Source organism: Dendrobates tinctorius, unplaced genomic scaffold (assembly GCF_039654945.1).
Source record: "Dendrobates tinctorius isolate UK_male_01 unplaced genomic scaffold, ASM3965494v1 ptg000513l, whole genome shotgun sequence".
Classification (NCBI taxonomy): Eukaryota; Metazoa; Chordata; class Amphibia; order Anura; family Dendrobatidae; genus Dendrobates; species Dendrobates tinctorius.
In genome coordinates this window covers 107784-217439 of record NW_027362172.1, presented here as the reverse complement: position 1 = coordinate 217439, position 109656 = coordinate 107784, and the positions used below count along the sequence as shown (strand labels likewise).

General features: G+C 44.7%; 1 protein-coding gene across 2 annotated transcripts; it reads right to left on the bottom strand.

The window, feature by feature from the left end:
• Nucleotides 1–23650: 23650 nt before the first annotated feature.
• CCNT1 (cyclin T1) lies at nucleotides 23651–109089 on the bottom strand. 2 transcript variants are annotated; one of them, XM_073564979.1, is made up of 10 exons: nucleotides 108845–109089; nucleotides 106328–106409; nucleotides 104784–104912; nucleotides 64877–65011; nucleotides 58301–58361; nucleotides 57427–57489; nucleotides 55103–55148; nucleotides 48789–48952; nucleotides 34438–34508; nucleotides 23651–25334 (listed from the first exon to the last, which is right to left on the bottom strand). In XM_073564979.1, the coding sequence occupies exons 1-10, from the start codon at nucleotides 108988–108990 to the stop codon at nucleotides 24174–24176; spliced, it is 2058 nt and encodes a 685-aa protein (XP_073421080.1). In that variant the 5' UTR covers nucleotides 108991–109089; the 3' UTR covers nucleotides 23651–24173. The 2 variants fall into 2 exon arrangements, with proteins under 2 accessions (XP_073421080.1, XP_073421081.1); XM_073564980.1 differs by lacking the exon at nucleotides 64877–65011 and having other exon boundaries at nucleotides 108845–109086.
• Between the last annotated feature and the right edge of the window lie 567 nt (nucleotides 109090–109656).

Here is a 109656-nt window from a genome sequence, read left to right as displayed (position 1 = left end):
TTTATTTACTATTTCACCTATTTTCTGGGATTGACGGACTGATCCCAAAACCACAGCAACTCTGCGGAAGTCTGTCAGGAGTGATGCAACAGCACAAATTCCTGGTTTCCACAAATTTTTGGCTGTTTTGAGTCACGCAGCATTATTTTTTTCATAAAGCTCACCCCAAATCCATTTGTGCAACATGCGGTTTCTGCTATGGACTTTACCGTTAATATATTGAAAGTGGTGAAATCAATAGTGAAAATCAAAACTCACTTGTATGCTGCAGTGCTCCCGTCCTGCATCGGCTCCAGACTGCAGGGGGCAATCTCCCCTCCTCTGTCCTGTCTTCTGCCGTCTTCACCAGAGAGAGGAGCCTGCCCTGCACAGGATCCGATTCCTGGGCCCCGAGCTGGAGAAAGTGAGAAAGTGAAAGTACTACTGCTCATCTCTGTCATAGGAAGGTAACTAATGCTAATATTGTAGTTGATTATTATGTGCTCTCTGTAAAAGGAAGATCTTAAAAAGACTCAAAAGACGCTTCATGTTTCTTAAAATGGATGCCTGCACACGTCACAGAGTGAACTATTTTGCCATCAATGTTTGATATGTTTATGGCAACAAAGAAATTGTTACCAAGACACTGGCAGTAAAAGATACTAAAGCTCATCACAGCAGCCAGTTTCTCCAGGCCTTAGTGGAAAACGTTCTGCGAGATTACGAACTCAAAAAAGAACAGGTTCTTGCTATTGTAACGGACAATGCTTCAAACATAAGTAGAATTAAACTGATGAGAGTAATGAACAACAGCTAGCAGAAAATTTAGGATTCAGTATGTTTGAGATGGAAGGCCACAGTGCTGTTCATGTAACTGAGCAACAAACAGATATTACAACAGAAGAACAGCAAAATTATACTGTAGAAATAGATGATCTTTTTGAAGCTGCTTCAAAACACTTTAATATTCATCACATGCGCTGTGCTGTGCACACGCTGCAGCTGGCAATAAGAGATAGTCTGCAAGAGGGACATGCTGGAAATCTGATTGGAAAAGTGTGGAAATTGGTTATTGCCGCCAGAACCCCTAAAATTGATTCCATCTTGGAGACGTGCTGGGAAAGGGGCAATTGTCGATCAAGCCACTCGGTGGGGCAGCACTTATTTAATGATTGAGCGATTGCTTGAACTAAAACCGTTTCTAATAGATATGGCGAACCCTCTGGTAACCCTAAATGAAGGTCAATGGACACAGGTGGCTAAATTGAAGGAATTGCTTAATCGCCCATTTACTGTGACTAAAAAATTACAAGCTGAGGATTTAACTCCTGGCATTTTCGTAAGGGAGTGGAAGAACTTGCCATTTTGCCTGTCCTAAAGAGGAGGTTTAATCGCAGAAGGCATTTCTGCTTCAATGAAACAGAGAGACAGCTATTGGAAAATAAAATTTTTCTGACAGCTGTTTATGTGGACCCAAGTCATCGTATACTGCTTGATGATCAACAGCTTACTAAAGGAAAAGAAGCTCTGAATGAGGTAGCAGTTAGGATGAGTGGCCTACAGGAGAACTGCCAGGCGCAAGAGGACTTGGGTCCTGACAGTGCTACTGTTGCCGTGTCTTCATCCTCATCAGATGAGGAGTTTGACTTTGACAAGTATTTGGATGACATGGAGCAGGCAAAGCATTGCTGCAAGGAAAAAGATTTCACTCTGTCTCCTATAGCAAGCCGATTGACCATATTTCAGCAAAATGTTTCACTTGCTCTCAAAGAAACAGAAAAATTCAACCGTTCATCAAAACTGACTGTGCATGAGGCAATTCCTTTATATCCGGAAATTGTTAGAGATGTTGCCCATGTGGTTACGGCTTTGCCTCCAACCCAAGTTAGTGTAGAGAGGTTGTTCTCTGGCCTTAAATTTATTAGGTCAGATTTGAGGTCATCTATGAAGGAGGATCTGATGGAGGCAATTCTATTTCTTAGGACAAATTCATAGACTGCACAAATGTTATTTAGTATGTTTTTGTGTGAAAACTTTTTTTGTCTGATGTTCACACTGTACTACAATAAATTTTTCACTTAAATATAAGCAATATATGTTTGAGTCATAGTTGTGGAGTCGGTGTAAGGGAAATTGAGCCGTCGGAGACGCAGGTTTGGCTTACCGACTCCACAGCCTTGCTTTTATGGATGAAATGCTGACCGATTTTTTTTATACCCTTGCGTGAACCTACCCTAAATGCAATTCACAGTATATAAAGGAAGGCTCACTAGGAAACCAATAACTGGATTCTATTTTCTCATGTTAAAGAAAAAAAAGATGAATAACTACATAAATAACAGACTTACAAAAGTTTTAATATACTTTGCACTGTAAAGATTCCTGGCCAAGTGTTGCTTACACAACTGATGTGCAGCTTCTTGCTCAGCTTGAACCCTGGAAAGTACATCAATCCGTGCATTCAAAATACTGCTATTTTAAGGAACTGCCTCCGACAGTGCAAACTTCAATCATTGTCATAAATATGGATCAAAGATCTAGGGATTCTTGTACAAGCATTGTTTTTGTCCGGTCATTATGTTATACAGCATAAAACTAAAACAGTGATATTAATAAAAAACAATAATCAGACAACAAACAAAAAAAACAATAATCAAAACCATTGATAGCATCAATATACATCAAGAATCCATAAGCATGGGATTGTTTCTATAAGCAGAACACACTTTCTACGCAATCTTTAGCGAGTCTAAGTCTGCTGAATATCATGAAAAATACACAATATTACAGAATCAAGCAGTTCAGAAGAGACATTTCTGGCAGACTGTATTCAGAGAATGCGTTCCTCCATGGCCAGTGAAAATTAACGCTATTGCAACAGCCCTTGAAATTAGTCTGATCACAGGATACAAATGTAGCACTTCACTTTCAGCAAACTCATACGTGACTTAGCACATAAATATTCCATGAAGACTTCAGGACATCATTGCATTTCTTTTCAAAATGAAATATGTTACATTTGTGCCATTTTTTAGCATTTTATTGGTTATCAAAATCAGGGCAAAGAAATCGGTTAACCATGATGATTTTCAAGTTGGGTACATATATATATATATATATATATATATATATATATGAGAACATCATTTGGAAAAATGGCAGAATTCGTTGCTATACATTACTGGATATAATGCATGAACTGTGAATGGGATAGGACGATAAGATCATTAACTACAACATATTAGAGACATGCAAGGACGGGCCTTTGATGTCAGTGTCTGTTGTTGTGTATCTAACTTAGGCCTCATTCAGACTTGCGTTTTTCATGTACAGTGGGGCAAAAAAGTATTTAGTCAGTCAGCAATAGTGCAAGTTCCACCACTTTAAAAGATGAGAGGCGTCTGTAATTTACATCATAGGTAGATCTCAACTATGGGAGACAAACTGAGAAAAAAAAATCCAGAAAATCACATTGTCTGTTTTTTTTTTCATTTTATTTGCATATTATGGTGGAAAATAAGTATTTGGTCAGAAACAAAATTTCATCTCAATACTTTGTGATATATCCTTTGTTGGCAATGACAGAGGTCAAACGTTTTCTGTAAGTCTTCACAAGGTTGCCACACACTGTTGTTGGTATGTTGGCCCATTCCTCCATGCAGATCTCCTCTAGAGCAGTGATGTTTTTGGCTTTTCGCTTGGCAACACGGACTTTCAACTCCCTCCAAAGGTTTTCTATAGGGTTGAGATCTGGAGACTGGCTAGGCCACTCCAGGACCTTGAAATGCTTCTTACGAAGCCACTCCTTCGTTGCCCTGGCGGTGTGCTTTGGATCATTGTCATGTTGAAAGACCCAGCCACGTTTCATCATCAATGCCCTTGCTGATGGAAGGAGGTTTGCACTCAAAATCTCACGATACATGGCCCCATTCATTCTTTCATGTACCCGGATCAGTCGTCCTGGCCCCTTTGCAGAGAAACAGCCCCAAAGCATGATGTTTCCACCACCATGCTTTACAGTAGGTATGGTGTTTGATGGATGCAACTCAGTATTCTTTTTCCTCCAAACACGACAAGTTGTGTTTCTACCAAACAGTTCCAGTTTGGTTTGATCAGACCATAGGACATTCTCCCAAAACTCCTCTGGATCATCCAAATGCTCTCTAGCAAACTTCAGACGGGCCCGGACATGTACAGGCTTAAGCAGTGGGACACGTCTGGCACTGCAGGATCTGAGTCCTTGGTGGCGTAGTGTGTTACTTATGGTAGGCCTTGTTACATTGGTCCCAGCTCTCTGCAGTTCATTCACTAGGTCCCCCCGCGTGGTTCTGGGATTTTTGCTCACCGTTCTTGTGATCATTCTGACCCCACGGGGTGGGATTTTGCGTGGAGCACCAGATCGAGGGAGATTATCAGTGGTCTAGTATGTCTTCCATTTTCTAATTATTGCTCCCACAGTTGATTTCTTCACTCCAAGCTGGTTGGCTATTGCAGATTCAGTCTTCCCAGCCTGGTGCAGGGCTACAATTTTGTTTCTGGTGTCCTTTGACAGCTCTTTGGTCTTCACCATAGTGGAGTTTGGAGTCAGACTGTTTGAGGGTGTGCACATGTGTCTTTTTATACTGATAACAAGTTTAAACAGGTGCCATTACTACAGGTAATGAGTGGAGGTAAGAGGAGACTCTTAAAGAAGAAGTTACAGGTCTGTGAGAGCCAGAAATCTTGATTGCTTGTTTCTGACCAAATACTTATTTTCCACCATAATATGCAAATAAAATGAAAAAAAAAACAATGTGATTTTCTGGATTTTTTTTTCTCAGTTTGTCTCCCATAGTTGAGGTCTACCTATGATGTAAATTACAGACGCCTCTCATCTTTTTAAGTGGTGGAACTTGCACTATTGCTGACTGACTAAATACTTTTTTGCCCCACTGTATATGTATAGTCTATGGGGCTGTTCACAAGTCCGTGTAAAATCTCGAAGCATGTGTTCTTTGTACCAAAATCATATTTACAAATCTATGGGTCCATGGAGATGACAGGCAGCACACAGTTGTGCTTTCTGTTTTTAACATTGTAATGGATAGGAGGTTTGCAGACCAGAACATCTCTGATGGTAAAACATGAAACACCGACCAAACACTCATAAAAATCTCATACAAAACACTGATTAAAATCTGTGAAAAAAAACATCAGCAAATGTATGGACTGAGCTTTTCAGAACCCACCTTTAAATAAAGACACAAAACAGTGACTTGTTACAGATCTCATTTTCACATTGCATAGGCATGTTGTACAGATTTAGAAAGTAAATCTGCTCCTTAGAAAGTAAAAAACAACAAAAAAGTTAAAAGGGACTTGACATGTAATAAAAAGAGATAAAATATCATGACACCTGATCTGATGTAGGGCGTGGAGAGACGCTGCTCCAACTGTAGGGCGTGGAGAGACGCTGCTCCGTGTTGGGTGGGAGTTGCTGATGCAGATGCGGGCACATGTCCTGTACGAATAGGACATAAGCACTGTATCTCTCGGCACTCAGAACGGATGGAAAAGAACTGTACAACTATTTTAATGTTTTCCAATTTGAATCATAGACATTATTTCTCAGCTACCTAACTGAGGTGAAGCAGAACATAGTTTTTATCTGAACATAAATCTGCAGGGAATTCAACATCCATAAGCCTCCTGCACACACTGTGAACCAATCTGCTTAAAGTAGTCTCTGAATGAAATCGGAGGCATAGAGAGTTACACTAAGTTCTTGTGTGCACCTACCCTGGTATCTTACAGGCACAATTTATAGCAAACAGTTCCGTCACTGCACAGCTACCCACCATGGCACCTGTAACTGCTTCAATATAGGTTACATGACATCAAGCCTCAGACACATCGACTATCGTTAATCATGATTAAGGGAGCTTAGTCTCCAGAAACGTGTTGATATCATCACTTGTACTGAAGAATTTTATCCTCTATGTATGAAGTCTTGGTGATTAACCCCTTAATGACAGCCAATACGTCTTTTTACTGACCTGAGTTATAAGAGAATAGCATCCTCATACAGGTGACAATCCAGCAGCTGTCAACTGTACACTATAGCTGACCACTTGCTGTATCACAAACGACCAGTGTTGGCACCGTCCATATCTGTTTAAACCCTTAGTTGCTGCTGACAAAAGTGACTACATCTAATAAATGGTTAATAGATTGTGGGGGCTTCCGCTTTAATCTAATAGACACACCAAGATCATGATTGTGTGGTCCTGATGTTTGCTATAACAGTTCATTGCCAAATAGCGGCCTTAAGCCCCCGTTACACACTGCGATATCGCTAGCAATATCGCTGTAAAGTCACCGATTTTGTGATGTTGCAGCGATATTGCTAGCGATATCGCTACATGTGATACACCCGACCGGCTCCCCCGCTGGTTATCGCTGATCGCGCGAGAAGCTCCTGGACCATTCCTCGTCGTCCACTTCCTGCGGCGCTTCCTGCTGTGGAGACGAGCGACGCGTGGAGCCGGGCGGGAGGACGCAGGATCGCCGCGTCTGACAGGTAAGTAGCGATCCCTGTCCCCAGCGATGTCGCTGGTGAGATCTGCCTGAGTGGCAGCTCACTAGCGACCACCTAGCGATTCACCAGCGATCCTGACCGCGTCTCCCGGATATAGTGGTCAGTTCAGAAGTTAGTGACATTTAGGTGGTAAACAAACACTTTTTGATTCCGGCTATACCACTTTGCATTAATTCCTGAAAATCACCTGAAGGGTTAATCAACTATCTGACAGAAGTTTTCAATATGTCAGGGGGTGCTGTTTTTAAAATGGTATCACGTTTGGGGTTTTCCAATACATAGGACCCCCAAAGTCACTCCAAACCTGGATAGGTCCCTCAAAAAATAAATTTTGTAAATTTCCTTGTAAAAATGAAAAATTACTGCTACATTTTTAAAACTCCTAAAAGGCTAACAAAATAAAATAGCATTTTAAAAATGGTGCTGATGTAAAGCAGGCATGATGGAAATGTTATTTATTAAAGTTTTTTGTGTGGTATGACTATCTGGATTAAAGGGATCATCATTCAAAGTTTGAAAATTGCAATTTTTTTACATTTTTGTCAAGTTTCTGATATTTTTTATAAACACAAAACATATCAGCCTAAATTTACCATTGTCATAAATTATAATGTGCCACGAAAAAACAATCTCAAAATCAATGGGATTTGATGAAGCGTTCCAGAGTTATCACCACATAAAGTGATATTGGTCAGAATTTAAAAAATTGGCTCCGTCACTAAGGGGTTAAAACTCGTTTTTCACTAAGTTGGTCGAGCTGGACACCTTTCCTTGGACATTTTTTTCTTTTTTTTAACTAGAAAGATTTATGGGCAACTTGGCATGGTATCTTTTAATCCAGATATATTTCAAGAGGAAAAACCTCTATGAAATCAGAGGTACAGAGTTATAAAAAGGCCCTACTAAAAACTATGGATCCTCATTATGGGTTACTAATATCTTCCCTCACGTAATCTTCGATCCTCTCAAGACCTCCTACTCTCCTCCACACTTATTCGTTCCTCACTCAACCGCCTCCAAGACTTCTCCCGAATATCCCCTATCCTCTGGAATGCCACGCCTCAACACATCCGATTATCCACCACCCTCGGATCCTTCAAACGGAACCTGAAAACCCATCTTTTCAGGAATCTAAAACTTTGTATGTAACCCTCCCCCTTCCCATGTACAGCACCATGGAATTAATGGCGCTATATAAATCAATTTGCAGCACCCGGTCTATTGGCCATTTTGGTGATCTGTGGCCGCTGGATGGGAAGCCCTGAGACTATCTCTTACCAGCTGGTATCTGCGGCTCTTCTTTTGTGCCGGACCCACCACAATGCTATCCTTGCAGTGTAAAGTCAAGCCAGGTTGTCAAATCAAAAGAACTGCAGATGCCATCAGGTAGGAGGCAAACTCAGGGATTTCGTCAAGCGGCCACAGGTCACTGACAAAGCTGATGGATGTACACCAGCTCTTGAGACTACATCTTTTAATTATTAGTGAGTGAGTGGTAGGAAGGTAGTGTGTGAGACATTGGTAAGAGGTAAATCATGTAGTATTTCCAAGTAAGCTAAAAAGGAGCCTAACAGATCTATAGATGATGGCAATGAACATCCACGCATATAGACTTTAATAAAGAAAAATGATCACCTGATATAGAATCAACATTAGTTATTTTAACACTTTGAATATGTAGATCCAATAAAATATAGACCGGGTGTCAGGCATATTTCGCTATATTACATTTGTCTTTGAGCTAAAACATATTTTTAGATTCTTTATATATTTTTAAATAAATCTTAAAATGTATTGTTTAAAAAATAATCTAAGATGCAAAAAATGAAACAATGTAGCTGTTGATGTGCTCAAGGTCTTTCTAAAATTTTCATATAAAAGTAGATATTTTAAGATGAAAATTTTCTTTTTCACAGAAAAAATACATGAACTCTATTCGGGTCATTTGGTCAAATTACTCCAATGTTACATATGGGTATACAATAATGTAAGCCTGTTCCACTGTAAACATATATTTCAAGTAATAATGCAGCAAAAAAAAATTAAACCTATGTTTTTCTAGGGCTGGACTGAAAAATATCTCAGGAGCTATCAACGTACTTAAAGAGTGTTTTAAGATGTTCCCTATTTTCAAGAAAAGTTTCTTTTGGTTCATTTATTGAACTAAGTTATATAACAGTGGCACTGAACAACGGCATCTTCCCCGGTATTCAGTAATACCGCACATAATCTACACAGCCATCTTATTCAGCTAGATGGTATAATATACAGGAACGGTCGAATATACTTTGAGAGGTCTGATTGTTTTAGGTTATCTGCACACGCTGCGGTTTTGGCCCTGCGGAACTGCAGCAGTTCCGCAGACATGGTACAGTACCATGTAACCCTATGGGTTTTCAAAACCGCAGTGCTCACGCTGCGTTTTTTCCACTCGGTTTTGCTGCGGTTTATAAACCGCAGCATGTCAATTGTTTCTGCGGATTCCGCTGCGGTTTCACACCTTTAACTTAGTAGAGGTGTGAAACCGCAGGGCCAAACCGCAGCAAAACTGCAGGTCACTTTACCTGCGGTTTTACCTGCGGTTCCGCGGGGAAAAACCCGCAGGTGATTCCACAGTGTGTGCACATGGCCTTACACTGGCTGAGGTCTGATTTTCACATGAGTATTTAGGTATTTTGTATCAGTATTTCTAAGCCAAAACAGAAAGGAAGCATACCGAGAATAAGCATAATGAAGATTTTACAGCTTTCATGTTTTGGGACCAATTCTGTTTTCCGCTTATATATACACTCACTGGCCACTTTATTAGGTACACCATGCTAGTAACGGGTTGGACCCCCTTTTGCCTTCAGAACTGCCTCAATTCTTCGTGGCAGAGATTCAACAAGGTGCTGGAAGCATTCCTCAGAGATGTTGGACCATATTGACATGATGGCATCACACAGTTGGCGCAGATTTGTCGGCTGCACATCCCTGATGCGAATCTCCCGTTCCACCACATCCCAAAGATGCTCTATTGGATTGAGATCTGGTGACTGAGGAGGCCATTTGAGTACAGTGAACTCATTGTCATGTTCAAGAAACCAATCTGAGATGATTCGAGCTTTATGACATGGCGCATTATCCTGCTGAAAGTAGCCATCAGATGTTGGGTACATTGTGGTCATAAAGGGATGGACATGGTCAGCAACAATACTCAGGTAGGCTGTGGCGTTGCAACGATGCTCAATTGGTACCAAGGGGCCCAAAGAGTGCCAAGAAAAAATTCCCCACACCATGACACCACCACCACCAGCCTGAACCGTTGATACAAGGCAGGATGGATCCATGCTTTCATGTTGTTTACGCCAAATTCTGACCCTACCATCCGAATGTCGCAGCAGAAATCGAGACTCATCAGACCAGGCAACGTTTTTCCAATCTTCTACTGTCCAATTTCGATGAGCTTGTGCAAATTGTAGCCTCAGTTTCCTGTTCTTAGCTGAGAGGAGTGGTACCCGGTGTGGTCTTCTGCTGCTGTAGCCCATCTGCCTCAAAGTTCGACGCACTGTGCGTTCAGAGATGCTCTTCTGCCTACCTTGGTTGTAACGGGTGGCAATTTGAGTCACTGTTGCCTTTCTATCAGCTCGAACCAGTCTGCCCATTCTCCTCTGACCTCTGGCATCAACAAGGCATTTCCGGCCACAGAACTGCCGCTCACTGGATTTTTTTTCTTTTTCGGACCATTCTCTGTAAACCCTAGAGATGGTTGTGCGTGAAAATCCCAGTAGATCAGCAGTTTCTGAAATACTCAGACCAGCCCTTCTGGCACCAACAATCATGCCACGTTCAAAGGCACTCAAATCACCTTTCTTCCCCATACTGATGCTCGGTTTGAACTGCAGGAGATTGTCTTGACCATGTCTACATGTCTAAATGCACTGAGTTGCCGCCATGTGATTGGCAGATTAGAAATTAAGTCTTAACACACAGTTGGACAGGTGTACCTAATAAAGTGGCCAGTGAGTGTATATATGTGTATATATATATATATATACAGTATTTTTATATATAGACAAAATACTGGAAAAAATTTGAATGTGAAGTCTGTAAAATTATCAATAGCTTTTATTGGTGGAGTCTGTGAACCCCATCATTCAGCCAAGAGTTATCTTCCCTGAGACTCTCCATGTACAAAGCCCATAGACAGTGAGGTGCTTAGTTGCTGACTCCAGCAGTGTAAAGGTCCCGTTACATTTAGCGATGCACCAGTGATCCCGACCACGATATGACCCGGTCAGGTTCGCTGGTGGATCGCTAAATGATCGCTAGTGAACTGCCACACAGGCAGATCTCACCAGCGACGCAGCGATGCTCGGCGGTCGTTACCTGTCAGACACAGCGAGGGTGACGTCTTCCGCCAGCGTCCATGGCTTGCTCGTCGGCGCCAGCAGGAAGCCGACGATGAGAAATGGACCAGGACGGTCTCGCACGATCAATAGCCAGCGGGGGGGGCCGGTCGGAAGTGTCACATTTAGCGAGATCGCTACCGATATCGCTGCTGCATCACAAAATCGTTGACGCTTTAGCGATATCATTAGCGATATCGCTGTGTAAAAGGCCCTTTAACCTCTTAGTGATAAATCCTTTAGTTAGTAAACAGCACACACTGACAAGTGACACATCCCTCAATTCTGTCTCTCAGCTTCTATCTCCTGCTGTCTTCAGATTACATAGCAAAAACCTGCTGACATATTCCCTTTAAATAAGAAAAGTCTTATTGTATTTATCTTGATCATGCCGACATAAAAATAATGCTATCTAAATGTAGAAACAATTGCCAAACTCGTAGTGGTTTACTCTCCCAAAAATAGTCACCTGGCAACAATGACACTCTCTTAAAAGGGACCTGTCTCCAGGTTTTTCCCACCTAAAGTAGGGCCAGCACCTGTAAGCCTCTGTTATAGCATACTGGAATGCTGTCTACAGTATATGTCCCCAAAGCTCTATCCATAAAACAAATAAGACCTTTTATTATACTTATCTATGGCCCGGTCCAGTCCAAGGGGAGTCACTTGTCTTAGTCCGATGCCTCTTCTTTTCTTGCTTCACGTGCTAAGGGCAAAGCAAAGTATTGTAATGCGCATGCACACATTTACCTTTCCGTGCATGCGCACTAAAGTTCTTTGCTCTGTCTTCGGCAGTGCAGAGAAGTGCGCCTACACAGGAGCATGATGCCGAGGACATTGTGTGGCGATGTAGGATGCGTCATCAATATGAGGATGATGATAGCAAGAAAAGAGGAGGCACCGGACCAAGACCAGTGACTCCCACTGGACAGGAATGTGCCCATAGAGGGGTATAATAAACGTTATTTTTCGTTTTATGCAGAGCGCATTGCAGACATAGAATGCTGTATATGAGGGCAGGCAGGTTGTGGCTACACTTTATAGGAGAAAAACCTCCAATCATCTACATTGGTTGCAAAGTCTTCCATGTAAGAAAGCCGTTAAGGAATACTGAAGATCTTGGAGCAGCTCTAGGGTCCGTTTATACTATTAATAATGGGAAATCAATTACTGCTGAACAAATCCTGAAATGTTCTTGTAACGTGTCAGTTTGTCCTTACAGAGGAAAACGTTTGTTACAAATTTATGACCCCACATAAGAAGATTTATTAAGATTTTTGCTAGGTTTCCTGCATTAACTGCACATATGAAGCGTAAACATGAAAAGACCAATAAACAATCAATTATTTACAACTGTGCTGTGATCCATCTATACAATAATAATAATATAATAATAATATATGTTTGGCATGAAACATTCAGGTAAAGACAGCAGTGTGCAAAACGATTGATCAAAATATTACACAAAATTATATACTTGAAATAAACCTATACACAAATCTATCATCAAATACTAATTCCTGAGAATATTTCCTTTTAGCTCTAATAAACATGTGCTATCCTGGTGCACAGTGCTTTCCATAAACTGTAATAACAGCGCCCAGTAATTAGAAATCTGGTCATGTTGGTTCTTCAATGACATGATGTTCTATGAAGATCAAATGTGATGTGACCAATAGCTAAATGCATGAAGCTGCAAGAAAACCGGACAAATCTCCATTCCCAGACTTGTCACAATTTACTATCAATGGTGTACTGAAGTACATAGAAAGTATGCAGCCAAATATGGACCCATTATTTTGTCGCTGTTTGTGCATCAATTTTGTATTATGTCAGTGTCCTCTGTAGTGTCTCCATATTTAGTTTTATCATCAGCACTTTCTTCCATATATCATATACAGTCATGGCCAAAAGTTCAGACTGGCCTATCGCCTCAACACATTAACCTAACCTATCCCTGTGTGGCAGAGCCAAAAGTTTTACCATAACCAGGTTCCCAGCATCATGTTCCCACATGCTTTATGCATCCATTAGCCCTCTGTGTCTGTACTGTTACACACTTAACATTATGGCTGGTCCATACAATCAGGGCAACTGTTACCACCCACCTTTCGTGTCTACCTCTTTCCTCATAGACTGTAAGCTTGCGAGCAGGGCCCTCACTCCTCTTGGTATTTGTTATAATCTACTGTATGTGATTATTGTTATGCTGTAATGTCTATTGTCTGTACAAATCCCCTCTGAAATGTAAAGTGCTGCGGAATATGTCGGCGCTATAAAAATAAAATTTATTATTATTATTATTATTCTAAAAGTTTAGAGAATGACACAAATATTAATTTTTACAAAGTCTACTGCTTCATTTTTTCTAATGGCAATTTGCATATACTCCAGAATGTTATAAAGAGTGATCAGCTTAACAGCAATTACTTGCAAAGTCAATATTTGCCTAGAGAATTAACTTTATCCCCCAAAACACATTTCAACATCATTGCAGCCCTGCCTTAAAAGGACCAGCTAACATCGTTTCAGTGATTGCTCCATTAACACAGGTGTGGGTGTTGATGAGTACAGGGCTGGAGATCAATCTGTCATGATTAAGTAAGAATGACACCACTGGACACTTTAAAAGGAGGCTGGTGCTTGGCAGAATTGTTTCTCTTCTGTTAACCATGGTTATCTCTAAAGAAACACGTGCAGTCATCATTGCACTGCACAAAAATGGCCTAACAGGGAAGAGTATCGCAGCTAGAAAGATTGCACCTCAGTCAACAATCTATCGCATCATCAAGAACTTCAAGGAGAGGTTCCCTTGTTGCCAAAAAGGCTCCAGGGCGCCCAAGAAAGACCAGCAAGCGCCAGGACCATCTCTTAAAAGTGTTTCAGCTGTGGGATCGGGCTACCAGCAGTGCAGAGCTTGCTCAGGAATGGCAGCAGGCAGGTGTGAATGCATCTGCACGCACTGTGAGGCGGAGACTCTTGGAGCAAGGCCTGGTCTCAAGGAGGGCAGCAAAGAAGCCACTTCTCTCCAGAAAAAACATCATGGACTGATATTCTGCAAGAGGTACAGGGAGTGGACTGCTGAGGACTGGGGTAAAGTCATTTTCTCTGATGAATCCCCTTTTCGATTGTTTGGGACATCTGGAAAACGGCTTATTCGGAGACCAGGTGAGCGCTAACACCAGTCTTGTCTCATGCCAACTGTCAAGCATCCTGAATCCATTCATGTGTGGGGTTGCTTCTCAGCCAAGGGAATGGGCTCTCTCTCAGTCTTGCCTAAAAACACAGCCATGAATAAAGAATGGTACCAGAATGTCCTCCAAGAGCAACTTCTCCCAACCGTCCAAGAGCAGTTTGGCGATCAACAATGCCTTTTTCAACATGATGGAGCACCTTGCCATAAAGCAAAGGTGATAACTAAATGGCTCAGGGAACAAAACATAGAGATTTTGGGACCATGGCCTGGAAACTCCCCAGATCTTAATCCCATTGAGAACTTGTGGTCAATCATCAAGAGATGGGTGGACAAACAAAAACCTTCAAATTCAGACAAAATAAAAGCATTGATTTTGCAAGAATGGACTGCTATCAGTCAGGATCTGATCCAGAAGTTGATTGAGAGCATGCCAGGGAGAATTGCTGAGGTCCTGAAGAAGAAGGGTCAACACTGCAAATATTGACTTGCTGCATTAACTCATTCTGTCAATATAACCTTTTGTTACTCATAATATGATTGCAATTATATTTCTGTATGTGATAAAAAAAATCTGACAAACACATAAAAACCAGAGGGCAGCAGATCATGTGAAAATATAATATTTGTGTCATTCTCTAAACTTTTGGCCATGACTGTACAGATATAAAATTGGGTGACGTATATAAACTATGTGCAAGTGCACACTGGTGGTCTGTGTTAAAAAAAAATATTGCAGCATGTACTAGTCTGGTCCGTTTCTTGGACCATACTCATGCATGTGAATGCACACGTGGATGAGCACACAGAGATTCACAAAAAAGCCAATCCATTCCAAAATTTGTGGATGTGACCGACAGTGTGAACCCATCCTAAAGGCCACCAGCAGAGCAGGCTGCACATTTAGAAGTCAGATGTTCAAAACTAACCTCACGGAAATAGCTCTATTGGCTAATAATAGCTACATTTTCAAGACTTAAGGCTGGTTTCACATTTGCGTTTTTTTTCGAGGTAATTTAGCGCTAAATAGCGCATGCGTTTTTTTTCCCTATACTTTGCATGGGATGCGCTTATGTGCGCATACACATGCGTTTGTACGCGTTTTACCGCGCATGCGTTTTTTTGCGGTATGCGCTCGGGCGCACAAAATGCAACTTGTTGCATTTTTTGTGCGTCCGATTTGCCTCAAAAAAACGCATGCGCGCGCAATGCGTTTTTTTACAGCAAGACACCCAATATAAGTCTATGGGTGCGCATATGTGCGCATTGGCATGCTTATGTATGCGTTTTTTTGCACATGTGTTTTTTTTTGTTAACCATGGAATTTAGGGGTTTGGGTTAGAGTTAGGGTTAGTTAAGGGGGTTTAGGGTTATTGTTAGGGTCAGGGTTAGGGTTAAGTATGGTTTGGTTAAGGGTTAGGGTCAGGGTCAGGGTTAAGTATGGTTTGGTTAAGGGTTAGGGTCAGGGTTAGGGTCAGGGTTAAGTATGGTTTGGTTAAGGGTTAGGGTCAGGGTTAAGGTTAGTTAGGGTTTGGGTTAAGTATGGTTTGGTTAAGGGTTAGGGTCAGGGTTAAGTATGGTTTGGTTAAGGGTTAGGGTCAGGGTTAGGGTTAAGGTTAGTTAGGGTTTGGGTTAGGGTTAAGTATGGTTTGGTTAAGGGTTAGGGTCAGGGTTAAGTATGGTTTGGTTAAGGGTTAGGGTCAGGGTTAAGTATGGTTTGGTTAAGGGTTAGGGTCAGGGTTAGGGTTAAGGTTAGTTAGGGTTTGGGTTAGGGTTAAGTATGGTTTGGTTAAGGGTTAGGGTCAGGGTTAAGTATGGTTTGGTTAAGGGTTAGGGTCAGGATTAGGGTCAGGGTTAAGGTTAGTTAGGGTTTGGGTTAGGGTTAAGTATGGTTTGGTTAAGGGTTAGGGTCAGGGTTAAGTATGGTTTGGTTAAGGGTTAGGGTTAGGGTTAGTAAACTCATGGTTTGGGTTAGTGTGAGGGGCCACCTAATGTTGGAAAAAACCGCAAACGCGGTAAAAACGCACTAAAAACGCATACAAACGCATAAAAACGCTGCGTTTTTTTCATGCATGCTCATAAAAATGCTTGAAAAAAACGCAGCAGTTGTATGCTTTTGTATGCGTTTTTCAATGCGTTTTTTTGCGGGAAAAACGCGCTGCAAAAAAAAGCAAGTGTGAAACAGGCCTAAGAACTAAGGAGTTGATACAGAGGAAAATGGCCTTTAAGGGGGGTGTCTGGTCATAGCATATTGATGAACTACGGTATCACTACGATGGGTCATCAATGGAGATCAGTGTTGGGGGGGTGACAACATGAACCCCCAGTTATCTGCTGTCAGCAATGCTCTGTTCAGTGTTTACCAGCACCCATAATATACTGACAAGGTATACTATCAATATGTTATGACCAGACAACCCTGTAAAGGAATTCCTGGGCTGTGAGCTGCATATGGCTATAAATAAAGTATAGCCATACACCTTTCTAATCCTATAGCATCTCTAAATGATTATGTAGTGCCCTGTGGTTCTTAGCTTAATTAGCTGCAATGCCAACATGTCACATAACCTCGGTAGTCAATCATTGACCACAGCAGGGTTTTGCTGAAGTCAAATATGCAAAGAAGCGTTGCGATACAGGGCAGGGCACTGACATGCATGTGCTTGCTTTCAGCCATTTGTAGCTTATACTTCTGTTGTAGCTGTGTACCACAGTGCCGTTTTAGTGTGCTAATAGGTACTTTATTTTTACCACAAAAAAACAGCACCAGAGAGTAACAAGCTTATATTTCCATGTTTTTTTACTCCAGTGCTTTTTTTTTTTTGATGATCTATCAAAAAGCCAATAACAAACAAGAAAGTATTCAGCTGGATATTGTTCAGTCTATTTTATATTGCTACAATTTTGGATGTAATCTGCTTGACAGAATAAAAGGTAATCCAATAAGGCATGGCCACTATCTATATAAAGCTGAGTGTATGTATGTTTGTATCAATCCACGCCCACTCCACATAGCCCCGCCCACTGGCAGCTGCAGATCAGGGTTGCAGAGGGAAAGTGCGGGACGGCGGGTGGAGCGCGAGGCTATGGAGGGAGAGTGCGGGGCTATGGAGGGAGAGCGCAGGGCTGCGGAGGGAGAGCGCATGGCTGCGGAGGGAGAATGCAGGACAGCGATTGAAGAGTGGGGCTGCGGAAGGACAGAGGGTGATGGTGGATGGAGAGCTGGGCTGCAGAGGGAGACAGCGGGGCTGCAGAACGAAAGCAGGGTTGCTGAGAGAGCGGGACGGCCAGTGCAGACAGGGGTTGCAAAGGAAGAGAGCGTGACAGTGGATGGAGAGTGGAGCTGCTGAGGGAGAATGCAGGACGGCGGGTGGAGAGCTGGGTTTCGGAGGGAGAGAACGGGATGTCAAATGGAGAGCGGGATGTCAGTTAGCTTCTATGCCCAGGCAACTCCAGGCTCTTCAGCTAGTACAGTCATAATGATGTTTTGTTAAAGGGAATGTCTACATTTATAGGTTTTCTCCCAGCCCTGTGCAACACCTCCACATCATGATTACTTGCCCCTTGAGCGCTTCATCTCTGCTACCTCAGGTCTTTTTTGGCATGGCTGCAGCGGCGACGTCATGCCTAGAATATATGACCGATGCAGGCATGCTGTGGTGGACAGCAGAAGACAGTTAAGAACAGTGAGTAGTTGCAGCATTCCATGATGTAGTCGTGATGTTACCATTGGAGCCATGTCACCAAAAACTAGGGACAGCAATGCAGAAGTCGTACTGGAGAAGCGGTGGTATGTGAGGCTAATTTGTTAATTTTACACAAGCCCTTGGGAGAAAAAAATGAAACATAGACAACCACTTTAAATTACGGTAGCTAAGCCCTTATGTATTGCTAGTTCATGAAACACAGTACTGCAAAGCAGATCGTAGAATAAATGCACGGTGTAACAACAGAAATTCCCTAAAAATGTACACGTGAAAGAGTACATGTGAATGTAGGAAACACTACAACACTATCCTGCAGTCTGAATTCTCATTATGCCAGAATAAACATTTGTGCGCGAGATTTGTGAGTAACAACTTTGGTGGCCTTTTTCTCTTCTTTTTTTTTTTTAGTTTTTGTGCTGCCACAGTGAGAGCCATAATTTCTTTTATTTTACTGTCAATGCAGTCATAGGAGGGATTAGTTTTTGAATAATGGGTTGTGTTCTTCAATGGCACAATTTTCGGATACAACTAACTTATTAAATCACATTTGAAAACTAGAGCTTGCCATTGTAAAAAATAAATCCATAAGGACTTATCCCACCTGTTAGGCAATTGGCCAACTAAGTTTAGTAAAGCAAACAGTATGTGTGACACATCAGTATCTAAGCATGCTTTTGGAGATGTCGATGTGTAACCCATAAAAAGTGACAGTGCTATCAACACATAACGGTATATGCTACTAACAAGTCCTCCACAGCAACAGGTATGGAGCAAAATAATCAGTGCTGCCGTGTGCTAACCAGGGCTGTGGAGTCTGAGGCGGTGTTCATTCTGTTGGAGCCGTTTTAAAATGGACCGTCTCTGACTCCTAAAATATATAATACATTGGGTACAGAAGCTCAGTGCAGGATGTGCTGTAATTTTTTTCATAAGAACTTGGGAAAGTTATCAAATGTCCTATGTCTGTTCTGTTCCTGATCTAAGGATCTGAGCTTTTAGTTGAGATGAATCTGTGCTGCACTTTATGAACATGCTCTGTGGTGAGGCCGTGCTTTGGAGTCGGGAAAATTGAGGAGTCAGAGTTTTGGCTTACCGACTCCACAGCCCAGGTGCTAACAAGACATTTTCTCAATAAATATGAGTGCATCCATTCTTATTATGTAAGGCCTGTTTCACACTTCAGTTGTTTGATGTCAGCTGAAATCCGCCAAAGATTTAAAAAAAACCTGGATCCGCTAGATCCGTTTTCGCTTGTGAACAAACGGATGCACCGAATCCGTTTTTTTGACGCATCCGTTTCAGCCACCAATGTCTGAAATTTAAAGCAATAGGACTCTGGAAAGAAAGAAAGAAAGGAGAGAGAGATTTTTTTTGCAGCCAGAACGGGTTTTGGTGTTAAATATCATGAAAGTATAATCTTCCAGGCATGCTCAGCATAAAAAGGCAGATCCGTTGGCGGATTCCGTCAATTAACGGTTGGCAACAGATCCGTTACCCATAGGCGTACATTATAACAGGGAATTTATTTCTATAAAAAATCGTTTAAATAAACGTGGCTATCCAAACTGGACAATAAATAGAGCAGCCAATATTGTGAATAATGAAACAAGGGAAACATTACTCAAACCGAAATGTCATAATAAAAACAGAACTCAACAAAATGATAGTCCCACACTGGTTCTTACCTATAGTCCATACTTTAAAGAAATTAGTAAAATAATTAATAATAATTTACATTTACTTCGTAATGATGATGTTATGGACAAGTTATTAAAAAATGGGATCAGGATTGTCTCTAGGAGAAAGAAACAAGAGAATGCTGGAGTCCAGATCTATCTAAAGCAGTGCAAAATTTTATTGACAAAAAACAGCCACATATAGGTCAACAGAACAATCATGATAGTATAATTAAAAGGCAATAAATGAATGCCCGGAGCCCACTGAAACCGACAAATCAGCAACAAATAAATTTGTTATCATGTGAAAAGCACTCAGGCCCTTTGTAAGGGAAATGAATTAGTGCAGGTAAAAAGTGCAGGGGCGTCTGCACTGAAAAGAGTTAATCCACAGAAGTATATTGCACTAAACCCTGGCAGTATGAATCTATAATGCTGTGGCAATGAGTATGACCCCCGTGATATCTAGTTCGCTGTGGACAATATAATCTGAAAATGCAGCATATCATAAGGGGGGCAATAAGACATCACCAATGGACCAGCGTCCCCGCAGTAGCGAGTGCAGTACAATCCAGGCTGAAAAACGATCAGCACAATATATCTATTGCACAGATGCCCAAACGAAGGGGAAGAAAAATATCATTATATGTACATACCCATCATGTCATGGTGCAAAGAGAGAGCTGCGCTGATTTGTGCACCCCAACACGTGTTTCGCGGTGAAAATACCGCTTCCTTGGGGGGCGATGGGTATGTACATACAATATTTTTCTTCCCCTTCGTTTGGGCATCTGTGCAATAGATATAATATATAGTGCTGATCGTTTTTCTGTGCAGACGCCCCTGCACTTTTTACCTGCACTAATTCATTTCCCTTACAAAGGGCCTGAGTGCTTTTCACATGATAACAAATTTATTTGTTGCTGATTTGTCTGTTTCAGTGGGCTCCGGGCATTCATTTATTGCCTTTTTATTATACTATCATGATTGCTCTGTTACTCTATATGTGCCTGTTTTTTGTCAATAAAATTTTGCACTGCTTTAGATAGATCTGGACTCCAGCATTCTCTTGTTTCTTTCCAATTTAGTGGGAGTCGTCTCTGTTGATTGAGACTACATGAGGCATAATTCTTGTATTTACAGTAATGGACTAAAAATGCTTCTTTGGAGAATTTTCTTTATATTTGTCTCTAGGAGAGCCTCAACTCAGGGGAATTTCTTGTCTCCCAGCTTATATAGTACAAATAAAGTAAAAATAAAAATTGGTTATCGGTGATGGGCTATCACAGATGTGGTCAGTCTCCCTGTAAAACGTGCACCTTTTCATTCAAAACCCTATCCTTTTTTGATTCCTCAAATATCAAAGAATATAACATAAAAAATGCTTTGAACTGTAATTCAAACTTTGTTGTTTATAGTGTGGAATGCACACAGTGTAATTTAAAATATGTGGGTTCGACCGTTCGCAGATGAAAGGCTAGGATTCGGGAGCACCTGCATGATATTGTCCAGCCCACAACCCGCAATATATCCAATGTGTCAAAGCATTTTGTGACTATTCATAATAGGGATCTTTCATTCATTAAAATCTATGCTATAGAACAGATTAAAAGAAGAACTAGATGTGGAAATAGAGAAAAATTATTAAGGGATAGAGGTATTTTGGATTTACCTTCTTGATACACGAACACCTATGGGTATGAATTTGAGGAAAGAGTTCATGCTTTATTATTAATCACATTCACATAAAGATTTTTTTTTTTTAGTTGTTTTATTGTTGATGTGATATATTAATTCAATGTTATGTACATTCCGTTCATATTTGTGTTTTTACTTTCTTTTCTGATTGTTTTCGCTGTGTCTATTTTAAATAATTAATTATGTGCACCTGTATATTTTCTTGATATCCTGCTGCATTAGCTTTCTGGGGTTATTCTGCGTCTAAGAGCGCATAGCGATCGAAACGCGTACAGAACCTCTTGGGCACTCTCTGTGCGGCTATCCCATGTCAGGGTAAAAACTGCAATGATGACTATAGCAGCCATACTTGTATTTTAATGAGACAAATAAAGAAAATATTGGATTTTACTCCTTGAGCTGGACTTCCCTTTTTCTATGAAGTAGTCCATTATAACGCATGGCGAACAGCGACGGATCCGTTGATATCCACTGTTTTAACCCAGACAAAAAACGTTTCATTGTCCTTCCAATCCAGACAGCGGTCGCCAAAATTATAACGGATCCGTAAAAAAACGGATGCAATGGATGACCATCCGTCAAAATCCGCCGCTAATGCAAGTCTATGGGAAAAAAGGCGGATCCACCCAAAAAAAATGGCGGATCCTTTTTTTCGAAAAATGGCGGATTTTGACTAACGTCAAAACAACTGAAGTGTGAAACAGGCCTAAGGGACATGGTGTTTCCCTACAAATGTTGCTTTTTAACGGAAATTTATCAACAGAAGAAGAAGACTAGTGATGAGTGAACACGATTGATTAAGGCATTGCCTGTTTGGTAGACAATGCTTGCATGTGTTGCAGCTGTTGAACAGTCGCGAGACATGCAGCCGCGGAGTCACGAAGATATTTTTCGAGCACGCCGAAGTCACTCGGCTAACACACAAGCATGCTCACTCATCACTAAAAAACACCTATTTTTATAACAGGTTTTTGTGTTAATTTTTTTTCTCAATACATACTTTTTATATCATATGCTCTACTAAAACATTAATTTTGACACTTGGTACCAGGATTACTTTAGGCCTCTTTCACACTTCCGTTTTTTACAATCAGTCACAATCCGCCAGGTTTTGAAAAAAAACGGATCCTCAATTTTTTTTTGAGGATCCGTTTTTTTCCCATTGACTTGCATTAATGGCGGATTGTGACGGATTGCTGTCCGTTGCATCCGTTTTTTGTGAGGATCCGCCAAAAGTTGCTGTCCGTCACCATCCTCAAAGATTTCAGAACGGAGCTTGCAACGTTTTTTTCTCTGGCGGATCCTCCAGACACTCATTTAACCCGAAATTCTTTCTGGGTACCGGACAAAAATAAAAAAATTCTCTCTCTCTCTCTCTCCCCCCCTTCCTTCCTTCCTTCCTTCCTTCCTTCCCGGCCAGCGATTCCTTTAAATTTCTTCATTTTCAGGATCCGTCTGAAAACGGATCCTGTGCCATCCGTTCACATCAGTTTAGAACGGATCCGCTTGTCCGCCTTTTTGGCGGATTATAACTGATGCAAAAAACTGAAGTGTGAAAGAGGCCTTAGACTCATACTAACGGCTCCTGCAAACGTCCGTAAATCTCGGACCATAATACATGGATTGGCCATGGGTATCCCAACCCGAGAGTGACAGCTTCATATATTTCTATGAGCCTGTTAAACTCTAGTCAGGAGAGCCGGCGGCCAGTTTACATGACTGATTTGCGAGGACGTTTGCATGAGCCCTGTTATTTAGAGAATATTTTTTGGGAAGTCTCATGATAATCCCAAGCAGGCTTACAATGATAGGCAACACCTCTATACACAGCTGATAACACAGGATCCAGCAATCACAACAGGCGATGTCATAGCCGACCCTGCTCCCCCCCATACACAATTACCTTTTTATTTTAATACAGATTGCGTTATGTAAAAAAAATGCCATTTTTTAATACATTTAACACAAAAACCTGATTTAAACATGGGGAAATTTTCACATGGCACATTCCCTTCAAGAGTTATGTTATCTACCACAACTTTCACAGCAACGCCGAACTTTAAAATATTTATAATTTATCCATGATAAATGGATATACAGATAATCCAGAATACCAACAAGTTAAAAGTATTGAATATGAATTGCACGTGGGTGGGTGGCTGTGGTTGTTTTGTAATTATTATTGAAGTCTATTTTTTTTCTGAATAAATATTTATATATATTTTTTAGCACTCTAATGAAGACCATTAGGTCAGACTGGCACTAAATGACACATACACCTGTCAAATACCATCAGTGACAGATGAAATAGTAAAAAGCTGAAGTTTTTTTTAAAGTAGCAGACAAAAAAAAATAATTTTCCGATACCTAACACAGCACAGAAAAGTGACTGAATACTCAACCATCAAAAACTCACTTCTTTGATCTGTTAATCCTTTTATAACTTTGCACTTGTAACCATTTATTCCATTTGCACACACAATTGGCATGCACAATAACTATTAGTGTGAATCCTGAAAGCACAAAATGATGCTCAGATGAAGTACCTGGACATGCTTGTAAAAAAAACCCTGCAAACTGCACCTAAAATCTGTTGCCTAAAAAATCTTGACAAAAAAAAGCTTGATTTCAATTATAACATAAATATCAAGGTACATTTCAAAACATACATCCCACTTAAAAGGAGACAGAGAAGACAAGACAATGTGAAAGAGTGTAAAAGGAGAAGCCATTGCCATTTTGACAGACAAGCGGTTGACACAAACATCAACCGTATGAAACTCTAGACAAAAAACAGAAAGACAAGGAAATAAGTATTTAAAATGTAACTTAAGACTTGATATACATGACAAAGTATATGGAAGAGCACAGAGAAAATATGCTGGTAAAATAGTGCTAAGAAAGTGGTTCTTTAACCCTTTCATGCAAGTCTGCAGATGTGGACGTTACTAGCAGTTATTTGGGGAGCGGTGGCAGAGGTGGAGGCGGCTCAGCAGGCAGAGGAGGTGCCCTGGGTTTGTCCGTGTTGCCCGGCCTGGACCTACGATAATCCCCATACTGGTGCAAATACTGAGGTGGCTGCATGGGCTGCACTCCCTGTGCACTGAGCAGTGAATGCAGCATGTTTACAGTGTCTTGGTAGTCAATAACCTTAGAAGCACTGTGTCCATTGGCACCAGAGGAGGCCTCCCTCTCTGTTTTGCCATGGCTACTGCGTGGTCTGTGAGATGCTTGTGCCACAGGAGCCTCAGTTGTGGGGGTTTTGGAAGTCCTCCTTAGTTTATGAAAAGAGGGATCATGGCCACTCATATCATCAGAAGGAGGCCTCTTTCGAGAAGGTACTGATGTTTTGTGAGAAGAGCTACCTAGTGAAGAGCGCTTGCCACTAGAGCTACTGGACGAGTCCTGATGGTGTTGACGGTTGGTCTGGCTGTTGTGGTGGTGGTGGTGATGGTGATGAGAAGATGAAGAACTGCTCCTGTGTTTGTCTCTACTCTTGCTGCTGTTACCGCCACTCTCTTCAATTGGCACTTTAATGCAAATCTTTGTCTCCTCGTTTTTTTCCCGGTTGGCTACTGGAAGATGCATTTTTAGGCTGGTAGATTTATCTGTCCGCTCATGGCTTACATCATGCAAAGGTATCTTTAAAATGATGGGAGATGTGTGACTTTCCTTCTCCCGCTCTCTCTGCTGCTGAATGAGTAGGTTTTGAGCAGCGCTTGCGTACTGCTCCTTTAAATTGGCTCCCATATGTTCTAGCTGTCGTTTCTGAGCAGCTAATTCTTCAGCATGCTTCGCACGGTATTCCTTTAGTGATACTTTTGCAGTGGTTGGTGCTTTGTTCACTGGTAGCTGGGCTTGATCTGTGCATGGATTGTGCTCGCTAGTCCTTTGTGGCTGCCTTTGGTTCGGTATCAAAGTACCCCATGAGCTTCCAGACATGCCAGAATCCACTTTTGATCCAGAGAATGAATGAGAAGAAGCATCAGACAAGGGGGAACAGTTTGTAAATCCACTGCGGGAAAACATTCGAAGTATAGTCTGGTCAGAAAGATTGTCGTTGCTATCCTCTTCGTCACAACCGTCCTCTTTAGGTTTGCTGTTGGCTTCAGTGGTCTGAACAACAAAAAACGTACAAGAATATTTAGAATAAGCCTAAAATAATTTTATCTAGGATTAATGACAAACAAATTAGGTATTAGTCATGTCACTGCCAACTATGTATGTAATTCAAGATTATTTTAACCCCTTAATGACAGGAGCTTTTTTCAATTTTCTGGTCCCCTTCTTTCCAGAGCCATAACTTTTTTACTTTTCCGTCAATATGGTCATGTGAGGGCTTATTTTTTGTGGAACGAGTTGTACTTTTGAATGACACCATTGGTTTTATCATGTCATGTACTCAACATGGTAAAAAAATTCCAAGTGTGGTGAAATTGGAAAAAAAAGTGCAATCCCACACTTGTTTTTTGTTTGGCTTTTTTGCTAGGTTCACTAAATGCTAAAACTGACCTGCCATAATGATTTCCCAGGTCATTTCGAGTTCATAGACATCAATGATGTCTAGGTTCTTTTATATCTAAGTGGTGAAAAAAAAGAAGAAGCATGCCATACTTGATCGGCTCTGCTACATATAGGCGATGCTCAGATTGCCTATACGTAGCAGAAATACAGCATTGCTATGAGCGCTGACCACAGGGTGGCGCTCATACCAATCTGCCGGCAACAACCATAGACCTCTGGTTGTCATGGCAATGCGTCGCTGACCCCCGATCACGTGACGAGGGTCGGTGATGCACTCATTCCCGGTCGGGCGCCGGAAATACTAGTTAAATGCCAGCTGTCAGCGTTTGACAGCAGGAATTAACCCACGATTGCGGGTAACCAATAGGTTACCATGACAGCTAGGAGCCTACTGAAAGCCCCGTGGAACCTCCTTTTTGGTCCACTTGTTCAGCTATCCCACGTGCTGAGCTTCTTTGGAGAACCGCAATTCCTCAATATACAGCAGAAAATAGTGTAAGCAATTAAAAGATCACAGGTTCAAGTACCCTAAGGGGACATAAAAAAAATGTTTTAAAAAGTAAATAAAAATGTGACAAATGTAATAATTTGCTGATGTGGTACCGATATTTAAGAAAAGTAAGAAGGTAGATCCAGGTAACTACCGTCCGGTAAGCCTGACATCAGTAGTGTGCAAAATTTTTGAGGACATTATAAAAGATGACCTGCAGAAATATATTGCAGAGAATAATATAATAAATAACAACCAACATGGATTCATGAAAGATAGGTTGTGTCTAACCAACATGTTGGGTTTCTATGAGGAAGTACCGTAATTTCAAATCTAGATGTTAGTAATGTGACTGATGTGTCAGTCTTTGCTGACGACACCAAACTGTGTAGGATATTAAAATCTGACCTTCACACACAACGATCTGGATAAGATGACTGAATGGGCAGGCACTTGGAAAATGAGGTTTAATGTAGATAAACGTAGAGTAATGCAACTAGGATGGAGTAATCCTATTACTGCATATACATTAAACAGGAGTACACTCTGGACTACAGAACAGGAGAAGGACTTGGGTATTGTGGTTACAAGTAAGCTGAGCAGCAGTACTCAATGTCAAGCAGCAGCTATAAAAGCAAACAAGATTTTTGGATGTATAAAAAGAGAATTAAAATCCCGGGAAACCAACATATTATTACCTCTTAAAAACCATCAATTTTAAAAAAAGATATTGAGAAGTTAGAGTCAGTTCAAAGGCGGGCAACTATATTATTACAAGGAATGGAGGCCTCTCATATGATGAAAGGTTGGAAAAACAGGATTTTTAAGTTGCTTACCGTAAAATCTGTTTCTCGGAGCCTTCATTGTGGGACACAGAGACCATGGGTGTATGCTGCTGCCACTAGGAAGCTGACACTATGCACAAAAAAGGTTAGCTCCTCCTCCGCAGTGTACACCCCACCGACCAGCAGGGAATTCCTCAGTTAGTGAGAAAGCAGTAGGAGAAGCAACAGAATAGATTGAAAAACAGAACAGACAACTCAACTGTAAATAACCAACAAACATAAGGACAGGAGTTGTAGAACATGGGAGGGTGCTGTGTCCCCCAATGAAGGCTCCGAGAAACAGATTTTACGGTAAGCAACTTAAAAATCCTGTTTCCTCGTTCGCCTTATTGGGGGACACAGAGACCATGGGACGTCCCAAAGCAGTCCCTGGGGTGGGAAACAAACTTCCATCAGGCCAGCGGACTCACCACCGCCACCTGCAGAATCCTTCTACCTAGGCTGGCGTCCGCCGAAGCGTAGGTGTGGACTCTGCAGAATTTCACAAACGTGTGAACCGATGACCAGGATGCAGCTTTGCAAAGCTGCAGCACGGAAGCTCTGTGGCGTACCGCCCAGGAGGCACCCACTGCCCGAGTAGAGTGGGCCCTGATCCCGGAGGGGCTCCGCGACGCTTAACTCAGTAGGCCTCCAAAATTGCCGATTTGATCCAGCGAGCAACAGTGGCCTTTGACGCCAGGAGACCTTTCCGCGCCCCGTCTGGAATAATGAAAAGCGACTGTCTTTCAGAAGGGAGTCGTCCTAGACAGATAGGCCCTTATCGCCCTAACCAGATCCAGCTTGTTGAAGGACCGCTCTCGGGAATGAGCGGGACTCGGACAGGAGGACGGCAGAACGATCTCCTCCTTGAGGTGAAACGAAGACACCACCTTCGGATGGAAAGAGGGCGGAGGCTGTAGAACCACCTTATCATGGTGAGGTACCAGGAAGGGAGATTGGCAAGAAAGAGCTGCCAATTCCGACATGCGCCGGACGGAAGTGATGGCCACCAGAAAGGTTACCTTCCAAGAAAGGAGAGAAAGGGAAATATCTCTGATAGGTTCAAAGGGAGGACCTTGCAGAACTCCTAGAACCAGATTAAGGTCCCATGGATCCACGGGCGCCCGGTACGGCGGAACCGTGTGAGCCACGCCCTGAAGAAAGGTCTTGACCTGAGGACGGGAAGCCAACGTCTTTTGAAACAAAATGGACAGTGCCGAAACCTGACCTTTCAAGGAACTGAGGGCAAGCCACGCATCCAGTCCTGCCTGAAGAAACGCTAGGATTGAAGGGAGCGAAAAAGACATGGGCGCGAAGCCATAGGACTCACACCAAGTGAAATAGGCCTTCCAAGTACGGTAGTAGATCTTGGAAGAAGATGGCTTTCTGGCTCGGATCATGGTCTGAATTACTTGGTTGGAAAATCCTGCTTGTTTCAAAACCTCGGTCTCAACAGCCACGCCGTTAAATTGAGCGGCCGAGAATTGGGGTGGCAAATCGGACCTTGAGACAGCAGATCTGTTCTGTCTGGAAGCTTCCAGGGGGCGTCAGCGAGAAGGTTGACAATGTCCGCGAACCAAGACCTTCTGGGCCAATTCGGGGCAATGAGAATGACTGGAATTCCTTCTGCCTTGATCTTCTTCAACAGCTTGGGCAGAAGAGGCAGGGGAGGGAACAGGTAGGGGAGTTCGAACTGCGACCAAGGAACGGCCAGAGTGTCGGCGCCCACTGCCAGAGTGTCTCGAGACCTGGAAACAAACTGTGGGACTTTCCTGTTGAGGCGAGACGCCAGGAGGTCTACGTCCGGGGTGCCCCACCGACGGAAGAGCAGAAGAAACACCTCCGGATGTAGGGACCACTCCCCCGCCGCGAGGCCCTCCCGGCTGAGAAAATCGGCAGCCCAGTTGTCTACGCCGGGAATGTGTACCGCGGAGATTGTCGGAACGGAGATCTCCGCCCAAAGAAGAATCTTGGACACCTCCGCCAGAGCTGAGACACTCTGTGTCCCCCCTTGGCGGTTGACATACGCCACCGCTGTGGCATTGTCTGTCTGAATCCGGACAGGCAGTCCCTTGAGGAGTTTCTCCCAGTGAACGAGAGCCAGATGGATCGCTCGAATCTCTAGGGACGTTGATCGGCAGAGCTGAATCCCGATCCGACCATCGGCCCTGAACCGTGTGGTTGCGGAACACTGCCCCCCAGCCGAGGAGACTGGCATCTGTTGTTACTATCTGCCAGTGAATGGGAAGAAAGGAACGACCCGATAGAATGAGAGGCGACGTCAACCACCAGTTGAGGGACCGCTTGATCCGGTATGAAAGATGAACAGGGCGATCCAGGGACAGAGGCGATCTGTTCCACCTCGACAGAATGGCCTGCTGGAGAGGTCTGGCGTGAAATTGGACAAAGGGAACTGCCTCTATCGCCGCCACCATCTTTCCCAGGACCCTCATGGCTTTACGGAGGGACGGGAGTCGTGTGATCTGCAGCGATCGTACTTCCTGCTGCAGGGAGAGAATCTTCTCTTGTGGGAGAAAGACCCTTGACCGACGAGTGTCGAACCGTAGGCCGCCTAGAAAGACCAGAGGTTGGGTAGGAATCAGAGAGGACTTTTTCCTGTTGATGATCCACCCGAAATTGGAAAGAGTGTCCAGGACGATTGACAAACTTTGGTGAGCCTGTTGAAATGAGGGAGTTTTGATCAGAATATCGTCGAGGTACGGGAAAAGAACGAGACCTCTGACCTTCAACGAAGCCAACAACGCAGCCATGATCTTCGTGAAGACTCTGGGAGCGGTGGCAAGACCGAAGGGCAGTGCGACGAACTGGTAGCGGTGCTGCCGAATCGCGAGACGCAGGAACTTCTGATTTCCGGAGAAAATCGGAACATGTAAATAGGCATCTTGGATGTCTATTGAGCACATGAATTCCTGCTCCTCCATGGAAGTGATGACCGAGCGAAGCGACTCCATGCGGAAGTGGCGAAGGCGGACCCTCTTGTTGAGCGGCTTGAGAACCAAGATGGGTCGGAGCTGTGCCTTTTTTTTTTTTTTTTCCTTCGGCACTACAAACAGGTTCGAATAGAACCTTGTGAAGCGTTCCGATTCGGGAACGGGCACAATCACCCCGGAACTGAGGAGAGAGGCGATAGCCGTAGAGAACCCCGAGATCAAGGCTGGATCTTTTGGAGGCTGGGATTCGAAGAAACGATCCCGTGGAAGAGAGACGAACTCTATCTTGTATCCTGAGGATACGACCTCCCTGACCCAAGCTTCCTCTACGGAGGCCAGCCAAACGTCCCTGAAGGAAGCCGATCTCCCAATTGGAAGGACCCCTCGAGTGCCCGACGATAGTCATGCTGAAGTAGACCGTCCAGATCTAGATCTGGACGGTCTGCCCTGGGAAGAGTGGAATCACCAGGAAGGAGTGGGTCTGAAGGAAACTTTCTATCCTGGCGAGCCTGCGGTCTCTGTTGGCTGGAGTTGTCTGCCGTATTGAAACGGCGGAAAGTCCGAAAGGGTTGAAACTGACGCCTTAGTGGAGGTCTGCGAGGCTTGGACTGAGGGAGGAGTGAACTCGTGCCTCCGGTGGCATCCTTAATAATCTGGTCCGATTGGGACCCAAAGAGGCGCACCCCCTGAAAAGGCAGGTTAGTGAGGGACTTTTTAGAAGACAAGTCCGCTTGCCAGGCCTTTAGCCAAATTGTACGTCGAATTGCAACTACGTTGCTTGACGCCTGAACTGCGCAGGATGCGGCATCCAAGGAAGCGGAAAGAAGATAGTCCCCCGCATGGGAGATCTGATTGGCGAGATCGGCCAAACGCTCCGGTTGCGCTTTATCCAAGATGCCCTGACGAAGGTAGTCTGCCCACGTGGCTATGGCCTTTGCTGCCCAGGAAGAAGCCAAGCTTGGACATACCGCCGCTGAAGCCGCTTCGAAGGCAGACTTCGCCAGGGATTCTATAATCCTGTCATTAGAATCCTTTAGGGACGCCACGCCTGAAAGCGGGAGAACCGTATTATTGGAAAGCCTGGACACGGGCGGATCCACCGAGGGAGAAGCAGACCAGTTGTCCGTGAGCTCCTTAGCGAATGGGTAGAGTACGCCGAGACGCTTTCCTCTTTGAAAGCGTCTGGTCGGATCCTCTCTTTCCCTGGTAAAAATCTTTCCAAACTCGGAATGGAAAGGAAATACCCTGGAGGGAGTTTCTGCCCGTCTGAACGAAACCTCCTGATCTGAGGATTTCGCAGGGGAGTCAGCAATATCGAAGGTATGATGGATCGCTGCAATGAGGTTCTGCACTGTGAACTTCATGTTTGCATCCTGGTCTGAATCCAGCTCTAAAATCCCCTCAGGTGACCTGTCCGAAAGCGCTTCACCTGACTCGGGAGAGGAGGCCCGAGTGGGAGGCTGCTGAGAAGGGCTATGCGGTGAGATGGGGCGAGGAGAGGATTCCGGCTGGGTCTTTTGCGACTAACGCTGGCTGACTCAGATGGAATAACTTGGGACCTGCTTGGCCCTGCCGAAGAGTCCAGGGGCAACGTATCCAGAACGGTCACCAGGGACTGAGACACCTTGGTGAGGTCTGCCACTGATTGAGATAGAGAGGATTCCCAGCCAGGCGTGGGGGGGTTCACCCTCACCTGGGGCAGTAGATGGCCCCTGGACGGCGTCAGGCTGAAGTTAGACATAGTGAAAAGCTGAGGTAGTGCCGGAAGGTTGGGGGACAGAGGGCGGAGAAGGGTCAGTCTGCAGTGCAGAGCTACTCACGGTCCGGTGTCCCCAGAAGCGATGCTCTGCGACCTGTCAGTGGATGCAGGTCAGAGCGAAAACCGGCCGACAGACCACCTGAGCGAAAAACCAGCTGGCAGATGGTGATATCCGGTGACGAGCTGGTGTCCGGCTGACAGGCTGGGAAAATGGCGCCTGCCTGAGAAAGAGCGCGCGTCCAGGAGAGGAGGGAGGGCGGAGCACACCACAGGGTTAAAACTCTCTGCCCTCTGGCCAATAGCAGGCTGGGCAGGTGAAGGACAGGCGGTGGGAGGGCCTGGGAAGAGCGGGAGAGAAGCCCGCTTAGAAGAAAGGGGCGGGGGGCGTGGCCGCGACGCTGCGGTAGGCCCGAACTAAAGCCGGGGCCTAAATTAGTTGCGGCGGCCGCCTGTCAGCAGGGGGTCGGCGCGGAGGTCGGAAAAAGGACGCCGCCGCCGCCGGAAGCCGCGTCCAAGGGAAGAAGGGGAGGAAGAGGCCCTGTACTCCCTGTCCCCAGAAAGGGGGGAGGGAAGGGGGGAACGCGGGGGCCAGCAATATGGAGCATGGTGTGCCTATGGGCGTAGGGCGACTGCGAGCGACCGCAGCGCCCGCTCCCTGTGCCATTGAAGAGGCGCACCCCCTGTCCGTCGGGAATGGGCAGCCAGGTAAATAAAAAAAAATCCATACTCACCCATCCCCGATCCGTTACCTGGGACTGAAGAACTCCTGCGTCTCATCCAACCGACAGGCTCTGGTAGGCGAGTGGGAGGGAGACTGGCGACAAGGACCCCTGGAGTCGCTGGCACGTCTTGGTGTCGGCGTCCGTCTGGCTGGTCCTGCCGCGGAGAACTGCAAGGATACGGGGTGGCAGTACACGCCGTACTCGCAGACTCCATGTGGGAGTACAGATGTGACTTTTCACTCTGTATCCCTCCGTAGAACCTGTAAAGGAACGACGCACGACGAGGTAGATAAGGGTCTAATAAAAGACCCGTGTCCACCTCCTACTGACACTAAGCTAAACTGAGGAATTCCCTGCCGGTCGGTGGGGTGTACACTGCGGAGGAGGAGCTAACCTTTTTTGTGCATAGTGTCAGCCTCCTAGTGGCTGCAGCATACACCCATGGTCTCTGTGTCCCCCAATAAGGCGAACGAGAAAGTTGGGCTTATTTAGCTTAGAAAAAAGAGGCCTCAGAGGAGATCTCATTTACATGTATAATTATATGTGTGATCAGTACGAAGGACTGGCACAAGATTTATTCCTTCCAAAGACCATACTAAGAACCAGGGGGCACTCATTATGGGTGGAAGAAAGGCGTTTCCAGTGGCTAAATGGGAAAGGATTCTTTACAGTTAGAGCAGCTAACTGTGGAATGCCCAACCACAAGAGGTGGTAATGGCCGACACCATAACAGCTTTTTAAAAAGGGCTGGTAATTTCCTCAATACACATAACATTGAAGATTATAGTTACATTTGTGACAAATGTACAATTGAAGAAAGGTTGAAGTTGATGGACCTAGGTCTTTTTTCAACCTATGTAACTATGCATCACTCCCTCCCTTCCCCCACAATGAAAAAAATAAACATATTTGGAATTGCCATGTCCAAAACATACAATCAAAATCTAAAATTATTGAAACCGCACATTGAACAGTGGTATGCAAAAAAATAAAATGTTCCCCAAAAATACAATAAAAATGGGATCAACACAACATTATACCCCCAAATTGCACAAAAATGTTAGCACAGCTTATAAAAAACAAGCCTTCATACAGCACTATTGATGAAAAATAAAAGTTTTGAATCTCAAAAAAAGGCATCACAATCCATTTTTTGAATATAAATTTCTGAAATTTCTGAATTTTTTTCCCCACAATTACACATCAGTTGTAAGTTATATGGTAAAATAGATGGTGTCATCAAAACTACAACTTGTCCTGTAAACAGCAAGCCCCCACATTTTGGCCCTTGGAACAAGGGGAGGAAAAAACAGAAGAATAAAAATTAAAAATGCCTGGGTCGTTAAGGGGTTAATCTGCGAATGCCTAACTTTGTAAAGCTAGGTGCACATGTTGTGCATATGGTGAAAATTTCCCACACTTATAATTTGCACCATTTCTACAACAACAGGAAAGTGATTGAGTTGTAACATAATCTCATCCACATGTTGCATTTTTATAGGTATGGAATCTGCAAAGAAAGTGACTTTTGCGCTGCATATTTAAATTTACAGCATGTCACATTTAGGTGCACAAATGCACTTTTGGAGATGATTCTACCTATTCATTTCAATGGACTTCTAATTTAACAAATGAAATACTAGGTTGGTATTGTTATTTATCTAATTATTTTGGAGGGTGAGGAGGTAAATGGGATGCACAGCCATAAGTAAAAATGCACATCAAATCTAATGAATGAGTCCAGGGAATCTGCGACAAATACGAGATGTGTAAACCTATCCAGGGTACTCTGTGTGATGCTATACAGTTTCCTACACTCATGTCCAGGAGGACTTTGCTGGATAAATGGGACTTTCTTTTGTATCCATCCACCAATATGTTTTTACATTTTGCACCTGTCATGCATACATTGATCACTATTATTGATATACTACTGTTAGAAGACTTACTCTCCAGTTTCTTATACGCTTCAAACGACTGGGAGTTCTCTCCAATATTTGGAGAAATTCATGAGTCAGTTCTGCAAGTATAGTAAGGATATAGTTACAATTATAGCTGCTCTCCACACAAATCAATGTCATCTCAGATAACATACACCAAGTATGCTTACCTTACCTTGTAGCAGGTCCTTGTATACATTTTAGAACTCCAAAACTACAATATATTGTCTATATGAAAATATACATTAAAATTAGCATACATTCAATTGCTATAAAACAGGATTTTTGGTTACTCGCTATAAAATTGCTGCTGTCACTATGCACAAAAAAAATTAGCTCCTCCCCAGCAGTGTACACCCCACACCCCACCGACTGGCACTAAGTTAATCAGTTAGTGAGAAAGCAGTAGGAAGAGCAATCTATAAAGGAAGAATATATCACAAAATCCAAAATTGTATCAATAAAAAAAAATACAGTTGTCAAACATGGGAGGGTGCTTTGTCCCCCAATGAAGGCTCTGAAAAACAGATATTACGGTGAGTAACCAAAAATTCTGTTTTCTCTATCACTTCATTGGGGGACACAAAAAACCATGGGACGCCCCAAAGCAGTCCCTGGGGAGGAAAACAGTACAAATTCCATTCAGGTCAGAGAACTAGCCACTGACACTTCCAAGATTCTCTTACCTAGGCTGGCATCAGCCGAGGTGCAGCTATGAACTCTGTAGAACTTTGCGAATGTGTCAATAGAAGACCATGTCGCCGCCTTGCAAAGCTGTAAGGTGGATGCCCAATGGCGAACGACCCAGGAGGCACCCACCGCTCGGGTAGAGCGGGCCTTAGTCCCAGGGGGAGGCGTTCTATTCTTAACCCGGTACGACTCTAAGATAGCCACTTGGATCCAGCAAGCAACCATGGCCTTTGACACCAGAAGGCCTCTACGACAACCCTCAGGAACAACAAAGACAGAATCCATCTCCCGGAAGGGAGCGGTTCTGGGAAGGTAAACGCGAATCGCCCTCGCCAGGTCCAATCTGGTCAGAGAGCGCTTAAGGGGATGCACTGTAGCAGGACAGAAGGATGATGTCCTCATTGAGAGGAAAGGCGGAAACTACCTTGGAAAGGAAAGAGGGAACTGGCAGCAAAAGTCCCTTATGCTGATGAACAATAAGGAAGGGAGAGCGACAAGAAAGAGCTGTCAGCGCTGACACCTGCCTGATGGAAGTAATGGCTACAAGAAAAACCACCTTCTATGATAGGAAGGACAGAGAGACTTCTCTAAGTGGTTCAAAAAGGGGGACACCTGAGAGCTTACAGAACCAGGTTAAAATCCCAGGGATCCACTGGCAGACGATACAGGGAAGCCGCCTGAGCCACTCCATGAAGAGAGGTTCTGAGCTAAGAGTGAGAAGCTAAGTTTTTGGAAGAGAATAGACAACGTTGAGACTTGGCCCTTCAGCAATCTGAGAGCAAGTCCTGCATCTAATCCTGCTTGATGGAAGGCCAGAATGGAAGGAAAGGAGAAGGCCTTAGGCACGGATAGATTAGACTCAGACACGAATGGAAGATGGCAATTCCAAGTCCGATAGTAGACATGAGACAATGTAGGCTTGGATCATCGACTGAATCACACTGCTCGAGAAACCGGACGCTCTTCGATCAGCGGTTTCAACAGCCACGCTGTCAAATCAAGCGACTGAGAATTCTGGTGGCAGATGGGACCCTGAGACAGGAGATCTAGTCTGCCCAGGAGTCTCCAAGGAGTGTCTGCGAGTAGATTGTTGACCTGTATACCAGGCCCTCCTGGGCCAATACAGTGCTATCAGGATGACCGGCACCTTCTGCTTTGATTTTTTCAACAGCTTGGGACGAAGGGGGAGCAGTGGGAACAGGTAAGGAAGTGCGAACCGAGACCAAGGTATCGCCAGAGAATAGACATCCACAGCAAGAGGTTTGTGGGATCTGGAGATGAACTCGGGGACCTTTCTGCTCATCCAGAATGCCATGAGATCCACGTCAGGAGTGCCCCACTACAGACAAATCTGCTGGAAGACGTCCTGATGTAGCGACCATTATCCCGCCTCAAGACCCTTGCGACTGAGAAAGTCGGCGGCCCGATTGTCTATGCCGGAGATGTGCACTGCCGATATTGCCGGAACCTTATTTGCTCAGACAAGAATATTGGAGACTTCAGACATGGCAGGAGAACTCCGAGTTCCTCCCTGGTGATTGACATAAGCCACTGCCGTGGCATTGGTGGTCTGTACTCGAACTGGTAAGCACCTGAGAATGTCCTGTCAGTGGAGGAGGGACAGAAGAATGGCTCTGATCTCAAGAATGTTGATTGGCAGCGAGGACTCCTCTGGTGACTAGCGACCCTGGACCGTAGGGTGGCGGAAAACAGCCCCCAGCCGAGGAGACTAGCATCCATTGTGATCACCTGCCAGTGAATGAGAAGAAAGGACCGACCCTGGAAAATGAGGGGGGAGGACAGCCACCAGTTTAGGGACGCCTTGATTCGGGATGAAATCCAGACTGCACGATCCAGGGAGAGGACATACCTGTTCCAATGGGACAGGATGGTCTGTTGATGGGGCCTGGTGCGGAGCTGCGCGAAGGGGATCGCCTCCACAGCCGCCACCATCCTGCCCAAAACCGCCATAGCCGAGTGAAGGGACGGAGACCGAGAGGTCTGAAGGGCCGCTCTAATTCAGTTTGAGAGAAAGATCCTTGCCTGAAGTGTGTTGAACAACATGCCCAGGAAAATCAGGCGCTGGGTAGACAAGATTTTGGCCTGTTGACTATCCAACCGAGATGAGACAGAGTATCGAAAGTGATGGATAGGCTTTCCTGGGCTAGATAGAAGGATGGGGCCTTGATAAGGATATTGTTGAGGTAAGAAAGAACTACCAGCCTCCTGGTCCGGAGAATGGCCATCACCACCTCCATAAACTTTGTAAAGACATTCGGTGCAGTTGCCAGGCCGAAAAGTAGGGAGACGAAAAGAAAGTGGTCCTGCCGTACCGCAAACACAAGAATCTCTGATGACTTGGACAAATCGAGACATGGAGATAATGATCTTGGCTATCCACGGAACACACAAATTCCTGAGATTCCATGGACGCTATCACTGAATAAAGGGATTCCATTCTGAAATGACGAAGACGGACCATTTTGTTCAGTAGCTTGAGATCCTGGATTGGTTGAACCGTCCCGTACTTCGCTGGAACTACAAAGAGGTTTGAATAGAAAACCGTAAAACGTTTAAAACATTCCTAAGTACAGGAACAAAGATGCCTGTTTGGAGGAGCGAGGAGATGGCTGTGAAGAATCTCGGAACCAGGGAGCAGTCCCTTGGGGTTTGGGAATCGAAAAAAACAGTCTCTGGGCCAGAAAATTAACTCTATCTTGTATCCTGATGATACCACCTCTCTGACCCACCTCTCTGACCCGGAAGCTACCCAAGCGTCCCTGAAAAACAGAAGGCGACCGCCCACTCTGAAGGACTTCCTGGGCGTGAGAGAAATAACATGCGGAGGAGAATCTGCTAAGTCTGCTCCTAGAGGATCTGCCTTGCGTATTGCGGGAGTGCCAGGAAGTAGTTGGCTTGAAGGAAGGTCTTTTTCTTTCCTGCCATGTCTGCAGCTTTTCCTGATGGGAGGAATCCTCCGTAGACGAGAAATGGACAAAATTTAAGCTCGGGGGGAGGACGTCGAGATTCAGCCTTAGGGAGAAGAGAATTCTTTCCACCGGTGGCAGTTATGATCTGGTCCAGCTTGGATTCGAACAGTCGTGATCCCTAAAAGGGCACACTGGTCAGGGATTTTTTGGAGGACTAATCAGTCTGCCATGCCTTTAGCCATATGGTTCTGCAGATAGCTACTATGTTACTGGACGCTTGAGCTGCACAGGAGGCAGCGTCCAGAGAGGCGGCCACTACATATTTTCCTGCTTGTGAGATCTGGTCCGCCAAGTCGACTAACTCGTCAGATGCGGCCCCTGCACCCTGACGGAGTTGCTTTGCCCATGCAGAAATAGACTTTGACACCCACACGGTGGCAAAGGCAGGGCATATGGAAGAACCTGCAGCTTCAAAGGCTGACTTGGAAAATGACCCATGAGTCTGTTATTAGGGTCCTTAAGTGATGTCATGACTGTAAGGGAAAGGACTGTGTTTGTGGACAGTCTGAAGACTGGGGAGTCTACTGTCTGAGAGACAGACCAATTTTCCATGAGCTCTGAAGCAAGCAGATACAAAATCCTGAGTCTTTTCCCTCTCTGAAAGTGTCTGGTCGGATTTTCCCATTCTCTTGAAAGGACCCCCTCAAATTCCTTATGGGGGCAAAAACTTGAGAAGTTCGCCTACAATGTCTGAAGGACAGTCCCTGATCCCTGATTAGAAGACTCCAAAGGGACGTCCTTAACATTAAGAGTCTAATTGACCGCTACAATAAGACTCCTACTATGTCTCTAATGTTATAAGCCTGGTCAGGGTCCAGGTCAAACTCAGAACCCGAGTCCGACTCCGGAACCGCTGGCTTTTCTGGGGAAGACGACTGGGAAGAAGCTATCCGTCCAGAAGAGCGAGAAGAGGAACTTAAGTGACTCTCCTGCCTGTCCCTCTTGTAACCATTGCTGGTATCTTTAGGGGGATGTGAGGAAGGGCTATGAGATCCTCCAGCATTAGAGGAGGAAGAGATAGGCAATCTGTCAAGAACTGATACACGGGTCTGGGACACCTTGGTTAAATCCGCAACGGATTGAGAAAGAGAAGATGCCCAATCTGGGACCAGGGGGCACTCTCTCCTGGAGCAGTGGGTGACTGCTGGGCAGAGGAATTGCTATTGTTGCAATCTTGACAGAGCGGAGTAGACTGACCAGAAGGGAGTCTGCATTTACAGGAAGAGGAAACAAAGCATTTGACAATAGTACTAGATGCTGGAGAAAGACAACACTCTTCTTTTGGGTTAGGCATGATAAGAGATAGAAGGTTTCCTATCTAATGCCAGAGTGAGAAAAGAGGCCAGCACAGGAGGGGGGTGCGGCACAGAGGATATATGCTGTGAAGTCAAGTTGAAAAATGGCCAGTTACAGTAAAAAAAACACAGGTACACACATAATAAAAGACCCCAACACACAAATACAATCCCCAAAAAGTAAATTCTGTCACATTTGATCCCTGATATCAGCAGAGATCCTTTCCTGGCCGACACTCCACTGTCAGATTGGAGACCTGTGGAAAAAAAACGGGGTACCTCTTTGTCCCTGAACATGACTCTTGATGTAGTAGCAGACTACCAATGTATAATGTCTGTGAGATTCCTGACGCCGACAGACTCTGGTGGGCGAGGGGATAGAATTAGGGGGCCAGGACTGATGTTCGAATCAACTGAATACTCTTTATGTGTTAGAAGCAGTGGTCCTGCCGGATAGACAGATGAGGATACGGGGTGTTAGTCACCCAAGCCGTACTATCTGTCTCTACATGGGACAACAGTGTGACTTTTCACACTGTATCCCTCCAGTGAAAGAAGAGGGAACCCTCTGACAAAGAAAAGGGAAAATCATTACTGAAAAATGCCGATAACCGAGGTAGATATGGGTCTAGTAAGAGAACTATGTCCACCTACTACTGACACTAAGCTAAACTGATTAACTTGGTGCCAGTCGGTAGGGTGTACACTGCTGGAGAGGAGCTAATTTTTTTGTGCTTAGTGTCAGCCTACTAGTGGCAGCAGCAATACACCCATGGTTTCCTGTGTCCCCCAATGAAGCGAGAGAAAATAATTGCATCAAATGTAAATATTATTTTGATTATCATACAGCTCTGGCAAAAATTACGAGACCACTTCCAAATGTTTAGTTGTCTGATTTTTCTCTTTATAGGTACCGTATATACTCGCGTATAAGCCGAGATTTTAGCCCATTTTTTTGGGCTGAAAGTTCCCCTCTTGGTTATACGCAAGTCATATACTGGGGGTCGGCGGGGGGGGGTGTCAGGTCACACTTACCCCCTCCTGGCGCGGTCTCTGCTGCCCCCTGCTTCTCCTGCTCTCAGGCTCCTTCCTTCAGCGGTCACATGGTACCGCTCATTAAAGTCATGAATATGCGCATATTTATTACTTTAATGAGCGGTACCACATGACCGCTGAAGGAAGGAGCCTGAGACCGGGAGAAGCAGGGGGGCTGCAGAGACCGCATCAGGAGGGGGTAAGTATAAGCTATATTCACCTGTCCCCGGTTCATGGCTGCACGCTGCTCTGTCCTCTTCTCCTCCGCGTCCTGTCTGTGATGTTCAGGTCAGAGGGCGCGGTGACGTAGTTATTGCGCGCCGCGCCCTCTGCCTGAACGTCACTGACAGGACGCGGAGGAGAAAACAGAGCAGCGCGCAGCTATTTAGCGGGGATCGGTAAATATCGCCAGTGCCGGGGTCCTAAGCCAGCGGTAACATCAGAACTTGTCACTGCCTGCTCAGGACACCGACACCTGGCCCCCAGCCACGAGAGGTGAATATGTCATCTTATTTTTATTTGCAGCGGCAGCAGCAGCAATATATGGGGGCATAAACTATGGAGCAGCATATGGGGGCATAATCTATAGAGCAGCATATGGGGGCATAATCTATGGAGCAGCATATGGGGCATAAACTATAGAGCAGCATATGGGGGTGTAATCTATGGAGCAGCACATGGGGGCGCAATCTATGGAGCAGCATATGGGGGCATAAACTATGGGGCATCTTATTGGGGCATAATCTATGGAGCTGCATATGGGGCATAAACTATGGAGCATTTTATGGGATCATAATCTATGGAATATCTTATGGGGCCATAACCTTTATGGGGCAGCAAATGGGGAATTATTAACCTTTGTGCAGCATTATATGGGGTGTATTTTGTATGGAGCATCTTGGACTGTATGGAGCATTATATGGGGTTCCTGATTCAATATGGATATTCAAAAACATTTAACCTACTGATGTCTCAATTAATTTTACTTTTATTGGTATCTATTTTTATTTTTGAAAATTACCAGTAGCTGCTGCATTTTCCACCGTAGGCTTATACACGAGTCAATACAATTTCCTAGCTTTTTTGTGGCAAATTTAGGGGGGTTGGCTTATACACAGGTCGGCTTATACATGAGTATATACTGTATATTTTTGAGTAAAATGTAAATTGTTCTTTTAGTCCACAAATTTTTAACAACAACATATCTCCGAATTTCCAAGCAATATTTTTTTTTTTCTGAAAAGGCGAAATGGTGAAAATTAGAAAAAAAAAGCAAAAAAAAACTGTGCTTTCAGATCTCAAATAATGCAAAGAAAACAAGTTCATAATCATTTAGAAAAGAACAATACTAATGTTTTAACTCAGGACGAGCTCAGAAATCAATATTTTGTGGAAGAACCATGATTTTTAAAAACAGCTTTCATGCGTCTTGGTATGCTTTCCACCAGTCTTTCACACTGTTTCTGGCACAAAAATTTAAGCGGTTCTTCTTTGTTTGATGGCTTGTGACTATCCATCATCCTCTTGATTACATTCCAGAGGTTTTCAATGGGGTTCAGGTCTGAAGAATGGACTGCCCATGACAGGGTTTTGATGTGGTGGTCTCTAATTTTTGCCAGAGCTGTATGTGTATTATTTAAAGAGACACAATTGGTACCAGTTTATATATTAAACAGGGAAGAGTGAGGTGCTGCCGTAATATCTCCCCTGCATAATCTATGTCAGGCAGTCATGCTGTAAGGCTAGTTTCACACAAGAGTTTATTCCACGCAGCGCACGGCGCCGCTAAGCCCCGCCCCCTGCCCGCCCCATCCGGTCATCGCCGCCTACTATCGCACATAGACGCTTGCGATCTGCGCACCCTATCTTTAGCATAGGGTGCGCAGATCGTGCGCTGGCCGTGCGCTAGTAGTATTTTGGCGTGCGCTGCGCATTTTTGAAGGTGCGCCGAAATGCAACATGCTGCGTTCGGCGCACACGGGCGCACCTTCAAAAGTGTGCAGCGCACACCAAAATCCTACTAGCACACGGCCAGCGCACGATCTGCGCACCCTATGCTAAAGATAGGGTGCGCAGATCGCAAGCGTCTATGTGCGATAGTAGGCGGCGATGACCGGATGGGGTGGGCAGGGAGCCGGTAGGGGGCGGGGCTTAGCGGCGCCGTGCGCTGCGTGGAATAAACGCTAGTGTGAAACTAGCCAAAGAGAGACAAAAAACCCAGTGGCATAATATATGCAAAAATGAGTGTACATCTAAAATGTACCCACTCATAGAAACAAAGGCTAACGCCGATGTATGTTCAAACACATGAGAAAACTGGGTATGAGATTAAAAACGGTAAATTTTTATTGAAGAACAAATATCACAAAGGTCAAAACAAACAGGTAAATAGATGTGTAAAGGACAAACAAATGGGCATCAGCCTAAAGGAAGCACAAGCACACCATGTCAAGTGACCTGTGTGTAGATTGTGCTACAGGCACGAAAGACCCACCACCCTCCCATGAGTCAAATAGCAAAGTCTGGCCAAATAGGCATCAATGTAAGATGGGGGGGGGTGTCTTACCACAGAAGAGTGTCTGGCCCAAAGGTACCGGAAGACAAGGCTGCGTTAAGCGTACGTGATGACGCTTTATCAAGTGGATACTATGTGCAGTGACCAGCAGGACCTTTTATCTCCATAGTGACAGGTCACGTTACCTGTCACATGGTCTGCAGTGGACAAATAAAGGTGCTCTTCTGGCGCATGCGTGTTACGCCCGCCGTGTCCCAAGAATGCGCCCCCGGCTATCAAGTGTCACTGCACATGCGCGAGGGAGAATCAATATTCATTGTCCTTGGTCATGTGCAAGTAACATGTAGATGCCAGATCACGCGAGGGACACACAGCAGCGTGACGCGCACGCCCACCACAAATGCATCTGTACAGAGATAGTAACTGGATAGCAATGTAAGTGGTGTGAGGCATTTTAGCCAAGTGGCATACTAATAAAACCACACGCACCAAAAATCCATCTGGAGAAGTGTAGTCGCTGGATAACAAATGTAAGTGGTTTAAGACATTGTATCCAGGTGGCATATTAATACAACCAGCTACCATTAAATAGAATACATATAATAAGAATCTACACAATGTAATGACAGTGCATTATAAAGAAAAAAGACATATGGAATAATAAAGATCATAAATATACAATGTATACTTCATATAAATATGATATCACAAAGAGTGCATGATGGATTATGGATGGGCAGCAGTCAGGAGGACTCGGAGTTCCCTTGATGTTAAGCCTACTTAAACAAGTGGGCAACTACATGTAGCATAGTAGACGACATTTGTACTATTGCAGCAGATGTAATGTCTAATTTGGAACTGTTTGGAACCATCAGATAAGTTGAATGTGGAGGAGCAGAGGACATTGGCACAGGCGAGACAGTGGCCGCACGAAAAATATCCCAGCACTGGTCCTTTTCAGCCAAATAAATTAGGGTTGGTTGGGCCATAGTGACTTTTGACTAGGAGGTCACTGAGATTTTTGGATGTCCTAGACGTCTTCAGTGGAAAGTCACCCAAGAGGAGGGCGTGTCAACGGGTGCGATGCGCATGCGCCAGAGGAGCTCTTTCATTTATCCACTGAGGACCATGTGACTTGTCACATGACCCGTTACTATGGAGATAAAAGGTCCTGCTGGTCACTGCAAATAGTAATCCCTTTTGTTCCAAATTAGACATTACATCTCCTGCAATATTACGAATGTGGTCTTCTGTCCTACATGCAGTTGCCCACTTGTTTGTGTAAGCTTAACTTCAAGGGAACTCCGAGTACGGGTGCAGGACATTTGCGCAGCCAAGACAGAGGCTGACCTCTATGAACTCAAGACAATCCCCTGCCATTTTAAAGTTCACCATAAGTGTGACCCTAGGTCAGTCATGGTTAGGGTCATTGATTTAATCCATACGGAAATCAGAGGTGGGAACATCAAAAAACTCCTGTGAATCTAAATGGATAGTGACCCCTAAGGGTGTAAATGAGACACTGAGTTTCGCCCCCTTTCTATAAAAATGGTTGCCAACTAAAATATTATTCCTTGCTCCTTGTCCCGTTTTGTTCTCCACCATATACCGGACACTCTGTTTTTAACCTTTTAATATTTATTCGTGTATTTAAACTGTGTTCCAAATTATTATGCAAAAAGAGTTTAGGAGTGATAAGGTTAGAATTTTTTTGTTTGTCATTTAAACTCATTGATGGTGATGTGTGTCCGGGCTCTTTATATCAATGAAAGCAATTGCAGATACCTGTGCAAATTAGTTTGGCAGGTGTGTCCAAATAAAGGCAAGACTACTTAAGAAGGCTGTTCCACATTATTAAGCAGCCTACATTTTTTGCCAAAATGGGAAAGAAAAAGGATGTGTCAGCTGCTGAGAAGCAACAAATTGTGGAGTATTTAGGTCAAGGCATGACTACAATCAACATTGCCAAGACACTTCATCGTGATCATCGCACAATCAAGAAGTATGTAGCTGATTCCCAGCACACATGTGTGCGTGCTGATAAGGAAATATTGAGGACTCTTTCCAACAGGCAATTGCGTCAGGTTAAAAGAGAAGCTGCAAAAATGCCTTGTCATAGCAGCAGACAAGTTTTGGAAGCTGCTGGTGCCTCCAACGTCCCCTGAACAACAAGATGCAGGGTCCTTAAGAGGTTTGCATCTGTGCCTAAGCCATCCTGTCGACCACCTCTATCCACTGCACACAAGCAGAAACGGCTCCAGTGGGCCAAACGATACATGAAGACTGACTTCCAAACTGTTTTGTTCACCGATGAGTGCCGTGCAAGGCTCGGTGGTCCAGATGGATGGAGTGGAGGATGGCTGGTTGATGGACACCCCATGAAAACACGGCTAAGGCGCCAACAAGGAGGAAGTGGAGTAATGTTTTGGGCTGGAATAATAGGTAGAGAGATTGTCGGCCCCTTTAGGATCCCTGAAGGGGTAAAGATGAACTCCATAATCTATGTGGAGTTTCTAAAACAGCACTTCCTGCCATGGTTCAAGAGGAAGAACCGTGCTTTCCGCAGCAAGATCATTTTCATGCATGATAATGCACCGTCTCATGCTGCAAATAACACATCTGCATCTCTAGCTGCTATGGGCATAAAAGAGGACAAACTTATGGTGTGGCCACCATCTTCCCCTGACCTCAACCCCATTGAGAACCTCTGGAGCATCATCAAAAGGAGTGTCTATGATGGCGGGAGGCAGTTCACATCTAAGCAACAGCTCTGGGAGGGTATTCTGTCCATATGCAAAACAATTGAAGCACAAACCATCCAAAAACTGACAAATTCAATGGACGAGAGAGTTCAGAAGCTTCTTTCGAACAAGGGGTCCTATGTGCAAATGTAACATCATATAGAATAAAGTTTTGACTTGAAAACTGTTTGATTTCATTTTGTAATAAGCTGATAATGCTTATAATTTCACAATTGACCATTTTTTTGCTCAAAATAAAAATAAAAAGGTTGAAAACTCTGCTGTGCCTAATAATTTGGAACATGCATTTTGAGTGTTTCTTATTTTTAAAAATATACTGTTTTCATAGGCAGTTTGTTCAAAAACATTGCAATTATACTAGAATATTAGATGACTGGAAAATAACAATGACTGTAATTCATATAGGTAATTTAGAGAAAATATGAGGAAATATTTTTTGCATAATAATTTGGAACACAGTGTACTTATGTCTATAAATTCTTTTTTAATGTTGTTATCCTGTTGCGGTGCCACCATTGACCTTTTGATGTTCCCTCTTCAACCGAGTCCTCCTGGCTGCTGTTCATCTACAATCCATCAAGCACTCTTTGTGATATCATATTTATATTGTCATGATCCAGACTGGATCTGACAGTTTAAATGGACAAAGTTGAACTTTTTTTCCTTTGGCTAGGTGCCATAGTGATGTGATTGCCCCGGTGGCCATTAGAATTATTACACGTGGTGTCGTTCATTCTAAGTTGCCCCGGTGGTGGTGAGTGGTATCGCTCCTTAGTTTTAGGGTTAATGTGCACGCAATTACAAACCAGGTGTTAGGCTCTATAAAAGGGAGCCAGGTGGGTTCAATCACTGTTGGTGATATTGATTGTGTGTTCGTCATTTGGGAAGCAAGCCTGGGTGAGGAAGGAGCTGAACATGAGTCCTGCGCAGCCCACCCAGAGGGGACGAGTGGCAGCTAGGTGGTCTGCAAGAAGGGCTGGCATGGCGTGGTGGAGTCACAATTTATGGTGTTGGCAGCAAGTGCTTGCATGGCTTGGTGGAGTGACGACTATGGAGAGAGTTACACTCAGCATGCGGGACTTGGTTGCTGAGAGCTGGACTCAAACATGCTTTACTTTTTGGGCAGGAGCTGAACTCATCTTTGGGACTCTGTTACTGGACTTCTGCAATTAGTGGTGGACTCTGCTCCAAGGCTGCACTATGGTGTAGGATCCAGTTATGGTGATGGATCCGGGTGGAGGAGAAGATGCACACAGGTGGTGGGCTCTGTTGCTAGGAGCGTACGCAACAGAGCAAAGCTAAGTGGTGTTTCCCCTGTTTTGTCATCTTTCCTCATGTGTGTTTTAGTGCAGTGGTGGGATTGGTTTCCGCACCGACCAATTCCCTAGTGAGGGTTTAGGTCAGGACAAGCTAGGGTTTTTTAGGTTCCTGTTGCGCGCCCGGTGCGGAACCGGCATAGGGAACGTTAGGAGTGCTGGGACACTGGCTCAGGGGAGCTCAGGAGGTCTCCACTTCCCTATTCCCTATCGCAGGGCCCACCATTGTTAATGTTTTCCAGGTTTCCCTTATTGTTTAAATTCGCCTTACTGGAGGTGGGGTCTCCAGACTTGTATATACGTGTAATGTCTAAATTCGCCAGTTGGAGGAGGTGTATCCAGTTGCACGTGTTTATTATTTAAATTCGCCCCACTGGAGGCGGTGTATCCAGGGTCACGTGTGTCATATGGGTTCGCCTTGTGGTACTCGCTGCGTCCAGACACACACGTGACCGTGACATTTATGATGTATACATTGTACGTTTATGATCTTTATTATTCCATAAGTATTTTTTCTTTTTAATGTACTGTCATTACATTGCGTACATTCTTTTTATATGTATTCTACTTAATGGTGGCTGGTTTTATTAATATACCACCTGGCTACAATGTCTTAAACCACTTACATTTGTTATCCAGCTACTACTCCTCTCCAGATGGATTTGTGATGCGCGTGGTTTCTATTAATATGCCACTTGGCTAAAATGCCTCAAATTACTTACATTGCTATCCAGCTACTACCTCTCTCCAGATGGAACTGTAGTGCACGTCGCGCTGCCATGTGTCCCACGTGCGTGTGCGTTCCTGCATATGACGGAGGGCGATGAATATTCATTTTTCCTCGTGCTTGTGTGGTGACGCTTGATAGCCAGGGGCGCGTACGCGGGACCCGGCAGGCACGACGTGTATGTGCTATAGGAGTTCCTCTATTTGTCCACTGCGGACTACATGACCTGTCATGTGACCCGTCACTATGGAGACAAAAGGTCCTGCTGGTCACTGCAGACAGTATCTCCTTGATAAAGCAGCATCTGTTACGCAAAACGCGCTTCAGGGCCTTGTCTTCCGGTAAATTTGGGCCAGCTGCTCTTCTCTACATGTACTCTGTTTTCTCCTGTGTTTGAGTCACGCTGTAAGGCCAGGTGCACACGCTGCGGTTTTGCTGCGGTTTTGGCCCTGCAGAACTGCAGCAGTTCCGCAGACATGGTACAGTACCATGTTAGCCTATGGGTTTTAAAAACCGCAGTGCTCACGCTGCGGTTTTTTACCTGCGGAAAAGCTGCGTTTTTTTTTCCGCAGCATGTCAATTGTTTCTGCGGATTCTGCTGCGGTTTGCCACCTATTCCATTGTCCAGGTGTCAAACCGCAGGCCAAACCGCAGCAAAACCGCAGGTCACTTTACTTGCGGTTTTACCTGCGGTTCCGCAGGAAAAAACCCGCAGGTGAATCTGCAGTGTGTGCACATACCCTAAGAGGACATGCATTATATTGAAGACATGAAATCTGAAGTCATTGGAGTACTAACATAGCACTAACATCACACCAGGAAAAGCCCAACCATTCAGCAATCATGGATATAGAGAATATTAATACAAAAAAACAAGCAAACGAAAGGAAAAAGCCTAAGACATGAAGGTTAGACACAGGTCTGGTTGCAATACATTTAACATACATTTCTAGCTGCATAGTCAATACTTTTTTACGACTTAAGTATTAGGATACATTAATAAACATTATATAGAATAAGAAATACAAACCATCTAAAAGCTTCAGTGTCACTGTCACATCCACATACTCCCACCATGGCTTCCCGTCTGTTGACACAGGGATCTCCCAGTTAGACCACTTACAAGCCAAATGGATGCAGACACACGCCACTACCGGAGGGGTGTATTGGAGGCTGAATGTAGTTAAATGCAAACTACAGATAAAAGAAATTTAAAATTTAGTTCTCTACAACCGAAGTGTTAAAATACCATTCTGTAGATCTCTAGGACTCGTGCAGAGATCTAGAAAAGTGTAGCTGAGGATGTATATATATATCAACTTCTATTTACCGTATATAATCGTGTATAAGCCAAGATTTTCAGCCCATTTTTTTGGGCTGAAAGTCCCCCTCTAGGCTTATACACGAGTCATATACCGGGGGGGGGGGGATCGGCGGGGGAGGGGGAGTGTCAGAGATCATACTCACCCTCTGCAGCCCCCCTGCTTGTTCCATGTTGTCGGCGCTGCTCTTCCTTCCTGCTTCAGCTGTCAAGAGTAATCGCTCATTAAATATGCGCATATTTAATGAGCGGTACCACATGACAACTGAAGCAGGAAGGAAGAGCAGTGCCGACAACATGGAACAAGCAGGGGCTGCGTTGCAGAGACAAGCGCCATGACCCGGTGAGTATGAGCAGGGGGGAGGCATATTCACCTGTCCCTGCGCTCTGCTGTCTTGCGTCCTCTGCAGTGACATTCAGGTCAGAGGGCGCGATCGTGCCCTCTGCCTGCACAGTCACTGCAGAGGCGGCAACGCTGATTAGCAGGGGGCAGCGATGGAGGTGAGTAAACAGTTTTGTTTTTTTTTGGTAACGGAGGCAGCGGCAGCAGCAGCAATATGGTGGGGCCACACACTGTGCAGCAAAGCTGGAGCCACTCACTGTGCAGATAACTGGGGCCACTCACTGTGCAGCAAAGCTGGGGTCACACACTGTGCAGCATAACTGGGGCCACTCACTGTGCAGATAAGTTGGGCTGTGGAGTCGGAGTTCATTTTGGTGGAGTCGGAGTTGAAGTCGGTATAAAATGGACCGACTCCGACTCCTAAAATGTATAATAAATTGGGTACAGTAATTCAATGCGGGATGTGCTGAATATTTTTTCATAGGAATTTGGGAAAGTTATGAAATGTCCTATAAATGGCTGTTATATTCCTGATCTAAGGCTAGATTAACACACAGCGTTTTTCCTGCGTTTTTTGAGGATACGTTTTTCAGCTGCAAAAGTCGATCAGCTTTTTAAAAAACTGCATCACCTGAAAGGTTTTTGAGCTCATAGATAATGTTTTCAATAGCAAAAGCAGATTAGAAATCTGCTCTATCTATCCATATCTGTCTATCCATATCGTATCTGTACCAAAAAGAATGAAAACCGGGTAGTACACAGACTAACACTCCTTTTTTAGCACCAGTGAGGTACACCTCATAGCTGCCCAAAAGGACGCCCAAGACAGGCATTGCTCGTCTTCAGTAACACATCAACATCAATTAATAGTTGGAATAAATAGACTGCATTCATCACCACCACATCTTCTTAAGGTGCAGGTTTTATTTTCAAGTGAAGGGATGTGCAGTATGAGGTTCTGCAGCAGCTGAGGTGTGCAGTATGAGGATCTGCGGAACAGTATGAGGTTCTGCCCCCCCCAGGTTTGATCCTGGCTATGCCCATGGTGTGAATGTAGCCTGAGGATCTAGGCTTTGTCTTAGCTGAGATAAGTCATAGTGTTATATTTTTTATATATATATACACACACACAGTACAGACCAAAAGTTTGGACACACCTCATTCAAAGAGTTTTCTTTATTTTCATTACTATGAAAATTGTAGATTCGCTCTGAAGTCATCAAAACTATGAATTAACACATGTGGAATTATATAATTAACAAAAAAGTGTGAAACAACTGAAAATACTGTATGTCTTATATTCTAGGTTCTTCAAAGTAGCCACCTTTTACTTGATTACTGCTTTGCACACTCTTGTCATTCTCTTGATGAGCTTCAAGAGGTAGTCACCGGAAATGGTTTTCACTTAACAGGTGTGCCCTGTCAGGTTTAATAAGTGGGATTTCTTGCCTTATAAATGGGGTTGGGACCATCAGTTGTGCAGAAGTCTGGTGGATACACAGCTGATAGTCCTACTGAATAAACTGTTAGAATTTGTATTATGGCAAGAAAAAAGCAGCTAAGTAAAGAAAAACGAGTGGCCATCATTACTTTAAGAAATGAAGGTCAGTCAGTCTGAAAAATTGGGAAAACTTTGAAAGTGTCCCGAAGTGCAGTGGCAAAAACCATCAAGCGCTACAAAGAAACTGGCTCACATGAGGACCGGCCCAGGAAAGTACCAAGAGTCACCTCTGCTGCGGAGGATAAGTTCATCCGAGTCACCAGCCTCAGAAATCACAGGTTAACAGCAGCTCAGATTAGAGACCAGGTCAATGCACAGAGTTCTACCAGCAGACACATCTCTACAACAACTGTTAAGAGGAGACTTTGTGCAGCAGGCCTTCATGGTATAATAGCTGCTAGGAAACCACTGCTAAGGACAGGCAACAAGCATAAGAGACTTGTTTGGGCTAAAGAACACAAGGAATGGACATTAGACCAGTGGAAATCTGTGCTTTGGTCTGATGAGTCCAAATTTGAGATCTTTGGTTCCAACCACCGTGTCTTTGTGCGACGCAGAAAAGGTGAACGGATGGACTCTACATGCCTGGTTCCCACCGTGAAGCATGGAGGAGGAGGTGTGATGGTGTGGGGGTGCTTTGCTGGTGACACTGTTGGGGATTTATTCAAAATTGAAGGCATACTGAACCAGCATGGCTACCACAGCATCTTGCAGCGGCATACTATTCCATCCGGTTTGCGTTTAGTTGGACCATCATTTATTTTTCAACAGGACAATGACCCCAAACACACCTCCAGGCTGTGTAAGGGCTATTTGACCAAGAAGGAGAGTGATGGGGTGCTACGCCAGATGACCTGGCCTCCACAGTCACCAGACCTGAACCCTATCGAGATGGTTTGGGGTGAGCTGGACCGCAGAGTGAAGTCAAAAGGGCCAACAAGTGCTAAGCATCTCTGGGAACTCCTTCAAGACTGTTGGAAGACCATTTCCGGTGATTACCTCTTGAAGCTCATCAAGAGAATGCCAAGAGTGTGCAAAGCAGTAATCAAAGCAAAAGGTGGCTTCTTTGAAGAACCTAGAATATAAGACATATTTTCAGTTGTTTCACACTTTTTTGGTAATTATATAATTCCACATGTGCTAATTCATAGTTTTGATGCCTTCAGAATGAATCTTCAGTTTTCATAATCATGAAATAAAAGAAAACTCTTTGAATGAGAAGGTGTGTCCAAACTTTTGGTCTGTACGGTATATATGTAATCGATATTACATAGTGTATTACATATTTACAATTTATTACAGTTTTTTGTGTTCTAAAGTTGTATTCCAATAAATATATATTCTGTTCTATCTAAATATCTTGATTATTGGATCATAAAAATGATTAAATGTCTGATGTTCACATTGTACTACAATACATTTTTCACTTAAATATAAGCAATATGTGTGGGAGTCGGGGAGTCGGTGTAAGGGAAATTGAGGAGTCGGAGTCGCAGGTTTGGCTTACCGACTCCACAGCCCTGCAGATAACTGGGGCCACTCACTGTGCAGCATTATCTGGGGCCACACACTGTACAGCATTATCTGGGGCCACACACTGTGCAGCATTATCTGGGGCCACACACTGTGCAGCATTATCTGGGGGCCACTCACTGTGCAGATAACTGGGGCCACTCACTGTGCAGCATTATCTGGGGTCACTCACTGTGCAGCATAACTGAGGCCACTCACTGTGCAGCATAACTGGGGACACTCACTGTGGAGCATTATCTGGGGCCACTCACTGTGCAGCATTATCTGGGGCCACTCACTAGCAGCCTTATCTGGGGCCACTCACTGTGCAGCATTATCTGGGGCCACTCACTGTGCACCCTCGGCTTATAAGCGAGTCGATAAGTTTTCCCAGTTTTTGTGACAAAATTGGGGGGGTGTCGACTTATACACGGGTCGGCTTATACACGAGTATATACGGTACTTAGATGCTTCTGAACAAAGCATACCAAGACAAGGAAGTGTAAAAATACTGCTAAATTCTCAGTTGTGTATCCTGGCATAATCTCAAGAACCAAAGGTGGCTTAGGTATTAAGAAGCAAATTAGCTGACACCTGAAATTCAGTATGCCTGATCCTACTTTCCTCCAACATCTGCTGTAAAGGGTCAAGATAAGGTCTTATAAGTGCTTTTCACAAAATTAGAATATCATCAAAAAGTTAATTTATTTTAGTTTTTTAGGTTTTCAATACAAAAGGTTAAACTCATATATTACATAGAATCATTACACACAGAGTGATCTATTTCAAATGTTCATTTCTGTTAATGATAATTTATGGCTTACCGCCAATGAAAACCCAAAAGTCATTATCTCAGTAAATTAGAATATTTTATAACACCAGCGTCAAGACATGATTTTAAATTCTGAAATGTTGGCCTACTGAAATGTATGTTCAGTAAATGCACTCAATACTTGGTCGGGTCTCCTTTATTATTAATTACTGCATCAATGCGGCGAGGCATGGATACGATCAGCCTGTGGCACTGTTGAGGTGTTATGGAAGCCCAGGTTGCTTTGATAGCAGCATTCAGCTCGTTTGCATTGTTGGGTCTGGTGTCTCATCTGTCCTCTTGACAATACCCCATAGATTCTCTATGAGGTTAAGGTCAGCCAAGTTTGCTGGCCAATCAAGCACCTTGATACTGTTGTTTTTAAACCAGATATTGGTGTGGACAGGTACCAAGTGCTGCTGAAGAATGAAATTTCAATATCCAAAAATCTTGTGGGCACAGGGAAGCATGAAGTGCCCTAAAATTTCCTGGTAAACGGCTACGCTGACTTTGGTCTTGATAAAACACAGTGGACCTACATCAGCAGATGACATGGCTCCCCAAACCATCACAGATTGTGGAAACTTCACACTAGACCTCAAGCAGCTTGGATTGTGTGCCTCTCCACTCTTCCTCCAGAGTCTGGGACCTTGATTTCCAAATGAAATGCAAAATGTACTTCACCTGAAGACAACACCTTGGACAACTGAGCAACAGTCCAGTTCTTTTTCTTCTTGGCCCAGGTAAGACGCTTCTCGCGTTGTCTATTGGTCATGAGTGGCTTGACACAAGAAATGCAACACTTGTAGCCCATGTCCTGGATACGTCTGTGTGTGGTGGCTCTTGAAGCAATGACTCCAGCAGCAGTCCACTCCTTGTGAATATCCCCCAAATTTTTGAATGGCCTTTTCTTAACAATCCTTTCAAGGCTGCAGTTATCCCAGTTGCTTGTGCACCTTTTTCTACCACACTTTTTCCTTCCACTCAACTTTCCATTAATATGCTTGGATATAGCACTCTGTGAACAGCCAGCTTCTTTAGCACTGACCTTTTGTTTCTTACCCTCCTTGTGGAATATGTCAATGACTGCCTTCTGGACATCTGTCAAGTCAGCAGTCTTCCCCACGATTGTGGAGCCTACTGAAACAGACTAAGGGACCTTTTTAAATGCTTAGGTAGCCTTTGCAGGTGTTTTTTGTTAATTATTCTAATTTACTGAGATAATGACTTTTGGGTTTTCATTGGCTATAAGCCATAATCATCAACATTAACAGAAATAAACACTTGAAATAGATCACTCTGTTTGTAATGGCTCTATATAATATATGCGTTTCACTTCTTGTATTGAAAAACTGAGATAAATTAACTTTTTGATGATGCTATAATTTTGTGAGAAGCACCTGTATATTAGATGATGAGTAGGTTTTGCTGTGGGCGCCTCAAATTGTACCATGAAAAACCGTTAACACCGTCTGCTGCGGTTTTATTAACAGACTGTTTTACAATATTTTAAACATCACTAAGATATGACCAGTTTAGCGCTAGAAGTGACAATTTTTCTAACACAATCATTCATCTTCAAAGAGTTTACTCAGAATTATTATACTGATAAAGACTCGCTGAGGTTAATAATGACAAACTTCGATACACTCATGTATTCATCCCTGTTGTTTCCACCGGTATTTTTTGACAGGCAAAATGAAGTGGACATCACCTTTAAATGGAAACCAAAATCACAAGTGGACTTTGCGTATAGTGTTCAAAAACACAGTGATTTGGAAAACTGAGCTCATACTCTAAGCTAATAGCAATTACTTTTTCAAACTATACACTTAATAATATGTGCAGAAATTAACCTGTTTGTTGCCATGAAGTAGGATGTCTGAGCCAAGTCCTTGCTTGCTGAGGATAAACAGAGAGATAATTTAAATGGATGAATTATCCTGACTGAAGGCTATTTCACATATTGCAATATTATTTCAGGCTCTGTAGTACTTGCACAGACGATCAGCATAATTATTTTTAAAGAGAACCTGACACATGATTCAAGATGCCCGAAACAAGACCAGGACAGTCACTTAACTGTTTCTACAAAGAGCGGCACGATGCAGCAGTCTGCATGCTCGGCCACTGCTCCACACAACTCTTCTCACTATGGCCACTCATTCTACTGATCGGAAGTTTCAGAAACAGGACCCCAACACTCTAAGATTCATCTTCCAATGTGTGTAGAGATCACAGATCTTATTTATGAGAAAACCTATTAAGGGTATGTGCACACGTTGCTGATTTGTTGCAGATCCGCAGGGGATTTGCTGCAGATCCACAAGTGATTTACAGTACGATAACCTATGGGGAAAAAAATTGGCTGTGCATATGCTGCGGAAAATTCCGCACGGAATCCGCAGCAGTTCACTTTCCGGAGCATGTAAATTCTTTGTGCGGATTCCGCAGCGATTTTACACCCATTCCATTATATAAATACGCAGGTTTAAAAACGCATGCCAAATCCACACAAAATCCGCAGGATATCCGCAGAAAAAACGCGCGGATTTTGACCTGCAGATTCTGCCAAGAGATGCAGATTCCATGCAGAAAATTCCGCACAGTAATACGCAACGTGTGTGCATACCCTAAAAGATTCTGATAAGCTGGCACTTAAAGGGACTATATTAATTTTTTTTACTATGGTCCTAAGAACTAACAGATCTCTGCCAGCATAGAGTGGGCACAGACAAAGTATTGGCTTCTCTTCCGCTCTGTTGAAGGGGCATGACTGCCAATGTCATGATGATTGACAACCAGTTCCCCCCGCCAAACTGTGAGAAATCGGCTGTCAATCAGCATGACGTTAGCACTCCCGCCACGTGAAAATGCAGCCTGGAAGAGGAAGCAGCTAAATCTGACGCTGGATAGAACAAGCAGATAATTAGCAACTACCTGCCTTATATTTTTTTTTTTTTTTTTACTATGAGCCATATAACTTATATAGTCCTAGTTACCCCTTTAATGATCAGCCCTATAGTGGCCCAACAAATATTACTTTGAATTTAAGCATCAGTGAAATCTGACACATTTAACACAATGCTTGACTAGGAGGACAAGACAATATACTTAAGGTACTGTCACACTAAGCGATATCGCTAGCAATATCGCTATAACTTTTGACATTATAGCGATATTGCTAGCGACATCGCTGTGTCTGATACTTACCTACGACCCGCTCCCCCGCTGGTTATCGCTGATCGAGCGAGAACGTCCAGGACTGTTTCTTGTCGTCAGCTTCCTGCGGCGCTTCCTGTGGAGAGATGAGCGACGAGCGTGGAGACGGGCGGGAGGACACAGGATCGCCTAGTGTGACAGGTAAGTAGCGACCCCCGTCCCCAGCTATGTCGCTGGTGAGATCTGCCTGTGTGGCAGCTCACTAGCGACCACTTAGCGATGTACCAGCGATCCTGACCGCATCATATCGCTGGTCGGGATCGCTGGTACATCGCTAAGTGTGACAGTACCTTTAGAGCATGATCACACGTGGCGCTTTTGCTGTGTTTTTTTATGCAAATTTTCAGCTGCGTTTTACAGTTCCAGCAAAGTCTATGAGATTTCAGAAATCTCCTGCACACAGATTATTTTTTTAGTCCTCAGTATTTTATGCTTTGTTTGCATTTTGCAAAATAGAGCATGCCACTTTTTTCAGTGCTTTTTCAGCGTTTTTCACCCATTGAAAGTAATGGGTGGTGAAAAAACGCAGGTATCAGGTTTGGCAGCCCTTTTTGTGCCAAAACCTTTTAAAGTAGAATAGAAATTTTTTTTTGTCACCAAACTTTATCAGCATGCATAAGAGACAAATGTGGCATGACAACAATGCAGAAAAAAAAAAAACACTAAACAACGCAAGAAAAACCAGCAGAAAAAGCCACGTGTGAACATAGCCTTAGGTTGTTTACCACAGATAAACTGTTCCCTCAAGCAAGCACTTGTAGTTCTAAATCATACTAGAAAAACATTAACATGATAAAAACGTTAAAAAACCCCACTTCTCTGGGCTTGCCTGTGGACTATGAAGGGACAATGCAGTACTATACACTGGAAGGCCAAACTAATGTAGAGTAATACATGGATGAGTTGGGGCTACCAGCTCTCTGCTGTGGCTAACAGTGCTAGTGTACTGAATGCTCACCTCTTACCAGCTGGGTGCACTTTACTACATGTGTGTGTGGGTGATCAATGGTAATTTCAAACCCTGAAAAACAAAAGACAGTACTTCAGATATCAAAGTGAAAAGAGGACTACTTGGGCTACAGGGAAGCATCAGAATTTAATACAGAAGATATTCATGGTAAGGGAAAGATGCACAAGTCAATTTAACTCTAATATTAAACATTTACTGCCAACCACACTCATGAGACAGTGTTGTATGCTGCTTGTGAGATCAAACATTAAGAACTATTTAAGGAGGTGGGCCAGGATATAAACATTTTAGGGAAGACTTGAAAGTAAAAAAAAAAATAAACATTACTCACCCAATTATGTCCCCTCCCACCTTTGTTTATCTTTCTGCAGCTGATTAATTACAGTCTACCCATGTGACCACTGCAGCCAATCACTGGTGTCAATGGTGATGTCTGTATGTCTGGCACAAGAACAATTTAGGACCTGTGGATTGGCTGCAACAGTCAAGTGGGTAGACCTCACCTGATCGGTTGCAGGAAGACAAACAGTGACGGGTGGGGACCACCAGATGTTAATTGTTTTTCTTTTCTATCTTATAGCATTTACAACTTTCCCAAAAGATTATTTTTGTTCATATGCTGGACAACAGCATTAATGAGACTACAAATGTACAATAGCCAGTTACTGTTCTTTGCAGATAAATCAACAAAATAAAAACAGCACATATCAACACCAGCATGTAATAAGACTCTTGAGCTGCAAGAAAATCCTCCAACACATAGTGCTACTGTGCAGACTCTTCGTCCAGGTCAGTCTTGTTCCATGGCTGGGATCAAGGCTTAGTTGGGGCTTTCCATTTTCAGCCATCTTGGAAGACTTACCCAGGGTCTGCAGTATAATGCTCTCTAGAATGACCAGGTCTTGGGCTTGTTGCAGGTATGCCTGTTGTTGAGAGGACAGGCAAATTACTCACTGGCAAGCACTCTGTACAAAACAACCACAGTATGCAGGTGGACTCACCAACTGGTCATGGGCCTGTAGTAACTAAGGTTATTGTGAAATGTTATACTTTATGAGTATGACGAAGAAGAGAATGTGTAATAAAAAGAAATTAATCATGTTCTGATTAAATAATATTGGCAGCGAGAACAGACCAAACCCAGTTGGCGAGCCTACTTGCTAAATATAGCTGCCAAGCAACAGAGGCAAAAGATCCAGTGAAAACAGTGCTACATGCAAACAAGTAGATACACAAATATGCTCCGCAAACTATCCCACCAGCTCAGGAATGGTTCAGTGTCCTGCATTTTGCTGAACTTATACAATGTGTCTATGTTAGTCCTAGAATTCATGGAATACAAAGTGTCCAAACTAGCCAAAAACTATTGCAGCGTATTTGGCGTTTTCTGCATGCAATTTTTCCAGTACAATCAATGGGGCAAAAACGCACAAAGAATTGACATGCTGCGGATTTAAACGCACAGCAAATCCCGAAAGGTAAAAATGCTGATCATGTGAACATTTCATGACTCTCATTGACTTTGCTGGCATAAGAATTCCCTAGTGTTTTTGGGTCAATACCGCATGGAAAAAAACGCAACGTGCGCACATAGCCATAGGGTTTTTTGCCCACAATCAAGAAAAGCAGCAATCTGTAAGCAGCTCACCTGCGCTGCATCCAAAACACGTTCTAGATTACTACCACAGTGGATAAGATTTATAGTAATTCCGTGCCTACTGCTTCTATTTAAAACTGCATAAACTCACCCACGGTGCGGAGTCACGATCTGCACCATGTTAGTTATCTGCTGCATAGTCTCACTCACAGCCATTCATTGGTTGTGGTAAATCCGCACAGTTCACTGAACACTCGAGGATTTAACTGTGTGGTTAGAACACAGGGTTTTGGATGCAGTAAAATACGCCTTGCGTCCAAAACGCTGCTATTTTCTGATCATGGGCAGATAGCCTTAAGCAATCACATGCACTAGACACCTGTCTGACTGCTTCCCAAGACCTGCAAAATCATTGGTAATTATGATCAAACCAGGAAGACTAGAAACATTGAATGTATACAACACTGCCCTTCACCTCTCCAAACAAACCTATTTCAACACCCTCATCACCTCACTGTCCAATAACCCGAAACGTCTCTTTGACACTTTTCATTCTCTACGCAACCCAAGATTACAGGCCCCAACCACGGAGCTCCGAGCTGACGATCTGGCCAATTACTTCAAAGAAAAAGTTGACCAGATCTGACAGAAAATTATCTCCCAATCACCTCATACCATGCACTGTCCTCCCTCCCCCACTGCATCTAGCTCACTCTCTGATTTTGAACCAGTCACAGAAGAAGTAAGCAGGCTCCTTGCATCTTCTCGCCCACCCATTTGCATCAGTGACCCATTTCCGTCACATCTCCTCCAGTCCCTTTCCCCTGCTGTCACCACTCACCTAACTAAAATATTTAACCTCTCTCTCTTTTCTGGTATCTTTTCCTCCTCATTTAAGCATGCCATCATACATCCACTACTTAAAAAAACCATCCCTCGACCAAAACTGTGCCGCTAACTATAGACCTGTCTCTAATCTTCCCTTCATCTCTAAACTCCTGGAACGCCTGGTCCACTCCCGTCTTATCCGCTATCTCTCTGATAACTCTCTTCTCGACCCTCTCCAATCCGGCTTCCGCTCCTTACACTCTACTGAAACTGCACTCACTAAAGTCTCTAATGATCTACTAACAGCTAAATATTATGGTCATTACTCCATGCTAATTCTCTTGGATCTCTCTGCAGCATTCGACACTGTGGATCATCAGCTCCTCCTCACTATGCTCCGTTCCATTGGCCTCAAGGACACCGTTCTCTCCTGGTTCTCCTCCTATCTCTCTGACCGCTCCTTTACTGTATCTTTTGCCGGTTCCTCCTCCTCTCACCTTCCCCTTACTGTTGGGGTTCCTCAAGGATCAGTCCTAGGCCCCCTCCTCGTCTCCTTGTACACTGCCCCTATTGGTCAAACAATCAGTAGATTTGGTTTCCAGTACCATCTCTATGCTGATGACACCCAATTATACGCTTCTCCTGGCATCACGCCAGCCTTTCTAGAAAACACCGGCGATTGTCTAAACGCTGTGTCTAACACCATGTCCTCACTATATCTGAAACTGAACCTGTCAAAGACTGAACTCCTTGCGTTTCCTCACTCTACTAATGTACCTATACCCGACATTGCCATTTCTGTGTGTGGCTCCACTATTACTCCCCAGCAACATGCCCGCTGTCTTGGGGTCATACTTGATTCCAAGCTTTCCTTTACCCCCCACATTCGATCACTGGCTCGCTCTTGTCATCTGCACCTCAAAAACATTTCTAGAATTCGACCTTTTCTTACTTTTGAGTCTGCAAAAACTCTTACTGTTTCTCTTATTCATTCTCGTCTCGACTATTGTAACTCTCTTCTAATCGGTCTCCCTCTTACCAAACTCTCCCCTCTCCAATCTGTCTTGAATGCTGCAGCCAGGATCATATTCCTCACCAATCGTTACACCGATGCCTCTACCTTGTGCCAGTCATTACACTGGCTACCCATCCACTCCAGAATTCAATCAGTATAAACTTATTACTCTCACCCACAAAGCCCTCCATGGCTCAGCACCACCCTACATCTCCTCCCTTGTTTCAGTATACCACCCTACCCGCGCCCTCCGTTCTGCTGATGACCTAAGGTTAGCATCCTCAATAATCAGAACCTCCCACTCCCGTCTCCAAGACTTTACACGTGCTGTGCCAATTCTTTGGAATGCACTTCCCCGGTCAATACGATTAGTCCCCAATCCCCACAATTTTAAGCATGCCCTGGAAACGCATTTATTCAGACTGGCCTATCGCCTCAACATATTAACCTAATCTATCCCTGTGTGGCACAGCCAAAAGTTTTACCATAACCAGGTTCCCCGCATCATGTTCCCACATGCTTTATGCATCCATTAGCCCTCTGTGTCTGTACTGATACACACTTAACATTATGGCTGGTCCATACAATCAGGGCAAATGTTACCACCCACCTTTCGTGTCTCCCTTTTTTTCCTCATAGATTGTAAGCTTGCGAGCAGGACCCTCATTCCTCTTGGTATTTGTTATAATCTATGTGATTATTGTTATGCTGTAATGTCTATTGTCTGTACAAATCCCCTCCGAAATGTAAAGTGCTGCGGAATATGTCGGCGCTATACAAATAAAATTTATTATTATTATTATTATTATTATTATTATTATTAATGGCTTTAAGAGGTATGGATTGTTGAAGGCTTTTAAAATGTTTGGGCAGTGTACTTATGAGTCTACAAGGACACTTCAGACCATCCCTTCCTGAGTATGCAACTGCATAAGAATCGTGCAGCCAGGATACGCTGTCAGTTTCTCATGTCTCTGCCTTCCTGATCACTGCATACAACACAATGAATAAGCATTGTGTATCCCATCCCAGCAAACACGTGGACTTGCAGGTCCTGCTGGTTATTAGCAGACCCAGATCAGCTCTACACAGTGTGCACGCGAATAATATAATCTACCAGACCTTCGGAAGATAGCGTGGTGCTTGAGTTTAGGAAGGGGTCCCCAATTACATTTGTAGAAAGAAAAACAGCTCTCTTGTCTTGAAGTTCAAAGCTGAAGGTTAACCTGGAATGGCTCCTAATGATCAGGCATGCTTTGACATTTCTGAAATCGTCGGTCTTCGGAAAGTTTTTGCAACCATTAGGTTTTCTTTGTAGAGACAGTGTTTGTACACCGTTTCATACAGGGCTGAGCCCTATTCTACAACTGCTGTAAGCCAGAATATGGCAAGAACCACTTAGCTAATTAAAGAGAAATGACAGCCCTTCATTACTTTAAGACATCAAGGTCAGTTAATCTGGAAAATTCCTAGAACTGTGAAGATATTTTCAAGTGCAGTCATGAAAACCATCAATCACCATGAAGAAATTGTCTATCATGAAGACCACCTCAGAAAAGGAAAAAAAATAATTACCTCTGCTGCAGGGGATAAGTTCATCAATCACCAGTCTCAACATCTTAGGTAATAGCTGTAGTCGTGCAGAAAAATTGCAAAATACATAAAGACATCTCCGAAGAGGGGACATATCACCCTCACATTGAACATATGAGATTAATTATAACTGGGGAAGTGAGAAAGAGCTGACACGTCAAGTTGCCGTGAACAGATAAATACAACATGGGATTGCTGAGAGCCATCCACAAAGTCTAGGATTCATATACTGAGAGGAGGAGAAGTACTATTTCCGAAGCACGAGTTTTCTCTGTGGAATTATCTCAGACACTCTTAGTGATAAATATTGGGGTTTACATTGATCCGATATTTTTGAGAGACATGTTTCCGGAGTTGTGGTGAAGTGACGAACATAGCAAATTCACTCACATCACTGTAAGGCCACCCTAACACCTCCAACTTATATATCGGATGAATGGATGATGCTATCCATGCCATGTTCTATCTCTATAGAAAGATAAAGTCGCGATAGGAAAGATGACAATAATATCTCCCACCTGGGATGTCCAGGGGTGAAGATATCCTGAAAGTTGGGGATCTCATAACCTTCTTAAGGCCTAGCACATCCCACAACCAGCCCCTCATATGAACTTACCAAGGGGAGGTATGTGGGCGTAACCTTGAGCTAATAAAAATCAGAGTTTGGGTTTTTGTCATTTGTCAGTTCTGGAAGACACAGTGCTCTTCTGTCCGTTGCTCTAAGGAGAGCTTCCTTCCGCTAAGATGTGAGCCATTTCCGCAACACAGGTTTAGTATTTGAAGTTGTAAAGCTGTCAGTGTAAGGCTGGGTTCATACTGCGTTCATGCAGTCCGTTTAACGGATTGCGTTACACCGCGGCATAACGCAATCCGTTACTGCTTCCATTTACTCCCATTAACGAGCGCATCGCTAACGCATGCCATAATCGGCATGCGCTAGCGATGTGCTGTCATTCTGTGACGGACCCTCGGACACGGTCTGCAGCGTCCGAGGGTCCGTCACTGCTAGCACAGATGAAGCGTCTGCACTAGCGGTATAGCATAACGCGATCGCGTTATGCTATAGCGTTAACGCAGACCGTCAACGCTATGCATTGAACGGGCTGCATTAACGCAGTATGAACCTGGCCTAAAAGGGGAGTGCTTTGGGATATCTAAGCTTTAATATACTGTGGTTTGATTCACATTCTTCTTTATCACTTATTTCCATATGTGTCCGTTTGCAATTTTGCTGGCTTTTGTCTGAATCTACAATGTGCAAACTCCAATAAAAATAAGGAAAAGTATTGCTTAACCAGGTTTGACTGATACTGTATATATCTTAAAGAGAAACTGAAAGCTTTCCCAGGTCCACAAAATCACCACTATAAATTTATTGCCACGTGAATACCCTAGCTAACAAGCTTTTAGTGTCTAAAGGATAACTATATTTAGCAACAAACGTTTGAGTCCACAGCGTATCATCCGCATGTGCATGCAAAATGCATGTTACGCAGCGTTTATGTGCATCATCTTACACATGACGGAAAAAAAACGGTGTGTGCATGCGTCTGTGTTGTTTATGCGCATGCGTTCGATATGACATCAGACAAAAATGGGAGTGTCTCATGGGATTTCTATTTATATTTTGAAGAACGCATGCGTATCAAACGCGTACCAATGAGTTCCCATAGACAGCAATGCGTTTTTTTTACTCATCCATCTGCGCATATTTGACGGATTTTTGGCGCCTCAAAAAATGCAACATGTTGCGAGTCCGCGCCCCGCCGCACACTGCAAAACCACGCGGTTAAATATGTTAAATATATGTACGCATGCGGATCTATGCAGATCAAACGCTGCGCACATAAATGCAAATGTGAAACCAGCCTAACTGAGGAGGCAATATTTTCCCCAGACTAGTCATCCCACTAATCATGCTATCACGCCCCTGTGGGTGGAAGTAACATGATTTGCAAGAGCGGTGTCACCCCTGATTCTTCGTAATGGTCATCTGTGTCCTACGTCACTGCAGTCTCTCTGGGCAAGCACATATCGCCAATGAAGCTAGATAGAGTACACTCAGCTTACTGCACATTTTTAGTGAGGCAGAAATTTACAAAGAGTTGACAGTGAAGACACGCTTGAAAATCATGTTAATAGTGCATGTTAATATGATTAATGGAATGAATAGTCTGAGGAAAACAATGCCCCCTTGATTAATCACCAAATAAGTAGCATAAAAACCTCCAAAGTTACAATATTGTCTTTTGCAATATTCAGTAATCCTTTAGACAATCCGCTATCTCTCATATCACTCTCTTCTTGACCCTCTACAATCTGGTTTCCACTCTTTACACTCTACCGAAACTACCCTTACTAAAATCTCTAACGATGTTACAGTTAAATCTAATGGCCACTACTACCTGATGATTCTCCTGGATCTCTCTGCAGCAATCGACATTGTGGATCACCAGCTCCTCTTCACTATGCACCGCTCTATTGGCCTCAAGGACACTGTTCTTTCCTGGTTCCCCTTCTCTTCTCTCTATATACTGCCCCTAATAGATAAACAATCAATAGATTTGGGTTCCAGTAGATGAGGGGATGGTGAACTGGATAAGCTACTACCTGACAGGCCGCCGTTTGTAAGGGTGGGGATGGGGTGGTGGTATCTGGCAGTGTACGGAGCAGTGTTGGAGCCCCTCAGGGTACAGTGCTGTTGCCCTTCCTCTTCACATTGTGTAACAGCTGACTTTCAGTATAAGGCTGGGTTCACACGTAGCGGAACTCTTGTGGAAATTACCGCGAGAATTCCATTCCGCGGGAAAATCGCATTTTAAATTCACGAGATTTTCCCGCGGAAAAACTAGTATTTTGCAGGCGTAATTAGCTTGTAGAATTGCTTGCGTTTTCCAAGCGATCTGGAGCATCGCTTGGAGAACTGATTGACAGGTTGGTCACACTCGTCAAACATAGTGTTTGACGAGTGTGACCAACTTTTTACTATTGAGGCCGCCTATGCGGCATCAATAGTAAAAGATAGAATGTAAAAAATATTAATAATAAAAAAAATATATTGTTATTCTCACCTTCCGACGTCCCGCGCAGCCTTCCCGCCTCTCTCCACGCTCCCGGTCCCAGTAATCCTTTGCGACAATTACCGCGATGACGTCTGTTCTCGTGGGATCGCGACGTCTCGCGGTCATTCGCGATGATGTCGCGCGAATGACAGCGAGACTTTGCGATCCCGCGAGAATGGACGTCATCACTCGCAAAGGCTTACTGGGACCGGGAGCGTGGAGAGAGGCGGGAAGGCTGCGCGGGACGTCGGAAGGTGAGATTAACAATATTTTTTATTTTAAATTCTATTGTTTACAGGCATGTGGTACCCAAAGCCCGGAGGACAGTCTCCTCTCCTCCGGACCGTGGGTACCATCCGCAAATGTTCTGCTTACTTTTCGCATGGTGTGCGCAGCCATATGCGGAAAGTAAGCAGAACAATGCATTCCTATGGGTGCGGAATCGCCGCGATTCCGCGAAATTAATGAGCATGCTGCGTTTTTTACCGCAAAGCGATTCCGCCGCGGTAAAAACCGCAGCATTAGCACAGCATTGCGGAATCCCATAGGAATGCATGGGATGCTTATTTTTCGCTGCAAAATCGCGCGGTTAAAACCGCCGCGGAAACACGAAAAAAACGCCACATGTGAACTCAGCCTAAATCAGATCTCTGTCACCTCCAAAAATTCTCAGATGACTCAGTGATTGTAGGGGGCATTGTGGGGGACCGGGGGGAGGAGGAATACATAAGGATGGTTGGTGTCTGACTTTGTGGATTGGTGCCAGACTAACTGTTTAGAACTAAATGTGAAGAAAACCAAGGAGATGGTGGTGAGTTATAGAAGGCAAAAAGATGACTACTTACTGATCACTATTGCTGGCCAGGAGGTGAAGATGGTTAAGAGCTACAAATATTTTGGGGTCCACCTTGACAGCAAACTCGATTGGAGGTGTCACACGGAAAAGGCTTATAAGAAGGGAATGAGCAAACTGTACTTTCTACGGAAGCTCAGGTCTTTCAATGTGTGCAGTAAAATGCTCAAAATGTTTTACCAGTCCGTTGTGACAAGCACCATCTTTTTTGCTATCATTTGCTGGGGCAGTAGTCTGCGAGTAGCTGACGCTAATAAGCTCAACAAACTTATCAAGAAGGCAAGCGCGGCTGTTGGCCTCCATCTTGACTCTTTTGAGGAGGTAGTGGAAGATAGGATTCAGAAAAAGTGTAGGGCTATAATGAACAATAATACACACCAACTATACGAGCGGTTCATGAATCAGAAGAGCACATTTAGCAGCCGTCTAATCCTACTTAGGTGCAAGAAGGAGAAATTCAGGAAATCGCTTGTGCCTACTGCTATGGGGATATATAACAATTTCCTAAGGGTAAAAGACGACAATGACCTATATGGCTGGTGCACTAATAGCAATGAGATTTAAGATTTAAGTACCTGCACTTACACAAATTTGTTTATAAGGTAACGTGGTTAGTCATGTGGAAGATCTGTGTCTAGGAATTACTTTATGTAATGCTGTTTGTAATGCTGTAATGTTTGAATGCTGTTTGTAACGCTGCTGTAATACCATAATTTCCCTTGGGATCAATAAAGTGTATCGTATTCAAAATTTTCACATAAATAAAATATAGTGAAGTGATTGCAATATTCTTACATCTATAACAGGATCCAGACCAAAAATTGAGCTGCATAACTATGTAATGCTGTGTGTGATTCCAAGGGACACGGTGGTATGCTTGTTGGGTGATGAGGAGGAGATAAGAGTGGATAATATTATGAAGACAGCGATAGCCAGACTACTCTATATGGCTCGGAAAGTGATCGCGAGAAACTGGATAAAAGAGGAGCCGCCGCCTAGAGGAGAATATCTCAAATATGTGAAAAATACCATTAGGCTAGAAAAGGGGGTTTACAAGAAAAGAGGGAAATTGGTGTTGCATGAAAAGCTATGGACGCCATGGCTGGAGTATGGTTAAGGTTGCGGATAAATGTTGGTTGGGGCCTCGAGGAAGATTGAATATGTGGGGAGCTACCTGTAATGCTACAAATGGTGGAAGGATATTATTAACCTTTATTTTGTTCTACAGAAGAAGATTATATGGACAATACAAGCAGTCTAATAGGGTTGGGGGTGGATGCTGTTATACGGGGTTGTTAATATGAAAATGTTTGCATTCGGAAAATTTGTATCATAATATGCTTTCCTTGATAAAAATCTACTTGATTAAAAAACTATGTAATGCTATTAGAAGATTATAATTTTTATCATCTTATCAAATAACCTGATTAAACCAAATAAGAGCTACATAGTGTGTCCTGCATGTGAAGACTTCCGGGGCATAGACCGCGCTGGAAAATACCGGCGCATGCGCAGTACCGCTTATATGCTTCGCCCACAGTTGGGCAAAGCATACTGCGCAGGCGCCAGAGGCCTCTTTGAATGCGCAAGCACGGCAAACAACGTTATCTGTGATATTCACAGATGAAGATTACGCTCAGCAAGCCGAGGAGGGAGGGGAAGAAGCCAACTAAGCCACGCCCATCGGACCGGACCACGGCGATTTGCATACCTCTTCACCAACATAACAAAGGTATTTTTGCATCAAAGGTGAGGGGTCGGGGGGAATAAAAAATCCTAAAAGAATCCTTATGGGACGCACAATAGTGTGATATCTTTACATGATATCACTAAAAAGGGGTGACAGATTCCCTTTAAGTCTAATGTGTATGGGGGCCTAAAGACACTTTTCATTATATGGGCAGCAAAACATGCATTGTATCAACAACTTGCTTGTTATATATTAGTGCCTAAAAAGGACATAAAGGTAAGGCACACTTTTGAAATGTGCCTTTTCACTTCATATATCCCATACAGAAAATCTTGGATGGCTACTTAAAGTATAGATGAAAGGTAAGATATTATTAAAGGACTACATGAAACTAGTTATTTTATATTAATCATTTTCTGTATGAGATTCATCCAAAAAAGATGCCTTTCAAAGTTTTGCAGTGTCTAAATGTACTTGTTAGCACTAATTTAGACAGGCAAGCTGGTGATACCGTGTACTGCATACGTGTTACTATCCATAGAGTGACTAGTGGCTAAGGGCTCATTCACACATCTGTGTTTTTCATGAATGGCAATCGTACCTGTAATAGTCTATGAGTCTGTTAGCACGTCAGTGATGTTTTGAGGACTGAGTGGTCCGTGCACAATTTTGGAGACATGTGTCTTAATGATCTGCGTGTGAGATCAAATTCAGCATGATGCCATCCATGTGCTGCCACCGTTTTTCACTGACTGACAGATAGAAGGTAGAGAATTTTTTTTTCTTCTCATCAGCGAAAAAAATGATGAAACACTGATGAAACTTGGTCAGTTTTGAAGAGACAGTAGGTTTTCAGCAAGCCTACATCCATAGAAGATTTGTGGTTTGATCTCAAAGACGTTTAGAACAACCTTACTTGTACGTACAAGAATTGATGCTGTTTTTAAGACAAAGGGTGGTCACACCATATTGATTTGATTTAGATTTCTCTTTTGTTCATTCACGTTATATTTTGTTAATTAAAAAAAATAACGATTAACACTTCTAATTTAATTTTGCAGTATTTTTCCAATTACCGTAGATAAAACCTTTGCACAGTACTGTGTTTTTTAAAATTTTTAATGGGTTTGTAAGAACATATATTATGGAATACCCATTCGCATTAAACATTCTGTATTAAACGCTCTGCTCTATAGCCATTATGTGGGCGTGACGTGAAGCGAGTCTGCATTGTGATTGCTATAAGTGTGTGCTAGAAGTGTGAAGATTAATTTAAGAATTAAAACCAGAAGGATGAATACAGACTGTGCCCTGCTACCTGCCACCATCGCACTCTAACAAGCATCTCTATTCTTCCGACAGGTATGTCCATCCACCAAGCTCTCCTGCTCTCCTGCTGTCTGTCTATGAAGGACACACAGTGCGTCACCCAGCTTTGCACATAGACTTGCCTCTGCACCTAGCATTCACATGGTATGTCCATCCACCAAGCTCTCCTGCTCTCCTGCTGTCTGTCTATGAAGGACACACAGTGCGTCACCCAGCTTTGCACATAGACTTGCCTCTGCACCTAGCATTCACATGGTATGTCCATCCACCAAGCTCTCCTGCTCTCCTGCTGTCTGTCTATGAAGGACACACAGTGCGTCACCCAGCTTTGCACATAGACTTGCCTCTGCACCTAGCATTCACATGGTATGTCCATCCACCCAGCTCTCCTGCTGTCTGTCTATGAAGGACACACAGTGCGTCACCCAGCTTTGCACATAGACTTGCCTCTGCACCTAGCATTCACATGGTATGTCCATCCACCCAGCTCTCCTGCTGTCTGTCTATGAAGGACACACAGTGCGTCACCCAGCTTTGCACATAGACTTGCCTCTGCACCTAGCATTCACATGGTATGTCCATCCACCCAGCTCTCCTGCTGTCTGTCTATGAAGGACACACAGTGCGTCACCCAGCTTTGCACATAGACTTGCCTCTGCACCTAGCATTCACATGGTATGCCTTTCAGCTAACCCCAGCTTACCCCAGTGTTATTTATGACCTTGTTTACTCTGGCTTGATCATATACATCTGGTCCACTCTTAATTGTCTGGCCAAGATGAGCAGAGACCACTCCTCTCTGCTTCACACCTGACTGCACTTAGTTGTACATATATTGCAGAGTACAAGTCTGCATAGACTTCAGTCTGCATTGTGATTGCTATAAGTGTGTGCTAGAAGTGTGAAGATTAATTTAAGAATTAAAACCAGAAGTGAACCAGAAGGGAACTGAAGGTAACTGGACACAGTCACTGTAAACAATGTTTCTGTTTGTTTTCACTTTCACCCCAATAATCCTTCACTTTCTGCTAATTCCCCTAATCCCTACTCCTAGTAAGGAACTGTTCATCTCTTCTTCAATCCTCCCCATCCACCTCACCTCCGCCTCAAAACTGTTCCTTAACATACAATCCTCTGTCTCCAAACACAGACAGCCCCCTCATGCCCTCTCCTGCTCCCACCTGCTAACACTTTCTCTGCTCCTTCTCACTGCTGGTGATATCTCTCCAAATCCTGGTCCTCCTCACCACATTCCCACAGTCATTTCTACCTCCCATCCACGCTCTATCACAACCTTCCGTAACCTCTCCAACCTTATACCCATTCACCCAGCCCCCGCTTCCCCAGTCCCACTAACAGGAGCTCTGTGGAACGCTCGCTCTGTCTGCAACAAGCTTTCCTACATCCATGATCTTTTTGTTACTACCAAACTCTCCTTCCTCGCCATCACCGAAACCTGGCTCACCCCTTCTGACACAGCCTCTCCTGCTGCACTTTCGTATGGCGGCTTCCACCTTTCTCACACCCCCCGCCCCAGCAGCAAACATGGTGGAGGAGTTGGTTTTCTCCTGTCAGATACCTGCTCCTTCACCCCAATCCCACTGCCACCCTCTGTTACCCTCCCTTCCTTTGAGGTGCACTCTGTGCGCATCTACTCCCCCTCCAACCTCCAACTGGCTGTCATCTACCGCCCCCCAGGGCCAGCCACCACCTTCTTTGACCACTTCACCACCTGGTTACTTCATTTCCTTTCCGCGGACATCCCTACTATCATCATGGGCGACTTCAACATCCCCATTGACACTTCCCTCTCAGCTTCCACTAAACTTCTATCTCTCACTTCCTCCTTCGGCCTCACTCAATGGTCTTCTACAGCCACCCACAAAGATGGCCACACACTGGACCTCATCTTCACCCGCCTCTGCTCCCTATCTAACCTCTCTAACTCACCTCTTCCTCTCTCTGACCACAACCTGCTCACATTCTCTTCCCTCTTCACTCCATGTCTACAATCCCCACCCCACAAACTTTCACACCCTCGCAGGAATCTTAAACACCTTGACCTACACTCATTCTCCGAATCCCTCCTCCCTCTTACAGATATAAGTTCCTTACACAATGCGGATGACGCTGCCGCTCTATATAACACCACAATAGCTGTAGCTTTGGAATCCGCTGCCCCACTTACACATACCAAAACTCGCAAAATCAACAGACAGCCCTGGCACACCAGCCTGACCAAAGAGCTGAGGCGAGCTTCCAGGGCTGCTGAGCGCAGATGGAAAAGATCCCACTCCAACGAGCATTTCATCGCATTCAAACAGTCCCTCACTACTTTCAAGACCACACTCGCCACAGCTAAACAAACCTACTTCTCATCTCTCATATCCTCCCTGTCTCACAACCCTAAACAGTTATTCAACACCTTCAATTCTCTCCTCCGCCCCCCAGCACCTCCTCCCTCCCCACTCATCTCAGCTGAAGACTTTGCCTCATTTTTCAAGCAGAAAATTGATAACATCAGGGACAGTTTTGGTCAACAACCCCCAGAGCCCTTCCTCCCGACTTCCCAGCCCTCCACCTTCAAAACCAACTTCTCCACCATTACAGAAGATCGACTCTCCACTCTACTCTCAAGATCACATCTCACCACCTGTGCACTCGACCCGATCCCATCCCACTTCATCCCAAACCTCACCACAGTCTTCATCCCAACCCTAACCCATCTCTTCAACCTATCACTAACAACTGGTGTTTTCCCCTCAAGCTTTAAACATGCCTCCATCACACCTATCCTCAAAAAGCCCTCTCTTGACCCATCCTCTGTATCTAGCTATCGCCCTATATCACTTCTCCCATACGCCTCCAAGCTACTGGAACAACACGTCTACCTTGAACTGTCCTCCCATCTCTCTTCTTGCTCCCTCTTCGACCGCTTACAATCTGGCTTCCGGTCACACCACTCCACTGAAACTGCCCTTACTAAGGTCACCAATGACCTCTTAACTGCCAAGAGCAAGCGACACTACTCTGTCCTCCTCCTCCTGGACCTGTCGGCTGCCTTTGACACAGTGGACCAGTCCCTATTATTACAGACCCTCTCATCCCTCGGCATCACAGACTTGGCCCTCTCCTGGATCATCATACCTAACAGACCGGACATTCAGCGTCTCCCACTCACACACCACCTCCTCACCTCGCCCCCTATCTGTCGGAGTCCCACAAGGTTCAGTCCTAGGGCCCCTGCTGTTCTCTATTTACACCTTTGGCCTGGGACAGCTCATAGAATCTCATGGCTTTCAGTATCATCTTTATGCTGATGACACACAGATCTACATCTCTGGACCAGATATCACCTCCCTACTAACCAGAATCCCTCAATGTCTGTCCACTATTTCATCCTTCTTCTCCACTAGATATCTGAAACTCAACATGGACAAAACAGAATTCATCATCTTTCCCCCATCTCACGTGACCCCCCCTACGAACCTATCAATTACAGTAAATGACTGCCCACTCTCCCCAGTCCCACAAGCTCGCTGCCTCGGAGTAATCCTTGATGCTGATCTCTCCTTCAAACCACATATCCAAACCCTTTCCACTTCCTGCCGACTTCAACTCAAAAATATTTCACGCATCCGTTCATTCCTCACCCAAGAATCTGCAAAAACCCTAGTCCATGCCCTCATCATCTCTCGCCTTGACTACTGCAACCTCATGCTCTGCGGCCTCCCCTCAAACACTCTCGCACCCTTCCAATCTATTCTAAACTCTGCTGCCCGACTAATCCACCTGTCCCCCCCGCTATTCCCCAGCTTCTCCCCTCTGTCAATCCCTTCACTGGCTCCCAATTGCCCAGAGACTCCATTACAAAACCCTAACCATGACATACAAAGCCATCCACAACTTGTCTCCTCCATACATCTGTGACCTCGTCTCCCGGTACTTTCCTGCACGCAACCTCCGATCCTCACAAGATCTCCTTCTCTACTCCCCTCTTATCTCCTCTTCCCACAATCGCATACAAGATTTCTCTCGCGCATCACCCCTACTCTGGAACTCTCTACCACAACATATCAGACTCTCACCTACCATCGAAACCTTCAAAAAGAGCCTGAAGACCCACCTCTTCCGACAAGCCTATAACCTGCTGTAACCACCGATCGACCAAACCGCTGCACGACCAGCTCTACCCTCGCCTACTGTATTATCACCCATCCCTTGAAGATTGTGAGCCCTCGCGGGCAGGGTCCTCTCTCCTCCTGTACCAGTTATGACTTGTATTGTTTAAGATTATTGTACTTGTTTTTATGTATACCCCCCTCACATGTAAAGCGCCATGGAATAAATGGCGCTATAACAATAAATAATAATAATAATAATAATAATAATAAGTGGCTATTTAATTTTTAGTATAGTGTCTGAAAAAAGTTTGGATAAAGCCAAAAAGCACCGTGAGTGTCTAAGGCTTAATCTGATCAAATAAACCTTTAGCTTTGAACTTCCAGTCAGTGTCAAGTCTTCCGTTTATAGTGCATTTACCCTGCATTTACCCTGTAACTGCCATCCCCAGTTATAGTAGAAATCAGCATAAAACAATATTTCAAACTATAATGCTGAAATGAACCCAAAAAGTTTATGATGACACAATTTATAGTAAAAAATAGATAAAAGAAAAAAAAATCAAATGAAGATAAGAGACACTGCTACTCCAAACAACAGTTTTATAACCCTTAAGAAACGTATCCAATATATAAAAATAACCACAATTACAGTTGTGGCCAAAAGTATTAGACACCCCTGCAATTCTGTCAGATAATACTCAGTTTCTTCCTGAAAATGATTGCAAACACAAATTCTTTGGTATTATTATCTTCATTTAATTTGTCTTAAATGAAAAAACACAAAAAGAATTGTCCTAAAGCCAAATTGGATATAATTCCACACCAAACATAAAAAAGAGGGTGGACAAAAGTATTGGCACTGTTCGAAAAATCATGTGATGCTTCTCTAATTTGTGTAATTAACAGCACCTGTAACTTACCTGTGGCACCTAACAGGTTTGGCAATAACTGAATCACACTTGCAGCCAGTTGACATGGATTAAAGTTGACTCAACCTCTGTCCTGTGTCCTTGTGTGTACCACATTGAGCATGGAGAAAAGAAAGACCAAAGAACTGTCTGAGGACTTGAGAAACCAAATTGTGAGGAAGCATGAGCAATCTCAAGGCTACAAGTCCATCTCCAAAGACCTGAATGTTCCTGTGTCTACCGTGCGCAGTGTCATCAAGAAGTTTAAAGCCCATGGCACTGTGGCTAACCTCCCTAGATGTGGACGGAAAAGAAAAATTGACAAGAGATTTCAATGCAAGATTGTGCGGATGTTGGATAAAGAACCTCGACTAACATCCAAACAAGTTCAAGCTGCCCTGCAGTCCGAGGGTACAACAGTGTCAACCCGTACTATCCGTCGGCGTCTGAATGAAAAGGGACTGTATGGTAGGAGACCCAGGAAGACCCCACTTCTTACCCCGAGACATAAAAAAGCCAGGCTGGAGTTTGCCAAAACTTACCTGAAAAAGCCTAAAATGTTTTGGAAGAATGTTCTCTGGTCAGATGAGACAAAAGTAGAGTCTTTGGGCAAAGGCATCAACATAGAGTTTACAGGAGAAAAAAAGAGGCATTCAAAGAAAAAAACACGGTCCCTACAGTCAAACATGGAGAAGGTTCCCTGATGTTTTAGGGTTGCTTTGCTGCCTCTGGCACTGGACTGCTTGACCGTGTGCAGGCATTATGAAGTCTGAAGACTACCAACAAATTTTGCAGCATAATGTAGGGCCCAGTGTGAGAAAGCTGGGTCTCCCTCAAAGGTCATGGGTCTTCCAGCAGGACAATGACCCAAAACACACTTCAAAAAGCACTATAAAATGGTTTGAGAGAAAGCACTGGAGACTTCTAAGGTGGCCAGCAATCAATGAGTCCAGACCTGAATCCCATAGAACACCTCTGGAGAGATCTACAAATGGCAGTTTGGAGAAGGCACCCTTCTAATATCAGGGACCTGAAGCAGTTTGCCAAAGAAGAATGGTCTAAAATTCCAGCAGAGCATTGTAAGAAACTCATTGAAGGTTACCGTAAGCGGTTGGTCGCAGTTATTTTTGCTAAAGGTTGTGCAACCAAGTATTAGGCTGAGGGTGCCAATACTTTTGTCTGGCCCATTTTTGGAGTTTTGTGTGAAATGATCAATGTTTTGCTTCATTCTATTTTGTGTTTTTTCATTTAAGACAAATTAAATGAAGATAATAATACCAAAGAATTTGTGATTGCAATAATTTTCAGCAATAAACTGAGTATTATCTGACAAAATTGCAGGGGTGTCAATACTTTTGGCCACAACTGTATAAAGTGTAATCATGTTAAAATTTATTTCTGTGGAACTTTGGGCTATTAAAAAAACATGTGAAACACAAACCCCAAAATAAGATGATCAGAGTTTCCTGCTACTGTACTCCCCAACAATCAGCCATAATCTGTAGAGAAATCAGACAGCAAGTGCCTATACTGTACTCCCCAGCAATCAGCTGTAATCTGTGGAGAAATCAGACAGCAAGTGCTTATTTCACTAATGTGCTGTCATGAGTGAAATAAGGTGTTGTACAGCTGTACATCACTGTGAGCGGCTAAGGCCTCTTTCACACTTCAGTTTTTTTGCATCAGTTCAAATCCGCCAAAAAGTCATACAAGCGGATCCGTTGTTAACTGATGTGAACAGATGGCACAGGATCCGTTTTTAGACGGATCCTGAAAATGCGGAAATTTAAAGGAGAGAGAGAGAGAGAGAAAATTTTTGTTTTGTCCGGCACCCAGAAAGAATTTGGGGTTAAATTAGTGTCTGGAGGATCCGCCAGAGAAAAAAACGTTACAAGGTCCGTTTTGAAATCTTTGAGGATGGTGACGGACAGCAACTTTTGGCGGATCCTCAAAAAAAACGGATGCAACGGACAGCAATCCGTCACAATCCGCCATTAATGCAAGTCAATGGGGAAAAAAACGGAGGATCCGTTTTTTTCAAAACCTGGCGGATTGTGACTGATTGTAAAAAACGGAAGTGTGAAAGAGGCCTAACAAAAGAGACTTCTGAAAAGTCTTCTCCCCTCTATTTACAACCCCAATAAGGCTATTTGATTTCTTTTAAAAAAAAACATGGATTTTTGTGATAACTCACCATAAAATCCTTTTCTCCAAGACGCTCATTGAGAGACACAGATACTGTGGGTGTATGCTTCTGCCGCTAGGAGGCTGACACTAGGTAAAAAAAGAGGTTAGCTCCTCCTCCGCCGCATACACCCTCACCCCTATTGCGGGCGGAAATCAGTTTGGTGCCAAAGCAGTAGGAGGACAACAAAATCAGCCTTAATACAGGTACAACATGTCTAGAAAAAGACCACCCTTACATCACATAAATAAATGTGTATTAACTAAACAGAAACAGAGCCAACTGGCTAATAGGGTGGGTGCTGTGTCCCCCAATGAGCGTCTCGGAGAAAAGGATTTTACGGTGAGTTATCACAAAATCCATGTTTCTCCTTCGCCTCATTGGGGGACACAGATACTGTGGGACGTCCTAAAGCAGTCCCTGGTTGGGAGATTGACTCACCGATCCAAGCTACATGCACCTCTTGTTTAAAGGTGCTGCTTGGAGAATCCTTCTACCCAGGCTCAGATCCGCTGAGGCCTGAGTATGGATATTATAATATTTGGCAAAAGTGTGCAGGCTGGACCAGGTTGCTGCCTTGCAAACCTGTTCCGTCAAAGCCTGGTGCCGAAGCGCCCAAGAGGCGCCCACTGCCCGAGTAGAGTGCGCTCTGATCCCTGCTGGAATCGGCGTGCCTGTAATGAGGTAGGACTCCTGAATAGTCAAATGAATCCATCTGGCTATGGTCGATCTTGAGGTAGCGAGTCCCTTCCTGCGCCCTTCGGGGAGCACAAACAACGTGTCTGTCTGCCGAAAGGGTGCCGTCCGCGACACGTACCTTTGGAGGGCTCTTACCAGGTCTAACGTGTGAAGAGCCTTTTCCACACGGTGCACTAACATCTTCATTAATGTGAAAAGAGGACCCGACTTTTGGCAGAAAAGGAGGGGCTGGTCTGAGGACCACCTTATCCTTATGGAAAGTGAGGAACGGAGCTCAGCAGGATAGGGCCGCCAGCTCTGAAACCCACCTGATGGAAGTGATGGCCACTAGGAACACCACTTCCCAGGAAAGGTACCTCAAAGAGATATCCTGAAGCGGTTCAAATGGAGCTTCCTGCAGAACACTTAGGACCATGTTAAGGTCCCAGGCGTCCATAGGCGCCTTATAGGGAGGTACCAAGTGGGAGACTCCCTGAATGAAAGTCTTCACCTGCAAATTGGTAGCAATTCTGCGCTGGAACAGGATGGATAAGACCGATATTTGTCTCCTGAGGGAACTTGGGGCAAGGCCCGAGTCTAAGCCCAACTGGAGAAAAGCCAAGATGTTGGGGATCGAGAATCTTAGCGGAGAAACACCGTGGCCTCGACACCAAGCAAAGAACACCTTCCAGGTGTGGTGGTAAATTCGTGCTGAAGCAGGCTTCCGGGAGCTAATCAATGTAGCGACCACCTCGTTCCCGAACCCTGCCTGGGTTAGAATCCAAGATTCAATGGCCATGCCATCAAACACAGGGTCCCTGAGTTCGGGTGGCAAATTGGCCCTTGAGACAGTAGATCTGGGTGCTCTGGCAGGCGCCAAGGAACGTCGGCGAGCAGCTGCATTAGATCCAGTCTTGGGCCAGCAGAATCGCCAGCACCCCTTCCGTCTTGATCTTTTTGATGACTCTCGGAAGTAGTGGCAGTGGGGGAAATAGATATGGGAGGCGAAACTGGTTCCATGGCAGAACTAACGCGTCCACCGCGAATGCTCGCGGGTCCCTGGCCCGAGCGACATATGTGGACACCTTAGCATTCACTCTGGAAGCCATCAGGTCCACATCCGGAGGTCCCCACAGTTGACAAATCTGCTGAAAAACTTCGGGATGTAGAGACCACTCTCCGGATGCAAAACCCTGCCGGCTGAGAGTCTGCCGCCCAATTTTCCACGCCCGGGATGTGGACTGCCGAAATCACCGAGTGGTTTGCTTCGGCCCACTGAAGAACGTGCTCCACCTCGCGCATGGTTGCTCTGCTGCGGGTGCCCCTTTTATGAATTATGTAAGCCACTGCCGTGGCGTTGTCCGATTGAATCCGAACGGGGCGGCCTGCTAGAAAGTGATGAAACTTCTGCAGAGCCAGCCGAATTGCTCGTATCTCAAATAAGTTGATCGGGAGGCGTGCCTCCTGTGGCGACCACCATCCCTGGGTTGTGTGGTGGCAAAACTCCGCTCCCCAGCCGAGGAGACTGGCGTCGGTTGTCATTACCAGCCAATGATCTGGGGGGAAAGGTTTCCCCTGAGCCAGAGAGGAACTGGTTATCCACCATCCGAGCGACTGCCTGACTTGAGAGGACAGTCGGCACCGCTGATCGAACGTGAGAGGATTCTTGTCCCAGGCTGACAAGAAGGCGTGTTGCAGGGGGCGAAGATGGAACTGGGTGAACGGTATCGCTTCCATTGCTGCCACCATTTTCCCTAGAATCCTCATCCCGGATCGGATGGTATGAGGGACTGGTTGGCGAAGTGTCCGGACTCCCTGCCGGAGAGCTAGCGCCTTTTCCTGAGGGAGAATTACCAACCCTCGGCAAGTGTCGAAGATCATTCCTAGGAAGGAGATCCTCTGAGCTGGCACAAGGGATGACTTCTTCGCATTGACCAACCATCCTAAGCGGGCAAGAGTATCTAGCGAGATGTTGACATTTTCCTCACATGCTCATATTGAGGGGCCCTTGACCAAGAGGTCGTCCATATAAGGCAAGACGACTATGCCTCGAGAATGCAGTATGGCCATGACAACTGCCATAACCTTTGTGAACACTCTGGGAGCCGTGGCTAGCCCGAAGGGTAGCGCTACGAACTGAAAATGTTGATCGCTGATGGCGAAGCGTAGAAACCTCTGATGAGGAGGAAAAATGGGAATATGCAGATATGCGTCCTGGATGTCTATTGAGGCCAAGTATTCTCCCTGCTCCATGGCTGATATGACTGAACGGAGAGACTCCATCCGGAAATGTCTGATCCTGATGAATTTGTTCAGGTCCAAAACAGGCCTGACAGACCCGTCCTTTTTGGGAACCGCAAAAAGGTTGGAATAGAACCCCTAAGCTCTTTCGTGTTCCGGCACTGGAACAATGACTCCGTTGTGCTGGAGCGATTTGATGGCTCCCAATAGAGCCCTTGCCTGGGTATCCACCCTGGGAAGCCGGGAAAGAAAAAACCGTCTTGGAGGGTATCTGACAAATTCTATTTTGTAACCTGAGGCCACCAATTCCTTTACCCATGCGTCGTGAGCGACATTGACCCAGACGTGGTGAAAAGTAGGCAGCCGCCCACCTTGCTGGTGTCGTCTGGTAAAGGCCTCGAGTCATTTGGCCGACGATCTTTGGGATCTGGATCCCCTCGATCTGGGCTGCTGAGTATGCATTCTCCCCAATGGGTTGGCTCTATATGAGACCTGCCGCTCCCTATCCTGGTTGGGGCTGCCTGAGGCGGCGGAATAGGCCGCTGTTGTCCACCCGGGGTTGCGAAAGGCCCGAAAACGTGCCTGAAACGGTTGACGAAAATGCGTTTTGACCTTTTGTTGACGGAGAAACCCGCTCTTTCCTCCTGTGGAGTCGGAGATAAGTTGATCCAACTTCTCCCCAAATAGGTGGCCGCACTGATAAAGCAGGGAAGCCAAGGACTTCTTAGAAGTAGAATCGGCTCGCCATGTCCTTAACCATAAGGCTCTTCTGATAGAAATTGCATTAGCGGCAGCAAGTGCCAAGCAATTGGCTGCATCCAAAGACGCATTGATTACATAGTCTCCGGCCATCGCCATCTGACCTGCGGCTTCCGAAATCTCTGCACGTAGATCCTGCTCCTGCGCGACCTTGTTTAATGTTTCTGACCATGATATCATAGCCTTGGCTACCCAAGTTGCTGCGAATGAGGGGGTGAGCGCTGACCGACGCCTCATATACTGGGTGAGCTAAACTCTCTTTAAGGCGATCCGTGGGATCCTGAATCGAGGAAACACTAGGAACGGATAGCAGGGTCTTAGTGGCTAGGCGCGAAACCGGAGGATCCACCATCGGAGGTCCGGAGCAAACGGATACCTTGTTTCGAGTGCCTTTTGACCCGAGAAACGCCTGTCTGGACGCTCTCTGTGCCGCTGCACTATGTCCTCAAACTGCAGGTGAAAGGAAAAAATTCTGTGCGGGCGCTTCACTCGCTTAAATGCCACTTTATGCCCCGTAGCCGCTGCGGGATCATCCTCAATCTCCAGGGTCTGATTGACGGCTTCTATGAGGCTGTCCACTGTTTCACGTGACCCCGGAGTGCCCAGGTCAAGGGGCTCGTCTGAGTTGCAATCTGAGGTCTGCTCGCTATCAACCACAGGTGACGGGGAGCGAGAAGCAGAGCTTACGGATGCCAAGGCACCGGATGGACTGGGCAACACCGTGTGGATTCGTTTCCTCCGGGTCTGCCTGGAGTGAGAGCGGCCCCTGCAGAGGTGGAGGTTCCCTCTAAGGCCGGCGAGCCATTGTCCCTGCCCCTATCTGGGGCTTGAAGGGACTCTATTGCCCTTGTAAACGACACCATGGACTGTGACAGTGAAAGGGCCCACTCCGGGGGATTCGACACATTGGTCACGGTCGCAGGGGAGGGCTCCTGGGCGCGTTCGGATTCGCAGGCTTCGCATAATCGCTTGCTCTACGCCCGCGGAAACGCAGCCCGACAAGAGATGCATGCAGTGTAAAAGAACGTGTGCGTCTTTGCTTTTTCGGACATGCTGTGTTTGTCCGCTGCTGGGGAGGGGGGAGGAGGTAGCACCTCGGTTCTCCTATAGCGTGGCCTCTCGGGCAGCACTTACCCCAGTCCTGCGCCCCCCCGTCCTGGAGGCTTCCACCTTCAAATCGCTCACCGCCAGCTGTGGGAATGAGTCACCAGCATGTAAAACCGCTCTAGGGGCGGAACTTCCGTTCTGCGGCCTAGCCGTGCTCCAAAGCCGGGGCCTAAATTTCTTCGCCGCAGCCCAGTGCGGGGCGGGCTGCCGGAAGTGATGCGCAGCCCAGAGGCGGGACTTCCGGCCGCGGCCTAGCTCCGGCTAAAGCCGCGGCCTCAATTTTTCCCCTACCCGACCAGGAGGGGTCGCGCGGTTCCATGGCGCTGACAAAACATGGAGCTACTAACCGGCGCTGCGCCGCCTGACGGATCCAGCCACTTTTGCCTTGCATGGCCGGTGGCTTCCGCCGGCTGGGGGCTCCAGCCCTCGGATCTTTGCGGGAGCCCTCCCAGACCCTCTCCTCACCGATGATCCTCTTAAGGCTGAGCGCAGGTATGTGAGGGGGCCTCAATAAAAAATAGGACAGTGCAGGCACCCTAGCTCCATCTAACCCTTTCAGGGGGTGAGGAGAGGGACAGTCCGCCACCTTGCAGCACCGCAGTCTAAGCATTGGTGGAGCAGTGGGGGCCGCACGGACTAGTCTTGTGCCTCTGTACAGCCCATGGTTTCAATACCTAGGGGTGGTCAGGGCTAAGTCCGGCATTGTGTCCCACGACGCGGGAGGGGATACGTGGAGGGACACTCGCACGTGCTCGCCCGTTGTTGGTTTGGGGAAATCGGACCCTTTCAATAGGATCCGTTGCCCCGTCTCATCTTCATGGGAAAAAGACGAAAAAAGTCTGGAGAAAAAACAGACGTGTGCCTCCATGGACACTAAGCAAAAAACTGATTTCCGCCCGCAATAGGGGCGAGGGTGTATACGGCGGAGGAGGAGCTAACCTCTTTTTTTCACTTAGTGTCAGCCTCCTAGCGGCAGAAGCATACACCCACAGTATCTGTGTCCCCCAATGAGGCGAAGGAGAAAAAACAGACAACATCTTCAATAGATAATATATTTACTCAATGGTTCTATCAGAAGGGGATGCTCCTATCTGAATCCCTGACTGACTCATGAATGAGGAGCCGAAACCTCATGTGAACCTGACTGTAAGGATTTTAGAAAAATATGATTACAAGTCTAAGGTGCTAGCTACCGTATTTTTCGGACCATGAGACGCACTTTTTTCCTCCAAATTTGGGAGGAAAGTGTGGGGTGCGTCTTATGGTCCAAATATAACGTGAGGAGGGGGCAGCGGCGGAGTTGGATCGCACTCGCAGGAGGTAGGAAAATGTTGTGCTGCACGAATCCGGCGCTGGGGAAAACACGTGGTCTGGATGCTTAAAGTGAAGAAATATTCATTAGCCGCTTCCCTGCCCTCCTGTCAGTGCTGAGCAGTGGGCGGGAAACAGCAAATGAATATTCCTTCACTTAAACAGAGGACCCACATGGTTTCCCCAGTGCCGGATTCTTGCAGCGGCTGTGGAGATGTGTGTCTGGTGGAGGAGGGGGCAAGAGTAGGGTGCCACAGGAGGGATCGCCGCATACCTGACAGCACAGCCCGGGCTCCTGCTGATGCTCCCGTATAGGACCTGTGGAGAGGTCATGAAGAGGGCGGGCTGGAGCATCGCATGACAGCATAGAGCCCTCCCTCTTCATGATGTCATCACAGGTCCTGCAGACACCGCACCAGAAATAATGCATCTTTCTATTAACATGACCTGTGGTGAGGCAATAAGAGGGAGGGCTCTGTGCGGTCATGTGATGCTCCAGACTTCTTTACCTCACCACAGTGTGGCTGGCTGGCTGCGGGACCTGCACTGCCTGTACAAGTAAGAATTAATTAAAAGGTTAGTAATTACAACACATAAAAAAGCACTCTGCCACTCATGTGGTGAACTATAACTCTCAACATGCCATAGGATCTGCAGGACATGCTGGGAGTTATAGTTCTCCCATGGGATCTTAAGGCAGCACACCAGTGTTATTTTTTCAGTGCTGGAAAATAGCTTTAAATATAGCTTTATATAGCTTAATATAATATAGCTTTAAATATAAGTCCTGTACCCCCATTCTTATACTCACCCTCCAGCATCATCATAAAGTACCTTACAGGCACCTTACTGGTCCCCCCAGCACCATCTTCTACCCGTAGCATCCAACACAATAACATATTATTATATATAGTAACACCACATATAATAGTATGTTATTTATGTTAATAAATATTTTACCACATTTTTTGCTTCAAATATTTTTTTTCCCTATTTTCCACCTCTAAAACCTGCGTGCGTCTTAGGCTACTTTCACAATAGCGTTTTTTTTGCGCTGCGCCTCGTGCGCATTCCAAACACATGCAAAAAACGCATTAAGCGGTTTGCTGGTTTTTTTGCACATGCAATTTAACCAGCTTGTCGCCATGTTAACTCTAAAAATGCATGCAATTTTAAACGCATGCGTGCGCATGTACTAGCGCACGCATGCGATCCCATAGACTGTAATGTTGTTTTTTTGTGCATTCCGTGCACTAACGTGCACATGCGTTTTTTGGCAGCAGTTGGGCGCACAGAAAAATGCAACATGTTGCGTTTGGCGCACCTGAGCACACACCTGGAAAAAACGCAGTACACGAAAACGCACATGAACGCCTATAAGCGTTATACTATGCGCCCGCCATGTTAAAGATAGGGGAGCAATGCGCATGCGCACGAGGCGCAGCGCTAAAAAACGCAAGTGTCAAACCAGCCTTATGGTCCAAAAAATACGGTATACAGTACATACCAAAAGTTTGGACACACCTCATTCAAAGAGTTTTCTTTATTTTCATGACTATGAAAATTGTAGATTCACTCTGAAGGCATCAAAACTATGAATTTACACATGTGGAATTATATATTTAACAAAAAAGTGTGAAACAACTGAAAATTCTGTATGTCTTATATTCTAGGTTCTTCAAAGTAGCCACCTTTTGCTTTGATTACTGCTTTGCACACTCTGGGCATTGTCTTGATGAGCTTCAAGAGGTAGTCACTGGAAATGGTTTTCACTTCACAGGTGTGCCCTGTCAGGTTTAATAAGTGGGATTTCTTGCCTTATAAATGGGGTTGGGACCATCAGTTGTGTTGTGCAGAAGTCTTGTGGATACACAGCTGACAGTTCTACTGAATAGACTGTGTGGTACAGTAAAGGGTGTTTTACTGGATGGGAGATATGTTACTCCCAGCAGATTAATGTTTGGCCGGGTTTTTCCCTAAAGACATGACCTGCGATGATGTCAGGGTCATGTGATCAGCCCATGTGATGTCTAACTCACTGGTGGGAGGGGTTGGGCCCTATGTAATGGAGGTTGGTAATTGCCACATAGAGAGTGTGTTTCTGGAAGCTACAGGAACTTGGCTGTCTCAGCTTGAAACTTGTACACAGGATCCCAATGCTGCAGGACTATAGCAGCAAGACTCGGAAGAACCCCGGGAATGGCACCTGGCGGATGCCGCAGGACCTGGCAGCTGCTTAGTTAAGCCCGTCCTGTGCAAGGGATGAGTCTGGGACCAGTGGTTCACCAAGCTGGAGTATGTGTATGGTTTTTTCCTTATGTTCTGTTAACCAGCTGGTTACTAAGTGACATTAAAACCACTGAAACTGGACTTTATGCCTGTGTGTTGCCTCGTTACTGCCGCCCTGCCATTGCCTGCCAGAGCGAATCCCTACAATTGGTGGACTGAATGCGGGCAGAAGCAGTGAGGCCAGGCTGTTTTCCTTATTTTTTTGATTTGTACCGCAGCCTATGTCCTGGGTGAAACGAGTGGCAGAGACCAAGGCGGGGTCTCCAGAAATGGAGGCCACGGTAAAAACGCTCATAAAGGCCATGCGACAGCAGCAGCAGGCTACACAGCAGCAGGCTATGCAGCAGCAGCAACAGAAGGCCATGCGACAGCAGGCTATGCAGCAGCAGGCTATGCAGCAGCAGCAGGAAACCAATCAGCTGTTGATACAACATATCACGACAGCGCAGGCAAAAGGAGCTGACCGGGGAATCTATGACGTCCGGAAAGCGGTTTGTATAGCGATTCCCAAGATGGAGAAATCGGAAGATGTGGAGGCGTACCTGGAGATGTTCGAAGGAGTCGCTGAGAGAAGCTACCCCGGGACAGACGCCTCTCTCACAGCCAAACCAGATCTTCTCCCACTTTGCACTGATGAGGGGCAGTACCCCGAAACACAGTGTCTGCAAATGGAGATTCTGGCTTGGCTTTTATCCTAAGTCATGTAACTAGGCTCGTTAAAGGGTCAATATTGACTTTTAGGATTGCTACCTCCAATAGGTGGCACTAGAGTTCTAGTCCTCTTCCTCTCTGAAGAGACAATTTGCATAATTAGCATATTTCCCAGAGGAGCATTGCGGCTTTAAGTCTCCTCACCTCGACATGCTTAGCATGTTACTCTCCGCAAGGAGAAATGATACTTCCTGGATATCGGTCAGACGCCTCTCTCACAGCCAAACCAGATCTTCTCCCACTTTGCACTGATGAGGGGCAGTACCCCGAAACACAGTGTCTGCAAATGGAGATTCTGGCTTGGCTTTTATCCTAAGTCATGTAACTAGGCTCGTTAAAGGGTCAACATTGACTTTTAGGATTGCTACCTCCAATAGGTGGCACTAGAGTTCTAGTCCTCTTCCATTTATTTTTCAACAGGACAATGACCCCAAACACACCTCCAGGCTGTGTAAGGGCTATTTGACCAAGAAGGAGAGTGATGGGGTGCTACGCCAGATGACCTGGCCTCCACAGTCACCAGACCTGAACCCTATCGAGATGGTTTGTGGTGAGCTGGACCGCAGAGTGAAGGCAAAAGGGCCAACAAGTGCTAAGCATCTCTGGGAACTCCTTCAAGACTGTTGGAAGACCATTTCCGGTGATTACCTCTTGAAGCTCATCAAGAGAATGCCAAGAGTGTGCAAAGCAGTAATCAAAGCAAAAGGTGGCCTCTTTGAAGAACCTAGAATATAAGACATATTTTCAGTTGTTTCACACTCTTTTGTTAATTATATAATTCCACATGTGTTAATTCATAGTTTTGATGCCTTCAGAGTGAATCTACAATTTTCATAGTGATGAAAATAGAGAAAACGCTTTGAATGAGGTGTGTCCAAACTTTTGGACTGTACTGTATATAATACTAACATTAGGATAAAATGTTCTAGGGCAGGGCTGAAATCTCTTTTCCATGACAATTAAAGGATCAGTACATTCCAAGATCTTCCAAAATCTTTTAATATCTCCAAAATACTATAGGGAAAAAAATGGGAAGAGGAAATCTGTAATTTGGAGGTTCTATAGAGAGATTATATTTCCTTAAAAAGAAAAATTCTCTTGTACCCTTGAAAAGTCATCGGAAAACATGATACATGGGAGAATGATTTGGTGCCGCTGCCATGATTCCATTTACACTTTTGGTATTCTTACAAGAGAACTAACAGAAAGAAGTGGCCTGTTTTATCTGTTGTTTTTTTTTTTTTTTTTCAGAAATAGCACCAATAGTGTCCCGGCTCTGTCTAGTACACTAACTTATCTATTCATGTGAATAACTCTGGGCTGCAACACCAGACAAAAGAGGAAGTGTTTCTGAAAGAAAGCAGATCTTCTTGTGTAACCCTTGATAACCCCTCAAATACCTACTACCTAACAATGTGGCTACTAATCACACTTTGGGCAGATTTACTAACAAAAAATGTGGCACACTTCTGTCTCAGATTAAGCCAGAATCCGACACACGTCATGTATTTACTACTGGTTATAGACACTTTATTCTCCTCACTAGACACTTGTATAAAATACAGAACGCAAAAGCAATGAACTGGAATATAAGTTGGTGTGAATGCAGCATGTAGGTGCATGTTCACACTGGACACTAAACAGGCAAAACCCAAGACACAAACAAAATGAGCAAATATCCTGAAGTAAATAAATAAATATTAAAGGGAACCTGTCAGCAGGATTGTGCTCAGTAACCTACAGTGTCAGGTCGGCGCCGTTATCATGATTAAAATGATACCTTGGTTGATGAAATCAGTCTTATGATTGTTGTTTAATCTTTATTTTCAGTTTTGAGTTAATTGTAAGCTTGTGTTCCGGGGCGGCCTATGGGGGCGGGGGGTCTTCATGTTGGACTCTGGTTAGGTATTCATCTGTATGGCTCCTGACAGGCCACTGATCCCTCAGTGACCTGAGCCCTAGTTTACTTAATGAATATTATATATATATTGAAAGAAAAGAATCCCCTTCTGCAGGCAGGCAACAGCGATGCAGCGTGATCGCATCTATAATTTGTATTTTTTTTGTTTTCTTTGATGGTATCCATAAATTGATTTAAAAAAATTAGTTTGAAAATAGTGCTGGCCGTACCTGCACAGTAGCAGCTATCAGCGCCATCTTGCTAGAGAAAACAAAAAAAATGGCCTCCTCCAAGATGGTGCTGGAGCCACTACCTTGTTAGAGAAAAAAAAATTGCCTCCACTAAGATGGCGCCAGCCGCACCTGCACAGTAGCATCTATTGGCCATCTTGGAGGAGGCAATTTTTTTTCTCCAGCAAGATGGCGCAGCTGGCACCCACGCAGTAGCAGCTATAGGATCGCAGATAGCCGCATGTGCGGCCGGCGCCATTTTCAAATTGATGTTTTAAAAGAATTTATGGATATCAGCAAAGAAAAAAAATGAACAGCCACAACATACAGGCCCTCCATGCATGTGTTGTGACTGTCACAAAGCCGTGACACATGCAGCTGCGGCTCCGAACAGAACTCCAGGTATCTGGATTCCTGATGCAGATTCTTCAGTAAGCGCTATAGCTTGCCGAATAAGGAGGGAGCTGACGATGTCCGCTCATCTCTAAAGGCCCTTTTACATTTAGCGATGCACCAGCGATCCGACCCGGTCAGGATCGCTGGTGCATCGCTAAATGATCGCTAGTGAGCTTTCATACAGAAAGATCTCACAGCGATGCAGCAGCGACGCAGCGCACGATACTCACCTTTCACACACAGCGATGAAGACGTCCTCCCGCCCGCCTCCACGCGTCGCTCATCGTCACAGCAGGAAGCCCAGCAGGAAGCGGCCGACGAGAAATGGAGCCGGACATTCTCGCGCGATCAGCGATGGACAGCGGGGGAGCCAGTCGTTGGTATCACACATAGCGATATCGCTAGCAATATCGCTATAACGTCACAAAACCAGTGACGTTTTAGCGATATTGCTAGCGATATCGCTTAGTGTAAAACCCCCTTAACAACAATCACAAGACGGATTTTATCAACCAAGGTATCATTTAATCAGAATAACGGCGCCAACCTTACAATGTCTGTAGGTTACTGAGCACAGTCCTGCTGACAGTTTCCCTTTACTAGGGCATTAAAATATTTTAGGGTACTTGGTTAACATATTTTTGAGCAAAAAATGTAAAAGCCATCCCACCACGTCACGGTGACCCCATTAAGGAAGGTCCTAACCTGTAATATTAAAACCTTATCTTTTTGATCAAAAAATATATTAACCAAGTACCCTATAGTATTTTCATGCACTATTTCTATTTATTTATTTACTGAAGGGTATTTGCTCATTTTGTTTTTGTCTTGGGTTTTGATACTTTCATAAAATGTTTACAAATCTGGTATGGCTAAATGTATTATTAAACTACACTAAACTGGTTAAAGGGGTTGTCCACTACTAGGACAATCCTTCTTAAACTAAATGTTTGGCCTCCATATAATAATAAAGCCTACACTCACCTCCCATGTCGAGACCATTCCCGCAGTGTCAGCACTCGCTCTCCCCAGGGCTGTGATGCGGTGTTGTGACACAGGCGCTCAAATCAGCGCTGGCGTCACTGTCCAGCTTCTGAAAAACTGAACATGAAGAGAAAGCCAGGGATCAGCTGCAGCGCGGACGTCCTCTTCAGGTTCAGTTTGTTCGAAAATGGAGACAGTGATACCGGCAAAGATTGGGCGCCAGCATCACAGCCCTGAGACCGCGAGTGCTGACATCACGGGAACGGAGTTAGCACAGGAGGTGAGTATAAGCTTTATAACTTTATCGGGGCCAAACTAAGAAGGGGTTGTCCTAGTAGTGGACAACCCCTTTAACCTCTTTTGGACCAGGCTTTTTTTTTTGTTTTTCACTTTTGTTTTAACAACTTTTACCAGAATCGTAACTTTTTTTTAAATTATTTAATTGTAGTGTCAACATAGCTTTATCAGGACGACTTGTTTTTTTGCTGGACAAGTGGTAGTTTTAAATGAGTCCATTCACTTAACAATACAATGTACTGAAACATGATTCTAAGTTGAGTGAAATGATAAAAATTCCATCATTGGTTTTTGGGTTTCACTTTACGGCATTTTTTGTGACATAAATATGACCTGGGAACATGAATCTTCATGTTGGACCTATTGCGGAGATACCAAACATGTACATATTTTTATTTTTGTGGTTAAAAAAAGTCAGAACTTTGTAAAAAAATAACTTGTATAACCTTTTTTTAAAACCCATAATTCTTTAATTTTTATGTAGACTTAGTTTTATGTAGGCCCTGGATTTTTTTAATGGAGGGCTGTAGTTATTGGTACCATTTTTGTGTATATACAATGTTTTGATATCTTTTTATATATATTTTTTTTTTTCATTTTTGTAAATGGCAATTCTAGCTTTTCTATCACTTTTTCTTTACACCGTTTTCAGTACGGGTTAACTAATTTCATATTTCCATACGTCAGATATTTACAGAAACAACAACTTAATTTGCTGATTTTAAAATGTTATTTTCAAATGTGGAAAAGAAGCATTTTAGGTACTCACCGTAAAATCTCTTTCTTGGAGCCTTCATTTTGGGACAAAGGTAACCATGTGTGTATGCTGCTGTTGCTAGGAGGCTGACACAAGGCAAAAAAAAAAGGAACATTAGCTCCAACAACTCAACATATGTACCGGCCCAACGACAAAGGCATGTAGGCCCAAAAACGGTACAAACAATTAGGGAGAGTGCTGTGTCCCCCAATGAAGGCTCCAAGAAAGAGATTTTACGATGAGTACCAAAAATACTTCCTTCTTTATTGCTTCATTGGGGGACACAGGTAATCATGGGACGTCCTAAAGCAGTCCCCAAGGGTGGAAACAGAAAGAATGCAAAGAAAAAACAGACTGAGGTCGGCCGGTGGGTAACCACCTGCAGCACCATTCCTTCCTAGGCCAGCGTCGGACAAGACATGAGTATGAACTCCATAATACCTTACAAGGATGTGCGAAGATGACCAGGTCGCGGCCTTGCAATCAGTAAAGCCGAGGCCTGGCGACAAACTGCCAAGAAGGAGTTCTCCAGTGAATGGACCGGAGAGGGACATAGCGAAGGAAGGACAATGTCTGTATTCATGTGAAATGAAAAGGAACGTAGAACAGCAGAATAATGCCGCCAACTCAGAAACTCCCCTGATAGCCTAATGGCAACTAAGAAGAGAAAACGGAACCAAATAGTTGTCCTCACACCTCCGGAAGAAGGTCTTCCAGTAAGTGATAGATACGCGAGGATGCAGGTTTTCTTGCCCAAAACATGGTCAGAATGACCTGATGGGAAAACACCAGCCCCTCTCAGAAGTAGGTCTCAACTGCCTTGCCATTAAACTTAAAAGACTGTGAACTGTGGTGGAAGAGACGGCCTTGCGGAAGAAGATCCGGACGGTATGAAAACCTCCAGGGAGCGTCTATGAGCATGTTCACTAGCTCCGGGTACCAGGCCTGTCTTGGTCAGTTTGTAGCCATCAGGACTACTGGACACCCTTCTGCCTATAACTTTTTTTACGATTCACGGAATCAAGGGGAGGGATGGAAAAAGAAAAACGCAGATGGAAATGTAACCACGGGACTACCAGAGCATTGCAACCGATGTATAGAGATCCCGGGATTTGGTTACGTATTGAGGAACCTTAAGGTTCATCCGAGACGCCATCAGGGCAACATCCAGTGTGCCTATTTCTGGCATATCTTGTAGAAAAAAAACAAACAAAAAAAAAACGACGGGGCCGAAAGACCACTCGCCCGATGCAGGATCTTGACAGCTCAGAGAATCAGCTGCTCAATTTTCCACCCTCGGAATGTGCAAGGCTGATGTGGCAGAAAAGAAACGTTCTGCCCGTCGCAGAGTCCTGGTTACCTGCAACATAATATATTTGCTGCGAGTCCCACCTTGACGGTTCATGAAAGCCACGGCAGTGGCGCTGTCCGACTGTATAAGGACTGGCTGGCCTGCTAGGAAAGTCTGCCAGCGGCGATGGGCAAATAAAATTGCCCTGATCGGGCGTTCCCATGACCCTACTCTGATGAAGACTGCTCCCTACCCGAGAAGCCTGACGTTGGAGATGATGATCTGCCACCGGAGGGAAGGAAGGACTTTCCTCGTAGAACTGAAGCTGATAGCGTCCACCAGGTAAAGACTGCCTTGCCTTGAGAGGCAGAAGCACAGGTCGGTCTATAGAGAAGGTCCTCTTGTCCCAAGCCGACAAGAGGGCCAGCTGAAGAGGACAGGTATGGAACTGGTCCCAAGGCGTCAATCACCGTCCCCAGACCTCTCATGCAGGATCTCAGAAGGAGATGAGCCTGACACTTTAGAGTGTTGAACCCCTGGGTGAGAGATAACAAATTCTCCTTTGGAAGGGAGACACAAGCTTGAACTGTGTGGAACCTCGTGCCCAGAGTGTCCGAGGTGATCTGAAGACTCTAGTCGTAATCTCGGCATGACGGCCCTTAGATAAGGACGCTGTGTGGAACCTCGTGCCCAGAGTGTCCGAGGTGATCTGAAAACTCTAGTCGCAATCTCGGCATGACGGCCCTTAGATTAATAGATCGTCCTTCTTTGGAACGGAGGATAGCCATGACCGCTGCCCTGACTCGAGAATACTCTGGTGTCGGAGGCTAGGCTTAAGGGAGGAGCCGAGAACTGATAGTGATCCTCGTGGATTGCAAACCGTAAAATCTTTGATTCTGAACACAAATAGGAATGTCTACATAACAAAGAAACTCTTCCGGTTCCAAACGTAGGGACTCCATCCTGAAAAGACGGATCTGAACATGACAGTTGAATCACTTGATGTCCGAAAACAAACAGAACAATTCAACATTCTTTGGGACTAAGAAAAAAATTCGAGTAGAACCCTGACATCTGTTTGTTCCAGGGAACAGGTAGGATTACCCCTGTGTGTAACAGGGAAGGCCTGAGACGGATGTTTCGGAGGGGGCGACCGAAAGAAACGTCTTCCTGGGGGGAAGAAAAAAGTCTCTTCTGTAACAGAAACGTGACTATCTCTCTGAACCAGGCGTCGTCGAACCATACTTCTTGGAAAAGAATGCCGGACTCCCACCCTGGAGTAATTCATGGGTGGGGGTGACCCGTTACGCCGAGGAGAACCTGTCGGCACGGGACCCTGAAGACTGGGCGGAAGTCCCTGAAGCAGAGAAGAACCGAGAAGAACGAAATTGAAGCAACAACGTCTTATAAAAAAGGACGCTCAGACTGACAGCATGGACAATTTGACCTTTCAAGTCTGCCAACTCCACCGGAGGAGCTGCTTGGTGAATAACCTGAGGAAGCATACTTGCCCAGAAGGATATAGACTTTGCTACCCAGGTGGAGGCAAAAAAAGGAGGAGAAGGAGGCTCCAGCTGCTTTAAAGGCTAACCTAGCCAAGGATTCAATCTGTCTATCCGTAAACTCCTTAGGAGATGAAGACTATCCAGGAGGACAGATGAAGAAAACCGGCGGATCCACTCTAGGGGATTCTGCCCAAATATCAATGAGGTTTGGGCTAAAGGGACAGAGAATGTGCAGCTGCTTCCTTCCTGGGAAACGCTTCTCAGGGAGTTCCAAGTGATTAGACATAATCGTTTTAAATTCCCTGTGATTAGGGAAATTCCGGGAAGAACGTTTCACCCGTTGGGGGCAACGGAGTGCTCCAGAGCCGCTGACTTGTCCTCCATTAGATTCAAAACTTGGGTAATTGCCAAGATAAGGTTATCCACATCCAACCCAAAACCCACCTCCGAGGAGGGGCATAGCATGAGGAATGCATCCAAGAGGACGCAGAGGGACCCAGGCTCGTTTCCTTTTCCTTGTACCTGATTTTTCCCTGTGAATCTCGCAGTCAGGTGCGTGCGACTGCTCGTAAAAGGCATTCGGAGCACTGGTGGCAGTAGACAAATGTGGAAGTCGCTCCAAGACCTGGACCAGGGACTATGAAACTTCTGTCAGGTTGGAGACCGACTGAGACATGGAAACAGCCCACTCTGGAGGGAGGGGAGTGCTCTCATCCCGGGCAGATGCAGAGGGACCCGGGCTTGCTTCCTTTGCTCTGTACTGATTTATCCTTGTGAATGTCGCGGTCAGGTGCGTGTGAATCACCGTAAAAGGCGTTCAGAGCACTGGTGGCAGTAGACAAATGTGAAAGTCGCTCCAGGACCTGGACCAGGGACTATGAAACTTCTGTCAGGTCGGAGAGCAACTGAGACATGGCAACAGCCCACTCTGGAGGGAGGGGAGTGCTCTCATCCCGGGCAGATGCAGAGGGACCCGGGCTTGCTTCCTTTGCTCTGTACTGATTTATCCTTGTGAATGTCGCGGTCAGGTGCGTGCGAAAAAGGCGTTCAGAGCACTGGTGGCAGAAGACAAATGTGAAAGTCGCTCCAGGACCTGGACCAGGGACTATGAAACTTCTGTCAGGTCGGAGACCAACGGAGACATGGCAACAGCACACTCAAGAGGGAGGGAAGTGCTCTCATCCCGGGCGTTAGGGAACTCCTGTGGGGCAGACACGGTGGAGGAGCTGCAGGACGGGCAGAAAGAACGAAGACTGGCCAGAAGGCCACTTCTTTTTTTTACAAATGGCAAAGGCATCGTGGATTATCCGGTCAGGAATGCCTGAGATTGTGGCATAAGTGAAGACTAAGACTACTGCCGGGGATAGCTAAGCCCCTAAGAGGGAGAAAACAACCAGTCTGAGCTGGTCCTACCTGATAACAAAGACAGCGCTGTCGCTGCTCAGGCTGCAGTGTCTCCTAGATCCAGTGCAGGATAGTGATGGATGCCTTCTGTGCCCTTTGGAGTCTGAAGTAGATGCATGGTTCTTCACGCTGTTACAGATAGAAACACACCGCCTGCTGTGCCCTCTGGATCCTGAGGTAGATGTGACAGACAGTGCCCAAATCTACAGATGGTGCATGATTCTTCACAAGCTTGCAGGCAGAGACACGCCAAGCTGGGGGCGTGTCTCGGGTGACATGGAGAGAGAGGCACACTCTCTCTGATTAGGCAAAAAACAAACGCACTCATTGCAAGAGGGTGTGGCAAGGCGCGCACTGATTGGCCAAGGGTCCGGTAAGGCGGTGTGGCTAAGCGCAAGGCGCGCACTGATTGGCCGGGGGCCGGTAAGGGGACGTGGCTACACGGAGACTGAGAGAAGTCCTAAAGCCGGGAGCTAAATTAGCAGAAAGACCCAGATTTAGCCGTACCGCCTCGGCACCAGGAGTGACAGGACCAAGGGGCGTTAACGAAGGTCAGGAGCTCTAAGATGGCCAAGGAGACCAGGTACAGCCGCACGCTGCAGAGAGGTGGGCGGGCTAATGTGCCGGCCTGTGAAAATGAAAGGCAAGATCCGATTGGCTGACACGCCGGGAGCGTGGTCAACCCTGAGGCGCCAGATGAGGCGTCAGGGGGCGTGACCCGGCCGGAGAAGGAGCTGCGATGGCCAGAAAAGAGCGCGAAGATGCAAATGCTCGGCAGAGAGGCGGCGCGGCCAGTGTGCAGAAAAAAAGAGCGCTAGGAGACACGTGCCAAGATGGAGAATGGCCGCGGCTGATTTAAAGGCGCCCGATCCCTGTTAAGGGACAAAAAATTAAAGGGGTCCTGCCTGTGCTGCCAGGGAAGAAAGGAAATAGTGGAAAAAAGGCCATGGCTATTAAAAGTGCTCTGTCCCTGTTTGTGGTCCTGCCTGCACTGTTGCAGGTGGAGGATACATACATTCCTGGCAGGTGAGTCCACGATTCCTCTTCGCAGATGAGGATCACATCAGGAGCCCTCTGGAGTAAGAGAGTCACTGGCATCAGGGATCCTCCTTCCCGCACCGTCTTCAGACTGTGCAGAAGACGGCATCAACCCCTGACGAGAAGGGGGAGGCCACCACTGGTGACAACCGTCTTCCTCTCATCCCTCTCCGAGTAGAGGGGTGAGGAGGGGAAAAGGCAAGGACTGGCCACCGGGAATCACCCTGAAACACCAGTAAGGGTGACGGGAAAAAGTCCTGCCTACGGATCCGAGAGTGGGCAATGTGGGTGACACCACACTGCTCTCTTGGTTGCATACATACGGGAAAACAGGGTGAGAAATTACACCCTGTTACTCTCGAAAGATGAATATGAAAAACAAAGGGGAAAAGATTAATAAACACAAACAAGGAACCTGCAAGGGTAAATGCAGATCTGGGATCAGATCCAGATCCGCCTCCTACAGACACTAAGCTTAAACTGAGGTACTTGGTGCCTGTCGGTGGGTGTATACTACTGAGGAGAAGATAATTTTCCTTTTCTTGCATAGTGTCAGCCTCCTAGCGACAGCAGCATACACTCATGGGGGTTATAATCTCCCACAATACAGCAGGCATCTGTCATACATACACCCGCTACCATTGTATGAAGTACAGGTTCATTGGGGTTCATGTAAACCAACCAAGTGGTCGTAAAAAGTTAGACTGAAGTTTCTAAAACTGGACAACAGTTATCTTCCGAGATTCCCTGTGATTACATTTGGTGCTTTTAACCTCTTACGAACGCACTCAATTTTCGTTTTTGAGGTTTGGTTATTTCCTCCCCTTCTTTCAAGAGTCAAAAAATGTGTTATTTTTCCAAAGATATAGCAATATGAGGGCTTCTTTTTGAAGGGCCAGTTGTACTTTTGAACAGGGCTGTGGAGTCGGAGTCGTGGAGTCGGAGTAAGTTTTGGTTGGAGTCGGTAGAAATGTACCGACTCCGACTTTAAAAAAAATGTATTAATATTTCATAATTGAACTTTCATATGAATTTTATAAATGTTACTCAAATATATATGTTCTATCAAACTATGAACAACAGTGATAAGCAGTTCTGCTGGAGATAGAGACATTTCTTACTTCTTGTGTGTCACTGTTCTCCACTGCCCTTATCTAATCTTATACTTGGTTAACCTCATGCTGCCCCAACCCCCCTACTTACAATGTATGAAACGGAAAGTGAAAATGTGTTGCAAATTCTTAGTAGTAAAGCTCCTCCTCTAGACTAGATCATACTAGGTGTGCGTCTTCCAAGCATCTCACAGCTGCCTGCTACTCAGAAGAGGAAGACTGTAAGAAGTATTATCCTTTCAACAAACTTTGCATCAGTTAACTGTGAGTACATGAGGAATAATAACAGTATTACTGACCACTATATCAGTTGTACGACCTGGCAATAATTTTGTACAATTGTTTTTAGGAAAACAATTGTCATTTGGATTGTGAATGCAGAATTAAAAACCTGAGAATGTCAAAGAAGCATCACATTAAATCAGCTGTATTTGAACATTTCACCATCACTCAAGATAGAAAACATTATGTCTGTCAGTGTATGACAAATGATCCAGACGAAAACAAATGCTGTGAAGCCAAGATGAGTGCATATTCAGGCAAAGATAAAAATGCTCCTACCAGGGCTTCTAATCTAAAGAGACATTTACAGAGCTTTCATCCAGAAGTACTGAAAGCAGTGGATGAGAAAGACTGCATCCAAACCAATAAACCAGTGCCCAGCTCTTCCAGCCATACAAAGGAGCAGAGAACTTTGCAGCCATCAGTTGCAAGATATTTTGTCAGTGACAAAGTTACTGTGACAATGACAGTAGATACCAGGGCTGTGGAGTCGGAGTCGTGGAGTCGGAGTTAGTTTTGGTTGGAGTCGGAGTCGGTAGAAATGTACCGACTCCGACTCCAGCTTTAAAAAAAATGTATTAATATTTCATAATTGAACTTTCATATGAATTTTATAAATGTTACTCAAATATATATGTTCTATCAAACTATGAACAACAGTGATAAGCAGTTCTGCTGGAGATAGAGACATTTCTTACTTCTTGTGTGTCACTGTTCTCCACTGCCCTTATCTAATCTTATACTTGGTTAACCTCATGCTGCCCCAACCCCCCTACTTACAATATATGAAACTGAAAGTGAAAATGTGTTGCAAATTCTTAGTAGTAAAGCTCCTCCTCTAGACTAGATCATACTAGGTGTGCGTCTTCCAAGCATCTCACAGCTGCCTGCTACTCAGAAGAGGAAGACTGTAAGAAGTATTATCCTTTCAACAAACTTTGCATCAGTTAACTGTGAGTACATGAGGAATAATAACAGTATTACTGACCACTATATCAGTTGTACGACCTGGCAATAATTTTGTACAATTGTTTTTAGGAAAAACAATTGTCATTTGGATTGTGAATGCAGAATTAAAAACCTGAGAATGTCAAAGAAGCATCACATTAAATCAGCTGTATTTGAACATTTCACCATCACTCAAGATAGAAAACATTATGTCTGTCAGTGTATGACAAATGATCCAGACGAAAACAAATGCTGTGAAGCCAAGATGAGTGCATATTCAGGCAAAGATAAAAATGCTCCTACCAGAGCTTCTAATCTAAAGAGACATTTACAGCGCTTTCATCCAGAAGTACTGAAAGCAGTGGATGAGAAAGACTGCATCCAAACCAATGAACCAGTGCCCAGCTCTTCCAGCCAAACAAAGGAGCAGAGAACTTTGCAGCCATCAGTTGCAAGATATTTTGTCAGTGACAAAGTTACTGTGACAATGACAGTAGATACATTTAAAAAACATCATAGAGCTTGTTGTAAAGGATAGTGTGCCTATTTCATTATTTTCACGACCAGCTTTTATGTGTCTGAATGGGGAATTGGCCCGCAAGCTTGGTGTTTCTCTGGAGAGAGAGAGTATTAGAAAATTAGTAATCGAAGAAGCTTTTAAACAAAAGGAAGAACTTAAAAAAACTCTCAAGGGACGCTTTCTGTTTCTTAAAATGGATGCCTGCACACGTCACAGAGTGAACTATTTTGCCATCAATGTCCGATTTGTTTGTGACAAAAATGAAATAGTTACCAAGACATTGGCAGTAAAAGACACCAAAGCTCATCACACCAGTGAGTTTCTCCAGGTCTTGGTGGAAAAGGTTCTGCAAGACTATGAACTTAAAAAAGAGCAAGTTCTTTCTGTCGTAACTGACAATGCTTCAAATATGATAAGTACTATTAAGCTAATGAATGAGAGTAATGATGGTGACCAGCAGCTAGAAGAACATTCTGGGTCCACAGACGCAGAAATGTTTGAAATAGAGGAACACAGTATTGTAACTGAGGAGCAAACTGAAGTTGCTTCAGATGAACAGCAACATGATAGTTTAGATGATCTTGTTGAAACTGTGTCAATATGTTCTTTCATTCATCACATGCGCTGTGTTGTGCATACGCTACAGCTGGCTATAAGAGACAGTCTGCAAGAAGGACATGCTGCTGCACTGATTGGCAAGGTGAGAAAATTGGCTACTGTTGCCAGAACCCCTAAAGTTGACTCAATTTTGAAGAGACGTGCTGGAAAAGGGGCAATTATTGATCAAGCCATACGATGGGGCAGTACTTAATGATTCAGCGCTTGGTTGAACTGAAAACCTTTCTTGTAGACATGGCTAACCCTCAACTGATGCTAAATGAAAGTCAGTGGAATCAGGTGACTGAGCTGGAAAAATTGCTAGAGCACCCATTTACAGTGACTAAAAAATTACAAGCAGAGGACTTAACTCCAGGTATTTTCTTAAAGGAGTGGAAGAACCTGATGTTTCGCCTGTCCCAAAGAGGAGGGTTAATTGCAAGTGGCATTGCTACATCAATGAAACGGAGAGAGGAGCTACTATTACAAAATAACATTCTTTTGGCAGCTGTTTATGTAGACCCAATGCATCGGATTCTTCTAGATGATCAACAGCTAAGTAAAGGAAAAGAAGCTCTGTTTGAAATAGCAGTAAGGATGAAAGGGTTGCAGAACAGTCAGGAGGAACAAGAAGAATTTGGTCATCCTTCCACATCTTCACCCTCATCATCAACTGATGAAGAATTTAATTTCGAAAAATATTTGGATCACAAGGACCGTGCAAAGCGTTCCCGCATAGAAGAAGAGTCATCCCCATCAAGGAACACAGCCAGTACATTTCAGCAGAATTTTTCATGCGCACTAAAAGAAATTGAGAAATTTGACCGTTCATCAAAAATAACAGTGCAACAAGCGATTCCTCTGTATCCTGACATTGTCAGAGATGTTGCCCGAGTTGTTACTGCTTTGCCACCAACACAAGTTAGTGTAGACAGGTTGTTCTCTGCTCTCAAAATAATTAGATCAGATTTGAGGGCATCCATGAAGGAGGATCTGACAGAGGCAATACTTTTTCTGAGGACAAATTTATAGATTTCTTCTTATTAACTGCATTGTTTATTGCATATTTACTTACAGTTTAGAAAAGTTTATAAAAGTTATTTGCTATATTCTAATTGTATTCTAATAAATGTAGTTTTTGCTCTAAATGGTCTGATTACTTATATGATGGTGAGAAACTGAATAAGCACGATGTTTAATATTTTACAAAAGTAAATTTGTTGTTATGAATTGGCCATTTATGAAGGAGTCGGAGCCGGAGCCGGAGCCTGATAAAATCCAGGAGTCGGCGTCGCAACTGTGGCTTACCGAGTCCACAGCCCTGCTTTTGAATGTCTCCATTCATTTTACCGAACAATGTCATGGAGAATGTGAAAAAATTCTAAGTGTGATGAAATTAAAAAAAAAAAATGTGCGGTAATTGCTTTTTGGAATTTATTTTTACGGCGTTCATTGGATGGTAAAAATGACCTGCCATAATGATTCTCCAATTCAGGCTTATGGCATTACCAAATGTTTTTTAAAATCTTTTTCATTATTCTGTTAACAGAGCTGTATGGGGGCTTGTTCTTTGCGGGCAAGCTGATCTTTTTATTAATACCATGTTGGAACACATACAAAGGTTTGATCGCTTATTATGCTACTTGTATTTAGGTGTTGTGGTGACTAAAGAAAAATTACAATTCTGACATTTTTTATAGTTTTCTCTATGATATTTACCGATTCGATTGATTTGTTTAATATTTTGATATATCAGACTTTTATGGACACATTTATACCAAATATGTACACCGTATTTTTCGCTTTGTAAGACGCGCTTTTTTCCCCCAAATTTGGGGGGGAAAATAGGGGTGCGTCTTACCATGCAAACATACGTTTTTTGTGCTGTCGCTGCGGGTGTCCGTTACTTGCCGCCACCGCGCTGGGTCCTCTGGGTGCTGCCGCCGCGCTGGGTCCCTCCTGCATCTCCCAAGATTTCAATGCCGAGTTCTCCATCTGCGCTTGCGCGGCGGCCATTTTCCAGGAAGCAAGCCACCGCACAGGCATGGATGGAACGGCAGAGCCCCCCACGCAGCACGGGACAGAGCCCGGTGGCAGGCACCGGGGGGACCCAGCGCACCACCATTTTATTAAAAAAACATTTTTTCCTATTTTTCTCCTCAAAATTTGGGGTGCGTCTTATAATCCGGAGCATCTTATAAAGCGAAAAATACGGTAATTTTTAAATAACTTTATTTTAAACGGGGAAAAGGAATGATACTAACTTTGATGTATTTTTTTCCATTTTTTTTATTTAGTTTTATTAATGTGCTTATGGGACTTGAACCTTTGATAGTCTGAATGCTTATATCATTATTATGTCAGCAGAGAGGAAATTAGGAAGCCAGGTGGTGAAGTGATCAAAAAAGGTGGTGGCTGACTCTGGGGAGCAGTAAACGGCAGCCGGTTGGCAGGGGAGTAGATGCGCATAGAGTGCACCTCAAAAGTCGTGAGAGTAACGGAGGGTGGCAGTGAAATTTGGGTGAAGGAAGAGTTATCTGACAGGAAAAAAAACAACTTGTCCACCATGCTTGTTGCTGGGGCGGGGGTGAGATGGAATCCATAATAAGAAAGTGCAACTGGAGAAGCTGTGTCAGAGGGGGTGAGCCAGGTTTCAGTGATACTAATGAAGGAAAGTTTGTTAGTAATGAAAATATAATAGATGTATGAAAATTTGTACGGATCCGCCGTAGCCGCCAGTGTATGAAATTTAAAGGAACAGAACTCTGGAAAGGGAGAGAGAGAGGAGAGAGAGATTTTTTCCGGTGCAATAACGGCTTTTGGGGTTAAATGACATGAATGGAAGCTCTTCCGGGCATGCTCAGTATAAAAAAGCGGAATCCCTTGGCGGATTCCGTCAGTTGACGGTTTGCAACGGATCCGTTGCCCATCGGTGTCCATTATAGCACATGGCGGACAGCGACGGATCCGTCGCGATCCGCTGTTTCAATGCAGACAAAAAAACGTTTCAATATCCGTCCACTCCAGACAGCAGACGCCAAAATTATGACGGAGCCGTCGAAAAACGGATGCAACGGACGACCATCCGTCACTAATGTAAATCTATGGGAAAAACGGATTCCGCCCAAAAAAAATGGCGGATCCGTTTTTTTTCTAAAAACGGCGGATTTCAACGTCATGTTAGCACGGCGGAACGCACCAAATAATAAAATAATGAGGTGCGTTCGCAGCCTGGGGTCCACCGTGCAGTGATGGAATACTGCAGCTAAGTAATGGCAGATACTATATGGCGGTGTAATAAGCGAACATAAGCGGGTTAACATCACCCGGTGTGTATGAGGCGGACTCTGTTGCCTTACAGAGCCGCACTACCGCCGAATATAATCACCGAAGCCTGTTAAGCTCACAGAGCTCAGTGAAGTGAGCGCTGGTGTAAAGTCACAGGAATCTGCCCCAAGACACAGGGTCGAAGTCCCTCTAGACTCACCATCACTCTGCGCCGCAGCTGCGGTGCCAGGGAGGATTAAGTAAGTAAATACCGCACTAAAGTGCATGCAGTGCCAGACTGGCGGACGCCACTAACCAGCCTAGACTTAGGACTGGAAAGCGCACTTTAACACTACAGACGTGTGCACGACGCTGCTCTGACAGGCGCTGCAGTAAATGCGGTACTAATGTGCCTTGTGCTGGATGGCACAATATGGCGCTAAGTGAGGTGCTGACCTGGAAGCACTGTGGCGCAAGGCAATGCCACTGGTAGGCGCTGACTCTAACTACAGTTCCCTATAGTAACAAGAGTCTATAGTAGCGCATGGCCAAGCGGCCATGCGACTCTTTTATAGTGGCATCCTTCCGGGACCTTCCTAGTGGTGGACCAATCCGAGCAGGCGCAGGAGACCTCCGACCTCCAATGAGAGGTCGTCTCACGGGCATGCTCAGTAGGCAAAATAAAGGACTTAGTCCCTGGAGCGTCTGCTTGCTGCTAATTCAAGCATGGTGTTACAGCAGAGCCTGAAGGAGCAATCAGATGCCTAGCATTAGCCTGGGCAAGACGTCTGGACTGACGCCTCTGCTGAGCAGCAATCTCTGCGGCCGCAGAGGAATGGGAGACCGCAGAGGACATGGCTTGAGATTCCCCCTGTGCAGTAGGGGAAACTCGACGCCTAACATGTCAAAGGACTGAAATGTGAAAGAGGCCTTAGAGCGACTGGGGATGTGGGGGCTCAGTGAATGGATACAATGTAAGAAAATTTGCGGAAATTTGTAATGGATCGTGAATTGGAGTTAGAAGTGACTGTGGGGATGTTGTGAGGAGGACCAGGATTTGGAGTGATATGACCGCAGTGAGGAGGAGCAGAGAAAGTGTTAGTAGGTGGGAGGGGGATGAGGTGGCTGTCTGTGTTTTGGAGGCAAAGGATTGTATGCTGAGGAAGAGATGAGGAGGATGGAGGGAGAGATGACAGTTCATTACTATGTGTGAAGATTGGAGGGGTTAGTAGGAAATAAAGGACTATGGGGGGTCAGAGAGGAACATTGTCTACTGTAACTATTTATCCAGCTACCTTCAGTTCCCTTCTAATTCATTGCAATACACTTACATGCCGCACATGGATGAGGAACAACAGACTAATATATATTTTACAACTGTTTTGCTTTATATAGTAAATATCACAGTCTAGCTTGAAGCCCAGCAGTAGAATCTGTTTCAATGGAGCACCATAATGACAGGCATGGGGGACCCCTGACTGTCAGGTAACCTGTTGGTACCCTACGATCACTTCAATGAGTGTACTGAACAGACCAAATCCCCCTCCCCCTTTAAATGCGGCTGTCTAGTCGTGAGTGAGTATACTCGTTGTTCGGGTGTCCTCCGAGTATTTTTGCGTGCTCGGAGATTTAGTTTTCGTCGTCTCAGCTGCATGATTTGTGGCTGCTGGCCAGGCTGAATACATGTGAGGAATGCCTGTTTGTTAGGGAATTCCCACATGTATTCAGGTTGTCTAGCAGCTGTAAATCATGCAGCTCAGACGACGAAAACTAAATCTCCGAGCTCGCCAAAATACTGGGAGGACACCTGAGCAACAAGTATACTCACTCATCACTACTGTTGTCATATATTGCAGCTAAACCTGCTGCTGTTAGACGCAGAAGATGGCTTAATAACACAGCCATGATCTGCCAGGAAAGGTATGAGCTGATCTTTTAAGCCTGCTACATACACCTGCGCCGCATATGTATGTCAGATGTTGGGAAAGACTGTGTTTACACTCTCTAGAAAATAAGCAAGATTAGTAGCTCAGCCCCATTGTATACATTAGTAAACATATTGCTTTCAGAGTAAGTTCTGCTGAGAGCCCTTAAACAGGCAACTATGTAATTAGCATTTTGCAAACAGGTACAGGACCAGAAGTCTATGTAATGTATCTTTGCAGTGCATGTAGAATAATGCAGGTATTTGCAACCACTGACAGAAACAACCTTCCTCTTTTTGTATAATGTATACTACAAAGGCCATCTTTGTTAAGTATTATATGGAAACTTTTCAGCACCAAAATAGGAATATCCATCACAGTATTATGTAGTTAGAGAGGGATCTCATGCCATCAAACTCTGGCTGTGCCATGGTTAGGTTATTGAAACAATTTTTCAATATGTTGTGAGATATCAAGTAGTATTTTTACCTAGACATGCAGTTACATCTACACAACACAAATCTCAGCCAATTACTGTATCTGGCTGAAATGTACCATGTATGGCCAGCTTTACATGCTGGGCTATTCACATATAACATCACTATCACATACCTCACTTTGGGTGTCTGGTAGGGGTTCCTGAGCATTAAGACAAGCATGGGCAACCTTGATAACATGCTCCAACTTACGAGGCTGTTCCTCAACCTTAGCTGCTAAAAACAACGCGGCTGGTGCTACAGTCTGAGGTTATGAAAAAAATACATAATATGTTTAGTCATTTATCAATGTTATTTATTTAATATAATCACCTGTTATAATAAAAAAAATTAAGGAAACAACTGTTCAGCATCTCATTATAGAAAGTGTATAAAATAAGCTTGAAGACAAAGGATTTTTCCGGCACAGGAGATTTTACCATAAAAAACGTCATCTTTATTCAGAAAATCTTCATGGTTAAAAAACAATACGAGGGGGAAGCCCCCAACGCCTGACACGTTTTGGACCTGAAGCGGTCCTTCCTCTAAGAGTAAGTGCACACGTTGCGGATTGTGCTGCGGATTTGGCAAAATCCGCAGGTCAAAAGACCTGCGGTTTATCTGCGGATTAGCTTGCGGTTTGACATCTGTACTATGGAGCAGGTGTAAAACTGCTGCGGATTCCGCACAAAGAATTGACATGCTGAGGATTTGAAACCGCAGCAAATCTTCGCGGGAAAATCCGCAGCATGTGCACAGCGTTTTTTGTTTTTCATTGATTTTAATGGTACTGTACAACTCAGCAGAAACTGCTGCGGATCCGCAGCAGAATCCGCAGCATGTGCACATACCCTAAGGCCTTAGAGGAAGGACCGCTTCAGGTCCGAAACGTGTCAGGCGTTGGGGGCTTCCCCCTCATGTATTGTTTTTTAACCATGAAGATTTTCTGAATAAAGATGACGTTTTCTATGGTAAAATCTCCTGTGCCGGAAAAATCCTTTGTTTTCAAGCTTATTATCTGATCTCAGATGTATTTTTCTTATTCAAATTTATACATGAAGTATTGCGTTACTTGTCATGGGCATATTATATGTCGAAGTATGTCATTTTGTCAAACCTTTTGTTACCAAATGTCAGGCATACGCTCACTTATAGTTTAGGAAGCCACAAGCTATTGTGTACACTATAAAATATAAAGATTTAAGGGGATGGCAACGTTATCTTTATTTTAACAAATGTTTTGAGGACATGATTTCTGTCACCTACGGTATTTATTTAGGTATTACAGATTCTCCTCCTGCGCTTTTTGCTGCTGCCTTCCTCACAGACTGCACAGCTCTTCTATTTTCAAGATGACAGCTGGTGGGGAAGCATGTGACCACCCCTATCCCTGTAACAAGTAAAATAATAACCTTCTCCCTTGCAGCGTTCTTCAATTGGATAAAGCCGATGGACAAGTCTGGTCACTAGCAGCTATTCTACAGACAGGAGTGATGTGCAGTTTGTTAAACTGAAGATAAAATGGCCAATCCCTTTAAGGTATACATATTCAGTTATATGATTTGAATACACAATAAGCATGTAACTTTATGGAACGTCAGGATGTGTTCCTAAGCTCGAGTTACTGTACTTTACAAATGATAGCACATTTTAAAAAAAGGAAACTATACAATCACTTACATTACGGTGGAATCTTGTAAAGGACTGGACCATATAGAAACGATGCATGTAGACAATAGCTGTATTAATGGTCAGCTGAGATCTACATTAATAAAACTAAGGAAAAACAAATATTCAAAAATACAATAAATGTTGAAAAGAAGGCGCACTGTCCTTACATTTAGTTGGCTTAGGAATCTGTCAGGCATTTACAATGTTTATTGGGGCTTCCCAAGATGAAAAGTTATTCCCTAGCTTACTACTTCTGCTGGGGTCAGACCGCTATAACCCCCAGTCTTCCCTAGAACAGGGATCTGCAGAGCTGCGTCTTGAATGAATCTTAGGTTCATATACCTAGGTTTCTGTACCATTCCTTGTCAATGGCACTGAATAGTTGAGCACAGTGTTCACTAGAGTTGGTGCAAAAAGATTTTCAGGACCCAGTCCATTGACAATGTCAAAATTATGAGGTCGCTGAAAGACGCCTCTCAGGGCAGACACACTGACGTATTTCTCATGCGAGAATCGCATGGTAAAACTTGTACTGGCTGTCGGCTTTTCTGACCTGAGCTTGACATCTGCATAGTAATCCATCATGCTGTCATGCTCGGGTCAGGAGAGGTGCCAGCCAGTCAGATGGGATTATTAGACGAGTTATACGGCAGTGTGACTCCAGCCTTAATGTACACTACCCAGAATAGCAGTATTTTGGATGCAGCTCACCTGTGCTGCATCCAAAACTCTGTGTTGTACATTAGAAGCACAGTGGATGGGATTTATAGAAATCCCATTCCCACCGTGCTTCTTCTATTTGACGCTGCGTAAACTCACTAGTGGTGTGGGTTTACGAGTCTCAGCATGTCAATTTCTGTTCAACAGAATGTATTGGATGGGGTAAATCCGCAATCTTCAGTGAACACATGCGGATTTACCTGCGTGACGTGTTTTGGACACAGCGAAAATATGCTGCCTCCAAAGCGCTGCTATTTCCTGATCGTGGGCACAAAGCCTTACATAATACTATGCTTTAAGGCTATTTTAATTAGACGGACTGACATAACATTGCATACATTGCAACAATGATGTCATGACTGGCCAGATAATCAAGTCACAGATGCAATGACATAATATGAGGTTCTCAGCTCCCTATCGCAGATTATGGACGTGGTTGATGGACTGGGCCCTGTGAATGAATTTACACCAATTCTACTGCTCACCTATTTTTGTCAGTCCCATAGAGTTAAAAATAGGACACACAACTCTCTAATCACTCAAGACACGACTCTACAAAGCCCCATTATCTGGATCAATGGTAAACCCAAGGGTCGGACCCCAATGACGTTATTTCCGATCCTATAAATATATTCAAGTATGGATTTCTTACAGAAATTGCTGAAACTTAAAACCTGTTCCATAACAACGAAATGTTGTTGTTTTAGAGCAGGACAAGGTTTCATTTCCACAAACTCCATTCAAATAACTAAATCAATTGCAAATTTGTATAGTGCATGTAAATCCACCCAAACGACTGGGGCTGAGCTTGCTCGTGAGCCTGATAAAATAAAAGGTTGCCCTGCTGTACAGTTATCAGTAATCACACATGACAGTAGGGGCTCTGCTGCAAACTCTGACTTGGGGCCCCGGAGCTTCAGGTTTTATTTTGGGTCAGACAGTTGTAATGTCCTGACTGCAGCAGCACACGTTACTATATATTGCGATGTACGGTACAGCCAGTGTGAACATTTTTACTTGTAAGCGAGGTCCCATTTTTCCCTACTCCCATGCTTATTTCACCAGAATGAGCACGTGAATACCGGTAAAATACAGACGTCTATGAACAAGTATTAGACTGGTAAAAAAAACAAAACCTTCCTTTAATCTAAACAGAACCACACCGGTCCACGGCATTGCCTCTCTGGCACACTCACTGTAGCTGAGCCGAGTGGCAATACCAGACACGACGCGCAGTCAGAGGTGGCGCCATTTGTAAAGGACACCTGCCATGTTTTCCTGATCCTGCACAACCTGTGATACATTCTCTATGCAGTCAGTGGTCTCCCTCAGAACACAGGGCACACTAAAAATAAAAAGTGAACGCGGGATTTCTTTGATTAACGACACCACACAGGTCTGCAGTTTATTATCACACGTAGTTGCGGTTTTTATTTTTCGTGTGCCTTGGATTACACGTCACTCTTTCTGCTTTAGACCCCGGACGCAAGATCAGCTTCCTGAGAATATAGGGACAAGTCAGCGCTCCGAATGATGGGCCCACCTCAATGGTCGGCACAGGTAACCATGGTTACAGCGTGTAGTGGGGACACTGTGACCTCTCACAGGCCCTCCATCACGCCTATGTCACGACATTATCGCGTGTAGACACGGGGCTGCGCCTAGTCCAGGGGTCGCAGCTGAGCTCTAGCTCCACACATACAAATGGCTGCATGCAGAGGGCCTACACAGCTCCCCTCATGTGGCGCGGACAGGCGCCGAGCTCCAGGCCTTCCTTCCTGACAAGCGCAGGCCAGGGAAGGATACACATTGAGCCGTTGGCCCATATCTTGCAGGAGGTTAGCCGCCTGCTGCCGGTACGACAGCTCCTTATCCGGGTCCAAGCCGGCGCGGCGGGAAGGGCTGCGCTCTAGCTGCTCCCGGGTGAAATACCAGCGGCTCGGCGGTGCCATGACGGGGAAGCTGAGAACGCGCGAGGGAAAACAGGAAGTGCGTCACACTCGACGCAGCGCCCCCCTCCCATCGCGTATCCGGAAGCTACGAGAGGGGCGGAGCTACGTGACGTCAGTGAGTGCGACGCTTTATATGGCAGGCGAGAGGCGGGGGAGGAGTGTGAGCGGTGTGCCTGTGGTTTCATGCTGACGGTCACGGATCAGGTTGACTCCCGTTGGAGACCTTGTATATGTTAATGTAAGAGACAGCCATAGCCAAGACGTTTGCGACAGTCAGAAATGTTTCTTTTCTCAGTTTTTCGCTTCAGCTGTTTCTATGGTTACTGGAGTACGTTATCAGCAATGCGGCCTGCTGCACCTTTATTGACAAATGCATCAGTCTTCTACAAAGACGCAGTTTTCTCGGGCTATGTGCACACCTTGCGGATTTGCTTTTGTAAAATTCTGTGCGGATTCTGCCTCTCTTGGCAGAAAATGCAGTTGAAACTCTGCTCGGCTTTTCATGTAGTTTTCTCGACGGATTTGTCTGCAGTTTTGTAAGCAAAGTAGAGATATATTGTGTAACAAAAAAAAAAATTGTGATGTCATTTTTTTGTCCAACCTCTTCTTTTTCATTCTGTTACATTCTCCATTGAAGATCATAACATCGTTACATACCATGTGAAA

What these genes read in the sequence shown, in the direction of transcription:
- CCNT1 (XM_073564979.1), bottom strand. Translation starts at nt 108,990, where the DNA reads ATGGCACCGCCGAGCCGCTGGTATTTCACCCGGGAGCAGCTAGAGCGC. An exon ending in ATGGGCCAACGGCTCAATGT is followed by an intron (nt 106,410 to 108,844) that starts GTATCCTTCCCT and finishes TTATTAATGTAG; the next exon opens with ATCTCAGCTGACCATTAATA. An exon ending in AGCGTATAAGAAACTGGAGA is followed by an intron (nt 25,335 to 34,437) that starts GTAAGTCTTCTA and finishes TTTGTTGTTCAG; the next exon opens with ACCACTGAAGCCAACAGCAA.